Below are 133,564 nucleotides of genomic sequence, written 5' to 3'. Positions count from 1 at the left end.
AAAAGAGCAGGACGAGAAAACATTCTATTTACAGAGCAGAGCAGCCCAGCAGCTCGGCCATTAGCAATCTGTCGATCGGATGACAATAAAACCCATCGATGGGAACTTCCAAAGACTTTCTGTGGCTGCCTGGACCCATAACCGCACCCCAAAGGCAGGCGAGCCTTCTGCAAATCCTCACGGCAGCAGAACATGAAACAATCCAGGCCCAAATAAAACGCTGTTAATTGGTCGCTGCAGGAAATCAAAGCCAGTCTGTGCAGAGAGTTAAAGGAAAAGATGTGTCCTCGGAGCTGATCTGGGGCCCGGGCGGGCTCTTGGCAAGCCCAGAGCTGCTTGTTCCAGCCCCGAACCATGTAAATCAGGGTGGGCTCCTTTCAGTAGACACATCCTGCCTTCTAACAGGGGAGGATTTTTTTTTTTTTAAGTATGAAGCATACTAATTTTTTGTTTGTTTCTTACTACTCCACGTAAGAAAAGTCATTAAACAGTTCTGGCCTTATGAAAACTGTCAGGGATGCAGGGATTGCTTACCTTGCTGCAAAGTGCGCGATGTCCTCGCAGGTGTCCCTTCTCCACCGAGCCTTCCCTCCACTTCGCCGAGTTTCAAGGCACTTTTGTTCACTGTTCTGCTACCTTGTCAGCTCGGGAACAGCACAGTTCGGTAATTCAATCCTCTACTTAACCGCAGAGACACTCCTACCCGGAGATCACACCCATTCCCAGGCGCACGGAGGGACAAAGAGGGAGCCGGTACGGGAGAGTTTCAACCAACTCTCTGTTTGCATCAAATATCCACCACTCTGAATTCACCGAATAATGATTAAGTGCTGCTTTCATTAAAAACCTGCTTTGTCCAGGTTTTGGAGGGCACCGGAGGGATTATTTTGTTTTCTTTTTTTTTTTTTTTTTTTTTTTTTTGACAAAGCAAGGTGCGGTGCTGCTCAGCCCCGCATTAACTCTTGGGGTCAAAAAATTCCAGTTCCAGTCGCTGGCTCTGACTGTCCCGAATTCTGGCAAAGCTGTTCCAAGGGGAAAAGTGCTCGGGGAAGGTCCCTGCTCTTCGGTTCCCTGCAAGGCCGAGCTGGGTGTCCCTGTGCTCATAAGGAGCCCAGGACGATGGGGAGCAGGGGTGAGGATTGCCGTCAGGATTAGTGACTGGAATGGGGATGTAACAGAGCATTGGAGTGTTTAACTGGCCTGCCCTCCCAGGAGAGCAGTAATGATAAACCAGACAGCCCCAGCAGTGTTTGCTGCCACCTTCAGCAGCAGAAAGCTGTGTGTGTGGACACTTGCACCTTGTTGCTGAGAAAAAATTACGTGTGAAGGATGGCTGTAATGTCACAGCCACTGAAGGCTGCCTGATGTCACTGGCTGGGGGTGACCTGAGGAAAAAAACATCTCCTGGCATTCCCAGCTGTTCCTGCCTGCCATGTGCATGGTGCTGCTCGCTGCTGATGGAGGGAACATCCCTGTCCAGAGAAGGCACCATGTGGTACCTTGTCATCAGCCACCAGCTCTGCTTTTGGAGGGCCCAGAGCTGTGTCCAGTTGTGTTCTGCACATCTGTGGAGATGGAGACTCTTGGGGGACCCAGGGTTGTGTCCAGCTGTGTTCTTCGTATCTCTGGAGATGGAGACTGCACACAACCTCTCAGGACTGGAAACTATCCAAGGCCCTTTCCTTTGGATATGTTTTTTCTCTTGTCATTTCCTTAATTTTCTAGATTAGCCCCCACAGTCTGAAAATAAATATGAATCAGCTCACCAGCTAAACCAGGTGGCTGAATGGGTTTAGACCACAGTTCCCACAGGTCTCATCCACTGACCATTCTTAGACCTCAGGGACCTGTAGTGGGAAGAGTGCCCAAAATACCAGTGACACTGCCTGCAGACCGGTGTGCCACTAACCACAGAGAGCTGCAAACCAGGGCGTGAGCTGGACCTGCTTATTCAGTCTGGGTGTGCCCATTTCTGAGAGGATCACTGCAGACATCTGAGTTTCACGGTTTAAGATGCAAAACCAACTCCTAGCAAGTGATTTGCCCCTTACTGTCTGCAGGCTACAGCTCCTAAACCCGTAACAGCCTTCACCTTTCATTTTTCATTATCTTCATTTCACTCTTTCATTTCACCATGGTGAAAGTGTTCGCCTGTTGCCGAGGACAGAGGAACAATGTTTTGTGTTTCCTCCAGTCCACAGAGGATGGGGACCCACAACAGGGTCTGCTTTTACCTTTGGAGTCCTCGCTAAGATCACTGCTGGCCCAGCAGTGAGGGTCACACACCAGCAGATCTGGTGGGAGGCATTGGAAGGTGGGGTGAAAACACCTGGAATCTTGGAGGATCAGCACCAAATGGTGTTCCCATTGCCCTTTTGACACGTGGACTCATTATCCCCAGAACCAAGGATTTAATTAACAGTTGTGTAGCCGGGTGCTTTTTTGGTGCTGATGTAAATCAAGCCACTTCCACGGCTGTGGCTACACGAATTTGAGCTCTGGGATGGAGCCTGTCATTCCTATACCCACAGCTTTGCTAATGCACTTCAGGCTCACACACCGGTGATGCCAGAGCTGCCTGCCCTTTCCTCCTCTCCATTAGTGCCACAGTGAAAAAGCAGTAAATTATCCTGTTGAGCTTTTAAGGAGCCCAACTCTGCAGAAATATGTGTAAAGCAGTTTAGAGCAGTCAATGCCAAGGGAAAATAAGATCTTCATCATAAAACACGGGCTCATTTAGTGCTGAGCTGTAGGCATTTTTGCTTCCTGCTAATTCTGGTCATGCCATGGGGTTATAGAGCAGAAAACATTCTTTCCAAGCAGTTTAACTCAGTGGTGGAAAACAGCATAGCCTGACTTTCAGAACTGAAACATGATCTGAAGTGTCCCTGTCCAGCTGTGCTTCCCATGTGCACAACTTGCTGCACTCGTGTCCTGGTCCTAAGCCTTGCCCTGGTATTCCCAGAGCTCAGAGACCATGTGGTTTGATATTCTTTTTCGTGCATGCAGGTGGCAGATGAGGCTGTTTTCAGTGTCCCAGTGCAAGCCCAAGACACTGAAAGCATTGTCACAGGTCCACACTGGAGTAAATCAGAAGCTGCTGGGAGGAAGAGTGCAGAACTGCAAACTCAGGGTTTGGCAGCAGAATGGCCCAACCTCTGCCTCAGCCTGGACCATCCCACGTGCCTGTGGACAAGGTTGACATTGTGCATGGGGAAACAGGCTCTGCCAAGGATGTGTTTGCAAAATGACATGTTCCAAAGGTATTTCCAGCCTGCTTTTGGGTATGGAGCTCTGGGAGGAAGAGGCCAAGCCCTGCAGATGAGATAACACAGCAGGGGCCTCACACTTTGGAAAAGCAAGGGAAGGAGTTAAAAAACCCCACAGGCTGCCCAAAGCACCAGTGCTTCACCCATCAGTCTGGGGTTAAAGATCCTGACCTGTAATAGGGAAAGCACTGCATGAATTTCTGAGAAACTTTCAGGAGAGCTTTCCTTGACCCACAACCCAAGTAAGAGACATTTCACTGCACATCTCTCACATAGCCTGGCTCAGGCACTTCTCTGCCCTGCAGAATTGGGATGTCCAAATGAAAATCTGCAGAGTGCCTCTTAGAGGTGTAACTACTGATCTGATAGAAGAGGATTGGGTTATAATCCACTGCTCCCTCACCTCCTGGGCTCCTGGGTGTGGGGGAAAAGTCAAGAAGGCAATGCAAATGCTTGTGTGCTGACTGCAAGATCATCTCTCAGATGAGACCTTATCACTCTCTACAACTCCCTGACTGGAGCTGGGGATTGGTCTCTTTGCCCAGGTAACAAAAGAAAAGAGGAAATGGTTCCAAGTTGTGCCAAAGGAGGTTTAGCTTGGATATTAGGAAAAATAATTCTTCACCACAAGGGTTGTCAGGTATTGAAACAAGCTGACCAGGGAAGTGGTGGAGTCACTATCCCTGAAGGGATTTAAAAGATGTGGCACTTGGGGACAGGGTTTAGTGTGGCCTTGATCTTCTGGGTCTTTTCCAACCCAAATGATTCTGTGATGCTGTTCTGGAGCTCCGTGGGCAGCAGCTGACAGGGCAGCACAGAGCAGCCCATCACAGGCACCAGGGTGCTGGTTTAATGGTTAACAGCAGCAGATGGGAATATCTTGGGACAGGAGAAGGTGCCTGGGCATTCAGGTGAGGAGCGTGGCTGTGCTGCAGTGCACAGCTGTGCTGTCACACACCTCTCCAGCCACAGGGAGTGGTCACATCCTGCTCTGGTCCCCTCCTGTCAGTCAGTGGCTCCCTGCACACAGAGAATCCTCAATGCTCCTAAGGAGCCCTCCCAGCACAGCTCTGGGGCATCGCTGTGCACGGAGCCCTGGGAACTGCAGACCCTGGGGAGGCAGGGGCAGGATGGGACTGCTCTGAAGAAAGGTGTGGCCTTGGCACACCAAGGGAATGAGGGTAAATGCTGATTTGGGGCAGGAGTAGCTTTGGCAAGAGCTCTGGAGATGCAGTTCAGCCTTCCAGAGCCAGCAGCTCACAGCAGGTTAAGACAGGAGCAGTTTCTGACACATGACAGACCTGTAGCTGTTGCTCCAATTTATTACTTGGCCATGTTAGTGTAAAATCCATTTTAAGCCAGCTGTGTTGGGCTGTGGACTGGAGAGATAGGGCTTGTGTGTCCTCAGGTCTATGGGCAAAAGTACCACCCTGAGAGAGAGAGACACAGAGGTGGTGACTTCTTGTAGCACTGACAGCAAGGTCTGACAGGGCTTCTGGTCAGTCTGGAACTCTCTTCTACATCCTAAAATGTCTGTAACTCATCCTTGAAGGTGGGATGCACAGCTCTAAGTCTCTGCTAGCCAGCAGAAATACCTCAGTGAATACAACTACAACAATACTGCTGGAATGTCTGTATCATGTCCCTTGGTCTGTCCATGTGAGCTCTGGCTGGAGGTTTTGCAGAGGGACACACAGCAGCGTGTTCTCCAAAATTACATTTGGGAGAGTGACATTCTCCCAATCTTTGGGGTGGAGCTTTATTCCATACTTCTGCTGGTGAACAACTCCTGTCCTGGAGCAAAAGAGCTGCCCTGCCCTCCCCTTCCAGGAGGTTAATCTGCAACTTGCTGGGCGCAGGGGAGGTGACAGAGGAGGGGCAGCTGCCCCTGCCTGTGTGCACTGTGGGTTTGGGCTCCTCTGTGCCTCTCCCCATTTAATCTCACCCACCACTGCCAATCAGCAGGTACACTGAGAAAACAGGATGGCCCAGGTGGGACTGTGATGTGGCAGCCCTGTCTGCCTTCCAGCCAGAGGAGGAATGCAGCAAAGGGACCCCAGGCCAGATCTGGATGTGTTCAGACCCCTGTTTTATCTGGGGAAACTTCCAGAAGCACCCAAATCCACCAGAGCCATCACCCCCTTTTTCCTGTTCAACCCTGCTCCTAAAGCTGATGGGCACAAGGTGTTCTTTGGGTTATCTCACTGTCTGCAAAGATAGGTGAGGTTTGTGCTCGGAAAAAGTTAGGTTTGCTACTGCAGAAAATGAGCCTGCATTTCCAGAATGCCAAGAAACTTTAGGGAAGTGCTTGGTGGCAGTGAAGACTCATCAGGAGCTGACCCTTTGGGGAAAGAGATGGGGTCTGACAGGGTGAGTTTCATGGCAGCTTCACAGAATAACCATGGGGGAACAATGGGCAGGGAAACAAAGCTGTGCTGTTCCTGTTCCTGTGTGTTTTGTTAGTTGTACACAAGCCACAACTGCCTGAGCCATTTGGACTATAAACTGCTGATTCTTGATATTAAATTACAGTCTGCTGGAGATCTTAAAGTCCTGATTCAGGACTTAATCCCAGGTAAGGCATTGTGGGAGCCTTGCACTGAGATGTTTTCCTGCCTCATGTCTGTTTTAAAAAGGTAGCAAGGATTATTGCTTGCCCTGATGGGGATGATAGCACAGGATACACACAGAGGTTTTCCAACCAGGACCACTGACAGGAACTGGGTAATAAAGGCAAAACCAAACCCACATCACCCAAACATGAGCCTGACAACTTGGTAATGGTACCCAACCTCCTCCTGATCATCTTGTCACCACCCTGTGCCTCAGCCACAGAATCATTAAGGTTGGAAAAAAATCTCCCAGATCATTGAGTCCATCCATTCACCCAGCACTTCCAGGCCCTCCACTAAACCCTGTCCTTGGGTTTAGTCCTAGACTCTGTCCTTGCCACATCTACACTGGTTTTGAACACTTCCAGGGATGGTGATCCCACCACCTCCCTGGGCAGCCTGTGCCAATGTCTGACCATTTTCAGCCATAGTGCAGATCAGATGTTTCCCTTAGAGCAATGTGTACACCTTGAAGAGGGAGACAGTGAGAGAGGAAGGGAATAAAAGCAGAGTGGATCTGCAAAAACAAACACTACTGCAAAGAGAAGTTTTGCAAATAGCTGTACGGATAGTTTAGGAATTTCACAAAACCTCAGGGGCTCCCTCGCAGCCCTAATGAAAACCTTATGAAACCCAGCAAATTCCAGCACACTTTGGTCAGGGTTCATCAAGCAGAGCCTCTGCCATTTCCAGCGTCAGCTGAATCCAGCAGAAAGGAGACATCTCCCAGGCAGGAGAGGCTCAGCCCTGGTGCTGGTTAATGGGTGTGTGAGCCTGACAAAGGTCATCCCATGGCATCCTGCGGAGGAGGAAATCACTTGTGCTGTGCCAGTGACAACCCTTGAGGTTCAGGTTCCTTGGACCTGTCCTTTCATGGGAATCACACCAAGAGCAAGCAAAATGAGGATTAATACCTTGTACTAACATGGGATCTGGGGCAAACAGAGGTTATTTATGCCTTTTGGACAAGATTACATGGGATGTCCATGCAGGAACCAGAAAGTTGGCTCCGTTTCCCCACAGCTCACCCCTACCCTGTAGGAGAAGTAGCCTGGGTTTCTCCCCTGCAGGGTACAAGGCTGCTCCTCTAGCACTCAGTAATCCAACTGGGTTTAAATCCCAATCGTTTTACTGTGGGTCAGGATCACTGGATGCTGAGGTAGCTGTGGAACTTATTGGCTTTACTGGTAAAGGCAGCTGGGGCTCTCACCCTCACCATTTATTTCCTTTTCTCCTCATTTCCTTTTTTCCTCAGGCAGACCAGAGGTTTTCATAACTGTGGGAAACCTGGTTGCTCCTGTTGGTGACCATACCCGAGTGCTCACAAAATAACTCCACCCTCCCTTGCAAACTTAATTTTTAACTCATCTCATTTCAGTGACCAGGCTGCACATGTGAGTACAGGAAGTTGCTGTGGGCTTGGGTATGGGATGGGGGATGAAATCCTGAGTCCCTGCCTTTGCCAGGGCTCTCCAGCCTCTCCCATGGAATTGTTAGGATCACAGCAGCTGCCAGGCTGTGATGCCAGTCTGGAGAGCATGGGGGATGTCCTTTTCCTGTGTCAGGTGGGAATTGTGCCCTGGGAGAGAATACGGATTTTTCTTAGCGACTTTTGAGTTTGTTCCCCAAAACGGAGCAAAGATTTCTGCAGGACAGGTAGTCTGGCAGCTGAGTTGAGTTCATCACTCCTCGTGTTCACATCTGCTAAACAGAGCTCATGAATCCAGCTCCGAGGAGGTGCAGGAGTGTGAGGACAAACCCTGCAAGCCCCTGAGCCCGGGGAGCTGCAGGCAGAGCCGAGGTTGTGCCTGCATGGCCAGGGGGACAGCGGGTGGCCAGGGCTGGGACTGCCCAGGCAGAGCCATTGTCTGCAGGAATGCAGCCCTGCCTGTGCCAACCAGGAAGGAGCAGCAAAAATCCACCACCCCTAAAGGCTGGGAAACTGCCACCCTCCTGCAGCCACCCCTCCCTGCTTTGTGCAGTCACTGTCTGTGCCTCATGTCCTTCCTTGGCCCGTTAACCCCCTGGTCACTCAGGAGCTCTGCCATCGCTGCTGCCAGCAGCAGAGGGGTGATGATCCCCATCACAGCCTGGGTTCAGCTGGTGGATGAGCAGCAGGCACTCCACTGGTGCTGTACACACTCCCCTGTGTGGCCTGTGCACTTCTGTCCATCATCTCCACCTCCTTCTTGCACATCAGCTCAGGGATCACAAATTGGGTGAGCTGGAGCGAGCTGGATTACCTGGGACCCACAGAACTTTTCAAAAATGGGAGATAGAATAGTTAAGGCTGGAAAAGACTTCTAAGATCATTGAGTCCAGTCATTAACCCAGCACTGCCATGTTTTCCACCCCAGGATAAAGTGCAAGTCTGATTTGTATAATTGCAGAATAATACAAATATTGGAGAATTCAAGCAGCCATTTTTTAGGGAATGTCACAGTCTATAGACTTCAGCTGCCTAGTCAGAAGTGATCTCCACAGAGTCCAAGCCAGAGCTGAACCCCCAGCTCCTGTATCCCCTGTCCCCTCTGGGCCACTCCTCCTGCTGTGCTTCATGTGGAGGTCAAAAGCCAGCCACAGTCTTGGGTGCCACCAAGGAATCGTGTCCCCCAGCCACCCCCTACCTGTGCATGACAGGCTGGTGAGGAGCAGAGCTGCTGCCTGAAACCATCTAATTATCATTGCCACAAGGCTGATACACCTTCCCAGGAAACCTTTTGGGGTTATTCCATGAGAACAGCTGGAATATTCACACTGACACGGCCCAGCACTGGCTCAGAGCTCAGCTGAGCTGAGAGCCTTTTCCCAGGAAGTTCTGGTTACTGTGCTTGAACACCAAACAAGAAGCTCACGTTACTTCCCTGTGGGATGGGATTCCTTCTAATACAAGTGAGAGGTTGTTCTTGGGGCATCCCTGTGCCATGTCCCAACAGGAACTGGCTGGATTCTTGTGTCTCCTTTCTGCTTTTCCAGGCTCTTCTGACCAGCAGCACTCACTCAAAGAGCTCATCCTGCAAAGGACAATGTTATCTCACCTATTTTTGGCACGAGGGGAAAGCATGAGAAGTTGCAGAACTTGCCTCCCTTTATGCCCAGGGCTTGGCTGGTTCGGATTAAACCCAGCAGAGTGGACGGGCACCAGCTCAGTCTGTAGGTACCAACACAACACAACACAGCACTCCAGGCGATCTGCCTGCTCACCAAACCCCCCTGGGGACAGGCAGGGATGTGCCAGTGGCAGCCCCACACATCGATGTGCACTGGCATTTGGGCACTCCCATATGTCTGCTCGGGTTTTGCCTCGCCTGCAGACAGAGGCATCACTCCCTTTGCAAACAGGGAGGAGGAGGAGGAAGAGGAGGGTAACCCCGAGGCTCACCAGGCTGGGGAGGAGGGAAGGGCAGGGCACTCCCACCTGAGCAGGAGTCCTGGCCCTTGAGGCAGATCTGCTGCACCCACTCTTGGGTTTAGGATGTTTTCTCTCCTCAGCAAGGATCTGGATGAAGCTGAGGATCAAAACGACAGTGGGACTCGACTCCTCTTTGCTCAAAGATTTTACTGGGGAGGACTTTTCCAGACCACCTTCCTTCCGCACAGAAATCCAGCTCCAGAAGAGGATTTTGGGAGAGACCCCCAAAAGATGCCTCCAGGGTTGCATTCCTGTGCTGGTGGATGAATAATTTTCCAGTCCCACAAGGAAAGGGCCCATCTCTGATGCACTGAAGGCCAGGAACCAGTTGAGGGAGGGGATTGGAACAGGCTGGACTGGTTTCCAAGCTTCAGGCAGCTGAGTGAAGAGCAGTTAGCACTGAGCACTGTGTGTGTTTGCACAGCTCTGCCTGGCAGCTGCAGCCTCTGCTCCCTCTCAGGAACTGCAGGGAACAGGGATCGGGGAACTGCAGTGGACACGGGGATTGGGGATCTCAGGGGACAGGGATTGGGGATCTCAGGGGACAGGGATTGGGGATCTCAGGGGACAGGGATTGGGGAACTGCAGAGGACACGGGGATTGGGGAACTGCAGGGAACAGGGATTGGGGAACGCAGGGGACACAGGGATTGGGGAACTGCAGGGAACAGGGATTGGGGAATGCAGGGGACACGGGGACTGGGGAACTGCAGAGAACAGGGATTGGGGAACTGCAGGGGACAGGGATTGGGGAACTGTAGGGAACAGGGATTGAGGAACTGTAGGGAACAGGGATTGAGGAACTGCAGGGAACACGGGGATTGAGGAACTGCAGGGAACACGGGGATTGGGGAACTGCAGAGAACAGGGATTGGGGAACTGTAGGGAACAGGGATTGAGGAACTGCAGGGAACACGGGGATTGAGGAACTGCAGGGAACACGGGGATTGGGGAACTGCAGGGGACACGGGGACTGGGGAACTGCAGAGAACAGGGATTGGGGAACTGCAGGGGACAGGGATTGGGGAACGCAGGGGACACAGGGATTGGGGAACTGCAGGGAACAGGGATTGGGGAACGCAGGGGACACAGGGATTGAGGAGCTGCAGGGGACACAGGGATTGGGGAATTTAGAGGACACAGGGATAACCTGCCCGGGGAGTAAAGGACCTGACATTTCTGAAGGACCACACTTTACATGCAGGAAATGTGTGGTCTGAACAACTGAAAAATCAGAGGTTTCTCAGGAACATTTTTGCACTTTACACAGAAAATGGCAATTATTCAACAGAAGCCCACGCCCCAGCTCTCGGCCATTTCAGCCAAAATTCAAATCTCCAGTGACGCAGACTCGAAGTTATTTCCTTACATCCCCTTCTCTCCTAAATCAGCCTTCCAGCTGGATTACACTTCCCAAAGTCTCTAACCCTCTTCACTGGGGTGCTTTGCACCTCACACTCCCTGAAAGCAGAGCAGCAGCAGGTAAATCCTTCCTGGTTGCTGAGAGCTTCCACAACATTTGCTTTTGAAGACAAGTCCAGATGCATTTGTGCCAGGAAATTCCAGCTGCAGATGTTCTTGTGGTCCCAGGGATGCAGGGGTGGCCAGAAGCCACACCTGCAGCACAGTGACAGTGACAGTGACAGGGTGTATGCTTGTCCAGATCAGGGGTGTCCCCACTTGGACAAGGGAAGTGGGAAGTGTGAAGGATTCTGAAGAGGACACAGCTCCTGGCCAGCCATGTTTGGAGTTTGCAGAGTTGTGTGCTGCTCGAGCCCAGTGGCTGGGTTTGTTGTTCAATATCTTCACTAGAAGGAACTCACAGGTGCTACAGGTATCTTGCTTTGGGATATTGGAGAGAGAAGAAGAGAAGAGGTGGGGAGAGGTGGAAGCAAAATGAAAAAAAGAGAGAAAAGAGAGAAAAGGAGAGGAGAGGAGAGGAGAGGAGAGGAGAGGAGAGGAGAGGAGAGGAGAGGAGAGGAGAGGAGAGGAGAGGAGAGGAGAGGAGAGGAGAGGAGAGGAGAGGAGAGGAGAGGAGAGGAGAGGAGAGGAGAGGAGAGGAGAGGAGAGGAGAGGAGAGGAGAGGAGAGGAGAGGAGAGGAGAGGAGAGGAGTCTTTGTGATGTGACACAAATCAGACATCCTGCTGAAAGCCAGGCATTGATCCTGGTAACAACTTTCTCCCCCTTCTAGAATCCTAGGGTGGTTTGGGTTGAAGGGACCTTAAAGATTGTCTAGTTGCAACTCCCTGCCATGGGCAGGGACGCCAGAGGAGAGAAGAGCCTCTCTTTGTGTGTTTTTCTCCCACTGTGCTTTCCACAGTCTCTGTTCTGTGGCAGTCCTAGCCCACTTTATCTCTGATTTCTGCCCTGGGGCCCACTGGCACTGACCACAGCTCCAATTGAAGCCTCTCTGGCATCCAGGAGAGCAGCAGCACTTATTTCCCAGTTCTTATATAACTTCCCTTTTGAAAATCCCCATTCCTCGAATGAGATGGGGATTTTTCTGGCAATGGTTTGTTGTTTTATGATTGTGGTTGTTTTTCCTTCTGAAGCACAGCAAAGGTAATCCAGCCAGACCTTGTCATTCATTGCGCAGGATCATTCCATCTTTAAATTTGGAAAAGACCTCTGTGATCCATGAGTCCAATCTTTGACCCAGCACTGCCAAGTCCACCACTAAACCCTTGTCCCCAGGTGCCACATCTACAGTTTTTTGAGTACTTCCAGGGATGGTGACTCCACCTGGGCAGCCTGTTCCAATGCCTGACCACCATTGTGGTGAAGAAATTTTCCTTAATATCCAAACGAAACCTCCCCTGGCAACCTGGGGACATTCATTCCCTCTTGTCCTGTGGCTTGGTACACGGGAGAAAAGACTCCCACTTCATTACCACCTCCTTTTATCTCCCTGCTCTCTATTAAGGTGTTTGATCTGCTTGGATTTGTCATTCAACATCTCCCTCCTCACATCTCTGATTTCAGTCATTCCCAGGGAAAACTCTCTTCTGCTCCTCATGGAGTTTCAACTGCAGATTGTTCCTCCATGGCTTCAGAGACCCATCCCTGACACCCTTCCCTGGTTTGGCTGGGGGAGCATCAGTCAGGTGTGGCTGTATCCACAGATCCACTGACAAACGATGTGATTTTGCACGGAGCTTCCCTAAAACAGCAGCAGTGTTTAACACAGTGCCTTGCTCTCATCTCCCTCCAGCTCCACATCTCAGTTCACACGAGGCAGTAACCAAATCCTCACAGGAAAGGGCTCTCCCTGGGGAAACTGCTCCAAGAAATGATGCTTGGGAAGCCCCTCCAAGCCCACCAAGCTTAAGAGGCTGAGCTTGAGACAGAGGGTTTAGTTCTTTCCAGGGGGATTTGGGCATGACTAAAACAATTTTTTCCCCCAGATTTCCTGTGAGCAGCACTTCTGGTCAGGCTGGGAGAGCTGAAGGATGAGCAAAGCTTTGTTACAAACTTCTGGTGGAGAAAAACATCAGCTGGAGCAGGTGACAGCAAGGGAAACACTGACCTCAACCTGCCTAGGAGAGGTGTCCCTGCCCATGGCAGGGCTTTGGAGCTGGATGAGCTTTAGGGTCCCTTCCAGCCCAAACCATTCCATGACTCTGTGAATGACTTTTCATCCATTCCCACCTTGGGCTGACCTGAGATGAGAGAGGCTTCTCCCACCACCATTTCCCCCAGCAAGGAGGCACCTTGTTGTTATTTTCCCACTCCTGCATGTTTCCCAGCTCAGACAGCCGAGCTTTGATGCAGTGCTTTGAAGCTGTAGATCTGAGGGCATCTCCAGTACCTGACAGCTTGTGTTCCCTGTCCTCCCTCCTACCTCAGCCTGATACAGTCATTCTCCCCTCCCACCTTGCACTGTGCAATTTTAAATAGAGCATCAGGGTAAGCTCTGAACACGTAGGAAAACAGGGCTGTGCTTTCACACAATTTACACACCTGGACTGGGACCATTTAGAATTCAGCCTCTCTCTCCCCTTCCCTTCCTTGAATAGTGGTTTAGGCTATCTGCAAGCTAAAATTGAATGTTCAGAGGCCACATAGAGCTCACTGGTACAGGGGCAGCCTCGGTTTTCCCATCTCTGTGTTTCTTTCATTACAGCAGTGCAGCACTTTTGTAACAGCCTCAAGGCTGTTCGTTGATAAAAACAGTAAAGCTGTAGTTGCTGCTCGTTTAAATAATAATAAAAAAAAAAGAAATAAAATAATAATTACAGAATTGTTATGAACTTTGAAAATGCTATTGAAAAAATGACTTTTTTTTTTTTTTTTGCATTGTTCCAGAGCTGCCATAGAGTAGGAGAGGGGAGCAGAAGATTTGTAGGAATTAAAGATGTTGAGGTTTGTTTTGATAAAATATTAGCATTTCAAAAGGCAACTCAGAGCACTTTGACCTATCTCTAATTGCTGTAATTCCCAGCAGGGCCATGGCAGGTGGGATCTCTTAGAATCCCAGAATGATTTCAGTTCAAAGGGATCTTAAAGCCCATCCAGTTCCACCCCTGCCATGGCAGGGACACCTTCCACTATCCCAGGCTGCTCCAAGCCCTGTCCAGCCTGGCCTTGGACACTTCCAGGGATCCAGGGACAGCCACAGCTGCTCTGGGCACCCTGTGCCAGGTTCCCACCCTCACAGGGAAAAAAATATTCCTAATATCTAATCCAAATCTTCTTTCTTTCAGTTTAAAGCCATCCCCCTTGTCCTGTCCCTCTTTCCCTTGTCCCCAGCTCCTCTCCAGCTCTCCTGGAGCCTCTCTGGACTCTGGAAGGGGCTCTGAGCTCTCCCTGGAGCCCTCTCTTCTCCAGGTGAACACCTCCAGCGTGGCTCCAGTCCTTGGAGCATCTCTGTGGCCTCCTCTGGAGTTGCTCCAGCAGCTCCACATTTTTGTTGTGTTGGGAGCTCCAGAGCTGGTCCCAGCACTGCAGGAGGGGTCCCACAAAAGCAAAGCAGAGGAAGAATCACCTCCCTCAATCTGCTGGTACCAGTTCTTGTCACGCAGCCCAGGATGTGCTTTATTTGCAGAGGTTCTTAATGATCCAATTGCTGCTTCACTGATAATCACACATCAGTTCTCAGGAGGTACCTGCTCTAAAGCTCAAAATGATGTTAGGGAAAGAACCCACCATTATGACTAATTAGTGGCTCTGCTTCAACGTTTCTGGCCGTCTCTAGGATGGAGCTGATACCTATTTTGGTGGTGGGATCCCTAAAAATGGGTGACAGCACACAAACCCAGTGCCTGTGTGATCCAGCCTGTCAGCAAGCACATCAAATTCATTATTTTAAAAAACATCACAACGAAGTGTCACAGATGACAACCTGGTTATGAAAAAGTTAAAAGAAGAACTTGATTTTTTTCTGTAAAGTTGAAATTTAGAAAATCTAAAGCAGCCAGAAAACCTGGCTCCCTTTGCTGCCTGTAGCTGACTCATCGTAGGCAGATAAAAAACATTTATCTCCCAGCACCCAAAGACTTTCAGGAGAACAAGAGTGATGTGGAATCAAATGAGGCCACAACCTTTACAGAATATGAAAGAAAATATATTATTTGTGGAATGGTTTGACCCCTTGGATAATGAGGTATAGATAATTGCCTTCCCTTTCACAAGAGTGAAGGTGAGAAGTGCCTGTGCCCCAACAGCATCCAAGGAACTGAAAGAATTCGAGGAGAAACTGGATGTTGGAGAGACCCAGATTTACATGAAATCATTAATTGGAGCATGACCTTTTCCCTGGCACACTGCAAAGGTTAAGAGGTGCCTATCAAGGAATTTTTCTCCTTTTAATTTAGATTTTCCATATTGGCTGGGTTGCATTCATCAAGTTACACCTTCATCCTGCATCCCATGGGGACCATGGATTTGCAGATAATCTGATTTTTGCAGAGAAGAATGTCTTTGTTTTGCTAACAGAGATGCAGGAGTTACTTGCAGCAGCTTCTCCTCAGCTCCAGCACCCCCAGGGCCCCGTGTGGCTGGAGCTGCCTGTGATGGGCAAAGCTGTCTCCTAGAAAAGCCAGGAACTGGGCCCAGTCAGGGATCCCAGATGGGATCTAACTTTGAAGGCAATCCTGCCCTCATGAATTAAAAGAGAGGCAAAAGAGGAGAAACAAACCCAACCAAGCCAGAAGGAACTAGCCAAGGTTGGATGGCTCCTCCTCAGCTGCTGGAGCTGCAGAGCACTCCGTGGTCACCCCATTCCTGGGGACAGCAGCCAGGAGGGGAAGAATGATAAATGGGAATCACAGAACCAAAGAACAGCCCAGGCTGAAACAGATCCTGGTTGTCTGGTCCAGCCTCTCATGGAAAGGGAGCCTAGGTGAGGTTTTCCATCATTGTCCAGTCACACCTTGAAATCCTCCAGCCATGGGGACTCCACCACATCCCTGGGGAAGTTGTTTCCGTGATTCTCACTGTAAAGATTTCTTGTGTCAAGATAAAACCTTTTCTGGGGCAGCCATTCCTCGTTGTCGTTCTCCACGGCCCTGTGTGAAGAGAGAGCCTCCATCCTCTTTGCAGCACCTTTCAGCACTGGGGTGCTGTGATGAGGGGTCCCCTGAGCCTTCTCATCTCCAGGCAGCAGGCACCAAACTCCTCCAGTCTTTCCTCACAGGGCAGGTCCTTCCAGGTGGGAAAAGCCAAGGAGATGGGATGAAAGGGGTGGCTAACGGCTTGAAAATCCACCCCCCTTCTTCCCAGAAAAGCCAAGAGTGTGTTGGGAATGACAAGGAGAGGCAGCCCTGCAGGTGTGGGGTCCATTCCCTGGAAAGGTCCAATCCTTTTGGTCCGGCCTGGCCCCCTCTCCCTGTGCCCCTGGCTGCCCTGTCCCCTCGTCCCTGCACGCTGGACACGGGCAGGGAGCAGAACTGGCACAGGGAATGTGCCTTGGCACCACTTCCATTCCTTCTTTTCTTTTTCCCTCCCCCTCCTGGAGATTCAACATTTGCCCACAATTGTCCTCACGTACTTCAGCCAAAGCTCAATTTAAAATGATGTTGCTTGAAAAAAAAACAACCAAAAAACCAAAAAAAAAAAAAAAAAAACCAACAAAAAAAGGTGAGTGGCAAAGCTTTTGGAGGAAAAATGGTTTAGCACTAAGGGGGAGGTATAAGGACATAATTTAGAACTCAACTATTTGAAAAATGCTGATTTCCCTCTTTTATTTTCCTGTGCTGATCACGTATTTCTGCATTTTCGTGGAGGAAAAAATAATCAGTGACTAGAATTATCACAAATACTTATCCTGTAGTCAGGCGTGGAGCCCCCGGTTCCTTTCTCAAAGGAAACTCAGGAACAATTGGGAAAACGAAGAAATTGCTTGTGAAATACCAAAAGAGATTTTTTTTTTTTTACCTGAAGGAAGGCGTTATCCATGGACCTGCGGAGCACAGTCCTGGCAGGGGACTCAGACATCCAAAGGTGTGGTGATGCTCTTCCTTGAGATAATGTCTTTTAAACTTTCTCTAGGGCGCCTCTAAAAGGCAGCACTGCACGGCTGCACCATCTCGTGGTGTGACCCGGCCCTGCATGGCCAGAGCCTCTGAAACCCTATTTTTTTTTTTTAATTGTTTTTTTTTTTTTTTTTTTTTTTCCCCAAGACTTCCATCACAGACACATCAAAGCCAAAGGCTGCCACTGCCAGACCATGCCACGGCTTGGACCACCACAATCCAGAGCCACGGAAGCCCTCCAGAACTCCCCCCCTTCATGCTTTTTGGGATGCAACAATCCAGTTGTTGTCCAAGCATCATGATCCCAAGTATTTGCCTGATCCCTGTGGTTGTTATTCCAAGATCTGTCCAGCAGATCAGGGATCAGACCAGTGGGTGATTACTCATCTGAACCTGCTCTGAGTGACTAAGATCTGTTCCAGAGGATTCCAGTGAGACCAAGGCTCCTGTCATTATTTAGAAGAAGAAATCAGAAGGAAAGCTAAAGAGTCACAGAGCTCCAGCCCTGTGATGCAGAGCCAGGGGCAGGACCTGTCCCTGCTCAGCCTCAGCCCTACTCCCACACAGCACCTGGTCCCTCTCAGCTGGGACTCTTTTCCAGAATGATTCTGTAATTCTGTGATTAAATATAGGTTCTTCAGGTCTTGACCAAAAAATCTTCCCCTCCTCTTCAAAATGCATTTTCTTGTGAAGGAAAAAGACGGCCCATTTCAGTTGCACTAAAAAACCTACAGATAAATTTTACACAGATCTCTGGTTCTCAGTCTCTGAGGGTACAGCAGGTATTAGCCAGGGGATTAGGAAGAGATTAGAAAGAAAGAAACCTAGCAGCGTTTATAAAATAATTTTCCTATTAAAAACACACACGAAAATGCCAGACTTCCACCTTTCTGTGGGTTTGTCTTCCAGCAAACACTTAACTTGCAACCACCTTCTTGAGCCTGATGCTTCCCTGCAGACCTAACTTGAGAGAAACTGCTTCACACAGGCACCTCCAGCAGAAGGCTCCCCCAGCTTCTCCTTTCCCACAGGGGAAAAATGTTTGGCTGCAGACTGGGTGACCCCAGACCTGTGCCAGGTCAGCTGCTCAACATCAGCACTCACAACAGCACTGCCACTGCTGCCTGGAAAGGCTGAGCTGGAACAGACACTAGGCAGAGCAAAAGGGATAAAACAGGTATTTATTGAAAGGATCCACCTTGGGCAGTGCAACAGCCTTGCTGGGGCTACACCCAAATCACATCCAAGGTGGATCCTGGTCACCAGATTTTTACACTTTTATAAATTTTGGTTCATCCACATATTGGGGTTAATTATCCAACCACAACCCCAGGCTATGAAGTCTCAGCCCCTGCCTTGCCCCCTTTCCCTCACCATTGCTGTTGCTTTTTGGGTACCAGTTGTCCTTGATTCTCCAAATGGGAAGGAATTGTTTTGTCTAATTACCTGGTGAAGAGAATTACTAACTCCTAATATGGAGTTTCAGTTACACACTAAGCAGCAGAGATTCTGAAAAATATAAAAGCTAAAACCCAAGGCATCACCACCGGTTACAGAGGGAACAGAGCAGCCTGGGAGAAAGGCAGTGATCCTGATCCACTCTCAGTCCTGTTTATCCCTAAAAACCCAGGACAGGCAGGTGAGGAACCCAACAACTGCTTCAGGGATGCTGGCAATGTCACACAAGGGGTGCTGCATGCAGGCACTGAAAGGGGTTTGTACAGAAACCCCACCAGCCACCATCACGTTTCCTCCTGCCCCTTTATCCTCTCCCACAATCCAGGATCTTGCTCCTTTTCTCAGCTCCATCTTACAGGCTTCGGTGGTTTGGGAAAGCAGCCAGATGGATTTATCCAAACCTCAGCAAGTTAACCAAAAGGAAAAGGAGCTGAACCTTTCTGCCACATCTGCTGCCAGAGGAAAGCCTTGGTGCTCAGCAGTCAAGGCTTTCATCTTTACTAAAGCCCAGCAGCTCCCAAGAGCTGTGAGAAGAATGGAACTTTCTGGCTTGATTCTCTGAAGTCGTTGCTTCCCCCTCCCGATGTCTCCCCCATGGAGAATGGCATGGGGACAGAGAAAGGAGGATTTCTGGGGACAGATCTAAACTATTTGCAGTATCAGACATGAATGAAAAAAATAACAGTTTATTGTCAAACTGAATCAAAGCATGAAAAAAAAAATTACAAGGTTACACTGTAAAGAAATGTGGTTTTCATCACAAAAGCTCATTAAAATCAAAGAAAACAACCCATTGTCAAGCCAGCAACTCCCAACAAACCCCCCCAAGCTTTCCAGTGCAGCATTTACTGAAAGGCTGGGAATTCACAGGTGGTGACATCACATTTGTAGGGACAAAAGGATCACCCCTCATTATCCGGAGGGACAGAAGTTCTCCGAGGGGGTGGCACGTTTCTGGCTGAGCAGGGACTCCTCTGCTTGCCTTGGAGCAGCAGCAGCAGCCTTGTCTTTGCAGGAGTGCAGCCCGAGGTGAGAAGGTGGACGGGTGCTGTGCCTGTGTCCAGCCTTTCCTGCCATTTCCATCCCCACCAGGTGTGTCACTAAAAGGTGACAAAAGCCACAAAAGGTAGCTGCAAAGGAGGGCAGTGAGAGGCACCATGGGGGGACACCAGCACAGCCACCACCTTCCCAAACTCACTTTGGTCCAATTCACGGCCAAACCATGTGGGATTTTACCACAAAACCTCAACTTTTGATATTGGGGTGCACCGCAGAGGCAACCCTACATCCCAGGAATCAGTGATCCCTGTGTGTCCCGTGCTTTGGAAACGCCCCTGAACCCAGCTTCCATCACAGACACCCTGCTCCCAGCACAGCTCCTGCCCAACAGAGCTCCTGGGAGCTTTCCAAGGCTGAGTGTGCCAACCTGTCCAAAGCAATGGGTCACCCACAGAGCATTCCTTCTGCAGCAGAACCACAGCACTCCAGCAGAACTTCACCCAGGCTCCTGCCAGCGTGGTTGGGCTGGTGGGAAGTCTGGATGGTTTAGGTCACTTGTCAGGAAAACTGCTGGAGGCTGCATCCCACCTGGAACAGCCCCATCCCATCCTGCAGGGAACTGCAGATCAGCTGGCTTTCCTTCTGAGTCAAAAGACAACAAAATGGGTGGAAGAAACCACTGGAAAGCCCACAGGTGTGTTGACTGTTGTGCATTCAGTTCTGCATACACTTGGTTTCTGTCAGCACAGAACAACAGGATCTTTCTCACCAATATAAATGAGCTGTTTTATGAAGTTTGAAACACTTGCTTTACCAAGTGAAAAAAAAAAAAAAAAAGAAAAAAAAGAAAGGCATCTTTATCCTAAGTAGCATCTAAGGAGATTGGTAAAATTAAAACCAAAACCGAACCAAACCTGAAAAAAATCAAAAACCTGATCAACCAGTACAAAGTAAAGGCAGGCCAGGTCATTCCAACCGATCATAGGACTAACTAAAAAATATTTTTAATTGCAACTAATGTGCTATGTTGAGCCAGCTGCTAATTCAACAGGCCTGAGGTTTTCTGCTCATAAAGCATCAATAATATGTGCCTTTTCCTAGAAAGGAAGGCTTTGCCCAAGTCTTACTGTGACAAATAAAAAGTCCCAAAATAGATTTTTCCAACCAAATAAAGTGTTTTATTCAGATATTCATGTGGATATGGCAGTGATGTTAAGAACAGCTATTCAAGTAGCTGAAGTAAGCCCTTCAAAAGAAGTCACAAAGCTTTGAGACTTGAACGAATTATTGTATGATCTCATCCAAGAGATCTAAATAGCAGGAACATCTGCAAGAGTCGCCACCAATTTATTTAGCAGAGTTCATCAGCAGTTCATCAGCCCTGTTTGCACAAGCAGGTGCCAGGGCAGCCACTGAGGAGTCCTGCATGTGACTGAGAAAGAGGAGAGGGGGAGGAGGGTGGGACAGAGATGGGTGATTTCACCCTCTAACACGGATGTGCATTAGCAGGAGTGAAGTCCCTGCTGACTCAGGGCAGTGCCTGTTACTGGAGAAGTGCAGAAATGCTTTTTTCCCAGAGAAGTATTACATGCACAAGTAACTATATTGTTAAAATTTTTTATTTGTGACAGTAAAGAAACCATTCAATACCTGATTGACAACACTCCTCTCTCCTGCAAACACTCAGATGGTATCTGTAGTGTTTCTCAAGTATTGCTGGATTGTTCATTGCATCAAAGTGTAAACAGCTCCATCATAAGGAAAAAAAAAAGGAAAAAGAACGAAACATTTCCATTGCTTACTCCTCTGTTGAGGAGCTCCCAATAGATCTTTAACAAGAAATAAGAGAGAGTCAGCTGGGATTTTACAACATCATGTGAAACAGGAAACTGACAGCTGGTTTTGCATAGTTAGCCCAGAGATTTTGAAGCAATTGCCCCACACCAGTCTCACCTGCCCCTCCTCGCCCCACAAAGGCAAAAAAACATCACAGCACCTTGGAATCAGAGGCACAAACTTGTTTTTGTTTTACAAATAGGGCTGTGCAGAACTGTGGTTTATTAGGTTAAAAACAATCTGTCCAACAGAGGGTTACGCCTTCGGAAGTCACAGAGCTACAGATTCTATTTCTTGTTTGTTGTTTTTTTTTAATACACTGAAATTTCAAAAGCTGCAACATCAGCACACACCAGTGTCATTTAGATACTTTATTGTCCCCAACCAGTCTAATCAAAATCATGCTGTAAGAAAAGTGATTGCGTACACTGACAACCAAAACGTCTCCAGGTGTTGAGTTTCTTCCACGTATAACTTTTGCTGTTTTAATAAAGATCAAAAGGGCAAAACAAAGAGACAAATTATTCTTCCAAAGCTACCTAAATGAACACAGCAATATTGTACATTTGCCACCATCTCCCCATCCCCAGCCTGCCACGCTTCCTGGTGTGAACAAGGATTCTGTGCACAGCCCTAAGGTTACAAATGGCAATTTCATTGTTAACACTCCTGTTGGATTTCAAGGGTCTAAGGCATTCTGCCTTACAGCTTAATTTAAAAATACCCATACAGGCAAAAAACCGTTTTTTAACCCAACATAAAAAGGACAACAGAACTTCAGGCCACGCAGCATCTCTTTAGAATGACCAGCTGGGAAAATACTTTTTAATAGTTCTATAATACCCAGAAACAGAACTGAAATTCAGGGTTTGTAACAGCCCTGGTGACCTGCATGCAGTAACTGCACTTTGAAATATGCAAGAGATTTAGGAAACAAGTTGTTTTTTTTTTTTTCTATTTGATTTTTTTCTTAAAATCTTGCATTTAAAATACAATCAAATACCCGTATTGCAAATTTTACAAACATTCCACTCGTTGTCTGACTTTATGGACAGAACTCTATTGCTTTTTTAGAATCTAGAAACTCTAAATATATAGTGTATGTATATCCACACAAACTCAACACTTGAAATTTCAAGTATGATGATAGTGTCGAAATTAACAACTGTGACAGTTTGATCCCTTTGGCCAAATCTGAATACCCAGGAGAGTCCAAACTTGACTGCAGAGCACTCTTTTCCATATGAGTTGGGTGGGTTAAAAAAACCAGAACTGATCAGAACTTATAGAAAATACTCTTAATACTAGCAGAGATCAAAGCTGTGCTAAGTTTTTTGTCTTTGTATCATAATCAAGTGTCATTTTAATGCTGTACTAAATTACAGTAAGTTTTTTTGTTGTGTTTTTTTTTTTTTTTAATTTGAAGGTTTTAAGAGCCAAAATAATACAGTACAAGTATGGTTGTACAGAACATCATCAGACAGAACCGTCCCTCCAGAGGCTGGTGCAGAAGTTCAGTTGCCCATTCTATGTGGATTTGAAAACAATACAAGACACTTTAATAATATAATCAACATTCATTCACAGACTTAAGGCAACTGGTTCATGAAATCGCTGCTTCCAGAGATGCAAACGGATGACATGGTTTGTCTCATGTCCCACAGGTCACAACTGTCACACTTTATTCATTGTCTGGTTGTTTGGTCTGATGCTAACGAGAAAAACTCTTTGAATTTCTTCAGCCATTCCTCTCATACCTGCACGACTAACTACAACCTGAATGCTTCCCTGCAAACTGCACTGAGGCTCAGGAGCCACAAGCACAGTTGAAAATACTGCACAGAGAACTTTTTTTTTTTTTTTGGCAGCTTACAGTTTCATTACTCTGGAGTCAAATACAAAATTAAACCATCTTAAACTGAAAGTAAACACTAATGGACTAACCAGAATCCATACGTCTTTCTTTTTTTTTTTTTTTTTGCTATATTTTTAAACAAAGTAGGCTTTTTTAATGTTGGATTTTTAAACTCGACAGTCTGTCTTTTTGTTGTGGCACAGATTTATACAGTACTAAGGTGATGCCAGCTGGTTAAGAAACAAAAGGGTGATGCCCATACAGACTCATGGGTGCAACAGGACTGCCTCCAGCACCCCTGAGCCCTGCCACAGCTGGAGCACAGCTGGAGCACAGCTGCACTGCAAGGGGGGCTCAGTTTGATACTGCACCCACCACAACCCACTCGCTGCCTGTGTAGACTGGCCTGCCCCTCTCAGATGGATTTGTTAAGCTGCTTCACCAATGTTTTGGAGACAAGGATCACAAGCCCCAAAGTCCATTGCAAAGAAATTTGCCTTTTTTTTTTTTTTTCCCCCCAAGTCATGGGGACTTTTCAAGAAAAAGAAAAAAGGCAAAGGGGGTCTACAATTCAGAGTTTAGCACGAGGCTAATTAGAAGCACCAAATAGTCCATTTAGTCTTCTCTGACGACAGCCAAATGCAGCTGCATTTTTTATGTTTGCAGATTTCTGCTGTGGACAATAACTGAAAGGTGACACTGGAAAGGGGGGGAAATTAAAATTGTGCCTTGTTCTTCAAAGGCATAAAATGTTTAAAAATCATTCATCTGAAAAGGTATCTATGGCACTGCAGAAGATGTTAAGCAGGCTTTCAGATTCAGAGGTGAGTCTAACTCAACTCCAAAGCCAGAAGGCAAATTTTAGTCTAGGCCAGTAACTTCTGCCCTTCCAGCAAGACTTGATACAGCTCCTAATCTGCACCTTACACCTTGGGGAAAAAGAAATACAAATCAAAGGTGTGGGCAAAATATTTCCTGCATTTTCACGTTTCAAAGAAAGGCGAGGGCTTCATCTTAATTTGAAAAAAAAAAAAACAACCTTTACAAGTCACCTTTAACTGGGTTCTCTGTATAGCAGATACCAATGGATTAATCCATGGGGGTGGGTTATGAAGCCTGCATTTTATTTATTGCCCAAGTTTGCAGCTTACAGAAAATGTCTCATAGCACAGGCACAGTGGCAAAAACAGTATAACAGCCGATGGTCAACTCCATTTGGTGAGTATACAGTAGCAGCAATTAAAAGAAAAAAGTACTCCAAACAGCTCAATATAGATCCAGCTTACCCAGATGGGTTGTTTTGAGAAAAGAATCTTAAACTAATAAATAGATCTCTTCGCCGTTCTCCCAAGATAATGGTTTTCCAAAAAAGAGGCATGGCAGTTGTGCGTAAGCAGAGACAGCAGAACTTCATCTGTCTGGAATTAAAGGTGCTTTAGGTCTATCAGCCACCTCGTTTCCTCAACTCCATCACTCCCTAAATACTCCAACAACTGCAGATATGTTTTAAAACTGTGCCCAAAATCCTCATCAGTGAAACAACCACGTTAATGACCCCAATTCACCCCTCCCACGAACACCTGAACCTTCTGAGCATGACAAAGTGTAACACAATGTCATCGTGGAGACAGGAACCCAGCATCTTGGTTTCAACTTTTTCCTTTGTTATATATTACAGTGCTCTATAAATTTTTTTTTTTCCTTTTTCCTTTTAAAGCATTTAGACAATACAAGACTAAAAGATGTCTGGAAATACATCTTATACAAAAATGAATTTTTATCTTAAAATAACATTCAAAAAGGCACTTCATTCTGTAAGAAAAAATTCAGAGTCAGGTCAACTGCTCTAAGCAGGGGGGTAAAATTGTCTGCATAGTGGGAGGGGAAGAAAGGGAGAGAAATTCAACTGCTGAAATACAAGCTTCTTTTTTTTTTGGCATGTTTTAAGAAAAGCTGATCCAGTAAAAGATGTCCATTTATGAAATTAATTAAAAGAGTCCCATTTAAAATAGCTTCTTTTTTTTTTTTTCCTTTATAAAAGTAGTCTGAACACATGACCTTAGGAGTCAGGCTTCTGAAGGCTTAAGAGCATCACTCATGATTGTCCTTCGTGTCCAATGTAACAGGAAGATCAAGAGTAGCACTTCTGACAGGGGTGACCTCCCCAAAGCTTACATTTGAAAGAGCTGAAAGAGATGGAGACAGCCTCTAGCAACTGCAATCTAGGAGCAGGAGTCAGTCAGAGTTAAGGGCTACCTGTTGCAGAGTTTATGAAGCATACTGTAAACTTCTTCCTCTTTGCTTAGTCCTTCAAAGAAAGGAATAAGATCTAGCAGCTCTGTGTCTGTCATGTCATCAAACCAGGACTGCACAGGCACCTGAAACAAAGCAACCAACAAACACTGAGAGGGTTTCATGATGTAAGAGTCATGTGAGTTTTGTCTGTGCAGGTGTTCTGTACATCATCAACATGCTGTAATAATCATGGCAATTAACTACTCATTGCCATTCAGATGGAGCAGCAGGTTCAACCCCAAGCCCAACCAGGACAGGTGACCTTCACCTGCATGTCCAGGTGACCCACATGACCCCTTGCTTTGCCTCCTTGGTATCCAGAACACACTGGAAGGCAGACACAGCTTATGAAGCTGCACTGACACTTTATTTACAGGCAAATATTTTTGGTTTTTTTTCCTCCCTCTAAGAATTATCAGAGTGAGTCACCAGGCACAGGCAGGCAGCAACAACCCCTTCTGGTATGGGGTTTGGAGAAAATGTTTAACTGCAAAGGCAGAACATTGTTCAGGTTAAAAAGTTAGATCTAGTGAGTGGGTTCAGAAAATAACACATATAATATAACCCTTCTTAAATATATGGGCTGGACTTGGGGAAGGTGTTCTGTGTATCTTCACCATGGGAGCACACTGAGGTCTTTTCAAGACTATCTTGGATCTTGTTACAAGCTCTGGTTTCTGCAGAGACTCAAGTATCAGTCAGCCAGCAGCACTTCTCTATACATGATTAAACCACTCTGACAAGGCCCTTAATTTCAACTCCCAAATTTCTACAGCTCCTTATTTCCTTGGCACTGATTTCCAAGATACCAAATAATGATCTTGGATCAGGTTTTTTAATTTTAACCATGAACATAAATTAGAGCTACAGGTCCAGGTTATTATAAATGGAAGCTTTAAACCATGTGTGGCACCAACCAGAAAAAATGTTTTCACCACATCACTTAGGGCATCACAATATTAGGATCTGAACTTTAAAGCTGGAAGATAAATAGCTCATGTCACAAAGAAAAAAAAAAAAGGAGAAAAAAAAAGCTATTCTGGAAAGGCAGGATTGTGCAAAACACTGTTCTTAATAAAAGATTTCCTACACTGATTTTAACAGTTCACAGAGAAGGCAGCCTAGAAACATCAAAGCAAACAGTGCACAGGCTGGTTGTCTAAAAGTCAGCAGATCTAAGAGCTTCAGCTTCTCCCCTGGCAGCTACAGCAGATGTGAGCAGCTGTACTGGCTGCAGCCATGGATGGAGCACCCCAGACCTCTCCATCAGAGCTCCTGGAGCCAATACAAACACACAGTGAAAATGCACATTGCTCCCCAGTGCTCTCCCCTACAGAACTGCTGCCTGCCCTTTATCCTTATTCCTAAACCTTAGTGAACTTGTTGACTAACAGTTCTAATTATGGAGTTATGACAAAATAACTGGGAGAGGAGCATAACAACACGACAGGATCTTGACTTTTTTTCTTTCCCTTACCCACAAATGCAGATCTCAACAGCAACCAGTAAAGCATTAATTATCTTGCCTAATAAAATATTATTCATACGATGAAAAATATGGGAGTACCTAAAGAAGTTCAAGCCAATCATTTTTTCTGTAATCACTACTCCAAAGAACAAAACCTGTGCTGCAGGGCAGCTTTGTTTCTTAGAGCCAGGTTGGTTTTTCAGGTTCCACACCACTTGGTATTCCTCAAAACTGCTGGACCTCAAGCCAACAGCCAAAGCTCAGAGCACACGAGCAGTCATGGCTGTGACATCTGTCAAGATCAGTTTGCCCATGTCCTTCACCATTTGGCAGTGAACCCCAGAACCCACCCGCAGCCTAAGAAAACAACAGAATCTGACAGAAGCCAGTGCTCTGAGAAGTCTTATTTTCTGAATCACAAAATCTGGGCAAGGGCCAGAGAGATGAAGTTACGCTCCAGTACTCTGAATACTTACTGCATTTTCAGGATGGAAGATGTAAGATGCAGGAGAATTATCTACTATAATAACTTTACTCAGCTCACGGCCCAGTCGACTCAGATCCTTCACATAATTCCCTCGGTGGAAAACACAGGATTCTCTAAAGAGCCTTGCCCTGAACACACCCCAGCGATCCAATAAGTCGGCCACTGGGTCTGCATACTTAAAAACAGAAGTCAGAAACATCAAGTTAGCAACCATCAGATCAGGCTGATTCACAGAGCCAGACAAAGAAGGGACACAAAGTAATTTCAGGTTTTTCATGCCCTTTTTCTCCGTTTTCTTCCCTGCTCCTTGTAATTAACTCACTCCCCTGCAAACCTGAAGTGATTAATAAAGAAATAAAGCAGAAGTAGGACAACTACCTTTCTAGAGAAGGCTAACTTGCACTCGATAAATGTTTTCTGTGATTCACTGACTAGGTTTTATTCTCAGGGCCAGATTAGAATTACCCTGAGAGTTTTCTAGAGGTTGATGGATCCAGAGATCTCACCTACCATTACCATAAAACCAGCCAACGTTAATAGAAAATCAATATGAAGCTTTTCCCCAGCTGGTTTGTTTCCATGTGCCTCTGAAGACAAACTGCAGTGAACAAATCTGAGCCTGAAATGGCTCTGCCAAATGATGCCCTTGGACCAACTGGGTCAGCAAGACTCTTAAGATTACCAAATTGCATAATTAGGCCAATAAACAGCAGCCAAAGATGTTATTAATAAAAATACTCATGTACAATACCAGGAAAATTCTCATTTTACACGTAAGATGATACTTAAAGTGAGGCATAGCTTAGAATCCAACAATTTATATAAACTGACCAAGAAGAAATATCCAAATAAACTTGAACATGGATAACCACACAATTGAAAATGGTAGCTGTATCTTATTACTGCACAACAAGAGTTACCATATTCCTATATTTTAAACCAAGAAAAAAAATTGATATTGAAATCAATCTTCTTTTGATTATGAAATAAGGCACATCATTTCAGTATGAAATTTGGGCAGTACTTAGGATTTTTTCAACATGACAAAACAGTATGTGGTAAAGAGAATGCAGGGGGAAAAAGGCTGTACAGAAGATCAGGGTCCTGTCCCCTTCCACCATCTCTACACTCGGCTGGAGCAAAAGCTTGCCATGCTTGAGCACTATTTAGAAATAACCAATATCATCTTACAAACAAGACACCACAAATACAATACAATGAAGAAAGTGAAGAATTCCAGACCACTCTACTACTGTAACATCTACCACAAAATCTACCTATGAGCCACTACTGCTACTGCAGAACCAGAGGGCACAAAATATTCCTGGGGATGTTTCAAGCTTTGCAAAAAAAGGCCTCATTTTCTAACTCCAGGTTGCAATTGCACCCCACCAGAGCAAGAACTGTGGTTCCCAATTTCCAGTGAGTTTCTGTCACTGGTTGATGGTGCAGACAGGTTTAATTCAGTGTTTTATTTCATGCCCAGCTTTCATGTGCTGCTTCACTCGCACACTATTTGTTCTAATTTCTCACTATAACCATGGTAACTTGTGAGCCTTTCATATTGGCATCATGAGCAATGCATGGAGGCTACATCATGAGACAAGCCCATATGTGATGGTGTTACCATGGAAACACTTACCCACACACTAGCAGACAAAGTACACACTGTCAGACAAAGAAGCAGAAAAGAAGGGGAAAAATTAAGATAGTACCAACTGTGGAAATAATTATCCATAGAAAACCCAACCAAAAAGTCCACTGACCAGCACCATAAGGGTTAAAGAGATGAAGAGAGGAACAAACCTTGGCTAGACTGGCTGTGAAGAGTACACATTCAAAGAGCTCTCCCATCCTCTGAAGAAACTCATCCACATGTGGTCGTTTCAATACATAAACCTGGAATGATAACAGCATGTGGATCAGATGGTGCTCAAGGAAACAAAAAAAGCCCCAAAACAAAACAAAACAAAAACAAACCACTTTTGCAATCCCAGCACTTGAAACAAAGGTTAACAGGGAAGCAGTTAAATGAAATGCTGGGAAGAAGAGAAGTATGCAAGATAAAAGCAGAGATCCAATAATGACAGCCAAGCCCCTGCTGACCATACAACTGCAAACACTGAGCATCATCAGCAGTGGTGCTCCTCAAAAAAATCTCTTTAGAGGCAAAGGGAGACAGGAGGGCTTCTCAAGAAGGGAGGATTTGGGCCTCTCCACCAAAGCCATTCTGGTGCTAGAAAGCTGAAGAGCTCCACAGAAGGAATAAATCTGATGAAGCCTCTGTGACAGCAGGAATTGCACAACAGGGACCTGTTTTCATTCTGTGGCTGATTCTTTCATTTTTGAAATTCCAGGTGCTAAGTGCCACAAATCACCATGGAGAGTGATCAAGCCCTCCAGCTCTACAGAGAACACTTTTCAGCAAAAAATCTTCACAGCACTATGCAGAATGTCTAAAAATGCTGGGTTTGAAATCTGACAAAGTCTACAGCGTCTTCTAAAGAAGACCTTGCCAAAAGATGGCAAATTCCCAGGATTTCCCTCCTCTTCAGCATCCTGCCTTCAGCTGATGGCTTGGCTGCCTGCTGTCATCAACCTGATTAGCAGATATTAAAACCTCCCTGCTTCTCCTTTCAGAGCACACAAGATGATTCTGTGCTCACAGAAGATACCAAAACAAGGAATCTGCTGCTCAGAAAGCTTAAAAACAGCTCACAATATACTGGGAAGCTGAAGAGGGGAGTCTGCTTGAAAAATATTTATCTGTCTTGTTTGCAGTTAGATTAAAAGTTTGAGAGAAAACATTGGCAGCATTTTATCTTCTTTTGTTTGGCAAATAATCACTAATGCTTGAAATTTCAAGTGGAGAAGTTTGGCATACAGCTGAATTCAGGAGGAATTGCAAGACTGATGCTATTTCAGGAATTTCGTTCTTTGATATGTAAAACTAGATTAATTGTATGCATTTTACTAGATTCCTACTAATAAGAGGTAAAAAAAAAAATAAATCAAGGTGCCCAGAGAAAAAGCCAGAAGGAGAAAAATACAGAACAGCACCTTGAACTCAAGTATAACAATTAAAGCTTTCAGCAAAAGAAGATGAAAACCGTGTAACTGAAATCGAAAAGCTAAATTTGAAAGCAAAGTATTTTTTAAAACATGTATGATGGAGCTGCACCTTAATGACTAAACCAGAAATGTTAATTTTTCCCCTTTATAAAGTATACAGGTCATACCATGAAGTCTTTAAGTTATTTCTGTGAAATTTATCTGAACTACTTCTGGCACCAGAAGCACTACATTCCAACTTTGATACAGATAACAATTTATAACCCAGATTTTTTGTTTTAAACAACCACAACAGCACCTAACCCATCAAATGATTATGACATTTTATGGATTAAAGATAGTTAGCAGATGTACTTCAACACCACTCTCTTTCCAGAAAATCACAGCAATGTTTCCTGTATTTTACCAGGCATAAACAAAGTAATTGCCTCTCCTATAACAATGCAATTAATTTTTCATTTAATTCTTTCTTCACAAAGTTGTGTTGTAGCATTTCCTCTCCGAATTCTACCTTAGCATTTTTTTAAAGACAGCTGCAGTCCCTCTGCATTTGGGTACCCAGAGAGTATCCAACTTCCCAGATGTGAGAGGAAAGACAGGAGGATCCAAGTTAATAATTGAATTCTCGATTGTTTAGCCTTCAGTTTTATTCCTACATTTACTTTTGAGGGCACAAAAGGGGCACCCCAGAGTCTTAACATCATTCCTGGGGAGTAAGTGCTGGAATCTAACATTAAATTTCCCTTTTAAAGCCCAGTGCTTCCAGCCTCAGCAGAAAAAGACTCCTCTTTGCTGTCCATGCCTATCTCTGGGCCTGTCAGTAAAGTATTTCCACTTGGAATGTAATTACAAACTCCCTGCCAAGGATGTGAACTTTGCTGCTTGCAACACAACCCACCTCCTCCATCAGGAGCACACAGTAAATCAACCCCAGAGCTCTGAGCCACAGCTTGGGCTGCATTTGCCAATCTTTGCAATAAACACTCCTTTGGCTGTTTTCAGGGCTCCTAATTCAGGATTAGCTGTGAATACACAGCATTTTTAGTTGGATGGTCTCCCTTCTGCAGTTTAGGGCTCCTGATCCACCACAGAGCACTCACAGCCTCCTCTACTTCAATTTCTCCTGCTGCTTTGCCTTAAATCTTTCCCTGCTGGGATCTGGCCAACAGGTTTACTTCTCATATTAAATGCCCAATTAATAATATATGTCATTTCTTAAGATGAAGTCTCACCAAATTTCCCCCTCCCCCCTGTAAAAGCCCCAATTCCTTTGCTTTTTTTTTTTTTTTTTGGCAGAACAGCATATCTTAATACTCTAGATAGTTATTCTCCTTGAAGTTTTCTTTGAGAAGTCCTACTTAGACCCTGGAAGCAACTCCAAAATGTACTGGTATCCTGGGCTACAAAATCTCTTTGGTTTACTTCACATAAAAAGCTTTCTTCAGCTGACAGTGCAGCTCTTTTCTCCTCTTCCTTCTCATTTGGAAATTTTTCCCCTTTACTTTGTTAGTGGCTGGACTCGAATCTCAATGCTGCATGGTTATTTGTGGCTTGGCTTTTTCCTCCATTGCCTGATGTCTTCAGTTGAAATCTCTAGACTAACTGGCTCCTGGCATTTTTCTGAGATTTACATACTGTTCCAGGACATTAAAAAAAAAAAAATCCATATTTTTTTTGTTTTACTCTCACTAATTTTTTTCCATATCACATCAAGAATTTAGAGGAATATAGTCTTTTATTATTTAAAGTGAACCCTACTCAACATTTTAAGCACAAATCAGGCACTAGGCATGTTTCCACAGGATTATTACAGCTGCTAATGGCACAACACAAGCTATTATCTTTAATTGTTTCCAAGCACTTCGTATTTCCACATGAATTTTCTATACCTCAAAGCAGCCTCAACCTATAGAGACTCAGTATTTGTGAAACCCAAAGACAAACCCAGCTCATTTTCAATCACTTTAACAGTATGCATAGAATTGCCTTTCAAAACCAGCTTAGCAATCAGGAAATCTGCAAGTAACGACTGCAAAAAAATCTGCCCATGACAATTCCAACTGCTGTAATCTCCTGTTTCATGTCTCTTCTGAGCAGAGAGCAGAAAATCCCACGTGTCCCTCGTGGTCCTGGGTCACAGAGCTGTGGCTGTGTCCCAGTGCAAGTAACCAAGAATAGGCCAGTTAGAATGGATACAGCCTATCCTGGATTACTTGAACCAGGCCACAGCCTTCTGCAAGAAAATCCATAAATTCTGTGCTTTACAGGAAGGAAAATTATTATTCAAACAGCCATTCCCCCACATCATTAAAAAAGGGAAAAAAAAATTGCATATTACGTTCAAAGTATACATGCCAAACGTTCCTTCAGGTTTCAACAATTAAAAATAAGCAACTAATTGAATTAACTCCCCCTCACCCCCCCAAAAAAAACACTTAAAAATCAGTTTTACTCAATAAAAAAAACTGTATTTAAAAATAAAACTCAGAAGTAACACCAAATCAGGCTCTTCATGGCTGCCCTCTTGGACACCAAAAGCAAGGCCCAAAGCCACCAAAATTCAGTTTGGATGAAAGATGAGGGACAAACATTCCCTAAAACACCTTCACCTGCTGGGGGTTAAAGCTGCATTTGATGCAGTTTCTGGTCTGGGGGCTGTGGTCACTCTGCTCTTGGTGCAAAGAGGAGGATGTGCTCCTGCAGAGTTAAATCAAGGTACCAAACAGGTTGAATTCACATCTCCCTCCAGCCACCACCTCCACCCTCGGTGAGCTCCAACACATTGCACTGGATTTCCCACTTGCAGTTTGGGAGAGCAGGACCAGCTCTGATCTCCTTTCACACCCAAGAGAACCAGAGTGGAATGAGAGGAGTGGCCAGAAGGGTCAGCCTGCACCAGAACCCCCCTTCTGTACCTGGGCCATTGCTCCCAGCACACAGTGTGGGATTTTCCTCTGGGAATTCAGCCCAGGATGGGCACAGCCTCTGCAGGCATCCAGAGACCCACAGCAGAAAGAAAGGGAGGTTCTGTCACACTTGATTTATTTCCTTCTTGAAATAAAATGACAAATCCTTTTGAAAGATAAGGTAATTTAGACTGGAGAAAGAAAGATGGGAAAGGGAGAAGGGATGTTAAGAAAAGCTGTTTTTTAATCTAGGGAAGCTCGTTTACCCAAGCACCCTTTAGGATGATGAATTGTCCTCCCTATAAAAACAAAAAACACAAGAGTCTTTCTGACCTTTGGATTATAAATTATATAAGGGAAAGCAAATTCCCCAAACTAAAGACATTTTTTTTTTTAAGACCTCTGTTGAACTGCAAGAAAAAAAACAACACCCAACCAGCATTTACCACTCAAAACTCTTTCAGGAGTACAGCAATTCAATTTGCCACAACTTGTATTTTTTGGTATATGAGATCTGAACAATCTCATATAATTTCAAGTTCCTCTACAAGTGAGCACCTCTAAAATGGTGTTTCTCAGTTTGCTTCCACTGGGGTTCTGCCTCAGGCAGAGTTCAAGGACAGTAAAAAATCTGCCAACCTCCTGCATGGTAAGGTACCAGGCTCACTGGTAAAACAGGGATATGCACTATGGACAGTGTGGTTCCATAACATTTCCCATACCCTGGGATATTTTGCACAGGTGGAAATACTTCTCAATGTCAGTGATTAATCTTGGAGTTTATAAACTGCTAAAGAAAATGGACATGCATTATAGAGATGACAAATCCTGATAAATGACAGAAATTGCTCAGATCAGCTCACTTATGCTCTAAGTGACTACAGAATTACAGGTCTGAAGAGGGAACAGGTTGTCAGAGCTCTACAGCCTGTGCTAATGCCCATCAGACTCAGCCAGAATATCCATTTTTGCCCTTTATCACAGTGTAAAACAAAAAAGAAAAGATTTCTGAATGTCAGCAATATTACAAGAGGTGTCACACACACAGGCTTTGCCTATTCTGTGCGCCACACAAATCACCTTTATTTCAAGAATCACAAATTCCTTACAATCACCTTCATTTTTACCATCCAAATGTGCCTGAAGTATTTACCTGTGTTAGAGGTAATGAACCTGAAATACAAAGAGTGAAGCAATTTCCTTCAAAGTCATGCAGGGAGTTTCCAGCAAAGCACAGAAACCAATTTCACTTGACCACCTCTGTGAGAGGAGGGGATGCACAATCCCACTCCCTTTGGACCCAGCTGTGGGGTTCCTGTTTGTTTGTAGGTTTTTTTTTTTTTTTGTTGTTGTTGTTTTTGTTGCTGTTTTCCCCCACATGGAGTCACCTCAGTTGCCAAACTACATCATTTTTGGTGAAGAATCTGAGAGTTTGCAAGCAGGGAATGAAAAAGCAACAAAGGCTTTTGAAATGTTTGACTATAAAGCCCAAGTCTTTTATTGGGATTTGTTTCCAAATGTAAATCTGTCATCCTGACAAGCAAAGTGATCACAACTCTAAGCCATTCAAAAGTTCACTTCCAAAAGCATTCAGTAAAGTTTTAGGAGAGAGAATTTGTCTGTTCTACAGCACACAAACACAGCTAAAACCCGTATCAAATCAGGACTGAAAATCACAAATCTCCCAAAACATCACTTAAATGTTGTAAGCATCAGCTCTGGTGAACATTACAGGTGGAAGTACCCTAGATATGATTTTTTTCTACATAAAACAGGCACAGTGTAAAAATTGTCAAAGCAACTATTACTTTAAAGCAGGTTTCAGTCCACTGACTGATACTCGGAAACTGCTGTAAGAGTGACAGATACATGGAGATTTTCCATCACAGGAAATCAGACAAAATTATGAACTAATTTATGATCCACCAATTAACACAAGATTAAAATATACAAATCTCTTTGTCCAGGTAGAAATAATCCATAAAGATAATACATAAACAAAATTTTAGAATTTAAAGTACTTAAAATTTCTGTTAAATCACATCTAGGGAAGGTTTGCTCCTCACTAACTGTAACATCCACCACCCAACAGAAGATGGTTCAAACAATTTACAGAGTTGATGTGTCAGAAAGGCTCAACTTCACATTAATCTGTTTAATTCATCTCCAGCAAGAACTTCAAGGTCTGTCTGAAGAGGGAAAGTAACAGCACTGTAATTGATTTTATTCAACCCTTCAGAAATGACTACTGATTAAAGACACCAATCCAAGATACATGGAGGGGACTGATTTTCAAATTATGGGCGTTTTGCATTTACTCAAAACCATTTCTTAGAGCCTTAAGTGAAGTTCTTAAAGAATAAGACACAGAAATCAGTCTCTTCATGATTTTGTCCAGACCTTTCAAATATGCTGAAGTATATAATAACTCCTATCAGAGGAACCTGAATTACTTACAGGGATAAAAGGGGACAGAAATTGAACACAGAGTGCCACAAAAACTGAATAAATGTCTATTCTTCCTTTATACTTTTATAAAATATAAATCACCTTTAGCATATGAGCTACCAGCAGATACTAAGGCCGACCCATGTCCTATTTGTGTCAGAGGGAATGAAAAATGCAGTGTTCAAGCAGCTTCTTCTGGACCCAGCAATGTTTGAAAGCCCATCTTTACATAATTTCCTGTTTGAAAATGTTTGGTTTTTTTTTTTTTTTTTTGTTCAGAGTCAAGTACTGAAGTCCTGAGACATACTCCACCCGACCACACAGGGATGCCTGTCTGCTTTCCATAATACACAGATTCCATGCTTTGCCAAAGGAGAAATTATCAGATATAAAGCAGCAAACGGAGAAGGAGAACGTTCTGGGACTCAGGACACAATGCTGAAGGAAAAAACAGCACTTACCTGATGTATGGTTCCATCAATTTCAACAGGAACAATGAAATCAGCATTGCTAATTGGCTAGAAGGAAGGACAAGGAAATTATCAGCATTCAAAATAAGATTGTTAGAGGGAAAATTGCAGGGACATAGAAGGGAAGAGTACCAACTTCTGAGGAGCAAGTTCATCATCATTATTGACTACACATACCCACTCTGTGTGTGCTCTTACACAAGGCAGAAACTCAGCTGTAATTCCAGATGCTGAACTTCCCTCTTCTCTCCTATTTTTAAGCTTCGTAAAATCTAGCACGCTTCACTGCTTGAATAACCCCCACTACCACTGAGTGTATTCGTCAGGAAAACATCTCTTTGGATAAACTCTGCCATCCAGTCTTTGTGGATAAATGACCATCAATAAAATCAACTGTGTACTGTACACATTCCACTCGAGGTCATAAGTTGGGGAATAAATTAAAAATAAACACATGGTAAAAGTAATACCCAGTGGTCATATTTGAATCAGCAGCTGCAACAAGACTGTAGTTGGATAGCTAAAGGATTCTAAACATGCCAATACCAATCAACCTAATCATGTAAAACTGCATTTTAATTCCCAAGGGAAGAGCAGGCACACTCTGCCCAAGTCCTTGAATCCGTTTTTCCACCCTGTCGAACACAACTTAATTCTCAAGACTTATTGTGAAAAACTGCTGGTCAAGTAAAATTGCCTTGGAAAGCAGGAGAGTGGCCTTGCAGCCAGTTGAGGAGTACATAATCTCATCTTGGCTGGACAGCAGGGGTAGTTGGGAACAGGCTGCTGCCAATGTTTACTGGTTCAAGAGGACACCACACTTAGGTACAGCTCATGCACTGTGTCCATTCTAAAAAAACAGTCATGCAAACGTGCCTGGCTGAAGCCTGGAGCTCAGTCCATCACCTGCAGCCTGGAAATGGCTGAGACGCAGCTTCCAAACACACCTTTAACAGGACTGATCAACAGCCAGTATCTTTCATGGACACTGCCCAGTCTGTAAGTGGCATTATCAAGCTAAGGCTGGAAAACATCTTCACTCAGCTCTGTGAGACTGGTACAGATGTTCCCACCTGGTTTTCTGGATCAGTCAACAGGCTGATCTCAGGAACCACCAAGGAGCTGCCCCTGAAGTATCTGTGGGACTGGAAACAGGCTTTAAACTCATTCAGGGGGGAAAAGGTGTGCCAAGAAAGCAGAGAAGCAGCCGAGGTAAAGTGCCTTAAGAAGCAGATCACAAACTGGGGAGACTAAACAGGTGCTCTGTGAAAAAATGGTGGGAAAAGAGGATCCTGCAGTATTAACCTGCCAGCAGCACTTTGATCCCACTCCCTGGATAAACCAGATGCTAATTCCACTGTCAAACAACCTTCCTGCCAGGAGAGCAAAATGACCACAAGAATTTATGTGGAGGGAAACACCCTTTCTCAGGAGCAAAGAAATAAAGAAGATGGCTTGATCTGACACCTGCAAGTGCTGGGTCTGAGGGCACAGGAGAGGTTACATGGAATCCTCTCATCCTGAGCAGCCAGGATTGGCAACCAGACCTCCAGAGCAGCTGCTGATGGAGAATTCCACCCCTTTGCTGACCTCTGTGCTGGTGTGATCCGAAGAATTCCTCAAATACACACAATCAATCCAGGTCAATCTAGATTTTTCTCATCTGACGCTGAGCAATTTCCCCTTTCTGCTCTGACAAAGAGGGAAGGCTCCCATCTGTTCCCTGCATGAAGCCCCTCAGATAGAGAGGATACTCTGCAGCTCTAAGAGACACAGAACAGCTACACAGAACTTCTGATGCTTCACCTTAAAAAGAAACCCAAATGAATTGTCAAGAAGCCTCAGCCACCAGTTTTCCAGTGGGTGTCAGCTCCCTGCAGACTTTGAAGAGGCTTGCACACACTTGAAGGATTTTTATATGCATGACTCCCTTCAGCAAGAGAAATACTCTGCAGCAGCAGCAAAAGAATAGGTCACTGCAAGCTGCTGAGGTTTTGAAACCCCCTGGTAAAACTACAGCTTTTACAGAATTTAATCCTAACAGGAGCAACATCAACCAGATGCCAGAGAAAACCACATTCGGTGTGAGCGACGGTGGTTTTTTCTAACAAATAGGAATCACCTCCAGACTTTATAACCAAACTACTTCCAACTACACATTTGCTTCCCCCATTTATACTTCAGGCATTATTTTGCTTTCTTGTTGGCACTGGTGATAAGGAGAGGAGCATGGACTGGAGTTCTGTGCTCCTCAGGGAGGGAAAGGAAGAGAAAAGTCTGCAGCAATTTGTTGGGTAAAGGTTTGTGGCACTGTGCACATGAAGCACGTCCATGCCTCCAGTGGGAACCACAGAGACAGAGCCTGGAAAAAGGCAATGCATTTCCACTGAAAATCTTCAGCTCAGTTAGAACTGTTTATATTAAAAAAAAAAAAAACAACCAAAAAATTTCAGCATTTAAAATGTTCTAAAGGTGTTTCACTACCAGTTTTGAATAGGACTACATTCCAGGCTTGCATGTGGTTTAATAAATTTTATACAAAACCATGTTTACATCTCCTTAACTCAGTAATTTTTTTTTTTTGCTTCTATTATTGTTTTATGATGGGAATGATAACTAACCTATCTATTCCTTTTTTACTCTTGCCAAAGAACCCCAAACTTTATTCCTTTAATATGCACCTGACATGAAAGACTAGTACCTCCTTAAAGCTTCACAAATATGCAGGGGCATAAAAAGATGAGAATTACCCTCCCTCAGATGTTGCTGCTTTCATAAAGAGCACTTTAAATATTCTACCTCTCTGGTTGTGTCAAAAAAACATGTAATCTGCATTTGAAATATGAAGCCTATTTCATAACAGAATTACGAATTCTAAAGTATCAGGCGCTTTAAATAAAGCCTTTTCTACTAAAACTCTCAAATTTATGTATGCTTTTCCAGCTTTTAAGTGGGGATGTACCTGGTTAGAGCAGACGTGTTTCAATGGAAGAAAAAGCCCCAAAATACCCCCAAACCCCAACAAACTAAAAAAGTAATTTGACTATCCAGGCAGAGCAGGGTGCACACAGGTGTTCAAACCCCTGCTCTGCTGGAATGTATCATTAATTCTGATGACAATTAATGGTCTTAATTCAGCTGAACAATTTCCCTTGATGAAACAAAACCCCAACAGCACCACTGGACAGTTCCAGCCACTAAACAACTAAATTCATTTCCTCCAGCACTTGGTTTTCTCTTACACACCCCAAGTCACAGGGTTTCAAATTGAAATAACACCACTGTAGCCCTAAGACTCAAATTCTGCAGAAACTCCAACATCTGCCCAACTCTACTGACCCCACACAAAAAAAAGGACCAGTTTTCCTTCCCTCACACAAAACATTATTCAGTGCTCATCATCAAGCAGAAAAATCTTTTGGTTTTTCTTATATATCTACTCAACATCATTTAAATACCCATTAAATATTATTTGAATGAATGGGAGGATTAAAAGGAGCCTGCTAAGAAACACTCTGCAAACCTCAGTCCTAAAACAGAGGTTTGCAACTGTGTCAACCATTAAACATGCATTTCTTTAAAATGGTTAAAAAATAATTAATAGCCACCTAAACCAAATCTCATTTTGCTTCAAAACCAGAAGAAAAGTCACAGTAAAAAATTACCCACAGCACTCACAAAGCAAACCTGTATTTTTACCTTTCAGGTAACAATAAGGCTAATGCTTCATTTTTATTATACCCAATTACACTTTTAAATTCAGCTTTCCCTTCTTATTTTTGACTCTTGTTTAAGTAGGTAGGCATGGCTCCTCCCCAATCCAGCTGTGGTTTTTATCTCCCTGAAAAGTTCTCTAGAGCAAGCTCAGTCTGGGTACAGAAATCTGGCACTGAGGCTCCTGTACACCACCATAAATTGTTCTATACCATCAGGCACAATAAAGACAGAGAAAAAATTCATTTCAGTTTGAGGCACAGGAATATTTGTTCTAATATTTCCATATAAGGGTTTTGTTTTTTTTAAGTCAACAAAGCGAGGCTGCTGCCAAATTCTAACCACAACATGAATTATGAGTTAGCATTTTAAATACTGGCAACTAATAAGTGAAGGATTAAAAAGTGGAGTTGATGCTTGCAGTGAAAAATGAAGTGCAAGCACCTAGCAGACTGTAAGAGTGGTTAATCTGGTTTGGTAGTAGAAAGGTAATTTATTAATTCTTACAAATTCTCCAACCAGTGTATAAAACCAGCAGATGCTTTATCAGTGTTAGATGAACTAATCAGAAATGCCATCAGTACCCTAAGCCAATTTACAGTCCTAGTATTTCTGAAGTCTCCTAATTTCAGCCCTCCTTGAACAACAGAACAGACAGCAGTACCTTCACCACATGCTGAACTCTGAAGGGTTACAGAAATTGCATCCTGAAGATGACTGACTCACCAGCAACACCTAAATGGTATTTGCTTTCCTGCTCTGAAAACTAAATACCAGAAACAATTACTATGATCAGGACAGAAGCCTGACCTGGAAAACAGCATCTTCCAGCAAGAGAGAAGAGCCACCACTGGTGCCCAAAATCTCCTGGTTTAAGGTACATCTAACCCAGCATAAAGCTGTGCTGATCCTCCATTCTCCTACACAACTATGTATGGCATCATTTAAACTGCTAAAACAAAACCCTGTTTTCAAAGCAACAGATTCTGGACCTGTCCAAAATTCCACAGGTCTTTGGAGGAATACTTAAAGCCACGAAGTTAATACCTATTCCAGGCCTTGTTGCAGTCAGTGCGATTTTCTCAAAAAAATAAAACAAAACAAAACTAAAAAAGCAATCTCTTGTTACTCCCCTGAGAGCTAAATTAGGATGAATAATCATAGGAGAGGCAATGAGGACTCCCAGGCAGAGGATGTAAGAGGAGTTCAAGTGTTAAGAGGCTTAACAATTCCTGCAGCATTCACTGACAGATTCAAGCTGCAAGAGATCCCTTTTGAATTCACTTACCTTAAATGAACTGTGCACTAAAGTTTCATCTAAATCAATGACCACACACTTCTTCCCATAGTCTGATGCTGTCAGTTCTGGCAGGAGGTATTTAGCTGGTGGCTATAAATAAAAAGAAAAGAGGAAGACAACAAAAAAAAGTAAAACCTCTATGGAAGGGGCACCCTTCTGTCAACATTGCTATTCTAGTAATTACTGGGAGCTGGAATACATGACTTGAAATCAAATGCTTTTCTGGGCTCATCCCAAGTTCATGTATGGATATTAATGGCTCATGCAATTGCAATACCTGTACAGACTTTTCTTTTTTGAATTAGAATGACCTCGAAAGCACTGGATATTAAAATGGTAAAACACCACCACTGCAAAAAAATCATAAAACCAGGATATTTGATACATTTTTTTTCCAGTGGCTCTTTTCCCTTTTCTGGTTTTGGTTGCTGTTGTTATCCTATTTCCAGTCAATGCCATTTGCAGCCATATCAGGCTGATGGACATTTACACAAATAATTTTTTATGTTTGCCATGAAAAACACTGAAATTGAGAAATCCATTCTGATGGAAGACAACATTACTAATTTTATCTTCCAGGACATGTCTTCACTCTTGTTTTTACCACTTATGATGGTGGTGATCAACTTCCATGTGGATTATGCTCCCAGTCAAGGTATTAAAAACTGCAGTGAAGAGCTGAACCTGAGCTCTTCTACAGCACACAGCCCTTACTAAAAATGGTACCAACCCCATGAACTGACAATTTTTCTGAAAGCAATACAGACAGTCTCATATTCTTTGGACCATTTCCCACTTCAACACCCCAGTTTGCTACAAAAATATGTTGCTTTAGATTTTGGTACTGGACGCTTTCTGAAATCACAGAAATGGAAGAGAACACTTCCATTTGGAGCTGAAACACTGCTGCCACTCGGGTTTTTTTTTTTTTCTTTTTATGAAGGAAGAGGATTAGCTTTATAGAAAAGCATCAATAGGGAAAAGCTTAAGACTGAGAGGAAATTAATTTAGAGCTGGATACACAACTCTAACTCCATTCTTTTCCTATCTTTTCATCTGCTGCTCTGGTAAGGATTTCTCCTTTATCGTGGTTTGCTCCTCTCTGTGGCCCTTTGCAGAGGTGCTGGCAGGGATGTGAGGCCAGCCCTGTGCAGGCAGGGGTGGCACAGGTGAGGCAGGAACCTCTGGACACCCTCCAGCACCAGGACAGATGATCAGCCACTGGCTGAACTCAGGTGTCACCTTGACAGATACTGGCCAACGATGCCTAAAACTCTTTAAATGAAACACCTAACAAATCAGATTCTGGACTTAATTGAAGTGTTTTTAGCTAAAGCAGAAGTTCTTGGGGGATTTTTAGGAGCGTTCACTAAAATTGACTTAGTTCCTTACAATTGACATCAACAACAGTTCCCTCAGACCCCAAACTGGGAACTGCCCTGCCTACAAACCACTTGTCTCAGTGCATTTCCTCTCAGCACACCTCTGACAACCACCTTCAAATCCAAACAGCTTCTGCCTAATTCCTGCAAAGACTCCACCCATCACAGCCACCTAACCAGAATTTATACAACACCCTGCCTAGGGTATAGACAGTCCCACAGCTCCTTCAGTTCCACCTCTGCTGGTTGGCAGCCAGGACCAGACCTACAGAAATTTGGTTTCTCTCTCCTATTCAAAGCCTAAAAGGTATTTAGCACCCCACCTCAGTTTTTCATATTAAGGATCCAAACCTGCAACCTAAATAAACTAAAAGCTTATTGAAAGAAAAATCCAATCCACTTAAAACCAATAATCTTCAGAACCCATGTTTCAATAATTCTTGTCTTTGAAGATGAAAAAAAGGTAGGAACATCCCAAGAAACCTTAAACACACTTAAAAAAACCCCAGCTTATTGTTATACTCAAAACTCTTTTTCTCCTTTGAATTTTTGACTACATTAATCTGCACAAGCAACTCAAAGCCAGAAATTCCTTCTGATATGTGAATTCCTTATCAAACTGAATATCTGTATCTATGTATGGAAAATATATGGAAATACATATTCTTCCATATAAAAATACTAGCACTGTCTTATCACAGATATCTTTATTTTTTTAGCTGCAAACTGTTGCATTTGTCATCAAGAGAAGGATGGACACACACCAAGGACTACAAAACGTAACAACTTTCATCTCCGAGAGCCCAAATTCCCTGAATGCACAGCCAGGTGACCTGTGACTGTTTTTTTTGACCCACCTGCACCTCTGCTTTCTCAAAAGCAGTGGCTGAGAGAGGCATAATTTACCTGTGGTACCTACAAAGAGATTCTGGTTACTGCTGGAGTTCATTTCCCTTTTCAGCATTGCTTTAGGAGATCGTGTGCAATTCCTGATCTAACTTGATCTAACAAGGGCACAAACAACTCTCCCACAAGCTTTGGCATCTTGAGTTCAACCTGATCTTGTTTCCATAAGTTTACACGTTTGAAGATCTATTTGAAGAAATATTTGAAGATTTATTTGAAGAAATAAATTTTCCACGTCACAAATTGCAATTCTGTTGCCCTCAACTGTGGAAAGATTCACCCTCTGAAAGTAAGGGTAAGGAAATTATTCTGAAGCTGAAGTCACTGCAAGTTATGAGGCTGCTACATAGCTGGTGTAGGACTTGGGAGCAAGGGTGGCATTTTTTAGACTTTTAGGAACTTGGAAGGATTTGTATGCAAAGTATCAGTCCATTTGTTTTGCTGTTCAAGCTTTATGATCTAAAGCAATTTCCACCTGTCAAGGGCAGCAAAGCATTTAGGTAGAAACAAGCAATACCCAACACTGTGTTTTAATTTTCTCACTAATGGAGACATACCCAAGAAGAGTTCTAAATACCAGATTTCCATCACAGTTAACAGTGAAAAGTTATGGAATATTGATAGTGTCTTGTATTTTTTTAAACACACATCAGTTTAAAGACATCTGAGATGATTAAGAATACATAACTGTGGCTAACAGCAACTCATATTTACTATGCAACACTCCTTGAAAAGGCTGCAGACTTCCACAGAACTCAGCACAAAAATTACACGTGATATCTCACTGTTTGCACTTCAATTCCAACAAGACACAAACTGCATACAGGTTAAACTAGTCACTGTTTGGGATTTATGCATTCCAGCCAGGTCTCGTGGCTGATCAGCTCAACAGACCTTGTAGTGAAACGACTGCTGCACTGCTTCAGTCCCGTGGAAATAGTATATTCCCTAAGGAAAAAAAAAAAAAAAGGGGGATGGTGGCGGCAAGAGAACAGGACTTTTGGTTGAAGCATAAACAGCTGGTCAACAGAAATCTTGCAGAAATTCACTGTATAGAACAATCATCAGCTTTCCTCCCTGTAGGCCTGTATTTCCCAGAGAGACAAGTATCAGAATTAATAAGCCTTTTTTATTTTTTTTCTCTATACTGGCAGTGTTGCCAAGCCTAAGTGCAGCACATTAATTTATTGTTTGTGTCCTCCTCAGCTCACACCTTGGGCTGCATTCTGCAGGGCTAACAGCTTCTCCCAGCAGTTATGTGCAGAAATACTCTTACAGAAGAGAAATTATTCCTACTTCAAACACAGCTGCCAGGAGATGCCAGCTCCTCTTGTGGAACAGGCAGCTCCCAAAATTTTTTCTAGGAAAAAGTTATAAGGATTTAGGTAATGTAAGTGAGGACAAGTGGGAAAAATCCCCAATAACCCTGTGCTAAAATTTACCTTCTGCAGGCATTCTGAGAGATAATTTTGATACCACTAGTTAACAGTGGAATTTTAAGATGAACAAAAGAAGTGGACAGTCCAACTCATTTAGGAGTTGTTTAGGAAAGTTTGACATTCAAGATGTTGTATGAGCATGGCTTTGTATTTCCATCTACTTCTTCATTCAAAAGAATATAAAATAGTGAAGCTGCTATGGGTCTACTTTGATTTGTGGGCTGGAATGAGACAATCTTTTAAAGTTCCTTCCAACCCAAACCTCTGTATGATTTTATCATTTCTCTACCATACTCCTTTCCAAACAAAGCTGAATAAAATCCATGAAAACACAGGCATCCTGAGCTACATGTACTAGATTTTTAATCAGGTCTATCAAAATGTATAGGCTGGGAATGTTTTGGGTTTGCCTTTTTTAAAAATTTTGTGTTTATTTCAGTCCCAAAAATAATTAAATGTGAAGTATTAGGAAAAAAAACCAATTATGCTGCTGTTTAACCTATGCCTTATCTGGAAACAGTTTCAAAATATGTTTACAAACATGGTAAAGTTCATATTTAAAAAAAAACCCCAAAGTAATGCTGTTTCTATTTTCTGAAGAGCCTAACTTGAAGCTGGAATATTTCTTGTTTAGCAGTAATCTTCATCAATAACCAAGCAAAAAATCATATTAAGTCAAGCTTTTAAACTCAGTGCAATTAATACAGGACAAATCCAATTGAGCAGAAGATCTATTTCACTGAACTGCACACATAAATGCAAATAAAAGCAATGCAAAATGCACATAAAGCAATGGAAGCTTTCAAACAAGTGACCTCAGCACACCGCCACGTTTAATACATGATAAAAAGCACAATAAAGCTCCAGAAATCCTCATATTTTGACTGGAGGCTTCAATTTGAAAGTGAGGAGTGGGCAGAGCTCTTTTTAGAGTCACTCAGGAAATCTCTAAACACTTGAACTGATGACATTTGCAACGAGCCCCGTAAAAAGTAAATTTTGCAGTAAATTGGGCCACTGAGTTGTGACCAAGCTCTGTGTCTGTTTAGAAGATTTTTGTCCTGGTTTGTACGAGGCACTGCAGTTCACACAGCCAAGTCCTCATCCCTAGGGAGCAGAGAATCAAGAATGTCTGCCTTAATGGGTCTGAAACACAAAATTAGAGCTGTCTTGGAGCAAACCTTTGTGCTCCAGCACTCAGGACCAACACCCCTCCCAGAGCAACACTTTAATTATAGGTGTTTCTCCTAACACAAGCCTGCATTTTCCTTCCTAGCACTTCCTCCATGTGCAGCTCCTTTGTGCCTTTGTTTAGATGATGACACAGTGCTGCTGGCTGGTTCCTGAGAGCCAGCAGCACTTTGATACTGGGGAGTAAATGTCACACCAGTGCCCAAGGGCCATGGCTGCCTGACAGCACTCAGTGTCCTGCTGCAAGAAGCAGCATCAGATGGCACTGGAGGAGGGGAAGGAGTGTTTGAAGTTGCCTGCTCCCTCAGAACTCTGTGTCATTAACTGCAGGGAGAAGTTAATTTTTACTGTCTTGTTAGTGCTAGGAATGTATGTCTGCAAAATTACAGCTGAGCTTAAAAAAAAAAAAAAAATAAAAGATAAAGAAAAATCCCTCCTTGAATCATTCCTTTTCTTACCACTGCCCAAATCTAAGAGAGCAATGCTTTAACACTGCAAAGACAGTGTTCTAACAAAGCATCTGATTTAACTTCTGTACTTGTCAAAGCTCTAGTCATTAATCCTGCCGAAATTTTGTTCTGTTTGAATTCTTATTCTGTTAGTACCTGCAGTCACTCCTGGGAAAGGTTTTTATTCCAGGTCAGAGCACAGCCAGAACACTTTTCATGTTCAAATAATTCCTAGTGGAACAACTACAGTCACCTAACAGAATTTGGCAGGTATGTAAAAAAGAAAAGTAGTTTGAAAACCAGTATCTCCTGATTTACATTTGAGGTTTTCTATCCCTAGACTTGCAGGAATACAAATCACATGCACGTCCATGCCTGTCTGCACACACATCATGCATGAGCCATATCAGAGCTAACAGGTAAGCAGTAAAGAGGAATTTCCAGCAGTTCTCAAATCCAAGAAAAGCTGTTGGAAGAGGGAAGATGTGCCCAGTCACAGGGATCTCCTGGAATGCTGGGCTACGTGAGAAGGAAGGGCAAGAAGAAAAAGAATGGCATTTTGGGGAATATCCAGGCTACCAAGTATCTCAAACAAGAGGGCTAGGTTATTATCTCCACACATCAGTACTGCTGTTTTCTGGGAAACTCTGCAATGATTAAGTACTGTAAACAGCAAAGGAGCTCAACATAAAGTATTTTCAACTTACAAAGCCTAAGCCTTCATCCTTGTAAAAAAAAAAAAAAAATAACAGCTTTTTGACCAAAAAAGGTTAAAACTAATTAAATTAAAAGCTTCAGTTTGAAGGACTTGGGTTTTTTCTTCCTTTTATTTAGCTTTGAAAAGTAATTCAGATGCCTAACAGCATTCCAAGTTTAATCCAGGGAAGATAAACAGAAATATGCTGCCCATAAAGGAGCAGCTGATACCAAGAACATCATTTCAAACAAGTGCAGTAACGAGCAGTAGTGTGCTCTGTTTTCTTAACGTGACTTACTTCAAATAAATTATGCAGTTTCCAATTCTTCTTTTCAATTAGAACACAGGGGAAAATGAGAGGAAAAGGTTTTTGCAATTGTGTCTCACATAGTGGTGATGAATCACCTTTTGCCTCTATTAAAATGAATAACTTTCAGACTACTTCACGTGTTTTCAAAATGCTAAAAATTCAGATGGAACCCAGATAAAACCCAAACTCTTCTTTCAGTCCCTGTAGAAGACATGCAGTTCAATTCACCTCTGGGGCTACAACATTACAGACAGAACATAAAATCCTTTTGTTAACATGCAACACAAAACAGACCTGTTAAGACTGCAACATAAAATGAATCAAAGCAAAAGCCATGAAAATTATTAAAAGAAAAAGGGATAAAAATACATACACTTGGTATAGGCATGACCTGCATCTGGTCACCCTGGGGAAAAAGAAAAAAAAAAATCACGGTAAGGGTAATGGCTTTTAAAGGGTAGAACAAAGGTCTGGAGCAGTAAATGTAGCACTCAAACATTTTAAACCAAAAATTCAAAGTATTCAAGAAACCAGGGTAAAAAAAAAAAAACAAAACAACAGGATTTTGCATTTTAGTTGCTGAAATGATCTGTTAGTATACTGGCATTTATGATTTTTAGGAGACTGGACTGATAAAACCCATGCTATGATTAATAAGAGATGGCAATAAGAAAGTACCTGTATTTACTGGAACTTTTCAGCTTGAAGACCTACTAATGGGTATATTTAACAATTTTCACTGCAGCAGCAAGAGCCTGAGCCAGAGCAGGGCAGAACCTCATTCCTTGAACTCAACCTCATTTGAGACAACTGACTTTAAAATACAGCATTTTCACTCGGGCAACAGCAAAATGTCTGAGAAGGACATGATGATGTTAAACTAATCCAAGGAATCCCACCTTCCTCATCCAGCAGTACCAGTGCTGCACTTGGGAGAAGGCAGGAAATTCTTGGCCAACCTGATCTTTCCTTCTCATCCTTGGACATCCAGAAACAAGGATAGCTCCAAAACAGACAAAGCCTGGCTCAAATGTGTAACTTTCACTCAACTCAAACTCTTGCCCAAATGTGTAAGAGAAACTATTTTCTAATCTCTCTTATCTTTCAAAACCAACTTCATTTTCTGGCAGGCACAGCACATTAAAAAAAGGAAGCTGATCCTTCTAGCATAGATGTTGCTTGGGTAGATGATTTTATTCTTTAATATTTGGACAACGCAGGCTCTGATCTCCAGCAGAGGAACTATTCAAAGGGCTGTTTTCAACACAAGAACAGCCTCTTTCAGCTGAAGAAGTCTCCTGCTTATTTGTTTTCAAGTCTATCAGCGTTGACACATCATTGACAAACAGAAATAATTCAGTATTATTTTTAAAGTGCTCTTTTTTAGTGCTGCTCAGCAGAAATTTTTACTGAAGTTTGCCCAAAATCCTGAGAAGCTGAAGGAGCAACTAGAGAACAGCAACTACCATGAACTATCAAAAACTTGGCACTAGTAAAAAGCACCTGATTTCTAGAAAAACACACACACAAAAGTTGGTAAGAATCCAAGTTTTCCTCAGGGTAATGGCAATAAGAATAGAAAAAAATATAATTCAGTACGTTAATGTCCTCTTAGTGGAACTGAATTTCATGGGAACCCAAAACCAAAGCTGCTAAAGGACTTCCATTACTGTTTGCCTAATTTTTCTCACAGAATTTCTTAAATTAAAATTTAAAAAAAAAAAAAAAAGGGGGAACAAGCAAATTTCTTAAGCAGAACCCTGGAAACACGTACGCAAAAATCAAAGCTAGTAAGGGTGGTGAGAACAGGAAAAACAAGCAGAAAGAAGTGCAAGAGTCTGCTGGGAAAGCAAAAGTGCTCATGAACAGGCAAATGCCTCTTAAAAACAAGCCTGCTCTGGGAAACATCTTCCAAGTGTCCTGCCTCATTTCCTAATGCCTTGGAACAGGAAGGGAAATGGGTCATGGCAGCATCGTTTGGAAGAGATGACAGATGACTGCATTTGTTGAAGGCTTTCCACGAGCTCCTGATGTTGGTAACAGAACAAAGCTGTTCCTAGAATGCCAAAATTTCCCTATTGTATCCCTAGGACAACCCAGGAACTGATTTGTCCCCAGCCATTGAAATCAGGTTTTTTTTTTTCCTTTTTCCCCATGGGTTTTATTTTTTTCCTTGCTATATACAGATTGAATGATAAATCCTATCTTTTCCCTCAGCTGCGTGATTTTTAGTTTGAAATAACAATTTTCAGCAATGTGTTCCTCACTAACACTGTCTATGGTCATGTGTGGCCTCAATGAGCACTAAGTGACAGGACACACTATTTTGCTTTTTTTCAGAACAGTCTGTATTAAAAGATAAGGAGCTATTTCACTTTAGAGAAGAAGCTGACCAAAATAATAGATTTATCCTATTAGTTTCTTTCACACAAAGCTTGCTCTAGACCCTGACAGGCTCTTTAAAAACAGCAGTAGAGTTATTATTTGGCACTTCAGTGATCTGACAAACTCTCAAGCCATCTCTTAATAAAGAAGACTTTTTGGGAGGCAAAGATCAGAATGAGTGGGCAAAGATCAGAATGAGTGGGCAAAGATCAGAATGAGTGGGCAAAGATCAGAATGAGTGGGCAAAGATCAGAATGAGTGGGCAAAGATCAGAATGAGTGGGCAAAGATCAGAATGAGTGGGCAAAGATCAGAATGAGTGGGCAAAGAGAGGAACCAAACACAGGTATGGAGAGGAGATCTTGTTTTCTAAACACACCTTCCACACCACATCTTGATGGTGACCAACAGAGCCAAGCACATGGAATTTTCTTGCTCCCAACAACAAGGAGAGAGCAGGAGAAAAAGTACAATGATTTCCATCAATCCCAACTATCTTCCTCCTCACTGGAGAGTGATTTCCATGTCTGCTCACAAAGCCTGTCATTAGTGATGTCCTCACCACAGAGCCCCCCCACACTCCTGCTGCTCCTCGAGGTCTCCAGCACGAAGCAGATGCTACTTTGACCTCAAGAGTGTGATTCCTACCAGCTGGTTTCCTCATTTTGCTGGGCCATATTCATGTGGGACAGACAAAAGATCCTTTTTCCCTGCAAACAGAGATCCCTGAAGCAGAGAAGAGTGCTGGAGACACTCACAGGGCACCTACACAGCTTTCCAGCATCACCTGGGAGATGATGGCACCATGCCGTGGGGAGAAGGAACCCCAGCTTTTGGAGTGAGGTGGAAATTCAGCAACAGGAAAAGCAGAGGGAACAGCTGCTGCCCCCAGAAAAATCTTCCTCCTAATTCTGTCTTCTTCCCTGTTGAGTGTGGATCAAGAGCTCCTCCTCTAACCCAGCAAGCATAAAAATGCCTTTCCTTGTTCATGCTTCATCTCATTAACTGGAGCCATCTGCCTGATCTGGATCTTGCTGTGAAACAAAAGCGAGGATGACTCCAGTGGAAGTGGGTTGGGAGTGAAATGGCAAAGTGCCCACACACTTGTCAGGGCTCCCTCACCCACCACGACTGAAAGCAAAGGGAAAAAGGAGTTTGTATCTTGCTTTTCTCACCTTTCTCTATCTGGACCCTCCCCTTCAAGCCTGAATGGATGAAATCTGTATCCACAAACACCTCAAAAGTCAGGGAACAAACTCACCCAGAAGAAAAAACTCACATGCAGAAAATACAAGAACAGAGTCAAACAGCTAACTGAAGAACAGAAATTGTGATTTGAATTTATCATGAAGAAAATGAAACACAATTCCATCTCCCAACACTCTAGAAGAAAAAAAAAGTGGCTGGAAAGTGTTGGGGAGCTGCCTGCTGCTGAGGAGGTAGGAAAAAAATATAAAGGAGTTCATGAGGCTGAATATTTTGTGCTCCCAGTGACACATCTGGCTCAGCATCCGAGCTGCAAGCAGGCTGATATACCCATTGTCACAGACACCACATCTCACAATGCATCTTCTGCTGTGCTGAATAGCTGCTGCGTTTGAAGGAAAACAAATATGCCAGTTTCAGTAAATACAAGTTATTATTGAAAAAAATGTTGTATTGAAACTTTTAGAGACAGAATGGACCATTCATTACCAGTATTAGAGTCACACTTGGACAAGCAGCTGCTCTGTGAGTAGAAGATTTAAAAGTGAACTCAATACTTTAAAGATGTTTTTGGGCTTCCCCTCCCCGCTCCCCCCCCCCCCCCTTACAGAATAGAATTCAGCACTGAAAGTTACTGGTTAATCAAAACCACACCCAGTTTGGTGTTTTTTCCAATCCCATGAAGAAGGGACAGAACAATTTTGATGCGTCAAGCACCACCAAGTCACATCATGAAGCACTGATTAATCTGAAGCAGTGATTTCATTTTTTTCTACTAGAGCCAAACAATAAGAATTGTCTCACGCATCACAATTACTCTGAAGAAAATTTCAGTGCTGTGTTTTCAGCTACTTCATAAAATACCCTCCCCCTCTTTCCCTCCTTCTGAACAGGCCAGCATTTACAAAAATCAAGATTCCAAATTAGAAGGATGTTAGCTTATCACATCAGCTTCAGAATATGCCAGAAGCAACACAGAACACCGAATTCCAGTGACACCAGCAGAAGCTTCCCCCCATTCCTTTCCTTCCTCCAAGTCTTTATCACCAGTTTTCATGTACCAACTCCACTGAACAGCAAAGACATAAGGGAAGTACATCTAAGCCATTTTATGCTCATTTACAGTGGTAACTGCTTGACATTATTGTGCAAGTTTCCCAGTCCATTTTTTTAAGGAAAGGGTCACAACACACGAACTGACTGAGCCCAGCCAGAAGTGAACCGTGATGTGATAAATAATTACTAAAATATAAAAGAGAGAGCAGATTTAACTAAGTGATCATCTGAGCAGCAGCTTAACAGAACTCAAACAATTCCTACCTGGCAATGAAACTAATGCAAAAAAAAAAAAAAAAAAAAAAGAAAAAAAAAGAGCTTTAATGAAAAAGCAGAGTAATTTAAGCAGTGGGATGTCAGATTTTATTTTCTTTCCTGAGAGGCAAGTTTGTCATTCCTGGACATTTCATTTCACCAATTCAGAATCCAAGGCCCCAGTGTTGCTTCCCCCACTTCACTTATTTCTGAATCTAGACAAGATGCTCAGTGTAACTCCACCAAATTCAAGCAGCCTGCACAGCTCTGAAACAGCTCTCCTTGTAAAAATCAGCAGCCTGACAGTGTAACAATATTCCAACATATTTAAGTCTTCAATGCTCTTTATTTCCTTAGAAGATTTTCCTACTTACACTGTGTTAGCACTCAAAATAAAACAGTATAAACACATATAGAGCTTATTAATCTTTAACACTGCATTTAAAATAGCAGAGTCACAGTCTTATTTGACCTCAAAAAACCACCTAACACTTTAGCTAGATTGATTTCTTCCAAAAAGATATGAATATCTGAGTGCCTTTCGTTCAGCTGAAGAAAACACTCTAATTAAATTCTCTTCAATATATTCTTTGTATTTTTAAAAAGCCTTCTAAGTTTTGATTTGTTTTTTAAGGTTTGGATCTAGTTTTAGGAATGCTGTGATTTGTGTCCTGGTCTCATGTACAAGTATTGCACAATTCCAGAACTGCTCACTGAGGCAGCACAGAGTGAGGATGAAAACTTGTATGGACACACATGAAATCTCCCAAGGCATAGTAAGATTTATTTAGAAAATAATTGTTTTGCAAAATGCAATCTCGACACTACTGACTCCACACCATTTTAACTCAGGTTTTTCTACAGAATAAACAAACTCGGTTTTTTGTTTTAGTTTCTACTGAAGTCCCGTTTTCTCCCAGCTGTAGTTTCGCCAGTAGCTTCACTTCTGCCTCCTTTCCATTCCCCAGCATAGTGGAAAGGAAATTTTAGTGGCTTTCCATCCCCTTTTTTTCCCTCAGATGAATGTGTGCATACATGCTACACACTCCTCAGCTTTCCCTTCAGCACATCCAGGCTAGATTTCCCTCCTTTCACTCAAAATGTACCTTGGCTAGCAGAAGAAGTCTAAAAATACACTTACAATCCCTCCTCTTGGCAGGATTTTCAGTGCATTTCACCTCTGTGAGAGCAGTTTCAGCAGGAACTGTCACAGTTCAGACTTCACCTCCACATGTACTCGAAATCTCCATCACTTTCATCTGCTCTCCTTCTCTCTCTCCCACCAAACAGCTCCTTGCTTTTTCTCCCAAGCTTTTCAGAATTCAGACACAACCAGCAAGATTGAAACCAGAATAAAATGGACTGAACAAGGGAAGAAAGGAATCAGCTGCATCAAACATGAAAAACTAGGAAAAGCAGAAGGGTGAAAAACCCATAGAGACATCTCCATGTCTGCCATTATTCTCCACCATGGATTCACCTGTATTTGCAATCTCAAAGTCCTGGAGACTGTATGGAAAACTTGGCATTCTTATGTTTGCCATACTGAACTGGAATTCTTCAGGTCAGAACACAAATGCTCTCAGTGTTGTCAGATTTATAAAGAACATACATATTTGTGCTGTACTGCTTTTATTCTATCTGTATTTGCATCTAAAATCTCCATCCATTTGACTCATCAAACAAAACTTACTAACCAGGAAAAATGGCCAAAAGCTTCTATCCCTGGACTCAGCATGCATTGAATATAAGTGCTCTGCTTAGAAAAAAAAGTCTAAACAAGAAAGGTTCTTTTGATTTGGTTTATGTCACTGTAAACCCTTTAAAGTGATGCTCAGAAGGTTCCACTGTACTCCAGTGTGACACAGTTTAACCTTCCTGTAGTCAGGAAAAGGAACCAAAGCTGGGGACAACTCAGCAGCTGAAATTTTATGAGAAGTCTCCATTTCTTTTAGTGTCTTAGGTTTTAAATGTTGGTTGCTTACAAAATACAGAGTGCAAACACCCATAGCAGAAATATTAGTTTTACATTACAGATGAATAGACAGTATTAGCAATCCACCATCAAACCAGTTAATTTTTTTTTCTGTAACTCACAGCTGTTCCCCACGAGGGAAATTTGTTAGGACAAACCTTTGGAAGTAGAATTAAGCCTCGCTTACAAAACACCCACATGAGAGTAAAATAAGACAAAATCCTGACCTTCTGAAGTCCTCCATTCTCCTCCACCAAAGGAGGCAGAGCACTGGTGCTGTTGGTAGATGGTGGCTCAACATTGTAGTCACGAAAGCAGCAGAATAAGGTGCTAAAGATACTTCGACTCCTCTGCTTCTTCAAGCTGATATTACATTGGGACACTGGGAAAAAAACACACAGCAGAAAAATAAATTAATGTGGTACAGACCTGGTTTTTCAGATCACGACAACTGAATTGAAGATGTGGAGTGTTTATACCGAGAAATCTTTATCAAGCCTCAAGATTATGGAGGTTTTCCAGCATATTGGGACCCCTTTTCTTCTTTAACACATTTTTTCCCTTGCCAGACTCATACAGTGACATCCTGGAACTCTGCATAATCACACTGAGACAACACACAGATTTTTTTTTTTTTTTCCCCAGTAACATCCAAGGTGGATACTGTAATGACACAAATTAACTCGCTGCTAAAATTTATCTCTGGACCAAGGAAGCAAGGAGATCAAAAAACCAGAGATGCACTAAATTCCTACTGTAGTGTTTCCACACAACCACACAGCCACGAGGGGAACATTCAGAAGTCCTACAAGGGTCAGGAAAAGCTCTGAGATGTCTCAGAGTTCCCCCTGTTCCTGTTTAACAGCACTGCTGGAGGAGAGAAAAAACACAGAGGGTGCAGGAGCAAAGGTGGTACTAAAGAAACAGGAGCCCTGGCCTTGACTTTCAACTTGCTTATTGGTCTACCAGCATAAAAATAACCCTAAAGTGGCAAAGAATTACATACAGCTGAATGAAAGCAAGTGTAGCACTTTTAAAGAATGAAAACTGTAGTTAAAAGCAATAGCTTAGAGAAAAGAAATGCATGTAAGACATCTAGGGATTCCCCTAAGAAAAGACTCCTGAACACGCATTAAAATAAAATAAAAAAGAGAATAAAAGAGTTGGAGAAAAGTTTTAGAATTCTTTACGTAATACTTGAATTGTTCACCAGGTATTTTAATGATCTATTATTATACTTGTAAATGTTTATTTAAAAGCGTTTCCTTCCTGCTTTGGGTAGGAAAACAAACACTCCCTCATCCCAAAGTTAGAGGGAAGGTGAAATTCTTAGTAAGTCCCATCATTTCCATATTTGCCAAAATATTTTTCCACTTTAAGGCAGAGAGCACTGCCCAGGTCCAGTTATTAATTGTTATTAAGAGCCAAGTGTACCAATATCAAAAACTAAATAGGTTTTATAGATTTTCACCAATTTAAAAAGTGCTCCAATAACAGGATGAAGTCAAAACTGTGCAGAGATTTGCATGCTTAAGGAAGTGTTTCATTACCTAAAAGACATCTGTAAACTGAAACCAATCACTTATCAATACTCCAGTTAAACACAAAGAACTCCAGCCACCAGTGCTACAAGTTACAGTAAATGACTAATTCTCAAAATGTCACATTCTGTTTGCAACAACACAGTTCTAGAAATTCCCAAAGAATAGCTGGGCAGTTGGGAAGGACATTTTTTCAAAGCACTCGGACAAAAATGGTATTGCAAATGCAAGCAAGTCAGTTGCAATGTAATCCTGGCAAGGAGAACTCCTTTGTGACATTAAAAATTGAAATATGCTGAAATTAGAACAGGAGGAACAATGTTGTGTGTCCTGCTGCCTACAGCTACTGCCACAGAAACCTTGCTAATAATTTCTGGTTTGTTTTCATCCTCTGCTTAAAAATATGAGGGTAAATTATCTCATTTGAATGCAAGTATCAGTTACAGCAGGGTGCTTAAATTCCCAACTCACAGCCTCAGCTGCACAATAGATCAATGGGAACATCAAAACCACTCCAGAACTAATGGTATGGTCTCTACTTATAGAAAGAAACAGTAAATGGTCTAAATAAACATTAAAAAAAATCTCTAGACAAAATTACTGATTGGTCCAAACTTTCTAACAATACTGGGATCCAATCACACATTTGAAATCTGGCCCCTCTCTTTCACTCACTGAAACATTTTACTAGGAAAAATAATCCTTCATGTTGGTTTTTAGTCGTGACAATTCTGCCATTCATAACACAGTGCTCTTTGAAACAGATCTTTCCACTAATTTAGATGTTATTTTAAAGGGATCTTCTTTAGTAAGCTATTTCAGAGGCTTTACAGTGACTTAATAAATTATAATTTTGGATGCAATAAGGAACAGAGGTTTTCAGGTGACTTTATGTGCATTATGTACATTAAAATACAAGTACTGTATGCACAGAAAATGTTTGCAGCCATATCTCATTTTTAGGAACTCTGACAGTGTTGTGCATCATGGAAAATAGTTCCTCCTTCCTTAGTTACCCTGAGCCACCTGCAATCTGTGTGCTGTTTGCTGGATTTGCTTTCCTTGAAGCAGTGACAGCACAAATACAACAACTATAAAGGTGCAAAGAAGCATTGATGTTGAATTACCAACACAAAGTTAGGCATTCTGGATGGCAGCACATTTTAAAGGGTAAAAACTGCTGAGGACAAAACCTGGCATTCCTTAAAAGCTCATAGGTGAGACCAGGTACTAAAAATAACGGAAGGGTAAACTGAGTTATCCAAACTGCAAGTCTGAGCAGCATCCAGCATATGGAATTTAAAAAAAAAAAAAAAAAGATAAATTAAGAATTTTCTTTTCTCCCCCCCCCCCCCCCCCCCTCCATCTGTTATAAGTTACAACCTCAATTTCTGGAGGTGATTTCCTACACCCTCCCCAGACACACTGAACCATCCTCACCCCACCACACTGAACTGAGCTGAGGACACCTGAGTGACGTTCTACAGCTCAAACCCTGCACATGGAACATGTCAACGCCGTGTCCCAAAAAAGCACAGGCAGAACTTGAAAATACGTTATCTGTGAAAGCAGAGGAGACTGAGAGCAGCAGGTGTCTGCAGGAGGGTTGAAGAAAGGATCAGGGTGAGCCTGGAGAGATGCTTTCCCCTCCCACCACCCCAGGTTCACTCCAAGTGCAGTTTAAGGACCTCCTCACCTGAACACACCAAATGTGTCTGTGTAATAATAATCACCAACAAATTCCTCTGTCATGGCTTTGCCCCATCACTTTTTGAATCTACACCAACTTTTACAGCCCCAAGTATCACACGGCAGGAAGGTCCACAGCTCAGCCAAGAGTTCAGCTGCTTCAGAACTCTGAGCAGCCTTGTTTCTTACCTTTCTACAGTCCCTAATCTGTGTTTTTGAACAGGAAGAAAAGGACTGGAAGCATACACAATATCCAGGATAAAAGGAAGAAATTCCACCATGAATTTATACACCCACACAATGCTTTGTTCTCTTGCTTTTCTAATAATTCCTAATATCTTACTTGAGGTTTACAAGTGAGCATTAGGCTAATGTGATTCTTCAGATCTGATTATAACACCAAGATCTCTTCATCAGAAGGGATTTCAGGCATCACTGCAAATATAAATCAGTAATTCTTTCATCTTCCCATACAGAAAATGTCACATGTATCTACACTTAATTCCATCTGCTATTTTAAAGGCCAGTCATTCAAAGTCATGCTGCCTTCTTTCAACTTCTCACAGTCAAGTTTTAAACCTATACACAGATGCACATATAAACACACACATCTATTTACATGCACCAACAAATACATAACCTTTTCCCTCATTAATTTTGATCACTTTATTTCCTTTTCCATACAGTTTAAGGCCACAATGAAAAGCAGAGTGCACAGATCCCACACTGCTTCATCAGGGATCTTCTGGAGGTCTGCAAGAGCCTTCAGTGAATCTCTTGGTCAAATTACCTGAATTTTCAAAACATTATTTTTGCAACCAGGGTCAGAAACAGGAGCACAGTTATTCCTGTCTAGAAGGGAAGTAACTCTGGTGCAGACTGCCCCTGATTTAGGGTCTCACCTGTAATTACCAGATGCCATTTCTAAGGACAAGCCTCACTGCCCATGACCCTCATGCCACCCCCTGTTTGAGGATATGTTAATCCCTGTATTGCCTGGAATCCAAAGACAATCCCAGAACTGTGCTTATGGAAGTCTTCTGGCAACTCTTAACAAACCCACAGTGCTGCTATGGCTGGGGAGGGGCTCAAGGAAAGATACAGGCAAGTTCTAAAACAGATTACTGTAATCACATAAATTTAAATGAGAGGTATGGAGCCACACTGGGTGGTTTACAAGAGAACAGGGAGAAAAGGGCCATAACAAACCCCAAGTATTAACACACACAGGTCTAACAACTCAAATGTTATAATAGGAATTCGTACAAGAGGTGCTAATAGAAGTAGTCTACATCTTCTCCAAGCTCCTTTCATACAAAGCATCCTCTGGAGGCAGAAGGGCTGCGCTGCTCTCCCACCAGGACACTTCCAGCAGCAGCACACCTTCCACTGCTAAGAAAAAGATTTTCCTCTCATGCATTGTACTCTAAAAAAGTTTAGTTGAGGGCTTTCCCCATCAGATTTTGCTGTAGTGGTGTGAAACTACAAAAGCAGATTCTTGTGCAGCCACAGTTACCACAAACCCCTCTCTGCTGCAGGTGACTGCAGTCACCTTGGGATGACTGGAAGGCTCCAAGCCCACCCCTCTGCAGCCAGGAGAGAGCTAATTACCACTGAATTTTTTCCTAATTAAATGAATGCAATATCCAGTTCTCCCAAATAACATAAACTGGGTAATGAGGAGACTTCCCCACTTACAGATGAACTCGCTAAATGCAATAAAATGAACATCTGGGTATGGTGAGCTCTCACCATAAATTTGTTTATAACAGGATGGAAAAAGGCGAGTCAGAATTAAGTGGTATTAAACAAAGCCTTCCTTCAAAGGAAGCAGTTTTAAAATCTATACACTATTACAAATGCCTAACTTCTCCAACTTCTTAAGAGACTGTATCTGATCTCAGAAAAATGAAGTTTTATATCCCACACGCTCAAGTCAGAAACAGTTCAGTAGAAAATCATCAACTTGCTGACACAGCTCCTCTTTTTGTGATGTGACCAGGACAGAAATTGTTTTACAACACTTTGTGCCAAATCTGCACGTGATGCTTTCATAACTCTGGTTTTAAAATGCCATTTGCTGTTTATCATTGAAAGGTTTCATCTCCCATGTGAACTTTGCAGCAAATACAGTAATAAAAGCACTGTCACATACCTGAAACAACTACCCACAGCCCGTTCAACCTTCAAGCATATACAGCCTAAGCAAATTGCTCTGCCTAAATTCAGCATATTATACCCCAGAATCACCTTAATTTCAACTGGAACTGGAAGTCTTTCTCCCCCCAGCAGCACAATTAAGTGAAGTTCTGGGTTTTCCACTGAAATTATTACTTTGAAGGGAGGGATCCCAGGCTCGTTTAGTGAAATAAAAACCTTTCCAAAACATTTGACTCTCCCTCTCCACCAACCTGCTTCCCAAGCATACCATTAGTAGCTTGCTCTGGAGTTGATTAAATAGTTACACGCAAGGAAAAAACCTTGAATACATAAGGCAGGTGGGGATATGAGGGAAAAATAACTGAGTAACTTATTTTTATTTCTGAGATAATTTCTTAGGTCAGTGCACTTAGATCTGAAAAAAATTGTCAACATGATTTAGGTGCTTTTAGGGAATTTTAGGAAAAAACTGAACATTACTCTCAGTAAATTATTCCATGATGTTTTAGAAAACATCATTTTGGAACTGCACCTGTATGCTAGGATGAAATAGCTACACAAGAACTGCTTTTCCTATAACTTATCCTTCTATCTACTTATTCTAACAGAAACTACCCATTGGATATCACAACGCTACAGTTTCACTTCCATATCTCCCAAAGTGCTCTAAAAATACAATTTCATACAGTACCCTAGGACAAAAACCATCAGGATGGATGTTAATACATCCATCAATTCGGCTAAAGCTGTATGAAGAAAAGAGAACTCTACCTAAGGAAAGCAACCTTTGGAAATGTTTCTGTTGCAGCAGCTTAAAGCTAACCCACTCCCCCCTTACTTTGCCCTACATAAATTATTTATTACAGTCCTCAAATCTGGGTAGATTAAATAGCTGCTGTTGGTTATCAGATGCTCATATTTTAAGGATCAAAGGTAGTGAAATTCTAAAGTCACTTTTAAAAGACACGACTGAGAACTCAGCAGTGCTGTCTCTGTAAGGGCCGTGATGCTTCATGAAATGTAGCCAGTAAATGTTAAAAACACCAACTGCACACAGAAGCCTCTTAAATGACAGGGAGGGAAAAGAAACCATGAAAAGGTTCAAAAACAGCACAGGAACCTGATAGATCTCAAGGCAAATTCCAAAACCTTTAAGCTGTTGCTGCACTTCAGCTTTCATGCTGTGGTTTGGCTGGACACATACATATGATGGTATAACCTTGATATATGTGTCAGCTTCTCATAAAAGCCATGATTTAAACATTTTTTGCAGTATTCCACAAGTGAGGAGAGCTGCTACTAGGCAAGATCATGGAAAAATAAATTTATCTGTCAGAGCCCGACTCTGGCATTTATTCAGCCCTAAGACTGAAGGCAGATCCAGGGCTTCAGGGGCATCCACATTCCAGAGCGAAGCTGAAAAGTTAAATACTGCTTTAAGAACCCAATTAACCTGTTGAACCACGTTGTGGGCAAAATACCTTCAAGCTCAAATTAAACGGGGCAGATTTTGGCCGCCTCCCTCCCCTGCTCCAGTGCCTGACAAGCTGACAGGGCTACACTGAGACCACTTCCAATTCCGAGAAGCAGAACATGTAGATCTGTATCTCCAAAGGGCTGAAAAGTAGGGCTCCTGTAATCCAGGAAGGAACTAATTAACAGGCAGCACTTTCAGTCCTGTGCCTGCATTGCTTGCTACTGGGACAGAAGATGGATGAGAATACAAAGGAGAAATTAGGAGATGCTCACCTCCAGTAACTCCCCCAGCAAGAGAGGCCAAGGAGCTCCTGTACCTCTGCATTCTCCATAAATACCTGGGCAGTTCTAAGGAGTTCTTCAAGAGGAGTTGAATGTGCCCATCCAGCCTTGGCTGTGCTCTCCTTGGAGCAACCAGGATGGATGTGCCCCTATCTTCAAGTATTACCTGTGCACAATTCCTTTTCACACACTGAAAGTGAACGCACTAAAAAAGGTGCTACAAAGATATACAGCATTTTTAATGCACACATGCAGTTTACAGTAAAATCTTTTCCTGGTATTTGCCTTTTCTTTTTTTTTTTTTTTTGAGAAGACTGATAGCACTTCATAGGTTCCAGAGCAGCCTGTGAACATGCATGCTCAAAATATATATCTGCTTAAAAAATAAGCAAACGAATAAATAAGTAAGTAGCCACACCCCACAATCACCCTTCCATCAGCTGACAGTCTGAAATATGTACAAAGACCAGAACCACTTAAGGGGAAAACAAAAAAAAATAAAAAAGATGAAAAATTCAAAGAAATAACGCACTCATCTGACACTACACTACTCTCTTTTCACACTACACTCAAGGCCAGGTTTGCAGCACTGGAGTTCAGTGCTAGCTGGGAAAAGGGATTCAAATCCAAGCTTTCTGCTTTGAAATCTTTCACTCCTGGAGGGAAACTCATGCAGTGCAAAAGCGATGCTTCAAACCAGTTTAAGGTCAAAGTAAAACACAACAAGTAATGGGAAAGTAGCTGCAGTGCCATGAGATTGCCGTGGTTTGTAACTGGGTGGGAAACCAAGCTAACTGAAGTATGCAAGCAATGCTATGGAGATGTATTATGATACAAAATAAACTTTCTGCAGTGGCATTATGGAGCCATCTCCCTGTCCCTGTAGCACTTCAAGCGTTTTTTTCAGCCCAATAAATTTATAAATATAAATATTCCATCAGCCACAGACCGATACATTTACAGTACGGGCACACTGGGCCGGTTCACTTTAAAAAATGGTAATTTTTTTTTATTTTTTGTGAAAAAAACCAGCGTTTCGGACTCTGCAGCGTTTCTTTGCTGTTTGAGCAGGGCTGGAGCTGCTGGATCTGGATATTTTCCCAGCGCCGAGGTTTGGAGCGGCAGTTGAACAGGAAATACTGCGCAGTCTGTGCATGCATTGCATTCCTGTCCCGCCCCGAGCAGCCACCAACAAACAAACCTTTCTTCTAGTAAAAGAGAGAGAGAGAGGGAAAAAAATACACTGCACAAAGTTCACCAGCAGATGTGGCCTGTGAATCCAACCCTGCCTTTTCTGCTGATAAAAAGAATTCAATGTATTTACAATGTTGGTGTAACGTCATGATTTGGTGAAGCTGGATCAGCAAAGACCTGGAAGTTTACAGCTGCAAAATTTGCAGTGCTGAGGTTTTTCTGTGAGCTGCTGCACCCACGGCAGAAGGCTTCTCTTGAGAAGGGTTTGCCAAATATTAGTAGCAGCTTACAATAAAAAGGATTGTTTTATTTCCGTTTTACTCGGTACTTAAGTTGGTTTTCCACTATGAGTAACACATAGAAACCAGAACAGAAGTTTGTGTATCAAAACTCAAATTTTGAATCGCTCCAAAAAAACACACAAAAAAACCCCCCAAAAAACTACTCTGGAAAATATTTAATAATGATTTGTTAAATACTTGGAAAGGAAGACAAAGGAGAAAGACACAAATGGGACCAAGGGGTCAAAATGGCCAGATCTCAGTGTTTGTCAGTCAGGGCTGATCCCCTCTGGCACTGGGAGAGGATCCACGTCGCAATGGCCGGGAGGAGAATGTAAACAAGCACGTGTTTATAGAGCAGAAATATGTACAGCATCCGCTCTGCCCCAGCTTCTGCTTACGTGGGACATGGTGGGAAAGGCACTGAGGAACAACTTGCTCCATCCCCAGCAGCTCAAACCCAGGGAAAAGGCAGAAGAGGCGAGCGACAGGCGGCACCTGGAGCTGTCACACAGCACAGGCAGTGACTGCTACCCCACACATTAAATTAACTCACAGCTGGCGTAACAGTAATAATAATAGTAGTATTTTTAAAAAGTCTAGGAATCAATGCTGATTGAACAAGAAAGAGGGATAAACAAGCCCAAAAGAAGCCCTTTGGGAGAATATTTTCTAATTGCGCAGGGTATGGACAGAAGGACGGACACTCGCACGTGGCACGGACACACACACAGCCTTCTGCAGCCCCTGGCCACTTATTGCTGAAGAATTTTTGCCATGAAATTAATGTGAATTACTGAAGAGCTGCAAAAATCTATTTTTCTGTGCGCTACACAGTGTATAAAACACCAAGTTACCCACTTTGCCACACAGCTTTTACCCAATCGTTTTTCCAAGACAAAGAGATCCAAACCTAAAGATTATTCGTGGACGTGATACCTATAATCAGCTCATTTCCTTATCAAATCAGTTCACTTTAATTAACTGATCTTTATAAGGGTTTTAATCAGGTTTGCTTTCCCCCCCAGTAACCAAATTCAGAGCCTGGGGTTGTAAAATTAAGCAGAGCTTCTTCCTGCCCCCTGCCACACACAGGTTGACTCAAATTTAAATGGCAGTTTTAGTTCATTTTTTTTTTTACTTGAAAATTTTAAGACAAGCAGTTCACCAAATATGAAAGTAGAAGAAATTCTTCTACTTTTTCCCCCAAAATACCACTACATCTCCAACCAAAGCCTTATCAGAACCTTGCTGATCAGAGGAGAATAAGCTTAATTTAATTTTCCTAAATATAGCCCAAAGATGTTCCCATAGAGACAGCAACATTCTCTATGGTACTTTTTGCAGCAAACACTTCAGCAAGACATCAAATCCAAAGCATTAGTCTATTTTTGCAAGCTTTCTCCTCTCCTAGGAACAGCTCTTCTCTAACAAATTCATCTTGCAAAAATATGTTAAAGGGTGCTCCTCTGCAAAGACAAGTTTTGTTTCTCCATTTTGCCTTATGAATTTTTCATTCCCTCCCTGGGGATATTTTTGGGACAGGCTACAAGTCTAATTCCTGCCAGAGAAATTCACTCATCCAAAGTTTGTGCCCCAGAAGATACATCCCTAATAGCAAAACATCAAACTGGGCTATCTTTTCTGCAGCTCCTTCGACTTCTCTTTCTAAACCCCATTTAATTTCTCCCAGCTCACTGGTATTCTGAGTGGATACTGAGTGCAGGTCTCATAAAACATTCACCCTGTTAGAAAATACACATCTAAAATGATGCTGCTTCTGGTGACATGTTCTACAGAGCCAAAGCCATTTACACCATGTAAATTCTGGAAAAGATTCTTAATGGCGCAGGGAACAATGTGTGACCACGTATGAAATATTTACCTTGTTTCTCTGGCAGAAAAATAGAGCTGGCTTAGCTTCAAAAAGACATTGACTTAAACAGAGATGTAGATTTATTTGGTGTGATTACTGTTTATCCCCATTCCTCCATGCCCCTCTTCAAATTTCTCTGTATTATGAAACCCAGATACAAAGGAATAAAGGGGAATCCCACTCCTTTGGAAGAGGAAACTTTCTCTGAATCCCTGTAATATCTGTGCTTCAGTCATTAATAGAATCTAAAAGTAACAGCTGTTTCTAACAACTGAAAATGCTCTTAAAATCAATTTCAGGCATCATACAGCAAGTATCATTTACCAGGTTACTGGAATCCAGCCCTTCTGGGAGCAAAATAAAAACATCAGATTTTGATTATCAACTTATTTGTTGCAGGGATTTCTCAAGAAGAGGTCTGGGTTACACTGGAGTGTATCTGCTGGGACAGAATCTCACTTGGAGAAACGTTGCCACAGTAATTTCTTCTCCAGCTTTATCTTTCATGAAGCAGATTTTACACTGTCTTGGACTACTCTTCATAAATTCTTTTTTAAATATAATTACAATATTTATAGAAATGTAATAAAACTGCCTATTACAGAAAGAAAAAATTAATTTTATTTACTGCCTTCTTCTTCAAGCTGTTGAATCCACCCTCACCAGTTAAGCTGGAAAGAATTTTGATCAATTTACATTTTCAGTAAAACCTACATATCTTCTGTAACTATTTTAAACCTAAAGTAATTACAATATCAACCACTGTGGGTATTCAGTTCAATTGAAGCGTCACCTGCAGAACAGCAGCTCTGCCAGGTATCTCTGACAAAAACTGAAGCTGTAACAGAGCACCTATTGTTACACACAAAGTAAAGAAGTAAGGAAAAAACCCCCACAGAAGCACATTGCAAAGTCTCATTAATAATTTGCTAAAATATCTCCAATTGCCCTGGTGCTGCCTCTCTCCTTCAAACTTTTTTTTTTTTTTTTCCCCCTAATATGAACTGTGTTTTCTGCTGAACCCAAGAAATAAGCTGGAAAATATTCAATCCTAGCTCTTCTGGCCTTGTACTTTGGAGTCATGAGTATTTTATCCATTCAGCATTCCCAGACCATTAAAAGCAGCACATTCCCACCTGGAAATATGATATTTAGAAAGCTAAAACTAGATTAAGAATGAAACAAAAGATACAGGAAACTGCAAGCTTTGTATGATAAAATGACTACAGTTTTGACAAAAAATAAAAGCAGTGAAACTTGATGAACTTCCAGCAATTCCTTTCTAGAACAAAGCCACAGTTTACTGCCTGTTGAAAAATTCAGCTAATAAGAAAATTATTTGTTTTCTTAAATTTAAGAAGAGGGATTTTTTAAAAAGCATTTTGCTGTCTTAAAACAGGCACTCAGATGCCTCCACCATGCTGACAACTCAGCTGCAGGTTGGAACAGCTGCAGACAAGTTTTAATTGCCTCTCCAAATACCCACCACTCCACGTACTTCTGACCTATTTGAAATATCCTAAACTCTGTACTCTTGTACTTGTTGTACTAAAGGAATGCACAAGGTTTAATGCCCATGCTTCAACTCCTGACAATCCTGTAGCACTGAGAGCAGCCCAGAGGAGGCATGAGAAAGTATGAATAACTGAGTGCTGTGTAAATGAGGCTATTAAATAACCAGTGTCTTCAGGACTACAAGCTTAGAAACATTAAAAATAAACTGTTTCCTTAATTATATTAGAGGGGAAAAAAAAAAACAACAAAACCAGTGCAGTGATTTTTTGCTGCATACTGGACCAGAAATGATGATAATTGTTAACTATGTGGATTCATGCTAGAAACCCCACTCTGTCATCCCCAAAGGCCACACACTGACTGTATCAAACATATACTAAAATTAAAATTAAAAAATTGCATCTGACCCCATTAACAAGGCTTAAACTCTTCCTTATCTTACTTCATCATGTGCCTTTGTGCTAATTTTAAGAGAGAACCCAGGCATGAGGCAAGAGAAATTATTCTAATTCTGCATCTTGCCCAAGCCCCAGCCTCTCTTAGCCTACATTCCTGCCCAAGCTGTTTATACAGAACACTTCAGATCAGCTGGTCTCTGCCCAATCTGGCAAAAAACCCTTGCTGTCTTCCTCCAGCACTGGTGCAGAGGCAAGGGTGAGCTATGTATTTAGTACATAATGATGCAATACTACCCCCACTGCTCTGCATCCTTTTCTTTCTTGGCATGAAAGAGCCAGATTTGCACCATTTACATTAAACAGATTACAGGTTTGGGTTGGAAGGGACCTAAAAGATCAGCTGATTCCACTCCCTGCCAGGGGCAGGGACAGCTTCTACTATCCCAGGCTGCTCCAAGCCTCATCCAACCTGGCCTTGGACACTTCCAGGGATGGGGTGAGAGATCTTACAGCCCTGTTGTTCTCAGAGTTAAAGGAAGCCAGGTCTTGCAGAGCACATTTCGCCTCCTAGGGAGGCAGGAGCCTTGCCTTACCAGCAGCACTCTCAATAGCAGAGGTCCCACTTTGGCTCAGGGCAGAGAAGCAGCCCATGAGCTCAGGCAGGAGCCCTGAGCAGATGATGGATGCAGCACATTTACTGCACTTAGCTCAGATGGGAAACCCCAGCCACGAGGGCCCATAAATGCTAGATCCCATTAAGTCTATACTTACAGACACATCCCAGCACTCAGAGAGCCATGCTGAGTTCCTGCTCCTCCTCCTCTCCCAGCAGTTAGCAAGCTCCAAGCTGAGGGAGCCCCAGCCAGCACTGACACCCAGCACTGCTCCTCTTCAGCCCCTTCCCACTCTGCTCTCACCACCTCAGCCTGTGCCCCTCTGCACTTCAGGTGTCTGCACTGGCCCCACACACAGGTGTTCACACAACAACCCCCTGCCATCTGGGTTGTAACTCAAGACTGAGGGAGAGAGTGGCACAACAACAATTTCTAACTGAAAACCCTCCGGGCGCCTCCAGAACCTCCCCAGCTGTGTGCAGCAAAGCTGCACTAAGAAAAGCAGTGCCTAAGACAATCACACCTGCACAGCTGGGTGTGTTGTTTATCCTGATAGCTTTAAAAATCCCTTTTGGCACCAAGAGCAAGTATTATGTTCTGTACCATACCATGGCACAAGCAATCTGAAAGGCTTTTTTCTGGTACTGGCTGAGCGATATCAGTTTGGGCAGAGCCCACTTGGCTCCTTCTGCCCAGCCCCAGCACATTCAATGAATTACTCAAATCTAAACAGACTCTGCATTTGAATTGCTCTCCCAAAGCTCTACAGAGTTGCAGCAGGAAAGCTCTGTATGCACTGGCACGCTTGCTGCAAAGCAAGATAAATATCTGGCACCTCTCCCACTCCTGCATAACCAAAACGAGGACAAACAGCTGCATTACTGGCTTCATTAGGGCCTGTCTTAGATCTTGTTTCTCCTGGTGACATAGAAAAACATGACAAGGGAGACACTGGAAAAGGCTGCCCAAGGAAGCAGTAAATGATCCCATCCCTGGAAGTGCCCAAGGCCCTGGAAGTATTGGATGGAGCCTGGAGCAAGCTGGTCTGGTGGAAGGTGTCCCTGCATGGCATGGGAGATGGAACCAAATGATCTTTAATGTCCCTTCCAACCCAAACCATTCTGGGATTCTGTGAAATCCATGACCCAACAGGATTTCCCCAGACCAAAATCCAACAAATATCAAGAGCACAAATCTGGGTGTAACTGGGTGTAACTCTTGCAGTGTTGCAGGGGCATTCTCCTTTCTGCTGAAGAACAGTACTCCAGTGACACGTGAGCAGAAGTCAAAGCCTGAGTCCCCTCCCACGGGTCCCCACGCACACAAAAATTTCCAGCCTTACAAAATAAACAAAGTAAGGTCCAGTGTGTTTGGGACACTCACTGCCAAAAACCACCTGCCAAGACCCAGCCAGCTGGTGGGGGGAATTCTCTGGGTAGTAACAGGTCTCAAGACTGAAAAAAAAAAAAATTGGTTTATTTTCTCATTTTAACTACATATTTATAGGTCCCAGGTAGTTTCTGTGAATATTCTCCTCACCCTCCAGGCAGCTCAGCCACCAGCCCAGCTGACCACAGCAGAGCTCACAAAGCCAAGCTGATAAGCACTTGTAGGGAACAATGCATCTGATTTGTCTATACCAGAACCCACCCTAAAAATGCCGATATTGCTTTTCTTCTCTCCCCTGGGAACCCCTGATGAACAGCTCAGCTGTTTATATTGCAAACATTTACAGTTAAGGGAAAGATCACCATCCCCCACACCACTGCTTTGGTCCTTCCTGCAAGTCCCTGGAGTTGGCCAAGACCAGGAACAGTCCAGCAAAACTTGCTTATCCTAAAAATGCTGCAAAATAACCCCTTCATTTAATCCTTCTGTACCCTGTGCTGCTATTTCCTGACCACTCCACGCTACTGATCTGCACATCCAAAACACAAATGGAAAACGTTGTCCCTTAGGAAAACAAAACACAGAGCTAGGGCTTGCTTAACGTGAGGCTCCTCAGCAAGGCTGAACTGGGAATTCTGCACACACAGCAAAATTCCCTGCACCTCCCAGGTGCTGCTTCCAGGACTCCTGAGGGATCCTGTGAGTCCTCCATGAGATGCTGCGAGAGGAATGCCACCAGACAGAAAATTCTGATGGCAGAACATTTAATGGAAGATTGTTTGCTCCAAGTATTTTGCATGCCAGCTAAAAGACCACGACACAATTCCCAAGGGAAACGGCTTACACAAACAGGGAAAGCTTCTGGATGGGCTTTCACAGCAGGTTTTTTTTTTTTTAACACTCTTCCTCCTTTCGCCCAGAGGTGAAAGTGGAAAGTTTTCTCAGGCAAGGGATGCCTCAGCCACTGAGCACTTCAGCAAAACATATTATCCACAAAACCTGGGATTTTTTCCTCTCTCATTTTAGGAAATTCAATTGTTCAAAGGCCTTATTTAATCAGATGGTGCACACCTACAGCTGAGCCCAAGCACCGAGCAGGCTGTTTCAGCCCAGCCTTTAATGAAGGATGTGCACAGTTTCCAAACACCTGTGACAATCCACATGTCAAAACAGGCTTCCACCACCACCTGGTAACACCACCAGGTGATTACAATACTCCTGGGATGTGTGTACCTACTCTCTGGCCACAGGTTTTACGTTTCCCACCACTACCTTACATCTTCTCTTCAATCTCAAAGATTACTGTATTCAGGGTTAACATTAAACAATGGTAATTTCTATAAATCTGAAACATTCCTCCTGTTCTTTTGCCAGTGGTACCCCCGTATCAGTTTGCAATTTATGTCACAGAAAGTTTCACAGTGAATATTAAGCTCCAAGTATGTATCAAACAGGTATTCGCTCTTACAACCCCAAGTTTTGGACACTCCCATCAAGAGGAAAAACAATTCAAAAGTTCCAAGTAAGGCCAGAAGTTCTTAACTGTTCTAAATGACAGCTGGGGGCGTAGAATTGAGGCTTCCTAAACTCTGGATCAAGTGGCAAAAAGACAACACTGCACTGTACTTCCTAAAAGGATGGATGTCCTGCAAAGCACAGGGAATAAGGTCAGCCCCACCCATGAAAACCACTTCAAGTCTGAAGAGAACCTGATCCCCTTTTCTGCTCCACTCCAAATTTCCATTTTTTGCACAAGCAGCTTCCAAGTTTTTGTGCAACAGCTCCTTGTCCATAATTTTTTAAACCCAGTGTAAAAACCAACTGCAGAACATTTGCTGCTTCAGTTTTATTCTTAGGTAAGACACACACACAGCCTTTCAGCAGGACCTTGGGGCTGAATATACATTAAAAATTGAGAGGTGCTCATATAATTTAATAGGTTCTAGAGGAGCATTTAGCTTGTTACATCCTAACTTTATTCCCTTATCACACAGAGCAAATATTCCTGCTTTATCCAACGTCTAGAACTGACATTAACCACATCCAGGAAATCCTGCTAGATGAGGTCTTAGCATTTAAGTAACAATTTAAGTTATGCCTTCCGTAAGATATAGTTCTGGTGTTTGGATATTACTAATTACTGATATTTTTCTTGTTCATAAACAAATTGTTGTCTAAGATTCTAGCAAGGTAATGGAAGAATGTATCTCTAGAGCTGCTCAACATGCAACTTATTTTTTTCTTTTTTCCTGGAGTCATCTCAGGCGACCAAACCAAGCATGAACTAGGAGTGAGAAAGTACAAAGGAAAAAGAACACCAAAAATGATGTCACTTGGCTTATACTTCTTGTTTATAGTAATACCACAGCAGGAAATATAACTACAAACATCAGTTTGCATGGGCATAAAATATTCCATACTGAAAAGACACAATGGATTACATAATACTATATAGCTTCTCCAAATTCCAAAGCTCACACGTATTTCTTCTGTCTTAACAACCCAAAAGTACACACAGATCTGCAGGAATACATGGTGTGCACATACACACATATCTGCAAAAGCCAGCTTTAAAGTGGCACGAGTAACAAAAATATGCAGCCCAGCCCTGTATCCAAACTAGAGGCAATAATTCTTAGACATGGAGTTTAAGGCAATTTCAATAAACAATCACTCAATCATTCTAAAAAGCACGTTCTAACTGAAATTACCCTGACTTATTTTAGGAATTGAATTCCAGTAATGTTGTACGAATTATTCAATGATTGTATCAGCTTATTTTCAACCAAATTCTGTTTTCTTTTCCCTGAGGAAATTCCAGCAGTACTTGCATGCAACACACCAATATTAACAAGAGCTAGAATCCTTTACACTTTTTTCTATACAGATAATGTATTCTTCAAGCTCATTTCCACAGAGGGGAAGAAAAAAAAGCTTTCAGCTTGGCTTTCCTCATGAATAATACATCAAAAATTTAATATTAGAGCACAAATCTTTTTAAGCCTCTAGAAACAGTACTATATTTGCCCTATTACTTTGAAAAGATTCATGTACATATTTAAATAAGGGTAAACCATAAGCTCTCGTTCTCCATAATTAAGCTGCAAGAAAATATTCCACCATTTATCAGCCCAATTCTGAAACAATTCTGTAAAGCTTTGTAACTGTCATTAAAAAAGACAATCCCTTACCATATCCAAAACAAGGAGCGTAAGACATTTTGTCCCATAACTCAATGTTACAGTCTGAAGCGGAAGAGATTTTTTCTTTCAGCCATTCACAATACCCAATTTTTTTTTTGGTTTTTTTTTTTTACACGGAGGAGAATGCTGATTTCAAGGAGGCATCTACAGTCCACGCTACTAACAGCTGATGGAAACAAAACCCAAAGCCACAAGAAAAAAAACAGCTTAAAAAATGATGGAAGGGAGGAGAGGGGAGGAAACAAGCGCCTGGTGAAAGAATGAGAACTTCTAGGAAGAGGAGAGTCCTTCTAAGAACAGCAGCCACATCGATCCCATGCCACTTGTTCCAGCCCTGACTCTGCAGGCTGAGGGCTCTGCCATGGCCTCAGGCTCCCAGTTAAGAGAAATTAACTGTGCAGCATGAACACAGATGTTTCAGGAATCAGAAAGCAGGAGTCCAACTCTGCTGCTGCAGGAGAAGCATTTTTAAGTATTTGTGTCTTAGCACTGCCGGGGCTCAGCTCCCTGGAGGCTTCAAGCATCTTCTGCAGGAAGCCAGCAGCAAGTTCATGACACTCTGAGGAACTGGACAAGGTGTCCTCTGAGGAAGAACACACGTGCTACAATCTGCAGCACAAAGGACAAATATAACCAGCACAAACTTTGCTTTCACTCTTTAGGGCTGGGCCACCAGCACAGCCTCAGCACAGAGAGGGACTAATGGCTGGATTCAATGGGCTTAAAGGTTTTTTCCAGCCTGTATGATTCTAGGATTGCCATGCATTGCCTGGTGGAAGGATGAGGCAAATGGGAGAGAAGAAATGGCAAAAGTTATTCTTATTAAGGTGACTGAAAGAAATGTTGACTGTATGGCTGTAACTACAGACCTCAGCCAACCATCACCCCCCACCCTCCTCCCCAAAAACCCTTTCAAAATAACTTCTAATTTGTCTTTAAGGTATTGTGTTCCATAGGACGTGGGATGCTCTGATCATTACTACAGCAAAACAGTAGAAAAAGTTTTCTTCTTCACCTAATTTATTACAATTTTTAAAATTATCATTAAGTTACTGGCATTCAAAGATTTCACTCTGGGTTGGACTTCTAGGAGGGCTCTTGACATTCCCCAAAGAAAAGCAGATTTAAGGTGCACTACATGGGAATCAGAGACTCTCTCATGCCTCTGCTGCAGAGAATTATCTACAAGAACAGTTTATAGATCTGTTCCCAGATCACAGCTTGTGGAAACAAGCTGTAAACCCTGCCACAAATACATTTCTAATGCAGCTTTCAAAGGGAAGTGAATTCCAAGCAAGGCTTGGAATCAGCAGTGTGAAGTTGCTTGGTTTTGCAGTGTCCATGAAAAAAGCTCCTACAAACCTGTGTCTCTTCCACTAAACACCTGTGAATTTCTCCTGTTACTTTCCCCCCCTTATCTGCTGTAGTCTTAAATACAAAATCCATAAGGAGCTCTTGCACTTAAACCTTCTCAGAAATAAACTCCTATTGCCTTTCTGAGTTGTTAAAGCCACGAGGAGCTCGCTGAGCCAGCTCCTGAGCTCAGCTTTGTACTGACAGTGACTGTCCCAAAGGTCCCTCGTGTCCCAGAGCAGAAGTCCCCCCAGGAGCAGCAGGCAAAGCAGTGCCCTGATCCACACAGTCTATGTTTGTCCATCACCCTTTTCCTTTTGGCTGCTGCCTCTGCTTCGTGAGCTCCTCTCCCCTTATACAGGAAGCTGGGGCCTCAAACTTAATCCTGCACATTCAGTTCTCTGCTCTTCCAGCTACCACTACAAATGTACTCTCTCAGGAAAAAAAAAAAAAAAAAAAAAAAAAAAAAAAAAAGGGAAAAAACAACATGCGTGCATGGAAAGCTCTCGCAATTCAATCTTTGCTAAACTTCTCCACAGTGAGATTATTTCTCTTTATCTCCTTGATTTTTTTTTTTTTTTCTGGGAGAAAAGTGCAGGAAAGATTAACAAATTCCCACAGCTGAACAAACACACTGAACATTATTCATCAAGACAGAGAGCAGATAATCCAAATCTAAAAGGTACAAACAAACTTTGCAACACCACTACGGCCAGAAAATCTGGAACGTCCCAAGATCTTTTTTCACAGGTTTCAGTGTTACTTATCAGGCACTTTCACTCCTGTGGGGTTGGGGAAGCAGCAGCAACAGCACTTGTGGGAGATGTGGAGAAGATGGAGAGGATGTGGTTGAAAGGAGATTGAGCCCGGCCACAGCAGCCTGGGAACCCAGAGCATCAGATCAAGGAAGCAAAACCAGGAAGGACTCATCTACAACTCGAATTCATGTCCTTTTTCTCTGAAAGCTGTTGAGTGTCTCTGCCTGTTCACTCCACACCAGCCTCTGGACTGCACCATCAGCCCCTTCCATCCTCAGAACAGCTTCCTTCTCAACCTAAAAGGGTGAACCTGCTTCTCCTGTCTCTTGGCCATTACAACACTGCCAAGTTCACCCCAGTATGCCCCAGAGGAAAAAAAAAAAAAACAACCCTAACTAACCAAGCATCATACATTGAAACACAGTGTTTTGTAATGTTATTTGTGTGTGTCCCCTCCCAGCAGCTTCCTCAATTCCTTCTTCCTGAACCTCATAGCCTAAAATAGAGTAAAAAAGCCTTCCTGTCATCCTTTCCAATTATTCTGGTGCTTCCTCAATTACTGACTGTGGGTAAAACTCCTACACCACATATAAAGACATGTGCAATTTGCTTAAATGCATCCATGGCACTTGGGAAGGGCAGGATTGCCTAGATCCCAGACTCACCGTTCCTTCAGCTCGGATCAGCACAACTCCACCACAACTTCTACAGGGTTTACACTAAGTAATTTTCAACATTTAACATGTACAGCAGCAAATTGCTGTTTACTGTTGTATCAAGAGCCTCACCCAAAGGAGCTGGTGTCTCTTTAATGCCCATGGTTGTTTGAGGAACAGCAGCTACTCATGTAAATACTGGGGGATGTGCAAAGGGCACCACAAATCAAGGGTGCCTTAAAGCACCCTCTTTAAAATCAAAATATTCTGCAAAAATCACTTAATATGACTAAGAGAAAAAGTGCTTTCTGAAAAGGGAAGGAAGAACAGGCACAGCTTAAAGGACCAGCTGAAGTGATTTATTTCAGGCTGTCTGAACTGCTGATTCAAGGGGGCTTCCCATGGTATGAATGAACCTGATGCTTCTGAAATCTCACTCTTTGTGTTCAACTACAGATGTAATGGTTAATAATGGAAGAGCAGTAAGAGGTGGGAAGAAAGGAAAAGAAGTGACTATGCCTGGATTAACTATGTGCAGAGTTAACCAAACCAACATTCCTTCTCTATATGAAAACCTGTGTGCCAGTACCAGCACTACTGTGATTCCTACTGGCAAACTCAGTGGCAAAATGCAGTGGTCACATCAGTCACACAAACCAGGGGCAGATATGTAAATAAATAAATAAAAATCACGATACTCCTTCCCAGGGTAAAAAGAAGAAATTGTCAATTTGTTCAGCCTTTTATTGCAGGTCAGATTATCTACTCTGCTTTCTCCCAGTTCCTTGGAAAGCTCTCAACTCCAAATCCAGAGGACAAAATTTTACACAGCAGCTCAGAGAAGAAGTCTTTCCAAAACAGGGTACAGCAGGACAACTTCACCATTCCTACAAATCAGCTGTCACACTGGAATGTGTAAACAGACATATCTCCTTTTTCTTACTGCTACGTGTTTTATCTGACTACTACAAATACCTCAAGATTTTCTGAGGTCTAGCAACTCTACCAGTTGTCTTCTTGTTCTCAGTTTTTGCAGTGATTTACTGCACAAAAACTCAAAACAATCTGCTTAAGTAATATGAAAAACACACTATTTATGTTTTGCTCATCCAGTCCCTTTCTATTTTTAGTGGAAACATTCAGTATGGCTCCAATTTCAGTACCTGCAGATTCGGAGTCTGCTCCACTGCATCACCCAGGTCATTAATGACTGACCAGACCTGAACACTCCCACCTGCCACATCCCTCTAAAGGATGGACTACTGATCCACCAGCAAAGATTTCTGCATCCATTTTATAGCAGCTTATATACAGACCAACATTTCTCTAGTTTATTCTTAAAAAGCTTCTTTTCAGCTCTTGGCAATCTACTCGTTTTTTTCCCCCATGTTACCATGTTACAGAATTAAGTTCAGTCTCTGTGGCAAGGTTTATTTTTGAAAAGAAAAATCTGCTGGGTATTATTTGCTTCCTTGGTTTCTTGCAATATTTCTCAACTTTCCATGTTCCTTTCTGAGAATTGAAACTGGAAATCATGAATAAGGCAGCTTAAGCACTATTTTAGTTCTTACAGGGTTTTTTTAGAAGTTTATTTACTCTTCCCAAGGTGTCAAAGGTAACAGCTCACAGTTCTGAAGTTGTACAGTTTCACACCAGCCACCAGGCATCCAGTGATTTAATTTACCATCTGCTCCCAATTAAAGTCTTAGCCAAACACTGACACAAGCTTCCCTCCCCCAATTTAATACAATATTTTAGTGTCACAAGTTGCTGACTTCCCTTTCCTGCTGAACACCAAACCAAATCCTTTGTCTTCATCTCATTACCAAAATCCTTTGCCAATCATTTGCCTTCTCCACAGCCACTGTCAGCTGCATGTTCCAGCATGCACAAAGCAGAGAACATAAATTAATTAAAAAAAAATTAAAACAACATCCAAAAATACCAGGGAAGCAGAAATATTCTTGCTCCAACCATCCCTATTGGAAACTAGGGCAGATTTTTTACAGGCTTCCTTCCTTCCTTTTGTGCTGGAAAAACTTATCAAGTTAGTGAACTACTACATTTTCCATGCTTCATTTGAACTGGCACAGCCTGTGCCCATCTTCACAATAAAAAAATCTGTTAAACTGCTACATCATCTTAAACCCTATCTGGTTTGCATCTGAAGGAACTGAGTCACGTCTCCAGCTTCTGAGAGCTTACTGAAGTTTGCCACCCTGCAGCTCACTGATTTTAATGTTTCTGCCCTTTCTCTCCCTGAACCTCTGATAAATGTCACCATTTCAGCCACCCTTTCTGAGCCACCTCCCACTTTTGTCCTGCGGTGCCTCCTTACCTGTGATGCCTTTAGGGATCTCTCTCATCTGCCCTTCCTCCATCAAAGCCTGCTGGAATATGAGAAGGATGTGCTGGACGTCATGCCCTGCTGTACTCCTTCCCCAAGAGAGTCTATTGCAAAAAAAACCCAAAACCACTTCACCAGCACCCTTTGTGCTTGGAATCTCTGCAGCACTCATCCAACACAGGACAGGGCACAGCTGAGGGCAGGTACTTGAGGGAAGGCACAGTGAGGGTTTGTAAGGTTTTCCAAGGAAAACTCTCCACTGCAATGTTCTGACAGCAGGAATGCTCATTTTAAAGCCTGCTCTGCTGGGACACACTGGGAAACTCGTCCACTGCAGCAGATTGCTGCTGCTACCATTGATTTGTCAGTTTTGTTACTTGGAACATTTCATCTCAATCTTCCTTCTTTGATAACCCCAGAAATGAAACTCAAATATTAATTACTGTGTCAGAGACGCTTCACAGGGCAGCTGGGTGCCCCAGCACTGAACAAGAACATGATCCTGAAGGTGAGCAAGGACAGAATTTGGGTCCATTGTTATCATGTCCCACAGCACAGGGCAGCAGCCTTCAAACAGCAAATGCAAACGTCACTGACTTGCCCTGGATCCTCACTGTTGTTTTTCCTCATGCCAAGCACATCTTAATCCACCCTTCAACACATGTATGGGTCTGAATACAGACCATGGACAGTCTCTTCCAGCACCTTCAAAGTCTTCACGTGGCTTAAACAACAGCCACAACAGAAGAAGGGCAAGGACCTGTTGGAATGAGTCCAGAAGAAGCCATAAAGATGCTCCAAGGGATGGAGCCCCTCTGCTCTGGAGCCAGGCTGGGAGAGTTTACCTGGAGAGGAGAAGGCTCCAGGGAGAGCTCAGAGCCCCTGGCAGGGCCTGAAGGGGCTCCAGGAGAGCTGGAGAGGGACTGGGGACAAGGGATGGAGGGACAGGACACAGGGAATGGCTTCTACTGTCAGAGGGCAGGGATGGATGGGATATTGGGGAGAAATTCTTCTCTGTGAAGGTGGAGGGGCCCTGGCACAGGGCGCCCAGAGCAGCTCTGGCTGTCCCTGGATCCCTGGAAGTGTCCAAGGCCAGGCTGGATGGGGCTTCGAGCAACCTGGGATAGTGGAAAATGTCCCTGCCCATGGCAGGGGTGGAACTGGATGGGCTTTGAGGTCCTTTCCAACCCAAAGCATTCTGTGAGACTGTGATTAAAGAGGTGTCACCTGTCAGAGGTGAAAGACTGTCCACACCAAAATCCCCTCCTTTCACAACCACAGCTTTTACCAACCACATCTGCCACAGCATGTGGCTCACACCAATCCTTTCGCACCAATGCACAACCCAGATATTTGAAAATATAAGTGCTGTAACAAATCTTCATGTCCAGATGAAATACTGAAGTCATTTTGAGAGGGGCATATTAATCCTTAGGGGATGAATCTTATGTTCCTACAAAGATAATTTTAGGTTTTTCAGAGTTTGAGAATTGCCAAAGAGGCAGAGTAGCACACAAAAGTGATCTGGAATTCAGCTCAGGCCCCCATAAAAGCACCCCCTGACAGGGCACAATTCCTCTCTGATCCAACATGGGCCAATTCTGCCCAGCTGCTTTTCAGAAAGCTGTCACTGGGACCAAGGCTCCCCTTCTGGAATTAACCATACCAAGCCAAACTAGATTGTTCGGTAGTTTTTTTATGTTTTGGTTTTTTTTGTTTGTTGTTTTTGTTTGGTTTTTTTTTATTTATTTTGTTTGTTTAGGTTTTTTTTGCTTGTTTAAGCATTTAAAAAAATTAATTCTTAACTTAAATGCCTGTGAGAGAGGATTACAACCAACCAACCTTTGTGAAATTTTGTAGTATTTTTAAATGAACTTTTGAGGACAGCGTGGTGCATTGGTAAAACACACAGGTCTGGAAAACACCTATGATTTCCTTACAGTTTTCCTTGCAGGTAGGACATAAACTGTCCAGTAACACTTTAATCAGTATTAAACACCCTTAGAAGAAAAGATAAAATCTATTGTGTGGTTGTCCCAGGTTGAATTTTTTTTTTAAACACACTATTTCGGAACATTACTTTGTATGTCCACTGTTTATAACATTAAAAAATTAGACCTGGAGAGTTCAAGGAATGCAAAAAAAAAAGAAGAAACAGAATGTTCCAGGCCAATGATGACAACTCAGAGGGACACCAATGGGTTCCCATCACATCTAAAGCAATAACCACTGTCACTATACAGCAGAGCTGACAGAGGAGGTCCCCAAACTTAAGAGGCTTTTGTATCAACAAATGTTTCTACAACCACACTCAATCTATGCTATTGCTTGACACAGGAATGCTCAAATCTGTGCATATATATTCATGCCAAGCAGATGAAGAGAATCGTGTTTGTAGTGATGAATGAAATGACTGGAGCCACATTTGTCGTGTTCTGTGTCGCTGGTGGCATGTTCATCTATCAGGTTTTCAACATGAGCAACCACCTTTCCATCATGAGATGTCATATTACAGACCCCAGCTAAAGCAACCATGACAATCAACAGCCTGCTGGGCACATCTGTCTCTACAAGAGAGTCATGAAGTCAAAAAGAGAGTGGGGAGAAAAGAATGAATCCTAGGGAAAACCAGTGGCACTTGTGAAGGTGACGGCAAGAGGTCAGACTTGAGAAACTTCCAGCCTCATGATCCCTTTTTTAAGCAACAGGGCTGTAATCTCTTTTAAGGAAGACCTAAGTGCACGTTAAGAGCACAGGAATTTTTTGCGGACAGTGGTGTAAAAATAAATATTAATCACACTCCAAACACAATTTGTTTTAGGAAATGAGTAGCCACCAACTATCAGTGGCAGACAAGGATGGACAACCACCAGGACTGCACCACAAGGTTCCAATGCTGAGAGAAGAACCCCACGTTTCAAGAACTTCTGAAGCACTGAAACACTTCAGAGCACAGGATTTCCAATTGCTTTTACTCACTGACCTTTAAGTGGAACACTGCTAGTAGATAGCCCAGTATCCTACATACTTTGGTACTAGTCAATACAAGAACTCAACAGAATATACCACTCATGAAAAGTCAGAATAACCACCACCTGTTCCACGTGGAATTGCATTTTAAAGGCAAAGTCCTATGAAGCATAAGAAATAAAGCATAAAGAAATAAAGAAAGGTTGAGTGGTTTAAATTTGCCTTTCTTCTGCCTAATGCAACTCCTGCTTAAACTTAGGTTATTAAGGGAGCCAAACTCATGAAGGAACAGATGAAACTGCAGCAGATTGTCACATCACAGAGTCACTGAACCACATAATCATTTATGTTGGAAAAGACCTCCAAGATCAATGAGTGCAAGCATTACCCCAGCACTGCCAAGCCCACCACCAAACCCTGTCCCCAAGGGCCACATCTACACACCTTTTAAATCCCTCCAGGGGTGGTGACTCCACCACTGCCCTGGGCAGCTAGTTCCAATGCCTGATAACCCTTCTGGTGAAGAAATTTCTCCTCATATTCAATTTAAACCTTCCCTGGTGCAACTTGAGGTAATTTCTTTTGGTCCTGTCACTTGATCCCTGGGAGAACAGGTTGACCCTCACCTTGCTACACCCTCCTTTCAGGTAGTCACACAGGAGAACAAGGAGCTCCCCAGACCTCTTTTTCGCCAGGCTGAATCCCCCCAGCTGCTCCAGACCCATTCCCAGCTCCATTCCCTTTTTCTGGACACACTCCAGCCCCTCAAAGTCTTTCTTGTATCAAGGGACCCAAACCTGAACACAGGATTTGAGATGCAGCATCCCACTAAAAAGAGTCTACCCATTAAGTGCTTAACTCCATGGATACAACACATGGATACAACATGGATTAGCTGCTGTGGTTTTTTGCTTCATGAGGCTCTCACTCACAGCAGTTTTGCTGAAATGAACCCCACAACAAATGGTGGAAATAGCAGCAGAGTGAGTGCACAGAATGATTTCCAGTAACATGTCAAAAAACACACTGTCAAAGATTAACTTCTTGCCTCCAAAAAGCAAACTCTTAACTGGTAATCTCCCCAACTGCAGTTATTAGAGAGACCTCAATCCATACCAGACACACAGAGCACAATCCATTATAAAACATACCAAATAGTGCTGATAAATCAGAAAATACTTTTCCCCGAATTACGCAAAACCTGGCTGTGTGGATTAATTTGGTAAAAGTCCACATTTTGAAACATCTGGCAAAAATGGACAAACAATCCACCTCCACAAACATGAGTTTTACTGTAGATACTTCAGTTTGGGCCCTGCTATCCCATAACAGAGAGCCCAAGTCACTGACTAATCCACTTTCAGAGATTTTTTCCTGGTTTCTTCTTTTTTTTTTTACTTCTCTTGACTAAACTGACTATGCCTTGCCTTCCCCTACCATTTCACTGCACAAGAATAAAGACTGTGGTATTATGCAGCTTAATGGTATGTTAATCTTAAAGCAAAACACTGATGGGAAACACTAATACTCTGCCCAAACAAACAAACAATCAGAAAATGTGCTATTGAGTGCAACAGAGCTGTTTGTCCAAATAATGTGAGAAACCCGAGCAGTAATTAACACAATTTGTTTTATTTGAGAGAATTAACAGAATGTAAGCAACCTGCTATCATGATGCAGTCTGGACTTGGCTTCTTATGGACTAGCTGGTGTTACAGCAATAAAACAAAGGGCCCTGCAAAACGTAAAGCTCAAACTTAAAACAAGGAGATATCAGAACTATATTGAGAGATATAAAGGAAATTTTATATCTTTTTTTTTTTCCTTTGAAGACAGAATTCACAGGGATTTGTAAAATGAGGTAGATATTTTCTACAGGGAAAAGCCTCTAGCCTCTAGTTTTTCTGAATCGTCTGCACTGAAAAATAATGTTCATGGTATTCTGATTAAATGTTAATAATAATAATTATTATTAAAATTCTTCTTGATGATATGATAACAGCAGGCTGTAAGAAGCATGAAGTTATTTTACCTCTGCAGGTCTTGTGGTAAAATAAGACCACAGGGTCTTATAGGTGAAAAGTAGTACCTAAAACATTGTTGTCCTACATGTCCTAGCGAAGTCAAGCAGTAGGAAAATTATCTTACCCACAAAAGCTTAAAAAAAAAAAAAGAAAAAAATGAACTAATGCCACATAAAAATTCCCTACTTAGTCCCAACAGTTATTTTCTGTGACCTCAGAAGGAAGATGAGACTGGCAGCTTCAGCAAATAAGGACAGAAGGGCTGAAAATGCCCCCCAGACCCCACAGCACCAAGGTTTTCTATGCTGCCATTCCCTCAAAACCCAACCTTCTCTACACAAAGCCCCCATAGATACCACCTTACAGCATAACCTCAAATTCTATTTTAAACTGTTAAGCATTTAGGAAAAAAAAAAGAAGCCACCACTAAAAAAATGGAAAAAGTTGTCAGATGCAAATTTATTTAGAAGTAACCCAGCATTTAAGCTTCTTATTCAGGAACACTGAGCTGTTTATGGATCATCATCTCATTTCTGGAGAAGGCCATAATCACCTTGTGCCATTAAGTCCTCACTCTAATTTTCTGTAGAGCAAAAACACTTTTGCCCAAAGCTTCCTCACATTCACTCTACACTATATAAGAGCCATTCTGATACTTATTGAAATGAAGACTCAGATTCTGTGTGTTTTACAGAAAATATATTGAAGTGCCACCCAAAACTGCCGTGGGATATCAAGAACTGCAGAATTTTAAAGCAGAGAAAGTAGTTTCAAAGGTAAAGAATGTAATCTAAATTTTGAACCCTAACTTCATCTGAATTAAGACTGAGGATGAACATACATTGTTCATCCTCAAATCTTTTTTTCTGGATACATCACTGGGCAAACAAAAAAAGTTGCTAGTTGAACAGTGTGCATTTTTTTGAAACACTCAGTAACTTGGGTAGAGCATCTCAAGAACCAGCATGTTAAACCTTTAACTGGAGAAGAGGAACATCCCTTTCAAATGAAGTCACTTAATCCTGAGGGGGTTTTGACACATCCTATGACTTAGTTGAAAGTGGGATTTTTATTTACTCTAGAAAAGTGTGAAACTTACTCTTGAAAGCTGTGCATGTACAACAGGGCAGTTACTTCCAATAGATGATTATACTACATAAGAAATGGCTTAGATGAGAGCATCACAACATTTTTATTATTATTAAAGGAAGAATCTATAGCCACAGTATCTTCAAGAAATAAATACAGCCAAGGTAAGTGTGAGGATAGAGTGAAGCACTGGCTTTAAAATGAGAATAACCACAAACATCGTGCTAGGGAAGGATCTTTGCAGATGAATTATATTTAAGTAAACACAGAACTGCCTGAGTAAGAGGGGAACACTGGACAAACAAGCATTTTATTACTCCTCTGCACATCTAGGTCAACATTTTAAGCAAAGAGAGCTACTGAGGAGGTTACAGAGAACATGGACTGAGATTCGTGGAGGTGCAGACACAGGAGCAGTAGAAGAGGCAACGGATACAAGTGGCAGCAGCATAAATCCCTCCTAAATATTAGGAACTACTATGGTCAAACACTCAAATAGGGTTCCAGACAGTCTGTGCAATCTCCAGCCTTGGAGATACTCCAAATTTAACTGGAGAATGCTCAGAGCATCCTCAGCCCTGCTTGGAACAAGGACATCCAGAAGTCCCTTCCAACCTGAATTCCTGGAGAGTGCCATGAGCCTGGAACCTCCTCTCACAGGAACCAACCCAAAGGTAGGCACCAGGTGTTTACCTACAGCTGTTCCTGTGTACACAGGAGCACACACTAACCCTCAGCTACTTAAAGAATTATACACAAGTGTTTACAAGGGCTGAAATAACATTAATAGGTTAAAAACCCCCACTGCTTTAAAAAAAAAATCCCTCTCTAACATGAGTCTGCCACTCTTGTATGAACAATAAGCCTTTTCTTTTAAATTCTTTTCCACAGTAGAAAATTAAAGCTCAGTATTTTTAACTTGAAAACCTATACTGCCAACGAATAAAGCCTAAAAAGGGCTTGTGTGACACCTGAAAGGTGATTTACTTTAACTGACATTTACATCACTTTGAAATCCTTAAGAGCTTCCTTCCATGTTTTCTCCCGTTTTCTCTTAGTTACCTTGCTCTCCTTTTTCTCTGTTTTTTCATTTACTGTAGAAATACTGGCCTATCTTCTTTTTCTAGATCCTAACTATTCACACATCCTCATTCCCTTAAATTATTTCCTGGGACACTAACAGAAGAGGTAGAGCAAGCAACCTCATAGCCTGCCAGTGGAAATAAAATCATTGCTAACCACTGATCACAGAAAAAGGGTGAACAGTATTAAGAGTTTCACTAACTGCTAAATGCCTCAGACACTTCCTAAATTGCAAACTTTGATCATGAATCTTATCCTGCCAAGCTCCAGCAGCAAGCTAAATTTTATCCTTAGTGCCACAGACCAGCCCCACTAAAATCACACCACTGAGCTCACTGAGCTGCGTCTGCAGAATGACTTAATCTGGTGCCAAGGGAGAATTTCAGGGCAGGAGTTTAAAGTTGGCTGTAAATTCAACCCCCTCCCAACCCAAAACACAAATACCTGTGCTAATGCCTCCTCCTGAACCAGAGCTAAGCTCACACAAAGTCCTGTACAGGGTCCAAGGCACAGATACCTGCAGGATGAGACAAGATTCCAAAACATCACAGGACTAAGTTCACAATTGAGGAGAAGGATGGGTAGGAGGGAGACAGAAGCCATGGGAACAGCTCTGCCATGACTCCCCCATTGCTGCATCTCTCTCTCCACTGACAAGAGCACCTTGAAGACAAAAATCACTCAAAGTCTGATGAAATTCATTATAAACAACTAAGTCTTGGTCTAAACAACTATGAAAATTTCATTTTACAGGGAGTGCAGCAAATTTATGCTTCCTGAATACATGAAAAGAAACATAGCACAGAACAGGGCAGTATAGAATTCTTCTAGGGGGATGCAGGGTTTGGATTTTTTTTTTTCCATTAGCAGTTTCCCAGACTATCAAAATTTATAGAAGATAAATTTAATCAGAATACAGTGTTTGTGTGATCACTTCCCTCACTTCACAACAGCATCCCATTTCCTTCTACAGCCACTGTTAAGTCATTATCCCAGATGAATCCCCCTCCCTTTTCAGAATGGAGTATTGATTTCCCTTAGATGCACAGGAAAAAAAAACAGGAAATGCTCTTCCTTCAAAAAACCAGGAAACGAAAAATTTCTTACAAACACTTTTCCTGAATAACTGTGCTAAGTATCCCGATCTTGCAAAAATAGTTTAATTCAGAAACAAGCAACTGAGACAAGACTTTGTGGCGATGCTGAAGGATAAATATAAAAAAAAAGTTTCTGGTACTCACTCAGGAAGGCAGCTGACAAAATCCATCAGAGAAAGAATTAGGAGAGGTGATATTTTATCGAATTCACTTGCAGCTTTTTGCAATGGGTGATTTGTTAACATCCTATAGAAACCATGAAAACCATCCAAAAGGTCCCTGGAATAATGCAGCCTTTCCATAACACTCTATATTGTTCTCCTGGCTGCGTAACAGACACAAGAAGTTTCTCTACAGTGGCAAAACAACGAGCCCCTGCTGATGCTGAGATCAGGTTTGCTTCTATGGAGTGGAGCGACGGGACTTCAGTGTGACACGAAACGCCCACAAACCACAATTTAAATACTCTGCCTCGAACTCATCCGTGAGCAAACGACACAATTCCTCCCTGCAACTGGGAGAGCTTTAAAATCTCTTCCATTTTTACTGAGTTGCTGATTAAATTCACCCAGGTGTTGGGGTTTTGACAGCACTGATGGACTTCCAGCAAGCTGAAGCACCACATTACCTAACGCTGCTCCCAGCGTGGGGTTTCAAAATCTGAGAGCTCATTTTAACAACCACCCCCAAGGCTGCTAAACTTAAAGAGAGGCAGAACACCACCACCAACCACTGAATTTCTTCTGCCAAGTTTTCCCCTCTTCTTCTCCTTCTCCTGTGAAGGGGAGCTAAATGGTGGCACTCCGCAAGTCCGTATCCCTGGTTACACTGCGATGGAGCCAAACCCCAGTGCTGACACACAGTGACAAAGCTGGTGACAAAGCTGTCAAATTAGGATTCTGAACTCCATTTAGCTTTTCTTTGCACAGAAGTCAGTGAAAATCTGTGCAGGCTTCTTCACTGTTAATGGAGTCCCCAAGATTCATGTCATCCTGAAGCAGACAACTGCAACAGTTGGGATCAGACGCATCCTACAGCATCTGCATTTGCTCCACCAAATTTTAAGACAAATCCACTTTATTTACATGCATGCAGGGCAAAGCCATACCTAAATTCTTTGTTATCACGTATTATTTTATCAAAAAAACCCCACCAGACCCTAAACCTATTCAAACACATGGAACAAAATGGAAGATGCCCTCACCTCAAACCTTATCAACCAGAAAAAGGAAAATTCTCCTATTCCTGAACAGGCACATCAAGATTTCCTTTTTTTCAGATATGGAAATGGCTCCAGCAACAGTTTGAATATTTGACTGAAAAAGTCATACCAGATTTTTAAGTACTGCATTATTTATGACCCCTCCAAGCAAGCCAAATGACTGAACTGAAAACACCAATGATGGCAGAAAGCCTTGTCTGGAAGACAATTATTGCCAAGTTAAGAGGATCAGAGAGGAGCAGGACACTGCCTCTTTCAGTCACACATCCACAGCTGAGGGACAACAGAACATCTGGCTCAGCTTCTCCAAAAAAAGGCTGAAATGGATACACAGTGGTGTTTGTGAATAAACACAGAAAAAAAAAAACCCAAACCAACAAAAAACCCCAGCCAACAGAGAGGGGAGTTCGTGATGGGCAGGGAGTGCCCTGGGACATCTCCTGACACCTCCTGGCTCCACACAGGGCAGGAATAATGAGATGTGGTCACCCCAGTCACCAAGAAAAGTGGCATATTTGGCCACTTGGACCAAAAGGCAAATCATGGTCTAGAGGCACATTGGTATTATTTGCTGTGACTGTTCCAAGGGCTGCATTTATCCTCTGGGAAGTGCTATAAATAGACGGGATGTTTTCCAGAGGGAAGGGCGTTAGTGGTCACTTTTACCCAAAGAACTATCTTTAGGTCCAGCATTCAAGCCTTCTCCTCAGCTGACAGGTGTTAATTTGTTTCTAGAAGAATTAAAAAGTGACTTCTCTAGCAAATGTTTGATGGTCCCTTTCACCAGATCACAAATCAAGAATTTAACGTGTTCATATTAATTTCTCTTGTTCAATATATTTTTTGCTATTATTTACTATGCAACACAACTGATTATAGAGAAGTTAATCCATGCAGACTTAGCAAAGAAAACAGCAATTTACAGGTCTTTTAGTTGTTTAGTAGGCTTGGAATTTGGTGGGTTTTTTAAAGGTGTTTGCGGATGTTGGGTCCAAACAGTTACTTTATCACCTGAGGAAAATATTCAGTATTTATTTTGTTACAGCACAATACCAACAAACCTCAATCAAAGTTTGATTGTTTTGAATGAATAAATAGAAAGCAAAACCAATAAGAGTTTTCAAAGACCACTGGACTTGGTGGTCATTTCCACAACTGCAACATTTTACCAGCTATTTGAAAATACAGGATGTAGCTTCCCAGACAATCATAGTTGCTGTACACATATGGTCCTAATTAAAGCAAGAAAACCAGTTTATTCCTGTAAAACACTTCCTAGCAGCAGCAGCTGCCAATCACCTGATAACTCTGAACATGTTTTTTACTCAGGATTCTGATGCCTTTGAAACTTATTATTACCCAAAAGAGAAACCTTTGCTGACCTTATTAGCAGAATTGAAGATAAAGCCATTTGTTATTTGAAGGCATTCATACAAAGACCACCTACAGTGGGACTTAAAAAATCATCTTTCTAACAAAAATTGCAGAGTTTTTTTTGGTTTTTTTTTTTTTTTGTTTTTTTTTTTTTAAAAAAGAGCAGCATATATTGGGCTGGCAATTACTGGAAAATAGTTTAAAAACAGCACCATAGTTTTGTTTTCCCATCTGACTCCACCTGGCATTTTAAGTGGCCTGTGGAAACACTTTACTTCAGCCTTTCACCATCAGCAATAGAAAAAAATAAAGTTTGGGTTTTTTTTGTTAATTACTATGCACATTTTTTGCTAAAAAAAATATGAATTTTTACCTTTAGAATTTCTAAAATTATTTCAAGTGAATTCCAACACCCCCTATCCAGAGCACAAGTATAAACAAAGCCTAAACTAAACAGATATTAACCTTAACAGGAATTCAGGATTATCTCAGCACATTCTGCAATGAGTCAGCCCAGACTTATTTTACTCTTATCTGTCTTTTAGTGCTCATTGAAGACACTTCCAAAATAAAACCAGAGTTACTTCTATGTTTTAGTACAAACATTACTCAGACAAATGCACACCCTTGTACACCAGCATCCCCCTTTCTCAAGGGGCTGGAGAGTGGCACAGGCTGAGTGCCAGGTCACCTTGCTAAAAATTCTACTGCTGTGTCCTCCTGGTCACCACCACAAGGTCACCTTAGACATTTCCAAGAGTAGCTTCATGCTCACAGCTTATATCCCTGCTAATATTACTGGGAATTGTTTCTGTGCTTTGTTTTGGTTTGCTTGATTTTATACTTGGGTGGCATTTGTGTTGGTTTTTTGTTAGGAGCACAGGTAATTATTTTTTTATGTTGCAAAGCTAAAATCAATATTTTTAGACTTACAGTTTAAGGAGATTCCAAGTGTCATTTGAGGAGAGTTTGGTGAAACAAATAATTTTGGGTGATGGGGGAAAGAACCAGAACCATCTGGGGCATCAGAAATTCACTGTGGTGGAAACTGTATTTGAACAGAACCACAACTGCACAAGGACAACATAAAGTTTTGTACTTCAGGGCTTAATCCAGGATATTATACAAAATGAAATGGGAAAGTTTCAATCTATTTAGGACTCTTCCTGAAAGGACACACTGAAAAACTACAAAGCAAAACCTCCTTTTGATCTCTTTTTTTCTTTTTAGTTACTAAATGCTACTCTGCATCCCGTGGAAATGGCACCTGACTGAGGAATCCTGAGATACCTGGTCCTTAGGAATCTGCTGAGGTTGTTTCCTGCATTTGGGGCAGGTTTGGTCTAAAAGCTCATTTTTCTCCTTTTAATATTATTACAGTTTTGTACCATGAGATATTAACAGTATTTACTCTTACGTTTAAGATAAACAACTGATTGATTTAAAGGTACTGAAAAGAATCCATCACTGCCACAAGTGGCATTTCTAAAATCATTCTGCTCTCAGAGCTCCCTTGCCTGCTAGAACGATGCTGAACAGGTAACTTACAATGATGTGCAGCAGCAAGAGCACAAGTAAATACAGGCATGAGACCTAAAGAGACTCCTATTTCAAAACTGTCAAGTTTGATTTCCAGTTTTGTTCAAGTGGAGGCAACTGCAGGGTGACATGCTGGGCACCAACAACTGTGAAAGATTTATAGGGAAAAAAACCCCAAACTATCAGAATACTGAATGCTTTTCGTAGCAATACTAGTTAGCATGTAATTAATGTGTACAATTAGTTATTAGCAACTTTCTCAGAAGACACAGCAAGAATTTGCTGGAGTGTTTCAGATTTCTTAGGGGCAGGGAAAAAAATAAAAAAGCATTTGAATTTCAGGGCCGAGTTTGCATTAAGCTGTCAGTTTTATCATGGTAATCTGGAGCCAGAAACATTCATGTATTCAATCCACTCTAAAATTCAGAAGGACACTTTCTGGTTTTTCTTAGGTTTCACTTTCAACTTCCATTAAACTTCATCATACATCCTTCTTTGAAATATTTAATCTCAGCACAAGAGGGAATCTTCCAGAAAGACAGGAGATCCTGCAATGTGAGGAAAAAGGAAGCCAGTAACTATGCACTCACGATAAACCTGATTAAACAAATCCAGTTAAAATCTCATTCCTTTGTGGATAAGCACAGACCTCTACACAGATGCAAATTGTTTTCCAGTTATGCTGTAAACCCCCTCCTTCTGGGACTTTCCAATTTATGTCAATGTGTAATTAGCAAATGAATTGCTCTGCAGATTGCATTCAGTATTCTTTTCATTTTCTTTCCTCAACTCCCCAACTAACATAACCTTCCCACCTTCTCCACTTCCAAAACTCTCAAAAACATTTTCAACTTGCGGATTCTCAACAAAATCAGCTTCTCATCATAAAAAGTAATGAGAACTGGCAGCTGGCCAACAAATGACTTGGCAGAGGTAATCATCTTCCAGCACCCATAACCCAGCACAGGAAAACTGTCGGTGAGTTCAGGATAAATAGAAGCACAAACACTTGATGTGCTCAGTTGTAATGTGTAATGAAAATACGTAATGAAATTTTACCCTTCCTTCCTTTATTGACCCATCCCTGGAAGTGTCCAAGGCCAGGATGGATGGGTGGAACAACCTGGTCTAGTGGAAGGTGTCCCTGTCCATAGCAGGGGGTTGGAACTGGATGATCTTTAATGCCCCTTACAATCCAAACCATACTATGACTGATGACACACAATTCAAATGCTGAAACACAATCACTACCTTTGTAATACTGCTTTTCAGTACCTTTAAAAGGTTGCATCAGTTGCAACAAATGTAAATTGCTGCCAGTTAATCCTGTTTAGGACAAACAATTTCGGAAACCATTTCTTCGTTGGTATGATGCAGGATCAAGCATTTGCTTTGACCCAAATGGGACATTTTGCCTTTCACTCTGAAGCCCAGCTGAGGAGAGCCCTAGAATACTTACTCTATTATTCTGGTTATTTCTCATGCATCTCCTCCCTTTAAATACAGCATAACATCCACTGGAGGTGATAAAAGACCTTTATCTTCCTAAACTTCAACACACAGAACATCTCTCCTTATAAGACAGCTCCTACACCAGCCTGGCCAACTTGCCAAGAGATAATCTGTCCCTACAGTATTGTCCAAGGCTCCTCACTGCACCACCTCAGCCCCAAACATCCACTACAGCTTCTCACAGAATCACAAAGCTTGGAAAAGATGTGAGATAAGAGTCCAACCATTAAACCAGAATTATCCCTGAATACAGCCACCAAACAGGTCAGCCCCTCCAGCTTCTGCAGCAGCAGAGCACAAAGAGGCAGCTCTTGTACTCCAGCTCTTCTGATGAGAAGATAAAAAGGCAAAACAAGGCAAGCGAGATAATTATAAAAAAGACCCCAAAAGGTCAAAGATTAATTCCAAAAAATCCCTGTGAAATACATACTTAAGCGTTTTCCCTGAAATGCTTCACTTTACACTGCATTCATCAAATTGTTAATGTATATCTTTAACCAATTTTAGTTAAAAGAAGTCCCATAAGCCCATTTTTTAAAAATGTTAAGGGTTTTGTGAACTTGTAATGAGATACTTTATAATTGTACCTTTCTCTCCAGGTGGTAAACATTATACCTTTCTTTGTGCTTGGCTGAAGCAGATATATAAATGATTAAGTATTTTCTAGGAATGTGTCACTACTGACTTCTCCCCAGCAGAATGCCTCTATCAGACTATCACTAGGAAAAACTGGCAAACCTTACACTGCAAACCAGCTTCAAAATCTACACCCACCATTCTGAGCATTACTGAGGTGGACCTGCTGCAGAAACACCAGGAGGCCACGAAAAACCTGAGAGCTAGAGAAACTCTGGCAGGGAAACAAAAAGGTTAGGGGTGTTAGCCTGGAGAATGGAAGGCTCTAGAAGACCTTAGAGACCCTTCCAGTGCCTAAAAGTGCTCAAGGAGAGATGGAGAGGGACTTGGGACAAAGGATGGAAGGACACACAAGGGGGAATGGCTTAAAACTGACACAGGGCAGAGTTAGAGGAGATATTATGAAAAAATTGTTCCCTGTGAGGGTGGGAACCTGGCACAGGGTGCCCAGAGCAGCTGTGGCTGCCCCTGGATCCCTGGAAGTGTCCAAGGCCAGGCTGGACAGGGCTTGGAGCAACCTGGGACAGTGGAAGGTGTCCCTGCCCATGGCAAGGGTGGCACTGGATGGGCTTTAAGGTTCCTTCCAACCCAAAGCATTCTGTGATCCTGTGAAAGCTTTCCTGTAATCAGACCCCTGGTAACCACATGTACGTGCACTCATGGGTAACGTATGCAAGTATGTAAATACTCAGGCATGAAAATACAAGACAGCTTTTGTAGATAGAAATAAAGCAGCACTGTCTGCCAATTGTTAAATGCATGCCCAGAATGACTTTGTATAAAATTTGTATCTCTTAAAAAAACCTCTTCACTACCATTGCTTCAAGAAAACACACCTGGATTCTGCCACACATGTTCACTATAACAGCACCTTTGTGGCAGAATTTCTTTATGGTGATTATGAGGATGGAAACTGATTTATCTACCCCGAAGTGTCCCCAAAGGCAGGAGCTCATCCTCAAGAGCTGGGGAGGAGTCCCACACAAAGGAACAGCCAAGCTTCGCAAATCATCAAATAAACAAGAAAGTTTCAAATTTTACTGCTCATTACAGCAGGCCAGGAAACAGCAAGATTCATTTTACTGCCAATTCCATCGGGAATCCTGGAGGACAAGTCAGGAAGCAGAGGGCTGCGGGGGTGGGGGAGAGCATGGCAGTGAATAAGAATCAATACTTCACTTGCTACCAGGAAAATAAGGTTTGCAACAGTGGCAGCAAACAACTGGCCAGCTTCTCAGCACAGAGGACTTGACTTTAAACAATATCACCAATATGCAAACTGTAACTGCAGGCTGACATTCATGAATTACTTGCCTCCTACAAACCGGTCCTAATATTTTAAAAACATTTTAAAAGCTACATACACGTTAGATTTTGACAGATTTGATGCATCAAATGGATGCATTATTTGGGGCCGCTTCTCTGTACAAAATAGGTCCAGAAGAGTCTTATTTACCCATCTGTCAGGCTTTAACTATACTAATAAACATTCAGAAGAGACTAACAGTTTCTTGAAAAAAACAAATAAAGAAAAAGAAATCCCATTTCAAACCCCCCGACACCCTTAGAATCCAAGTCTATCATATATTTATTCAGCTTTAACTCACCATAAATTTTCTAGATAACAGAATTCTTGCTTTTAGTGCAGCCAATCACTTTTAATAATTGGGTTCTTTTTTGTACAAATCATACTTTATTATCTTGTACAAAGAAAACAAGAAGTGGCACTTTGCAAGTGATCATTTTGATAACAGCTGAATAAAGCCCACAAACTTCAGAGCAGGACTTGCTCTGTTCATTTGGTTAAAGTAGATATTTTTACTGCTAGTGTCTGTGTTACACAGTAGCAGCTGGCACTGAAAAGGACTGGACTGTGTAAGAGTCTTGGTAGTTTTTTTTTTTGTCTTACAGAAAACATTCCAGAAATTAAAAAAAAAAAAAAAAAAAAAAAAAAAAGGCCAAAATTATACCACAGCAGATCACGTGGAACACACTTTCACTCAGATCTATTTAGAAGCTACGTATGCTTTCCATATTCACCCTATCCATGTCCATTTTATGCCTCAACCTCTCCAAGTAAAAATAAAGCAAGCTCCCCTCAAACCCCAGCAAAAGCATAATTTATAGAAGATTAACATTTCCAACATTAAACTCTTGAAAGTGTCTTTGATGACATTGAAGCACAAAAGGCTTTTTTCCCCTCTGTGCCTGCCTACAGCTCTGGGAGCTCAGCAAACAATTTAAACCCAGTGAGATGTCACCCTGCTGGAGCCGAGCACTGGAAATGCAGCTTAGAGCAGGAACACCCACCAGAACCCACTCATGGAGACTTAGAAGATGTAGCTGAATGTTTCTGGGAGATTTTTCCAGCCAGCCTTCCACTGCTTAGAGGCAGGGGATGGTTTACAACCCTCACCAGCAATCCAGATGTGATCTTTATAAACATCTGAACAGGCTTGGCCCGTCACGGTTTTATCAGCCCTTCTCTTGTTTCAGCTTGGAAGATTCCATCCCTTCCTGGAAATAATTCTGAGCTGGGACAAGAGACCCACAGAGCCACCCAAACGGGTGGGCAGAGACCCTCAGAGCTCCTCAGGAGAGCAGGCACTGCCCAGGAGTGGTCAGGGCAGGTTGGAAGCCTACCCCAAACACCAGAATGACTCCCTGTCCCACCACCAGCCTCTGCCTGGGCTCCACAGCCCCAGAAGTCAGGATTTCATACTCTGCTCTGTCCCCCAAACAGAGCACTCTGGCAGCTCTCTGCTCCTTCCTAGGAACATATATCCACATTTCTCCAGCAAGACATATCCCCCAGGCAGGGAGGAAAAAGAGTGATCAGCCACATTTTCCCTTATGGATTCACACAGTGAGCAAAACCTATGGAAGAATGTACATAATTTCCCTATTATTTTCTTTTATTTTTTTTAAAGAAAATGTTAGCTCCTGTGGACAGAAAAACTTCGAAGACAATTGTCTAAATCTCTGTTGGCTGGGCATGAGTAATGGACAAATTCAACCCCAAGTTATCATTTCCATATCCAGGATTGCCTGAAACTGGATTTTTAATTGAAAATGTAATACTGACTCCCAACCACCGTGGTCATTGTCAACAACTTAAAATTCAGTAGATAACAGAAGTGCACTTGCTTACAGAGGGAACAGCAAAGATTTGACATATATATAAAAACTGTGGGATAGATCTAATTTACAACCATTTTCATGTCAGAACAGTAACCTTTACATGACAGTCAAACTCATAAATTGTTTCATGATGGCAAAACAAGCTTCCAACAGCCAAACCTATCTATGAGGGCAACAGGAATGTCCTTCACAACAGAGACCAAGTCAGGGAGCTCCATTTCAATTGGCCTTTTGCCTTCTCAACATTTCAGTTTTTATCCCTTTAAAGAAACAAAAAAGGGCCCACTACCCAGAGGCTTATTTGGAATGTTCAGCTTAAACTCTGAAAGCTGAAGCGTGGTATCGATCACGCTGCATTTTACTGATTATGTCAGAAAATGCTATTTGCATTTCTGAATACTGAATTAACAAAATGTAGGTCAACTTTGTTGGGTTTTTTTTTTTCCTAAAGGCATGTTAAACTTCTGAACACTTTAGTTAAACCACTGCATTGAAACCAGTATGAATTTAAGGTGACAACAAACACAGCAAAGAAATGACCACAATGCAGGTTACAGACTATGAATATATGGTATTCAGGCAAATTATCATCCCTATCTGCCAGCACACTTCTGCCTGTTAACTGCAATCCTAAATCAAATCTTGGGTTACTACAGGTTACTACAGTCTCCCTGGAACATAAAACCTACTGTATGGCTACTCTGGTTTCATGTAACAACTATGTCATTAGTTAATGATTTAAAATTTTACCCTCTGTGAGCAATTCACATTCCAGTGGACTGCTGGAGTAGTTTCCACCTTTTTTTTTCCCCTCCCCTTTAAAGGCAACTTAAGCGTTAAAATTCTGAAGTCAATATTATAAAAATCTGTTGAGACAATGTCTCAGGATCATTAACATATGTTCAAGTGTTGGAGTACTCTGAATCTTGGTGATGTAATGGCAAAAAAAAGTACACTCAAAGTATATTTTTTCAGCTATATTCAAAACATTTTTTTATTGAAGACACAATTAAAGACACTTATTTTGGCTTTTAACTTGAGATCCTCAGAACTCCTTATTTAAAATTATAATGAGTATTGCTCTCATTGCTGTTTTTTCCAATTCTATTTGAAAGAAAAGAAGGCAAAAAAGTTTGTGAAAACATCCTCAGGGACTCACCCTGTGATTTAAAAAAAAAAAACTCTAATGGTTCAGGCTCTACTGTGAACCTTTTTCATATAATTTACTGCAGAAGACAATTCACATCTGTAGGGACACTAAAACATTCTGTTACTCTAAATAACTGAAAACAGACACTCAGCTGACAGGCAAATTTTACAGAAGTCAGGAAAGATGTATCCAAAGACAGAAAACAAAACACCACAGCCTGAAGGAGGTACCTGAAGGACTGGACTGTTTTTCACTGCTATTTAACTTAGCACTTGGAAACAGCCAAGATTTTGCATCATTTATGAGGATCAAATTAATGCAGGCAGGTAAAAAAAGGGAAATTAATTTCTTTGGACTGAATGCCTGTTGCCCATCCATGACCACACTCTGAACAGCTCTGTCAGCACTGTTCAGTTTTCTATACATTTACGATACAGATTTTGCATTAGAGGTCTATGAGTAATATGAATTAATAAAAACAAAAAATAAAATATCTGGTCCATTTTATCTGTACTGATTTACAAAGATCCCAACTTTAGCTTTATTTTGTACTTTTTAATTATATTTTCCTTAGTTGCTCACATTTACCCCTGATAAAACAAACCTCACATACTTGGGTCTCCATTTTAGCTTGAAGTTTATTAACGTTCCCAATTTCCAGATGCACCAGGTGACCACAACATGAAATATTTCTGTAAAGAACTACTATTTCTGTTACTTAAAAAACTATCAGGGAACTGAATTCTCTGTGAATTTAGTATTCAAAGTACTTCCAGGCACCTACGTATCATTTCCAGTTGGGAGAATCTAAGTTTCTATTTCCCAGAACTAATTTAACAACACAGATAGGGACCAAAATCCTCCAGCAGCACCAACACCACAGGCATTTGAGAACATTACAATAATAATAATAAAATATGATTGTAGCAAACCTTCCATGCTCAGCTTTCATTTTGACAGACAACTAAATCCAGTGCACCACCATGTGGCAACATATTAGGGAATGGTTCACATACCAAGACCTGTTTTTTTTTTTCCACCTTCAGAATTTTTTGCTTTTTCTTAAAAAATAAACATTAACAAATCCCTCTTAATGTTTATATGGTCCCCCTTAACAAGTTATCACAGCTTCACTTATCTCAACAGCAATTTTTCAAAACAGCTGGACTAGCAAGAAAATGCTCGAGCATTTTTATTTGTAAAAACAGCATTTACCTAAAAACATAACTGCCCCAGGACCAGAGAACCAGCTCTGCTTCTTGCCAACCTCACTCCCTTGCACAGGAGAAATCTGGCAAAAGCCTATACTGCACATCGAATTCCTTTTAAAACATAAATATATTTAAAAAAATAAATCAAGCTAAATGCTGTTCTCACATCTGATTAAAAGCTTAAAAATCTTAGGAAAAAATCAAAACCTTGAAGGTATACACATACATTATTTAGCAGCTGCTCAGTTACTCTGGAACTGCTTCTTTCTAGCTTAACAAGAAGAAAATAAATGCTTTCCTTTTTTTTTTTTCTCCACGAGAAATACCAACACAAGGTCTCAACAACCCTAAGAAAATCCCCATTCCCAAAGCCACCACATGCCACTTAGTATCCTGGAATTTACTTCTGCAGCCAAATGCTAAACTCGGAGGAAAAAAAAAAAACAGCTTTTCATTAAACTGGACAGCCTTGGCTCCCACAGCACAGTGCTGCTGCATTTCACCGTATCACAAAATTCCAGAATTCAGGCTCAGCTGATTCTGGATTTCATGAAACAGAGAGTTAATTCATTATGCCTTAACATATTTGTGAGCCATTTTGTACCAATACACCGAGCTCAACCTGAATTAGCAGCAAAGACTCAGCACCAGCCTCCCTGCTAGGAGCCTTAGCTGGATTCTCTTCCCCTCTCTTGAAGCTCACCGGACCTAAAGGCTCTGCTAAAACCGCTCAGAAATCTGACAGAAAACTGGGTGAGGTGATGTGCAGCCACGCCAGGGAAGCAGGTAGAGCAACGGGTTCCCACAAGCTCCATACCTCGAGCACTGGGAAAACCTGTAGTGGAAGAGGTTGGAGCAAGCAGCACTCTCCTTCGAGAGCTCAGGACGGACAGACCCGCAGCCCTCCTGCTGCAAAAGTTGCTCTGGAGTGATATGAAAGTCTTACCACAGAGCTCATCGTCAATCCAACGCATGCACTGTAACCACATTTAAAAAAAAAAAAAAAACACACCCAAAAAGCCGGAAAAAAAAAAAAGATAATTCACCTCCTGCTTGAAGATGACGCTGGAGTTTCCTCATCTCCAACTCCAGCTCCCCTCCTTCCCCTCTCCCCCAGCCCAGCCCAGCTAACACGAAGCCTGAAAAGCTCCTTCTCTGCAAGGAAGACCATCACGATTTTCTGCCAAAGACAAACCAATAGCAAGAACACAATACACATTATGCAAGTTACTGCAGGGTTATGCAAGTTAGATGCATATTTTCACTCGCTCTGCCGAGGACTCCGAAGCCACTTGTTTGATGTGGATGCCTACTCTTATTCCGAGCTGTCAAATCTTCCTCTGCTTGTCTCAACTGGCTTTTTTACACTAAAATTTCAAGCAGCTGCTACGGATATTAACGAAACCCTTCTATTATATACAATAATACAGGCCATTAAAACCACAACATCTGAGCACAGGATCACATATGTCTACCCCAAACCAGGTTTTAGGAGATGTGGTAGGCAGAGCACAGCACCTTATTTACTGTAGATACCCCATGCACCACGTTGCCAAAACAGAGGAAAGCATCAGAAATCTCTTGAGCTAAACCAGGTCTTGTGGTAGAAGTATCATCTCATGACCAAAAGGAATTAAAGAGTTACATAAACACTCCTATACGGAAAATATAATTTTTTTTTGTTCAAACACCCTCCAAACCTGATAGCTTTTTTTTTTTTTTAATCTACCTCCATACTTCTGCAGTCAGCACTCGTGAAACAAGAAGACAGATTTCACATATGGCCTTACAATCAAAAGTAACTGGGAACAACTTCTCCAACAACATAGGAGCCCTCACTATTTCCAAGATGAGCCACACAAAAAGGCAAGTTTCTTGAGCACTAAATCCATCCATTTCAGGGGGAGAGCTATCCATCTACCATTTTAGACAACCACTCAGAGATCTGACCGTACCTACCAAGGAACATGGACATAACTCTTGATTTCTAATTTCTGCCCTTTCTCCCCTATTTACCAGCACTGCCTGTAACAAAGCATAGGAGTGATATCCAAATAACTTCCCAAGGCTGTGAAAAAGCCCCCAGAACTTGAACCCTCCTGCTCACCCACCAGACACAAGGACACAACCACTTACAGCCCCAAGACTGCTCCAAGCTTCCAAAAGCAAACAAGGTTAAGGGCACTCGTCAACATCCAGACTTTTGAGGGAAGCAGCTCCTTTTGGCAAGGCTAGATTCATCTCATTTGGGAGTAAATCCCAATCCAAGTGTGATGCCTTATGCAAGCAATAACTATTTACCTAAGGAGTTAAACAGAGCCTGCTTTTACAAGTAGCCTGTCTCTTTCTGAGGAGCACAAGTGACCTCCAACAAACCTGAAAGCTGCACAGATTCTAAAATGGGAGGCAGGGAGGAATATAGGAAAGAAATCTGGTTTTTTTTAAAAAAAAAAAAAAAGAAGAGAGAAGAGAGAGGGTAAAAGAATTTAAAATCTGTACAGCCAATATTTCAAAACCTTCCAACACACCCAGCACAGGTATCCCTTCCCTGGAGCAGGGCGCTAACTGCACAGTGACCACCTTATAAAGTTACCTCCTCAAACCTCGAGGAACAAGAGTGTATTTTTTTTAGTGACTGATAAAATTTGGTATTTAAACACTTTAAGCAAGTTCTCGGCTGCATCCACCAAGGAGCTTCAGAGACCCTTCATGCAAATACTTTCATCCAACAAAATAAATCGTAACAAAACAAAAACCAAAAAAAAAAAAACCAAAACAAAACAAAACCCAACAAAAACAAAATAAATAACCGGCCCAAACCCAACAAGCCCTCTATTCCCAGCAGCCTAGAGAAGATTATACGGTCACTGAAGAATGCGAGTTGTTACTACGTGCATTTTTAAACTGGGAGGGAGAATCATGGAGAAAGATAGAAAACAGCTCACCTTTATCCTGAGTGCAGGACAGGATCTCCTCCTCTTTGGGGTTAGTCACCTGGGTGATAATGGACGGGTTGTCCATGGAAACAGAGTGAGATTCCACCTGGCTATTTCCCTCTCAGAGGCAGGCTTGTGTGCGGGAGGGGGTGGGGGGGCGGGGGGGAAGCGGGTTTGTTTGTTTGTTTAAAAAAAAAAAAAAATCAAGACTCAGGTTTGCATTTGAAAAAAAAAAACCCTCAAAAAAACTATAAAAAAAAAAAAACTAACAAAAACAACCAAAACCTCAACAAGCAACACCTCCGGGAGCGAAACCGAGGGGAAGGGGGTGGGAAGGCCCTCAAACGCGATGCCACCGCGGCCTCCTACCGGCGCCAATTCTGCACGGCGAAGGGGGGGGGGGGGGGGAAAGAGCGCAAACGCCCCCCCCCCCAAAAAAAAAAAAAAAAAAAAAAAAACAAAAAACAAAAAAAAAAGGGAGAATTAATCCAATTCACCCTTCCGGGAAGCCCGCCGAACGCTTCCCCCCGAGCCCCCGCCGCCTCCCGAGGCGGGGGAAGAGCCCCCGTCCCTCCGCTCCGCGCCTCCCCCCGCGGCCTCACGCCGCCCCCCGCATCCACCTGAGCCGCCCCTACATACCCCCCCCCGCCACCCGCCCCCGCGCTTATCTCATCCCCGCGCCCCCCTTCCTGCCGCGGGCAGCGCTCGGCGGAGCGACGCCGGGCCGGGCCGCCCCCTCCTCCTCCTCCTCCTCCTCCTCCTCCCCCCGTTCCCGGGTCGCGGAGGGAAGCGCGGCGCGAGGGGAGGAAGGGAGGGGAAAGGGGCCGAGCCGCTCCCCGCGCTGCGCCACAACCCGCCCGCTGCCGCTGCTGCCGCCGCCGCGCCCCGAGCCCGTGAGCGCGCCCGGCCCGCCCCGCGCCGGGTCCGGAGCGAGGGGCGGGAGCGGCAGCGCCCGGCGGTGCGCGGTAAACAACGGGGCGGGGCGGGGCGGGGAGGGGCGGGGCGGGGCGGGGCGGGCAGCGCCACAACACAGAGGGGGCGGGGCGGGGCGGAGAGGGGGCGTGGCTTGAGGCGGAAGGCGGGGCCGGAGAGCCGTGAGGGAGCGGGGGGGGGGGGGAAATTCGGCCGCCATTTCCCGCCTCGGGCTGCGCGGGAAAAGATAAATCACGGAGTCGGAATTGTTTAGGTGGGAAAAGGGCTGTGGGATCAGCGAGTTCGACATTGTGTCAGCCACTGAGTACCCCGCGCGAGCTTTCCTTAAACACTTCCAGGGACGGTGATTCCACCGCCTCGCTGGGGCGTCCCGTTTCTGATCTCCAATGTCTAATAAACTTTTCTGTGAAGGAATTCTTACTAATGTCCTACCTGAATCTCCCCGGCACAACTTGAGATAGTTTCCTCTTGCCTGATCTCTCAGCCCCCGAAGCAGAGCCCAAATCCCTCCCCATGGCTGTCCCCTCCTGTCAGGGAGCTGTGCGGAGACAGAAGGTCCCTGCTGATCCCATTTCTCCAGCCTGAGCCCCTTTCCCAGGTCTGTTCCCTCCTCTGGACCTGAATGTTAATGCCTTCATGAACAGGTATAAACCATCCCATTGGAAGATGTGTGGAGTGAAGTGATTTTACAGGTCTCTGTAAGGTGTCTTTTTCAGAAGGAAGCGTGTAGCTCAAATCACAAAATCACTATTTGGAAGTGACTACAGTGGTCGTCTGGTCCCACATCCCTGCTCCATCCTGAGCACATGGCACAGGATGGTGTCTGGTTCTGGAATATCCCCAGGCAGGGAGACTCCACACCCTTTCTGGACAATCTTTTCGAGGCTCATTCACTGCACAAGAAGTTCTGCCTCCTGTCCAGGGGGATCTTCTTGGGGTCAGTTGCTGTTCATTCCTCTGGTGCCATTGCTGGACCCCACAGAGCAGAGCCTGGTCCATGCCCTGAGCCTTCCCTGCAGACGCTCACATTGGCAAGGTTCCCCTCTCAGTGTATCCTCTCCAGGCTGATCAGCCCCAGTTCCCTCTGCTTTTCCTCATAAGAGAGATGCCTCAGTCTGTTAATCTTCCTTGTGGACTCTGCTGGACCCACCTCAGGAGCTCCATGTCCCTCTTGTCCAGTTAAGGTATCCATGGCAGGCTTGGCTGCTTCTCTCTCAGCAAATACCTCTGTGTTTTACCTAAAAGGCATGTCTGGCTCCAGGAATTCCCAGCGCTACTGTTTGCTGGTGCGTGAGGATATAAAGTGTGGTGCACCTGTCCTGCTCCCACCCTCCTTGGTACCTGTCAGGACCTTGGGCCCGATGGTGGGAAAAATACATGGGGAAACCCAACCCAAATAATGGCTCTTCTGTGGGGCTGCCAGAGTCTAAAAAGCAAGAGAAAACTTTTTAAAAAGCATTGTGGTGTATTTAACATAAATAAGGAATTGTAACCTCCTTTACCTTTAGAAAAAAACCCCCCAAAACTAATGTACATTCAAGCCTCTGTTGTAACCTTGCTACACTAAAGATAGGTATAATTTTCTAATTAATTAAATAAATGGGGGAAATCCTTCTGTAGCCAGCATAGACCCAGGTGACATGAATTTTAGTAACACTGGTTACAACTATCTTGTTTTTGCACTAATAGAGGGAACTACTGACCATTTCCATTAATAGAATATTTATAAATTTATCTGTGAGCAGTTTTACCTAACAGTAACAAAACCATGGCATTGACTCCCCATCCCTGGAAGAGTCCAAGGCCAGGTTGAATGGGGCTTGGAGTAGACCCGGGATAGTGGAAAGTGTCCCTGCCCATGGCAGGGGGTTGGAACCTTTAAGGTCCCTTCCAACCTCAGCCATTCTGGGATTCAGTGATTCCTTTCAGCCTCCAAGATGGGTTGCACAAATTTTTGTGTTTAATTCCAGCAATTTAAGCAGCTGCTTCTGTTGCAGCTCTTCCTCACTGTGAAAGAAGGCTATGGGCCCAGCCTCGAGGAATTTCTGCTCTGCAGCAGTGCCATTTTCTGGAGAAAATTACTTAACAGCTCAGGGGCCTTGATTCATTCCCGCAGTCAACAGATTTAAACATTTTGCTGTGAGCCTTCAAATCACTGTGCCCTTTTCAGTGTAGGAAAAGTCATTCGAAATCTACCTGTGCTTTCTGTCTCCAAAACTAACACTCCCTACAGAGCAGTACAGGCAGAGATACCTGTATTGCAGGTTTCTGGGACTCGTATTTTAGGTTTTCCTGTCCTACTCTTATGACAAACACTTGCACAGGGAGTGAAGGCAATGCCACTGCTTGCACTGCATCCAACTGTGCAAGTTCCAACCTGCTCCTTGGCTTTGGCTGCTCCAGACAAGAGTCTTGCAGTTGCACACAGTCCCTCGCAGGCTGGATCGGGCGCAGAGGAGCAGGAGTTGGTACACGTTGGCTGGTGGAATTAGCCCTGCTGCCTGTGAAGGCTGGGAGCTGCTGCTCCAGAGCTATTATGCAGCTTTATCGCGGAGCTGGTTATGTTGTAACCCTGCTTGATCTTTTACCCGCCCAGGCACTGCAGGCATTTTTAATTATCTGAGGGTTAATTTGCATAGGAGCTTTTGCTGAAACAATAAATTCATACCTCTGTTATTATCTGGTATGAGTTTCTGTATCAATATTTATATTTGGGTAAAACCAAAGAAGCTTCCTGCTACCATTAAGACAAAAGAATTGCTTCAGAGCAAGTTCAGGAGTCAGCCAGCACTAAGAACACCTTCCACTTCTTTTCAGGGAAAGGGAAATTGTAGTGTGTGGTGAGAGAACATGTGTTCCAATGCTTCATTTCGATGCAGGGATGAGGAGACAGGAACATCTTGTCTGATGAAAAGCACGTTTTACAAGACTTGACAAATATAATGTTCACCTCGAGCCAATGTGGTCTGTGTGATTTTAACGCTGGTGAGATTGTTTCTGCAACTCATGTGGTAAAACGCCAGTCCTACAGCTCACTGTGTGCTCATCTTCATCAGGAATGCTTCAGTTTAGAGGGGGAACTGCTGTTTGTGGTGATATAGAAGGAGGAAGTAGGGTGAGAGGATGTGCCAGGAAGGGCTGTCTCTCCCCGTGCTTGTCCCTTTGCTGCTCCCTCACCCCTCCAGCCTAAGGTGGAGAGCAAAAAAGCAGAATACTGACAGCACACGAGGAGCTGTAGAAAGTCCATACTCTTGCAGGGCAGCAGGAAGCAGGATGGAAGCTGAGGAAGCACAGCTGTTCTTGTCCTGGCAGCACCGATGTAACCTCGGAAACAAGTCCCTTCCCCTGGGCATGGGATCAGCCTCTTCCACCCCCGCCGCTGCCATCCCCGTGCCAGTTATGAGATAGATGTTACAGAATCAAGAGCAATTCGTGTTGTATCCTTTCTGTTTCTACTTTAGAAACACTCTGAAGTGTGTACAGTATCGTCTATCTATGTTTCTTTGTGTGCTACATGAGCTAAATCCTGAATAATCCTGTGGAACAAGAGAATGGTTTCATCTCCCTGTCACAGATCAGAGGTGGAGGTGCAGACAAAACAATACTTAGCAGGGAATTGCAGCACCAGCTAAGAGGAGATCCAGGTTTTCATCATGACTTCTGACATTTGTCCTTGCCACTAAAATGTGTCTCTCTCAATGCCACAGGATGTTTTATAATGGGGGGAGGAAGGGGGATGTTTTTAGCAGAACTGTTCTACATTAAAAGGAAGCATTTATTTTCATTGGTATCAGCCCTGTGAAGTCTTGACCCTGGGCCCACAATGGGAGTTTTATCCTTGACTTTAATGGGAGAGCAATCAAGGTCTCATGATATTACATCCTAAAGAAAGGAAAATACTGCAGTTTGTATCAATAAGATAAATGTCTCATACTTAGTGTAAGCGGCTATATTCTTGCAATAAATGGTTTATTAGATTGATTAAATGTCTTAACTTCACCTCAGCTATTAATCACTTTTGGCAGCTGTTTACTGCTTTGTATACTTTGAAGTAATGGACATTATTCCTTAATTATCTCATTGCAGCTCAGTCATTGTTTCCTAAATAGTGTCATTAGAATGGTAAATTGCAACAGTAAAACAGTGTCAATAGAAAGTTATGAAGTTCCCATTTTATGAGGCATTCATAAAGTTAACTCAATCTACTCAAAATGTGGCTGTGATTTCCACACAGTGACCTATTTGTTATGACAGAAGAGACTCTGATGAGAAAACAGTTGAGCATTAAGTGTGCTGGGATTCTGCTTTTACCCAAGTAAAACATGGCATATTCCCTGTTGGAATATATGTGCATATCAGAATTTATTAAACTAGTGCTTGTTTGATCACTTTTGGTTTCACTGAGTGCTGTGAATTCCGAGGATTTCGTGCCTTGGAATACAATGCGTTTTTTCCTGTGGAAAAAAAAAAAGAAAAAGAAAAAACTCCAAGCAGTGCTATCATTTAGATGTTACTATTGTCATTCCACAGAGGGATAAGAGAGAACCAAATCAATAAGAAGAAATGTCTGATTTTAGTTTTACCTCCAGATCTGGCAGCAAGTCATAATCTAGCAGTTGTACAACAATTTCCATTCTGAGTCCCTTTTTCAGTCAACTGTAACTGTCCTGAACTTTAACATTATGAGTTGTCTGTTTCAGGCTGAGCTGTTTGGGTGGAATCAGTGTTACTGTCAATCTGAGAAAGAGTCATGAAACTGGCTTTCAAGTACTGTAACAGAAATTGTCTTTCTTGTTTCTCCCTAATAAAGGTTTTTAGGGAAAAAGTAATGTTGGAAATTATGAGTTCTTGTGAGATTTTTATTCTCCTGGGATTTTTACTCTTCACATGATAGAAAATGTAGTTTGGGCTAAATTAGTGCTGAAGACAAGGTGGATAGGTTTCTTACTAACATTAGCAGTATATGTTGAATCCCAAATTTCTCTAGAATCCTAATCCAGAAGCTTTGATTAAGGAACGCAAAGAAGATGAAGCCTGACTGTGCCAGATGTCGGACACCCCCAGGAGAAACGATGCCTGCAAAGCGTTCAACCCACAGGGAAGCAAACATACAATTAAGATGCCTGGGTGTAATTTTGGTTCTGGGTTGAATTCAGCTGGTGACCCATGGCTAGAAGGCTCTGAGGGCTCATCACCAGGTGACCTACAAGTGACATATCCAGTTCTACCTAACTGCAAATTCTACACCTTTGCCCTGGGAATCAGCTAGCAGAAACATTTGTAACAAAGCTCTCTATCAGTCAAACACTCAAACCCAGGTGACTGAAGGCAACAGGTTAAGTTCTTTAGCCCAAATAATTTGTCCTAGACCAGACCAGGGCTTACGCTGAATCTTTCAAACTCCAGAAGCAATAGCACAGGGCCAAAACCCAACCACTTAGGAGGCAACAGCAGCTTCAAGCAGTGCAACTACTTGTTTATCTGCAGCCTTAGACTATATTCATTCTACAGAGAGGTGGTGGATGCCCCATCTCTGGAAACATTCAAGGTTAGGTTGGGTGAGGCTCTGAGCAACCTGATCTGGTTAAAGATGCCCCTGCCCATGGCAGGGGGGTTGGACTAGGTGACTTTTAAAGGTCTCTTCCAGCCCAAACCATTCCATGATGCTACAGCCTTTTGATGTTGGTGAGTGATAAGAGGTGAAACATGTCAACAGTAGCAGGGCTTCACTTTTGATTGTTCTGCTGTTTCACTTGAGCACAAGAGTGGAACAGGATAAAAGGTGGCTTTGCCCTTATCTGGTTACCCATTGTGAGCACTCTGTTCTCCAGTATCCTGCTGCAGCATTCCTGCCAATACGGCTGTAGAGGTTTGGTTTCCATTTCAGTTTCACTGGTTGTCAGAGAGTTTATCTGTGAAACAGATATAACAACAGCTAATCTCATGTTATGGTTCCATGGCTGTTTATAACTCCTATTAATAGCAACCTTGGAAAGCCTGAGAGTGGATTTTATAAGGCACTGGGGTAACCAGTTACTGCACATTCCCCTGAGGCTACGTAGCATCAAGTGTAGCAGCTTGTCCTTTCCAGACTAGGTCATGATCATCTTAACTCTGGCTTTCCCTATCTTCTGAGGATTTGACTTTGTGCATGCTCTTGGTAATTCTTTCAGAGACATGATTTGGAAGACATTGATTTTGCTCTATGATTTATGTTTACAAAGATTCCAACTGATTTGAAAGAGGCTCCATAATTAAGCTCTACCCTGTGCACCAGCTCCAGTGAGGATTTCACAGCACTTAAAAGAGATTTGTTTGGACTGTCACTGGAGGGAAATGGAATGGACCCATGATGCTTTGATAAGTCTTAGAGGTTCATATTTTTAAGTTCTTCTAAATGTTCAGCATTCTCATTCCAACTGCTGGTACCCATTTTTAAAAGAGTGTGTTTTATCCCCTAAATGTGGGAAATGTTTGTGTAATACCTGATCCAGTGGGGCACTGACCACTGTCATATACAAAACAGGACAACAGACACCTTCTTACTGATAGGTACATGATGGGGTTGCTGAGTTAACGAGAGCAATGGTTGATACATGCCATGTTAGTGACACAGTTGTGGTTTCTCGTGAGGCACAGCAAACATGGGAAGGTATTTGTCTACTGATTCCGGGGGAACCAGCTGATGAGCTGTGAGAAAGTCCTGGATTTGTGGAGGATGAAACGGGATAAGAAAGTCATGACAAAGGCCCGAAACAGCCCTTGGCAAGGACTTCAGCAGGCCATTTTGGCACAGGGGAGCAGTAATTTATTCCAGGAGTCACTGCTGAAATTATTAGTGTGAGCTATGGAATAAAGCAATAGTATGAATAAAGGTAGTAGAATCTGGCCTAATTGAGAAACAGAAAAGCAGGAGTGAGGAACACGAAAGGTCTTGTAAGTGCAATGTCCTGTCATCTGAGTCAACTGATAGTCATGGTAAGTAGCCATCTAATTTATTTTTTAAAGGACTTCTCACAGGAAAAACCTGCTGACTATTGGAAAAGTAAAGTCAAAATGATTAAGAAGAAATTCTAGTCACTGCCTAATTCTGTGCCTTTCATTTCAAATTGCATAAATGGTAACTTAGCTTTTGGCCTCATGCCTAGAGAAGCACCTGAGAACACATCATTGCATCATCATCGAGAGTCCATTGGCCTTTTTTAATTAAAAGCTGGCTCTGGAAAGTGAAGTGGCTTGGTTGGTTAAGGCTGGTACTAAACCCTACTAGCACTGAATGACTACCACAAAAAATGCTGGCATGGAAACCACAGGTGCTCTTTGAAGCCTTTGGAGCTATGGTGCTTCCACTCACACCATTTGTCCAATTGAAATTTCATTCACGTGGCTGCTAGTGGAACCTGGGAGTGTCAGGAATGTGAAAGAGCATTTTTCATGATGTGGTGTGGTCTGTGTGGCTGGAAGTGGAGAAATCAGAGTCAGAGTGGGGAGGTTTGAGTGAAGGAAAGAGGACAGGTTTATGAAAGGCATCTGGGAATCCTGCACAGAAGCTATGAGGGGAAAGTGTGGGTGGAGGAAATGGTAGGGCATTGGTAGGGTAGAGGAAAGGAAAATGGACTACAGAAAGAGGAGGAAATAGGAAATCCTTGACCAAAAAAAAAGCTCCTAACAACTCTTGACATTTCAATCCTAGTGTCCTTCCCCTCAGAGTTTCAAATGTAGGGTGGTCTTCAGCACCTGGCTGCTGGAGAACTGCAAAAAACCTGGTGACCTTTGTTGGGAAAAGGAGCTTTAGATATTGGAAAAGCAGAGATGATTTGAAGGAGTTCTGTGGCTGTCCTTGGAAATAGTATTTTTGTCTTGTCCAACTGTCTCTTTTGCTTCCTGTGTACTAAAAAGGAATCCAGTTCTGAATGCACCAGGGGCTCCATATAACTTTGCTTTCCTTAATATGTAAAGCAACACAGGGGCTGCTGCTTGACTGGTTCCTGGTGATTCCCAAAGCCAGAGGCACTGCCCACCCACCAATAGTTTGGAGCAATATCCTCCACTTTTCACTATAGAATTTGTATTCCAGTGAAAAGACCATGAAAATTGCTCCCTGATAAATAGCTACAAATAACAGAAGTGTCTAGGCATCAGGAAGAAGCACTTGTGTAGGATGACCAGGATGAAATTGAGCTTAATAAAAATATTTGATTGTGAGAGCAAGATAATTCAGTAATCCTGTCAAAACTAGTCTTGTTGTGCTGGGTTCTGTACAAAAAAATAGTAGGAAGTGACCCTCAGCATAAAGATCTACAGTTTTAAGTGTCAAAGGAAATATAATTTCCTGTGGAAAACTGAAGCATAGAAAGAGTAATTCAACTGCAATTACACAGGCAATTTCTGGCAGGGTTGGGGCTATCCAGGCTGCTCCCTCTCCTGTTTGAGGCTGAAGCTACCCTTTAAGAACTTGAAAGTCGACCTGGAAAAGGCACAGGAAGGGCGGTGGTGTGATAAGTTGTGTACCCCTTCTGGAAGACAGGCAATGTCCATAATGCCTGATCCTATCTCCCCGCCATCGGGAGAAGAATCCCCGTGTGGGTGAGTGGGATGCGGGAGCTCAGCGCTGTGAGCAGACACAAAGGGCTCACGGAGCGTGCACGATCGCCTCATGCAGCCACAGAGCCATCGTTTGTTAGGAAGGTGCCAAGTGCGAAAACGCAACCCATGCTGGGTCAGTGGGTCAGTGGGAAGCCTCCGCTTGTTTATTTTTGGATTCGCCATCCCAGCAGGATCCCGCTGAACTGAGATTCTCACAGAAGCCATTCCCAACCTGAAGCCTGTCCCAAGCCACCAACTTAATAAGTGCCAGGGCTGTCATGCACAGCAAAGATGTGGCTGGAGTGGCAGCAGAGAGGTGCAGTGCTCTCAGATGAAGATGTGTGGGCAGCAGGCCTGTCACAGCAACAGTGTTGAGTGCTCCAGAGACTGCTATGCCCTGTTAATTCAATTAATTGCTTCTTCAGCTTGGTTGAGAGATCAGCCTGTGAAGTACAAATATCTCAAGCCAAACAATTTTTTCCTTGTCTGCTGTGGGTAATGTGTTCTGCACGTGGCTGTCTGTCAAGTGTTCAGCTGCAGCACCTGCATTTTGATGTTCCCCGGTGATTTTCTCCAGGCTTCACAGGATAGCTATCCTACATTTCACTTCCCCTTGGGTCAGTAAACGAAATATTTTCCTTGCATACTTGTGTTGTGTTCAGTTGGGGATATATTTGTGATTGGGTACAAGTCCATCTGGTATTTAGACTGGGATAAAGCTGGAAAACAGTATGGCAGTGTGTTGGTCCAAGCATCCCTTGCAATTCTTTGCCCCTGGCCAATCATTCCGTAGCTCCACGCAGCAGGAACATTCTCCATCCTATTTGCATGCAGGGGAAGCTTTGAACAGCCTGAATTTTCCCCTTGGCTGAAGGCCCTGTGCAAGATCCACACACTGTTTAGGTTCTTTATGCATTAGCTTTTACCAGAATAGTTAAATAATTAAGACAGTCCACTGGCCAATGTACTGATAAATGAATTACTTGGGCTTCCATTGGCTGCTATTTATGTGACCATGTGGGTTGTTGTTTGCAAGTATTTAAATAGCTCCAGCTACAAGTGAGACTGGTGGAGTCATGGAGGGATGGTACTTCTTGGGAGGGTTGGGTTTTGACCGAGTGGGGAACCCCGAGCTCTCTCCCTGAGGAGGGATTTGTGGCTCAGGGGTTGGGTTGTATTTGCAGGGTGCCTGGACCTGAGACAAAACCAACAAGCAACTCTTAGGACACCTGCTTGACCTGTACTGCTTTGATTTAAGGAAATTAGGCTCTACCCCATAGAGAAAGAGCTGAAATCCTGCTGCTTTTGGGAATGTTATTTCAATGTACTTGTTCAGTGAGTTGGCCTGGTAGTTTACAATTCAGAAACCCTGGAGCACTTGTGAATTGTGAGGGAAGTACACTATTCATTTTCTGCTGTCAGGCATTCATCATGCCAGGGTAAGCTTCAATCCTCTCATCAGGATGCAGAACACTACTTATGACCAGTCGCAGGCCATGAATAATGGCTTAACGAAATGAACAGTTCTCCAGCAATTCAGACCCAGGTTTGTTAATCAAAACTATTCAGAGCCACATTCTGGCACCCCCTCAAACACTCTGAATAACACCTACTCCTAGTGCACCCTCTTTGGTTTTAATTGTATTTATAGTTTAGAAAACTTGTTAATTTTTTTTTTTTTTTAATTTGGCTGACCTCGTCCAAGAAGCTCAAGGAAAAAGCTGAAGTTTGACTGCACCAAAATAAGTAGTTCTTGTCTCATTTTTGCATTAGCACTTGCTGTAGAAAACCACTTTGGCAGTGATGAAGAATCTGCATGTCTTTTCCAGATGGGATCTCCATGCTGGTCAGCAATGAAGCGCTGCCTAAAGCTAAGCACTGACTTACACATATCTTTTATTCTTTATGTGGGGAAAGTAAATCAAGTGACATATTCTTTATGGGACCTCATGCACAGCAGTAAAATGGCATGGCCATATTCATCCCTGTGTAGGATTAGGCCTTGCTCTGGTTGGTCTTTCACAGCAACAGTAGTTCTCTCTTGTATATTGCCAAACACACTTCAGGCAGCTGGAAAGTGGAATATAGCAGTGTACTTGCATCCCAGTCCCCAAGTATTCCTCTACAAATGTTCAAAGCAGCTGGTAGCTCAAACTCTCTTCCCCAGTCGTAGGAGGTGTCTTAATTCTTTTGGTAATCTGAACTGTGCCAAGGAAGTTGGTACTTCATTTCCAGAACCAGGGATTGGTTAAATTGGAACATTTTTTGCATGGGCAGATAGTGATGGGGCAAGGGGAAGTAGTTTTAACCTCAAAGAGAACAGGTTTAAATTAAATATTAGGAAGAAATTCTTCCCTGTGAGGATGGTGAGGCCCTGGCACAGGTTGCCCAGAGAAGTTGTTGACTCCCCATCCCAGGAAATATTTGAGGCCAGGTCTCATGGAAGGTGTCCCTGCCCATGGCAGGAGGCTGGAACTGGATGGTCTTTAATCCCTTCCCACCCAAACCATTCTATGGTTGTATCACTCTATGATTTCATCAATGGAGAGCTTTCTGGGCAGCTGATGTAAGGTAAAGCCATGGAGATATTCAACTGAGTCTTGTATCTCCAATAATCTCCTGGCGTAAACCACAGCCTTGGCTGTCACTGCACGTATCAGGTTAGATCCTCAGGAGTGGTTCCCCAGTGCTGTTTTGGGGTATGGGACTACCAGCAGATGTGGAGGTGTAATGATGTGTCCAGGATCCTCAATGCATTCCTACTCCTCTAATATTCTTGGGATGAAATTCCCCATGAGACTCTCAGGGATGTAGTTACCAACTTCCATTGTGGTCAGACTCCTCTATGTGTTTGAACAGAGCTCTTTATTTTATTTTACATATTCATTTTAAAAATGGTTTTCAGGGCATAATCTTCCATAACCAGTTCTTCTTCCTTAGGATCATATTTTGGGAAATAGCCCCAGCAGTTTCACCCCTGGAATGTATTTCCCATATGATTAAATGTTGGTCCCTCTCTGTGGGTGAATCAGGGTTCAAATTGAGGAAGAAAAATCCCTCTGGATCCATGTCAGAGGTTCTCTCTATCAGCAACTTCTAGTGCAGGGGAGGCAGAGCTTGCTCTGGTTTTTGTGGTTTTTTTTTTTTTTTTTTTTCCACCAGATTACATTTTCATGCACTAGCTGCAAGGAGCAGGAAGGGAAGGAGCAGGGAAAAGAGGGAGAAAAAAGAAAAGGCTCTCATCCAGAGGAAAACCAGGAGTGCTTATCTTTCCCTCTCCCTCCTCTGCCTTGCATTCACTGCTGTCAGCTCTTCATCATCTCTTTCTGCCCTCGGGGGTATAAATGTAGGCATCTGTGGGGGAATAACCCAATACCAGGTTTTGTCTCCTCTTGGAAATTTTTCAGCAAATTTTCATTTTGGCCATGTCTTTTTTTCAGGCATTGTATGTTTTTATTTGAGAAAACAGAGGGAAAATGCAACCCAAACAACATTTCAGTTTCTCCAGCAAAGTTTCTATTTTGATTTATTGAAAACTTGTCTAACCAGTTATTTATATTTTATCTGTGAAAGACTCAAAAAATTTCATCCGAAACAGATATTTCCATGGAAACGTCCATCTTTGATGAGATGTCGTTCCTCAGATGTTTCAGCTGAAGAATTTTGTCAGTTCTGGCAGAAAAAAAAAGGAGTGGGGGACAGAACAAAGACCAAGCTCCCATGAAAACATGCAATGCCTCAAGTTAATGGGCTAAAATGTCAGCTGGTAAACTGCCATAAAGCCAGAGAAGTCAACCAGTCGACCCGAGTCAATGGAGCTATGCTAATTTACACAGAGGATCTGGCCTTAGATTTTAATAGAACCAGCCTAGCAAGCTGTTTCTCCGCTTACCCATCCTCCTCCCTTTTTAATAAGCTCTCAGTCATACTTGGCCTATCCTTTAATAATTCACCCTTCTCTCTTCACGATCCCTCTTCCTTCTCTGGAGATAATGGGATGGGATTTTCTGCTTGCAGCCCTCACAGAAATATCATACACAGGTTAAACTCTGCACAGCTGGTTACTGGCTTCTAACATATCCCTCGTGCCTCTTCCTGGTCTCTGATATCCATCTTCTCTTTGGTCTTTGCTTAGCCACTGCCAGCTGACTTCAGTGCAATTTGCCATATATTACGACACAGTGCATTGTGCTGTAATCTATAGATCCTGGGATATTGAAGTATTAAGTTCACAGAGCAATCAATTACTTTAACGGGAGTTGTGTGCGTCTGGCCGCGGTTCTGGAAAACAGATCTATGAGATAGCTCCAGGACACAATCCAACCTCTGGACCAAGAGGTTCCTCTACTGCAGAAGTTTTTCTAGCTTGGGGCCAAACACAATTGGCAAGATGCATGTTGTACTTTTTTTGTTGTTCTGTGTAACTGCAGTATGAATGACAGTGTGAAAGTGCTCCATCCTGTGTAACGTGCATCTGTATTAAAAAAATACTCCATGATAACCAGTTACAGACTTGCAAGTTTCTTACCCTGATCCCTTAATTTTTTTAAGACCCACCAGACTACTTTTCTTAATCTAGTTCTAGTTTCCTGGTGACCATGTTCTTCCCTCTTGACTACTTTGGTTAAACACAAGAGAGAAGTGTTGGTGCAGAAACACTCCCTTGCAGACCTTAAAAGGCTTGAGCATCTTGGAAGATCCTCACTGAAAAAGGAGTGACACCTGATTGTCTCCCATAGAAGTAAATAGTTCTGAATCCCCAGAGAATGTGAGCCCTTATTTTCAGTGAAATATTTCAAATACTTCTGTTATTTTTTTACCTGCTCTTGTTCACATGGAGGAGTGAAGATACGATGCAGAGTCTGAGATGTGTTCTGTGTTGATTTCTCAGACACCCAGAGCAGGGAGCAGACCTTTTGCACACCTTTTCCCAGAAGAGCTGAGATGATGTCTGATTGCTCCAGGTACAGAGCTGGTAACTGCATCTTCCAGAAAAATAAAAAGTAATGTGTGAGAATGTTTCCCTCACTGAAGCCCTGTGGACTTTGCATTGATTAAATCAGCGTTTTGGAACAACAGAGGTGTGATTGATGTCATTTGAATTTCAGCTCAGCATCTTGATTGGCATTTTTGTGTAATGACTTTTCCTTATTTGTTGAATGTAATTGATGGTTGTTGCATTTATTTCTAAAGAACATTGCTTTAATTAAGAAAAAATTTCTGCTCTACAGAAATTAATATTCCCCATCTATATGGCACAAAAGGGTGTGTGGTGAACATAGAGAATAATTAGTAGCTGTAGGAGGAGAACTTATGAGAAGATGATTATGAATATGTAATAGAGGAAACAGACTACAAGGAAATTAAACCAATAAATTTATGAGTGAATAATTGACCTCTGAGTAAATATGAGCATTCTCTCTACAGCCACTTGACGTGTTGTTAACCACTCAGTATGTCAGAACATTAACCACCCTTTTAACCAACCAGTTCTTTGCTGTTGGCAATGACTTGCTCTCTGCAGTTGCCTTCCTGTCTTGCAGGGTGATTGCTTGCTGAGTGCAGGATGCCATAAGCACACGTGGTGCCAAAGCTTTGGGGTAGGTGGGAGAAAGTCATGGTCTGTTACACACATGTAAATCTACGCTTAGCCAAAGGAAATGTTTGTAGGGAATCATTAAACCTGGCGCAAAATTATGCTGTTTAAAATGAGAGCAAAATTTTATCAACTGCCAGCAAATGAAGTCAGGTCTTTCCACCGTTAGGGCAAAGCTGAGATTTTCAGAATTTATGGAAGTGTCTAAAGTTGATTTTCAAAATTTTCAAGATTTCCATTTTCCCTTAGATGTGGTGACAAATTAGGAATCGTGACTTCAAAGAGTGTAGGCTAGAGATGTCATCTTTTTCCCAAGAAAGTCCCAATGTCCTCCAAATAAGAAGCCTGGCAGATGTGAACGGGTGCATTAGCCAGAAAAATGGACCTAATGATGTTTGTATTTGAGAGAAAGTTCCCAAGAAACACAGAGCATCCATGAGTAAGGTCTAGGCCTTAAATCTGAGTTGGGAGATGTAGTATGTGGTGTCACAACTCTCTGAAGAAAGACTAGCTTAGAGGATTCAGAAATCATAATGATAAAAAGTAAGATGGTGACATCTGTTTGTTGAGAAACTTTTGTATTAGAATGGGGAATGAGGTGCAGTGGATGTATATTGAGGATAAAGACTGTTTGCATTCCAGAGAGATAAGCTATTCCATCGGGTTAGGGACCAAATAAATTGTGAAATTACTGCCAGTTTTACACCAAATAAATTGATAACAAAGATGTGATATCAGTGGAGCTCTGCATTTCCTCCTCCTTCCCATTAGCTTGTTAGTGTGCCAAACATTTTTTACGTCCTAGAGTAGAGGGCAAGTAGTTATCTAAAAAATGTAATGATCAACTACAATATGTGACTGATTGAATCAGGAGGGTAGTGTGAAAGATGAGGTTCACTTGCTGGCCTTGGCCTCTTTGTTTGGCAAAGAGAGATAAGAAGACAAAGCTCAGTTTTATTAGAAGTTAACAAATGAACTAAGTAGACAATAATCTCAAATCAGCTCTTTCTTTTCTGTGATCCAAGTAATTAATGGACTGTGTTTGGATGTGGTAAAAGACCAAACATAATAAATTGTTTATCACCCCATTCATCTTTGCTGGAATGTGGTGTGGTGTTGGGAGGTGCTCTCAGTATCAGGGAAGAACCAGGTAGAGCCTTTGGGTTGGATGGGTGGTGGGCACTGAGTTCTTTCTCCTGCTTGGAAAGTCCTCATCTCCAAAGCTGTGTCTACATGAGCCCATACACACACCCTGGTCTGCCTTACTGAAAGTCAGCGGGTTTGGGGAGTTAAGTTTACAAGCTGTGAGAACAAAATCAGAAGCTTATCCCAAAGAAGAGAAGTGGATGTGCTCCTCTTCAGCACAGCCTTTACCAGCAGCAAACACTTCTCTTTCCTTCTGGGGGAAGGAGAACAACTCATAAGATAAAAATAAGTAATCCAGGGGGAAAAAAAAAAAAAAGAGATCCAGTATGGCTTTCCATTATATACTGGTGGGAAGGTTTTAAAGTATACATCTACAATAGTGAAATAGTTTTGAGCCCCTAGAATTTGCTTTCTATTGTTAGAATTATCCCCAGCACAACTTTTGGCCCAGGCCACTTACTGTCTCAAACAGTCTGGTGTTTGGAAGTTCACATGACTGAGGGATCTTTCCCCGTAGGCAGTCTGGATGGGGTCACACTTTTCTGGAGTCTGGAGGACTCTGTCACAGCTGGACTATGGGAGCTGGCTTCTGGTCCCCTGGTTGAATTTAGTCCACTCCAAGAAGAAGCCAAAACAGATATTCAGGGGAGATCCTTCCTGTTTCGCCTTCAGCTCGGAACAGCTGGGATAGGATGTAAGGGGGAGAGGGAAGGTGGGAGACTTCTAACACAAGTCATTCATCATTAAAAATGACGAGACTGTTTGGAAGAACTGACACCACTTGAGTTGAAGTTTAGCACTTTCTGGAGCATTCTGCTTTTTTTAAGAGTGTTTGTGGAAAATCCATGGCATGATGGAGAGTTGGGATACAGGAATTGAGGGTATATTTTGAGCCTCTGTGGTTGTTCCCTGTTTCAAAACAAACAAACAGCAGCAAAGGCTTAAAGGTCAAGTTCAAGCTGGGCGTTCAGACTGAGATACAAAAGGAGGGAGCAGCAGTGCAGACTCCAAGAAAACATGCTTATGCATCTCTTCTAACAGGTAAACACATATTAGTCTGCTAGATGAACAAACTGTGGAGATGAGGACAGGGCTGTGCAGAACTAGAAATCTGATGCTGGATGAGTTTGATTCTGAACCTCCTGAGAAGGGACTTCTGCCAAGGTGAATCTGGCTGGATGGGCAGGGGAAGTTGGAAACTAAGTGGGTACAGAAAACAAAGATGCAAAGAGATTATCCATAGGAAGACATTGGAAGAAGTGCAGCTTAGCCTTTTTGAGCCAAGACTAACAATTTCTGATTTGTTAGATACTGTCTTAAATGTTCTGCATCCTAAAGCAGTGTTAAACATAGTGGGCCCATTCCATTTTTACTGACACAAATGAGTAATAAACCTTTCCACTCACTTGAGCTTCTACTGCATGCAAGATCAAAATCAGAGCCAGAGGCGTTTGGAATCTGAAAGAAATGTTTTTGGGTTTGATGTCTATTTTTGCTGCCTCTATTTAGAACAAACATAGCCAGGGCTGCAAGTGAATACAGTGTCTCTAAAGAGGTGAGTTATTCCCAGCCAATCTGTAGTGGCAGAATGTGGTACCTTATGGGTTTGAAATAGGCTATCCTCATTAACTACATGTTGGGCCAAACCCCGTTAATTTATACAGCCCCTCAGGGCTGAATTTAGCCCATTAGAACAAAGTGATAATACCATTGGAAGCTATTTTTGTGCCCTGTGCTGCAAGATGGATATTATGATACAGCATAAACTAGCTAAAGCCAAGATGTTTTAGGCCTTGGGGCATTAAGTAGTTTCTTAGTATTTATCCATGCTTTTCTCAAGGGTTCCAAACAGTACTAATTAGTGTACATAAGTGATGGCTGAAATTCAGGGAGAATTTCAGCAGCAGGTGTGTTGGGGGTACTTGTGATATCTTCAAAACCCGGGTCCTAAAGGGCTTTGAATGGAGCTGTGTGATGTAATGGGATGTGGGGTGGTGATCAGTGGGACTTTATGAGTCGTGACTGTGGGAGGCCAGTGATGTGGAGTGAAGCAAAACTAGGCAGGACTCCAGGCAAGATTCCTACTAACCTATGGACCCCCGAGGGCTGTCACACTGTGTGTTGACCCATACCTGTTTTAGATTAAAACAGGAGAGGTTTAGGTAAGGTGCTAGGAAGAAATTCTTCACTGCGAGGGTAGCGAGGTACTGGCACAGATAGGTTGTGAATTCCCCATCCCAGGAAGCATTTTAGGTCAGGTTGGATGGGACTTCGAGCAATCTGGACTAATGGAAGTTGCCCTTGCCCATGGCAGGGATGCTGGAATTAGGAGGTCTTTAAGGTCCCTTTAGCCCAAATCATTGTGTGATTCTAAACCAGATGGCCAGATCCCTTCCCACAAAGGGCACTGGGCAGCTGGGCAGCAGGTGACAAACCTGGTCTATGTGCTCCTTCTCTAGGCCTCCCCTCAATCTGTCATTCTGTTGGTCGCTTACCTTGTGGCTTTTGACCATCTTAAGTTTCTGCTACACATCTCGTGAGCTCAGGAGAATCAGTCACTGCTGGCATTTAGCAGCCCAAATGGGACTCATCAAACTTGTCCCAAAGGTCCCCAGTGTTCCCAGCTCACTCTCCCTTCCTCCTGCTGAGGTGGAGCAGCTGAAGGTGACATGTGACAGTTTGTCATTATATACAAACACTGATGCTCTTCTCCTGTGTTGTTATCCCCGTGGCAACGCCGGCCATGATTTGATTTGCCACCTCACCGTGCCTGAGCCGTGCTGTGCTGGCCTTAGCTGCCTTTGCACCTGCTGGATAATTGTGCTGTCTCTCACTTCAAGATCGGGCATGTGAGCTTCAGCCAGGCTGGGAACAGCTCCACTGGAGCAAAAACTCTGGTTAAAGGGAGAAGCAGAGCGGGCAGTGAGCTGCTGAGTCATTCCGCAGCCCTCCTCGGGTAGCCTGACACCAAGGCAGAGGATCAAAGGTGAGGTGACCTTGTGCATCGGAGGTGAGGCAAAGTCCTGGGCAGGGGCTGGAATGTGCATTAGCTCTGGAATGCAGACAGGCAAACACTGCCTCTATTAGCAGCTTTAGGCAGGGGTCTAAGATCATCTATCTAAGGGGAAAAAGCTCCACATGTGCCCAAAACCTAGGGAAGTCGGTGGAAATACTCCCATCAACTGTGACTCAGATGCTCAGAGAGAATATTCTCAGAACTGTTCTTTTGACCAGAGCTGTGGTTAGTCTGGGTGATGCTTAGTTTTGGTCCACTCTTTTTTGAAGCTGGGTGAAGCTCTTAGAAAGCCTCAAAACATCTCTTTAATTTGCTAAATAGGAAACTTTCATCTCATCCTGTAATTCCACAGTTCTCATCATGATCTCCAAAGAAACATTAAAATAGGATGTGTTTCAAAGATTATTGTTTCTCGTCCCATCTCCAGCCTACTCTGTTTATTTCAGTGCACTAAATATCAAGGTTGTTATTTCTGGGTGTAAATCCCTGGATCTGCCCTTGGTGATTTCTATACACCCCCCCCCCCTCCCCCCCCCCCCCCCCCCCCCCACCTTGGTAATTAAACTAAGCAAGCTTTTGGCTACTTTTAGAGGATTTTCTGGCAAGGCCTGTTCCACTGCCTTTTCACCTGGATCCAAAGCAACAAAGAGCCCAATGCTGTTTGCCACCTCTTCTCCATTTCTCTGAGAGGTGTAGGACAGAGAACACAAAGGTGTTGGCCAAGATGAAAGAAGGATTCCTGTTGTCTGGTTGGATCCCTTGTTTAGTTTTGGGCTCTGCAGGTGCTGCTACATGGTAAGATTAATCTCTCCTTACTTCAGATGTCTGCAACGTGGACATTTACTTCTGAATAGTCATCCTGGACTCCCTTTACAGTCCAGCAATGCACTTCACCCTAAAGCAGACATTTGCAACACTTGCTCTGTTGGGTTATGCCCTAAAGACCAGTGGCTGTCTTCCTGGACTCTAGTAGGGTCTATCAAATAAGCTCAGAGACAGACATCTACAGCTAAGGTATTCACATTTGGTTAGAGAGCCTCAGGTTCAGAGTGTAGTTTTTACTGAATGTCAGATTTTAAAACAAACCTCTGTTCAGTCTATTTTCCCTTCAGTAAGTCACCTTTGCAGATGAATTTGCCCTCTTTTGAAGATACAGTGTGAACGCAGTCCGTGAAAGTCTGCACATAAAGCCCTTTGCAGAAGTCTTGCTTTCACAGGTTTCTTGCCCTGGGGCATACCTGTTTTTCCAACCATCCTCTAGGATGTATTTTTAACAGAGGAATATAAATGGGGTGTTTTGGAACTGCACCACTTGCAGCACTGACCAGTACATCCATGAACAAAGACACCACCAGGGCAGAAAATCCAAATGGACTTTCACAGTCCCTAAAGGTACCCTGTAAGAGGGACTTTTGACCAGGGCATGTAGAGTTAGGACAAGAGGGAATAAGCCTAAATGGGCAGAGGTGAAGTTTAGATGAAGTATTAGGAAGAAATTCTTCCCTGTGAGGGTGGAGATTGCCCAGAGAAGCTGTGGGTGTGCCATCCCTGGAAGTGTCCAAGGCCAGCCTGGATGGGGCTCAGAGCAACCTGGGTTAGTGCAGGTGTCCCTACACAAGGCAGGGGAGGTCCCTCCCAGCTCAAACCATTCATGATTCTGGGATGTCCTCCTGAGTGAATGTACAATAGGAGGGCAGCATCTGGATCATGCCTCATAACACACTGAGGGATCCTTGGGATGGAAGAAGCTGCATAAACTATCTCCATTGATTATAAATGTCAGGGAAAGGGAAATGCGTGATTTAAAGCAGTGCCAGCTTTGGTTTAGCAACAGATAAGCAGCACTGGGGCTGTTGGTCAAACAGTGCTGCTCACTCTTTGCTGCTCGTGTTTAGATGAAATGCAGGGGGAGAATATTTTTGCTATCAATGCCACAGAGATCTGAGTGTTCCTGTATGTCTTTCCTACAGAGATAAAGACTTGGACACTGCTGACATGTTACATTCCCCTTATCTGGGGTGATTGTGCAATCCCACTGGTGTAAATCTCCTGCTTCCTAGTGTGATGCAAGCAAGCTCTGCCTCTGCAAAGACTGGGGGCGCTTTGGCATGGCCCTGCCCCCCCACAAAGCAAGAGGTGTGACTTGTCAGCAGGAAAATCATGGAATCAATTCTGCAGGAGGTGACAAAAGGTTGGAAGTTAATGCAGGACTTTCCAAGAAAGCCCCATGCAGTCTCCGCAGCAATTCCTCCTCTCGCTGTGTGTCCTGTGTAAAGTAACAAGAGACTGACTTGCTCAGCTGGCAGCCTCCTGAAATTCTGGGCAGGGCTGTCACGCTGCAGGCTGCAGCTGCATGATCCATCTTTGGAAATAGAGGCCCACCAGGAGCACTTCCAAATTGTCTATTTCCAGGTCCTGCTGACCTGGGGACTTTGGGAATGATTTTCACCTCATGCAACTTCAGGGGAATAAATCAGTGACCAAGTGGTGCTTTGGATGCCCCATGTTGGCAGGGACAGGAGGCTGGCAGGTAGGAGATGGGACCTGTGTGACACCTGTGTCCTTCTAGAGGCAACCCGAAACAAGGTGAGATACACCAGGGCATACCAAAGGGCTTGAAATGCTTGTATTTAGGCACCTGTCTTCCTTCCTGCACATCTACACCCTCTGCCTCCATCGGAGCTGGGCTGTTTTTGCAGCAATGACGTAAGTTCTTTCAAGGTGGGGCTTAGCCAAACTGTTTCAGACACCTACTTTAGTGAGCTGTTCCCTAAACAACACGGGCTGTCATAACTAGACTCCTGTGACTGTGAAGGGAACTCAAATTTAGACATCTACATACAATCAGCCAAACTCCATCCCAGCTCTGGTCTGTCTCACACTGACATTAACTTAATACCAAGAAAACAGCAATCCACGGACCTGATTTTGCTTGTAATTACAGCAGTGTTGATGAGAGTAGATACAGAACCGCCACTTGGCAGTTGTCCCCCAAAGTAAGCTCTGACAGATCTTCATTATGGTGATGTTTTCAGGCTCCTTTTGTAAAAACAAGAGTTTCAGTTAAGAGTTATTTGTTTGGATTCAAGCCAATTGCGAGCAGCTTCAGTTTTCACAAGGTGTCCCACGATGCTCTCAATTACAACGAGGTGAGTAAGAGATGTTTTGGTTTGCTGGCAGATAATTGCACACATCTATATTGTTCCTGATCTAATAAAAAAGTTTCACTCCATCCCAGAGAAAACAGTTCACTCCTCAAGGATTTTTCACATTAAGAAGAAAAACAGAGTGAAAGGAAATCTCTGAACAAAGACACATTTCATAGTGAAATCCATCTCAAGCAACTTATGTTTTTTAACTCTAAATGAATTCACTTGGCAAAACTGACAGAAATTCACAGTGTTGCTGCTTTCTTTCACCAGGAAAAGCATTTATCCTGCCCAAAACACGCCCACACTGTTGCAGCTGCAGTGCTCTAAAATCCACAGGGCTTTGGACCCTTGCTGGCAGGGCTGGGGGGGGCTGGGGTAATCCCTGCAGGTTTTTGACAGCAGGCTGACAAAGGGTCCTTGGATGCCTTCCCTCCATGATGCTTCCACAAGGTAAATGTTCCTGGTATTATTTTCAACACAGTCATATGTCACAGCAAATGCCAGGTACAATAAGACCCAGACAGCAAAACAGTATAAATAGATGAGGGAATTCCTGGCATTAGTTCTGGAGCAGTTTGGGACTGGAACAAGTAAAAAAATACAATTTTTCAGAAAGGGAAGTTTCCTGTAAGTAAAAGAAAATCTCGCCCATTTTTCCCCTCCCTTCTTTCTACAGATTGCGCTTTTTCACCAGGGAGAATCTGACTGCTCCAAGTGAGTTGAACCAGAATTTCATTTTGCTGAACTGGCATGATTTGGGATGCAAACCACCTCTGAAAGGATGAAATTTCCCATGGGAGTGGAAATTTTTCCAAATTTTGCTCCTCTCTGGTTACTGCTTGCACAGAGATGGCCTAAAGCAAACAAACAGCCCTCTCCTGGAGCAGCCAGCAGAGCAGCCTGGTAAGTAGGTTAATTTGGATGGGGTTCCCAGGTGGCAGCTCCTCGTCCTCTCTCCTGCCCAGGGAAACCTGTGCAGTGATCAGCTCTGCAGACAGGGCAGTGACAAGCCTCCCTTCCAGGAAAAATAAACTTCCACATTTATAAACTCAGAGATCCTTCCCTACAGGAGTTATTCCCACCCCTGGGCAGGCTGGTGTGGCCTGACACGGCTCTGCTGGCCTCAACAGAGCACCCCAGAAAAAGGATCACCTCATTCTAGATGTGAAAATATTACACGTTAGAATAAAGCCAAGTCCTCAAGGGATTTTTTGGTAGGCTCTACAAAGCAGCTGATAGCCCAGATGGGAATTCATAGCTGTGGTTGGTTGCTGAGATCCTGCCAGCTGGTGATACATCCCCACTGGTGAGGTATCAGAATGTTATTGGTGAGGATCAGCAGACATGCCAAGGCTGGGAGCCTGGGGGGATGAGAGATGGACATGTGTGAGAGGTTCTGGATGCAGACAGCTGTTTCCTTCTCACTGCCTCTTCCTCCATAACACGACTGCAAGAAGACTTCATCCTCCAGAGCTGCTTGGGCAGCCTTGGGGCAGCTGGTGGGAAGAGCTGTACCCCAGGTACAGTGCTGGAAGGTTTCTATTCACATCCACAGGGCATGGGATGTAGGGTCAAGTGACACCCCCTCCTTCCAGCAAAGACAGATGTGCCCTCTGAGCACTGCACTGTAGTCCTGGGGTGTTCGTGGTCTGCCATGCCAACCTTCAGCCTTCCTGCAGCCTTTACTTCCCTTCTCATCTGGGGAGAGAATAGTGCCCTGCAAACAATTAACACTCAAAATCCCCCAGTGAACTGGGGAAGAATTATTTCCTCATTTTTACTTGTCTGGAAAATGACACAGAAATTAATTGACTTCTTCAAGGTCACTCAAAGAGCCAGTGGGAGATTTGAAAATGGGACCCAGGAGTCCTGACTGCTGGTTTTGTCTAACCACCAGATACCTAACTTCAATTGCTAGAGAACCTGCTCTTAGGCTTTACAATTTTGATTAAAGATTCAAAAAAAAAAATGAAGCTTTAAAGGAAGAAATAATTCACTACAACTTTACCAAGTGATGTGTGACTGGGCACAGCCCCTCTGGGAACACAGGCACTGCTTGAGAAGAGCAGCTTTACTCCCTGCTCTGCATACACATGAGGTCCCAGGCTTGATGCCAACAGACACAGGTACAGGTCTGGCTCCTGCCACCACAGGCAGCGCAGGTGGCTGCCAGGGCTCTGCTTGTCCATGTCCAGAAGCTGAGGTCCTGAACTGAAGCAGCAGCAAGCTCTGTGTCTACACCTCACACTGAGCTTTGGTTGTATTATGTGTTCAAAAGCGTTTTATCTGCTAAAGATGAGCAACCAGGGCTTTGAGAGTAAAACATGGAGTTCAGTGGGTGCATCTCCTGCTCTGAGTGCAGAAGCAGAGCAGTGAGTTGGCTCCTGGCTTAAAATCATCCTGTGAGGGCAGAAAGCACCTTCCACCAGGCTCCTCATCCCCTTCCCTGGGCTCCCACCCCATGGCCCTATGCTCCCTCAATGCTCAACCACCCATTTCTGATGTCGCCTCATTTCTTCTCCCACCAGTGCACAGAGACCCCTTCCCAGCACCCCGACAGCTCTGTCCTTGGGGCAGCCCAGCCCCACAGGTGCCCCATAGCAAGGACAATGAGGGGAGTGCAACCAGCCCCTTCGTTTGCTCTTGCCTGCTCTGACCTCCCGGGAATCACCAGCTCCAACCCCTCCAACACCATCAACACAACCTATCCCAGCAAATGGCCCAGCAGCCTGACTCACTGTTACCCTCTAGTGCTGGGCCAGCGGGGACACAGGCATCTCCCTGGAGAGCTCAGTGCTCCAGGCAACACTGAGCTGTCCTCTTCACTCCCAGACACCCAAAATTCAAGTTGTGGTCCCAGTGACTCATTGTAGGGTGCTGGCTTTCATGGTTTCATGGTTTGCTGAGCCACTTTCTCTGCTCTTACATCCCAGACAGGCAGATTTGTCACCCAGCTGTTGGTAGCTTGGACAAGCCCTATAGTTCACTTGATTATGTGCCTGCTGCAGGTTCTGTCTTCCTTCCTTTTTATTTAAGCTTTCCCTGTCATCTTGAGTTTTGTTCTCCAGACCTTGTTTGCTGTGGTTTTAGTGGAGGGACCAGTAGCAGGTTTGCCCACGGAGAGGCTGATGGTGAAACATCTGCCAGGAACAATTAGGGAAAACTTGTTCTGTTGGAAACTCCTATTTTTATAAGGAAAGCACTGTTGTGAGAGGGAACAGAGTTTGCTCCCAGTCTGCACCAGTAAGAGCTTGGTCTCAGGAAGATGGTGAAAACATTAAAGCCCTCTTGATTTTACCCTGCAGTCTATGAGAATATTGCCATTGGTTTTCAAGGAACCAGGATTTCCCCTCTCTATTAGGAAAGGAAGGGTTGAACATCTTTAGAGCAGCCTTTGTAGACAGGGCTGAAGACAGCCCGTGGGGCTGGGAACAGAGTGCTGGAGTGAGGAGCTTGAAGGGGAGGATGGCTTTCCTAGGGAGAGTGGAGAAAAAGAATCCCTTGCAGCAACAGCAGAGTTCTAACCCTCCTACCTCTCTGCTTCCAGGGAAAGAGGGTTAGAATTTTTCCCTAGCAGGATTTGTCAGCGTTGGGCACCCAAATTAGAAGCCTTCTTGCCCTAACCAGGCCACAGCCCTGAATGCCAATGATTCACCACTGGAAATGCTGGTAAAGCTACTTTCCTTTTCACGGTTTTCCGTTTCTTTTCTTTCTTAATGAGTGCCGCCAATTCCTTATTTCACACATGCCAACATAGATTATAACTTGCTCCTCTGAAAAGAGGCCAACAGCCACATTGGCCATGGGCTCGATGCTGTGTAATCAAGAGCTTTCTCTGGCTCCTGACGCATTTGGACCTGTTTTTCTGATAAGCTGGGCTTGTTTATGGCCATGCATGAAATGCAGCTTGTGGTTTTCTGTCCTACTGCATCTTGTTTGACTGTATTTTAACTTCACAGAGTGTTCCCGTTGATAGAATAAACATTGGTATTCATATGAATCGTTTACCCTTTGAGATCCTGTGATAAAGCACAGGAAAAGTGTCTTGCCTGCACTAATGAACTGAGCAAAGCAAACATCCTGGATGATAGGTAAGGATCATTTGGAAATTTTATGGCCAGAAACAAAGTCTGAACATTTGTGTACCCACACCACAAAAACTCACCCCCATATTTGTGCAATGTATCCAGCAATGCATTCTTGAGTAATGTGTGTGTTCCTGGAAAACATACAGGACACACTTCACTTGTCTAAATGGAGGTGTGTGGGGGTTTTTTTTGGATGTTGTGAGAATCTGAGGCATCCACACAAATCTGGCTGGAAATGATGCAGGCCTACAGGCTCTCTTCCTCTTGGAGCAGCTGCTGAAAGCTGGGCAAGATAGCCCCAAGACCCTCCACGGGTGTGAGAATGTGATGTGCTCTCAGCAGAGCCGAGCTCCCTGCACGCTGTGAAGGGTAGAGTTCAGAGATAGAGACAGAGCTGAATTACAGTGTCTGCAGGATGGTGCCCAGTGAGCAGTGGGTGCCTGTCCATCCTGTCCATGGACCCCAGCGAGTAATTCCTTTGGCCAGAAGAATGGCGCTGTTGGCTGCTTTAGGAGGGGACTCAGCTTTCTGAGCACTGGCATCTTTTTCATTGGTGAGATGCTCCAGACTGTCCCAGCCAGCACATGCCACAGATTCTTCTGGCATCTGCAGTGGCAGACACGACAAAGGACTTAAAAGAGGCCCAAGTCTGGATGATATCAAATTCCAGAGAGATGAAGGTCTCCATAGCTCCTTTATCATGCCAGCCAGCAGATATGTGTACAGATACCCAATACATCCAAAGAGCACTGGGCACTCTGTTTGGAAATGGAGCAGAGCATCAAAAGTGGAGTTCATCTCTCCTAACTAGACATTTATAATATAGTTATATCTAATGTGGCCTCCCCCAGCTCCTCTTATCATAGGTGGTAGGAAATGTGCACTCCAAGGACACGATTCACCTGCCCAGTTTTAGAAGTGTCCTCTGCAGAGATAAGAATAACCCCTTGGTTCTCCTGAGCACATTGACTAGAACTCTCCAGGGTCTGAATGTGCACATCAAGACAGTTAGTGTTGGCTTTTCCCTGTGGATACAGGCATTAATCAGAGGAATTGCATCTTCAGGACATAGACAGTCCACCGATTCCTTTGATAGATATTCTCTGTGACCGGTAATTGTCTCATCAGAATTTGCCCGGCTCAGTTTACGTCCTGCTTCTCTTCTGCGGATTGAAGGATCCTTCAGCACTGCAGTGAGTTACATATTCTGATCTTCCCATTGATAAAATGAAGAGCTGGAGCTGCTCAAGGCTTTGACAGATTGCTTAAAATCCTTGAGAACTGAGATAAGATATGGTTGAGCACATTGTTTCCGTCAATGAGGACAAATGGAGCAAATTATTAAGTAATTCCTTGTTATGAGATAACTGCCTCAGTAGTACCATCATGGTACAGCCATCTATGACAAATCAGAGCAAAGCTATGTGCAAGCAGCTTGTGGATGGGAGAGTTTAACATTATATGGAAGTGTGTGCATCCAAAGAGAGTCAGAAGGACCAGAAAAATGGAGGGAGAATATCCAATGGAGGCAGTCACAGGAATGCTGTTAGGATTTGCTGAGAGCATGGAGAGAAGGGGAGCAATAATTCATTTTACTTTCATGTCTTATCTGGAAAATGGATTGGAGCTGTGAATTCAGAAACAACCTTCAGGTTTTTTTCATAATTTCTAGTGGAAGGAAAACGACAGAATTGCTCTGCAGAGGTCTTGATCCTACTATAACTTCTCCTGGTGGAACATGGAGTGGCTGTGCCTCAGTTTCTCCACCTTCACAGTGGAGCTGTAGGATGCTACTGAGCATCTCCTCAGCTGTGGGTGTCTACCTGGTCTAGCTCAAACCTCTGATGGTGTAAATCAATTCCTGTGGTACTTACTGACAGGGATTCTGGCCTACAGCTTGCAAAGCAGCCAGACATTCCCATGCAACGTGAATCCCACCCCTGGGGCAAAACCCACTGCCAAATCTGTGAGCAGGAGAGGGACTTCCTTGCTGGAAACATCACAGTGTTACCCTGGAGGGTGGAAAAGAAAAAAGAGACCATATACTGCCCTGTTTCCAGGCAGAGTTTAGTTGAATTTTAAACAGCCTCATTCTAACCTCCCCCCATGACAGCAAATGTCACTTGTAAAGTGTGTAATTTGTGCCTGCAGCCTCGTGTCACTCAGGTCACATGCAGACGTGTACTCCCTGCTGTTCCCTTCGCTGCTCTGACAGGATGAGGGTTCAGCAGCGCCTGACATGCCAGTGAGGCACCCACAGATCCAGGGCCTCTCCATGGCAAGGGTGGGATGATGGGCTTTGGGGAGGTCCCAGTGTCCCCACTGCACCCAGAGCGACCTCTGCATGCACGGCTCAGGACACTGCTGGCACCAGGTGCCTGCCTCATCCACATCACTGGCTGTTGGGGCCTGTGAGCCCGCAGGGTCTGCTGGGGGAGAGAGTTCCTGCTTTTCTTGGGCAGACATCCCTTCTTTTGGCCTTGGGCTCGTGTTCTCCCTGGCTGGCAGACCATTCCTCCCTCCTTTGGCGTCACCGCATTGGCAGCGCACACAGTGCTTGCAGCACCCTCTTTCCAGCCTGACCTCGCAGCCATCTCTTCTCTAACTAGAAAGATGACACTGCTGGTTGTTCTGCGTCCTACAAACCCCACCTGTGCTGGGAGGGAGCTGTGAGACCCGTGGGAAGTCCTTGGCACCTCGCGTTGTGACCTGGCACAAAGGGAGACCCTTTGCAGGTCCTCAGTGTGGCTCTGGCCACACGATGACAGTGTTGGGGTGGGCAGCTGTGGTGCTCACTGTGCTGCACACCCCTGGGCATGCCCTGGTTCATCTCAGCATTAGGCAAGTGCTACTTCTGTTGGAATTATTTAAATATCAAAGAAAAGCCCTAGTGCTCAACTGTTTGGTCTTTTCTCATGGTGTAATCTCGGCAGAGCTGAGTGACTTCACGGCTCCATCCAACTAAAAAAAGTGTTAAACAAGTGTTTCATCATTTTGGGAAGTGAAACTTGAGCCTCTGCAGCGAACCAGCCCAGCAGATGCCTTTTGAAGCCTGTTTGTAACCTAAGCAGGCCCATGCTCTGCTGGAAGTCAGGGAGCCTTCTGTGAGTGTGTTCTGATGAATGAGAGTCAGGAACCACTGCTGGGTGATCCTGGGAGGCAGCTCAGCTGCTGACTCAGTTTCAAAGACAACGTGAATGAAAGGATCCGTGGCAGTCTCTAGAAACTCCTGTCTGGGCTAAGGCCCCATTAACAACCAAGAATAATGAAATTATACACCTTTTAGAAGGCACTTTAAGATCTGATTGTGCTAAGTGTCTTAGAAAAGCCAAATACTGCTATAATTATTTATTCCAATGTCAGGAATGTGTCCACACCTCATAGCCAGTGGTTGCCACCACAGAGACCTGACAATTCCATCAGCCAAATGATGGAGTGTCCATGGAGTAAAAAGGAGTATCCATGCCCCCCTAGCTATGCAGTGTGCATCTAAGGGAGGCTGAGTGACTCACTCAAGGCTACCCAGCAATATGTGGATGAGGCAGGACTGATTTCAGTGCCACAACCTCTGAAGCTGTGCCTGAACTGAAGATCAAGTTAGCAGAGCAAAGCAGCCCTTGCAGAGAAGGTCCTGGTCCTGTCTTGTCTCCATGCAGAGCTGTGATCACGCTGGGCAATGAGCCTGTGGCCCTCATAACAAAATTTTATTCTTTTTTCAGCCCAGTCTAAGCTTCTGCATCCTTGCTGGAACCCAGCCTATGCATGTAAATACCTGCAACAGAGAAAAAAGTTTCCTCTGAAAGATTGTCGGGATCTAAAGTATTTTTATAGGTTCTTCTACACCCTCTTCTTTCAGGTGAAATGTACGCTTTGAACTTCCATTGGGAAAAACATTTCCGTTTGGAAGCCTGAAACCAGGTAAGGGACACTGGGCTTGCCCAGCCCCATAGTGTGTGAACAGGGAAAGAGCCGGGTCCTCATCAGACCTAACACCCGTCCTTAATCAGACACGCTTTAATCTGTGCTGATTAAGCAAATGAGAGCTCAGTGGGAAGAGGGAAGGTGCTCGGCACCGTGGTGAGTCACGTCCTTGGTGGCTCCGTGGTGCCAGCCCAAGGGCAGGAGGAGCGGATGCTCCCGGTGCAGTCCGCAGGCAGTGCCGGGCTGAGCCGGCAGGGCAAGCTGGAAAAGCTCGTCCTGCCGGGGGTTTGGTCGGACATTAAGAGAGGGCTTCCATTTTCAGACACGTCAACCTCATGGGTTCTATGAAGGGCAATGAAAAGGAGTTTCGTGGCCCAGGGCTGTGCTCTACTGGCCCATCGCTAAACCCTGGTTCACCAAAACTTGCACATCCCCTGATGGATCTGCTCCTGCTCCCACTGAACACGTCTGACACCAGATCAGCTAAGAACACAGCTAGATCTGTAGAGGAAAACCAAGGCAGGATATTTTTTGGTGTGTGTTTGAGGAAGTATTTTTCCTAAAGATAGTTTTTACAAGAACTTTGTGTTTTGTTATTGCATTGCTGAACCACTTATTTAAATCCAATGAGTTAAGCAGGGACCCTCTTTGCAAGGCCTTTTTTTCTATTCCACTCTGAGATGTAGATCTGCTCTTCAGTGGGTGCCACTCATAAATAAATAATAAATAAATCCTCCCTTTGCCCTCTCCTCCTCTAAGCCAACCCAAGGGAACTCAACAGCACTTTAGCAAGCCATTATTAAAGTGATGGTAAATACAAACCCTTGATGGAGAACTGTGGTGTAGGAACAGATTGCCCAATTTTCTTAGAGCGATGGAGATGTGCATGTCATTAATAAAACATCTTGTTGTATGGTTTTTAATTATTTTTCCCATCTCAGTGGAGATGGTTACCTCTGCTCACATGAAAGAGCAGATAACTTGATGAAGGTTCTTGTAATAAGCATTGTTGGAGCCATCATCTGCCAGAGCATCTTGGTAATTAATGGTTTGTTTAAACTCCAGTGCATAATTGTCTTTGCGTTCTTGACTGTGGCAGTTGCTTGGATCCTAATGGGACATCTGTAGGGAAAACAGGAGGGCAGTGAGGGTTTAATTCATCACAAATCTCATCAGCCAGGTGAGCTTCAGCAGTGTCACATCTCAGAGGTGTCACTTGGAGAAGGCTGCCATTGCTCAAGGAAACAGGATCTCTTTGCTGGGCATCTTCCAGCAATTTACAGTGCAATGGATTTAGGAATAGGACTAAACACCTTCTGAGCTAAGATCAGTGGTATTTTTTTCAGGTGGCTTTTCCAAACACTAAACACCATCCTGTGTGACAGCACAAGGTGCCTGTACAGGAAGGACCAGGAGGTCTGATCCTACTAAGTATTTTCTGGACCAGCTGGCACCTTGCTCTTTCAGCCCTCAGTCCAGCTAGGGCTGGGCCCCAAATCACTGTTCTCACTGGGCTCTTTCTCCTCTACAGAGCAGCATGAGAAGACCTTTGTCCCTTGTCCTTGATGCAGCCCTGCAAATTATTTGCACCCTGTTTCACCTGATTTTATTGTGAGACCTGAAATACCTGGTCCTGTGTTCCCCACTCCCAGCTCTGATGCTTGGTGAAGTAAATAAGTGTAGACATAAAAAAGGGCTTCTGAGCCTTGTAAATATGGAAGAGATTTTTTTGAAAACATGAACCATGCACAGCTTGAAATTCTCTGAACATGTGAAAAGAAAGTATCCTGGTAAAACAAAAAATAGCAAATGATAGTGACATACATCTCAGGAGATGAAAATCCTGAGTAGAGAAAAGGGACCAAGGGGTCTGCTCATATTGCTTTGAGGCCAAAGGATTATGGCATTAGCTGTGTCAGGACTGTCACTTTGCAGCCAGTAAAGCATTTAGTACAATTGCAACTTGACAAAACCTGAAGTGCAAAGCTAATTTCAGTCAATGACAATTGCTAGATGGGTGCACATCCTCACTGAAGAGGTTAACACTGTTAGCTGAGCAATAAAAGCATCACTGGAAACCTCTCCATGCCTAGAGAGTAAACAGTGAGAAATTCCTCCTTGGAACGTGTCTGTGCCACAGGATGCAATGGCTAGAGTTGGGATCTCAAACAGAGAAAATAAGGTTTTATACCTCAGTTACTTAAAGACCCATTAGAGCTCTCGTGGTTCTCTGCTGTCACCAGTTCTCATGCTTTAGGACAGAAAAAATCCTAGTGTCAGGTAGGGATCTCTTCTCCACTGCCACAGGTCCCCACAGGTGACCAAGGACAGGGTGCCTCACGTAAAACTCCCCTCTGAAACACCCACTGCCAATTCCTGCTGGGTATTTTAATTTCTCAGCCAAAATGTTGAGTAGCTGCTAATTCCAAGATGACAAGTGAGCAGCTCGGAATTGTATTGTTGATTATTTTTGGGAAGCCCCCAGTCACTGTGGTGACAGCCTAGAAGGAGTGAGTTTACTATCTTAAATGCCTTTGGGTACTTCTGTGTGTGAAAACATGCTGTGTTCCCAGCTCCCCTGGCATCCAGCTGTGGCCCTGAGCCAGTGGAGCAGCACAAAATGATTCCAAGTGATGACTGGGAACAGGGTGAGCATCACCAATGGTGACTGTGGGTGAGCATCTCACCTCGCAGGATAGAGGTGTACAAAACATCCAGCTTGTCAGAGATGCTTCCATCACCTTCTTCTGGATGTTCCTGGGGAAATTGGAACTCTGGGTGTGTTGGGATGACGGGACTCAAAAAGGTTCTCTCTTCCCAAGGTCTTGTCCTTTGAGAGATCATCAAGCAAGAATCCCTTTGTGAGTTACCATGGGGAAGTCAGCTTGCAGAACAAGGCCTAAATTTAGCTGCTTTTGAGTCACATAATCCCAGAACAATTTAGGTTTGAAGGAACCTAAAAGATCATGTCATTCCAACCTCCCTGCCATGGGCAGGGACACCTTCCAGGTAGACCAGATTGCTCAGAGCCCCATTCAGCCTGACCTTGGACACTTCCAGGGATGGCAAGGAACAAGGAACAGCAGC

General features: G+C 43.3%; 1 protein-coding gene across 7 annotated transcripts; it reads right to left on the bottom strand.

The window, feature by feature from the left end:
- Window positions 1–20,823: 20,823 nt before the first annotated feature.
- CTDSPL (CTD small phosphatase like) lies at window positions 20,824–100,447 on the bottom strand. Of its 7 annotated transcripts, XM_062505934.1 has the most exons (11): window positions 100,325–100,446; window positions 100,049–100,171; window positions 54,551–54,705; window positions 47,821–47,853; window positions 44,256–44,309; window positions 41,062–41,163; window positions 36,051–36,107; window positions 28,970–29,062; window positions 27,153–27,338; window positions 25,170–25,291; window positions 20,824–25,099 (listed from the first exon to the last, which is right to left on the bottom strand). In XM_062505934.1, the coding sequence occupies exons 2-11, from the start codon at window positions 100,122–100,124 to the stop codon at window positions 25,045–25,047; spliced, it is 933 nt and encodes a 310-aa protein (XP_062361918.1). In that variant the 5' UTR covers window positions 100,125–100,171; window positions 100,325–100,446; the 3' UTR covers window positions 20,824–25,044. The 7 variants fall into 7 exon arrangements, with proteins under 7 accessions (XP_062361918.1, XP_062361926.1, XP_062361934.1 ...); XM_062505942.1 differs by lacking the exon at window positions 47,821–47,853 and having other exon boundaries at window positions 100,049–100,447; XM_062505950.1 differs by having other exon boundaries at window positions 20,824–25,291; window positions 100,049–100,446.
- Window positions 100,448–133,564: the final 33,117 nt, after the last annotated feature.

Source organism: Cinclus cinclus, chromosome 1 (assembly GCF_963662255.1).
Source record: "Cinclus cinclus chromosome 1, bCinCin1.1, whole genome shotgun sequence".
NCBI lineage: Eukaryota > Metazoa > Chordata > Aves > Passeriformes > Cinclidae > Cinclus > Cinclus cinclus.
The sequence above is the reverse complement of the archived record's forward strand: the minus strand, read 5'-3'. Positions and strand labels throughout refer to the sequence as shown.

Bases quoted from the DNA above. Each gene is read 5' to 3' on its own strand.
- CTDSPL (XM_062505934.1), bottom strand. From the start codon at position 100,124: ATGGACAACCCGTCCATTATCACCCAGGTGACTAACCCCAAAGAGGAG. The intron at 27,339-28,969 runs GTTTGTTCCTCT...TCTGTTTTTAAG, and splicing joins TCACAGCCAGTCTAGCCAAG to TATGCAGACCCAGTGGCCGA. The intron at 25,292-27,152 runs GTAAGTATTCAG...GCTTTGTTTCAG, and splicing joins TCTTCCATCCTGAAAATGCA to GTGCCTGTGCAGTCCTGGTT.